Source organism: Perissodus microlepis, chromosome 8 (genome assembly GCF_051167445.1).
Source record: "Perissodus microlepis isolate ML-2025 ecotype Zambia chromosome 8, ASM5116744v1, whole genome shotgun sequence".
Taxonomy (NCBI): domain Eukaryota; kingdom Metazoa; phylum Chordata; class Actinopteri; order Cichliformes; family Cichlidae; genus Perissodus; species Perissodus microlepis.
Genome location: NC_140468.1, coordinates 9,668,248 through 9,782,581, shown reverse-complemented (window position 1 = coordinate 9,782,581; position 114,334 = coordinate 9,668,248). Strand labels below are relative to the sequence as shown.

The window sequence follows — 114,334 nt, the reverse complement described above, 5'->3', positions numbered from 1 at the left end:
AGATGGCTGTCTCTCTCTCTCAGCCTGATTCTACTAGAAGTTTCTTTCTGTTAAAGGGAGTTTTTCTTTTCTACTGTTGCCAAACTGTTGCTCATAGCAGATCATCTGACTGTTGGGCTTTTTCTGTTTTCTCTGTTTAACTGAAGGATCCTGGCAAATATAAAGCGCCTTGAGGCAACTCTTATTATGAGTCAGCGCTATGTAAATAAAATTGAATTGACCAGAAAAATTCCCGTGGCCTCGACTGCAAGATCAAAATTAATAAAACTTTTTAAATTCTTCAAACAGATTCTTGACACTGTAGCTGGATTTCAACAAAACCTTTTTAATTTCATCGGTACTGTTTATAAAATCAGTGAGTCTGCTTTGATGCCAACTTAAACTTGGTGTGTGAACCGTGTTTGTGTATTTGTGGAGGAATTCGTGGTTGTGTGTGTTTTTTAGTGTGTACTGTGATGTACACGTGTGTGTGTGGGAATGTGAAATTGCTTGATAAGGCAACATGCAGTCATCAGTTTCCATTGGCCTCAAAGTAAGAACACACAAACCAGGTCCAGACACAAACACACACACACATTTTGCTGGCTGAATCCGTTCTGTGTTAGCACACACACACGTCCACTCTCACATACAGTACATGTAGACACACAGTTTTGCAGGGCAAGCAAGCTGTGAAAGGTGTCATAACACTGAGTGACAGCAGAAAGAAACGATCTGATTGGTTGAGACACTTGAGGGGCGGGAGCTTCACAACAGTCAGATTTAGATTGTGTGAAATAAAAACCATCCTAAAAGCTACTACATATCCCAGAATTCAAGCTGTGCACAGAACTACACATAAAGCTGGTCTAATTTTTAAACCCAAACCTTCATTATGCTCTTTTAAAGATGAATTAATAAGAATAAGAATATTTTCAACTGCAATCCAAACAACTGACAAATGTCCCATCTGCTTGTTTCTCTTGATGGTTTGCCAAACAGTGTTACAGAGACTAAAAAGCAGCTACACAATAGCAGAAAGTGATCTTATTTTCTCCTTGAATAGTTATTTTGAACATTTTTCACACTATCCAGCGCAGATTTCTTTATGAGAATTACCCTTGAAGAAGTTATGTGTCAGGCTTTTGTGATGTCTTCCAACTCGGGACTACCTGGAGGAAATTTCTTTTAATTTGGCACAATCATTCACTTTAAGTCAAGCAAGAACTGCAGCTCATTTAAGAGTCAAAGGTAAAATTCACAATCACCATACAAAACTTGTTTCTGGCTTTAACTAAATAACTAATTTAATAACTACTAATTAAATAACTTCTATCAAAGTTTTACACAAATGTGAAGCAGAATTAAATAATGAAGGTGTGATACTTGACAAAAGCTCTTTTTTAGCTGTAGTGAAACACTGTAAGTGAGGGATAAATATAACCGCAAGGTGCCAATTGTAGTTATTTTTTTCTCTGTATGTAGCTTTATTTTGAAGTTGCTGAATTTTCTGCAGATCAATCAATTTTAAATACAGTTCTGTGTTTCTGAAACAATGCCAGTCAGCTTCTTTAGTGCTAAAAGTTGTTCACATATGAAGTCATTGTTACAATGGATGTTGCTGAGGTCTGAACTGCTTTGGAAAAAGGACATTCTCGAATTTTAAACTAAAATTATTATTATTACTTTTATTTTTGCGGGGAAACTTCCCTCTCAGTCAAATCTGATTAAACCTAAATCCTTAACTAAGTAGTTCAAAGTAATAAGAGCTTTCTTCTCATTAAGTCTGCTTTCTCACACCTCAAATATTTAAATGTTATAGGAGTTTCTTTTAAAATGTTGCCTTTGCTTTCTCATGCATCACATGAACACATTTCAAGCTGCTGCTCTGACAGATGAATATTGTCTATTGCTTCCACTGTATTAACCCTAAACACTGAGTAGAAACACACACTAAGCCATTCAAAGCAACACAGAACAGCTGCTACTCTAGATTTAACACGTCACGAGTCATTCTACACATCTGTTCATGCAGTCTACTCTAACTACTTCACAGGTAACTTCAACATCATCAAAGCACATTTTCCTGCACAAGCCTGGAGATTTGTTCTATACAGCAGCAGCTACACATGCACACACATACACGAGCTAACACTGGTACACAGACGCACTGACTGCAGCTCATCCACCCTCTCATGTCTTGCCTCAGTCGCACACTGTGTTATTGTTCACACCCAGAATCGTATTTACCCCAACTGTGACTCATTCGCCCAAAGTGCGAGTTAGTGCCGTAACGCCATGTACTGTATGTGAGTGTTTCATGTGTGTGCCGAATGTTGGTGTGTTTCTTTTTTGTGTGTTTGCGTGTGAGATTTTACTACTCATGTGGCAGAGCAACAACACCAGGATCATATCAGGACACCACTAACACACAGATGAGGCGGGGGTACGAAAGCTTCAGGCTGCTTTAAATTAGAGGGGAGGAAAGATGGCGGTGAGGACCACAGGGGGAGGCACCGGGGAGTGACGAGACTGAGCGGGGAGAGAGGGGCGGTGGTGCAGCATCCGGAAGAGTCTGTATTAGTTGATTTTGGTTCCGTAAAGTCACAAAAAAATATTGTTGAACATCTGGAGTCTGGTACAGCGAGGCAAAGGGGGAGGCGAGGGGCAGGTGGAGAGCACGGGAGGGCCTGAAGATGACTAGTATCCCTGGAAGGAAGGAAAGAAGAAAAACATAAAAACACAAATATCAACAGTGGAAGACATTTTTTATTTGTATAACAGTAGAAAACATCAAGTATATGTTAAAGATCATAAAGCAGTATTCCTCTTTTTGCTGCTTAAAATTTCCATACAATCATATTTTAGATGATTAGATTTAGAGTTTTGCATTCATAGTTAAACATGAAACCAGCGGCTTCAAGCATTTTTCTGCTTGTGACCTCTTACTTTAAAAAGGCAGCCAGAAATCCTCATCATATCTGTGCAATCGCTGATTTGTTCACAGCATCACCAAACAACTTCCTTTTAAGATGATCCACCTGGTTTCAGTGTTTTGCTGTCATTATAAACTTGCGTGCTTCTCTTTTTCTGCTAATCCGGTTTGTGTTTATTTAAGCCTTGGATTCTGGAGACTGGTACACAGATTCCGTAGGTTAGATTTTATTATTGTCTAAATTCTGGTTTTACTCAATTTACAAATGCATTTTGCTTGGATGTTTGATCTTTACTAAATTACTAAACTGACGTACAGTAGCAGCTTGATCCTTGATAGTATAGGATATGCAACGTGATACTGAAACTTACTCAAGTGTATTTAAAATGAGAATGGATTCCAACTGATCTGCCTATCCATGCATTTTAAGAACTGAAAATACATTTTAAAATAATTTTATGTGTCTTAAAGCCTGGAGATGTGTACAGTAAAAACCTGTATAAACTAATTAATCTGTAAGTTGTACGGTTTTGTTTTGAAATCTAGAAGCCTGAAATCTGCTTTGTCTAACTTCTATAGCTCATCTCTTCTCAACACTAGCAGCTCCACATTAGTTACCACTAGAAGAATCATAGACTGTATATAAAAGATCAATGTGACCAACATGAAATTATCCATTGGTTTGGCCATTACTCTTTTTGTGTTTTGAAAGTAAATGTGAGAAGAGAAGAGATGATCAGGCTGAGAAATGCAGGGACACTGTTATATATTAGCAACTTGTAAATCACAATGGAGGCCCACCTTCAAGCATACAGTGCTTTATTGTCTGTTTGACTCTAACTGGGATAAAACTATATGAAAAACTATATGAAAGATATGAAACTAGCCATTGAGTCTCATCGGGATCATGGAAACTGGAAACTGGAAAGAAAGTCCTCTGTATAACAAACGTGTATGTGACTGCTTTTAATGTATGTGTTTTTAATAAAATACATAAAATAAAAGAAATTGTTTCATCTTACCTCTCCTCCTTCCCCGCCCTGCTGCATTCCTCCATATTCTCCCTGTGGGAGGAGAAGACGTTAATGTGGATGGATTATAAACACGAGAGAGGTGGCGTGAATATTTCAGCAAGGATCAAAGAATGAACTGATGGCACCTCTAATTCAATAAAGCAGTTACATTATTTCCAAAAAGCATGCAGTGCCATTGAAAGAGCTCTTATCATCATGCGCAAGATTTTTCAGGAAAGGAAGAGTCAGTTAATTAATTATAGCTTTCTAAGATGTCAGAGGAACACTTTTGCCTACAGGCTTCTGATGCACAGGCCTTACAGGGAAGCAGTTCAGAGCATGCCATAAGAATATTCACTGCCTTGTCTGATGTTCTATAGATGTGGCTTAATGTTGCATAGACAAGCTACACGGTTAGAAATGAATTTTAGTATCACTGGAGCCTAAAGTACGCAACTTAGTGAGCATGAGAGGAAAATGTCTCAAATATTCAGAGGAAGAAGTCACAAAGTTATTTTTTATGTTGTATTACAACTTGGATTTTTCCTGGAAGCATGAAGGGTTTAATCCAAAGCCCCAAATGATGCAGGAATAAATTCAGGAAGCCTTACAGAAGCTTCTGTTTCTTCCCTTTCCTCCTGAAGCTCACTGAGTTTGTTGTACACTATTAACTAACGTTCACGCAATCCAATACAAAAGGGTTTCTACAGATTGTGTACACCTAACAGACTGTTAGCAACATGCACAGTATCCACCCCCCCTGCTTTCCTAATCCTCCCGATTTCTTTATGACCTATGACCCCAAAATGTTCTGTCCAACTGGCACCTCGTATACAGGCTCCTCCTATCAGGGAAACAAAAATGAGACACATACAACACAAACAACAAAATGTGAGAACAGTAACACAAAAACAAAGCACAAGAACAAAAAGCACTGGCACAAAATTATAACAAAAGAACAGCACACAAAACACACGACAATAAAGACATGCAGAAAAGACACAAATGTTAAATGCAAGAACATCTAACATCTGACAGAGAGTTCAACGTATAAGAGCAGAAGGAGGACGATCAGTTTCAAGAGCTCCAAATGACATTAGTGTTAATTCAAAATTTTCTTATACAAGTTGTAATACAAGTTTTTTGCAAATGTGTCACAGTTATATGTATTTTATTATTTCTTTGCTTAAAAAACAAGCAAACAACACAGTGATGACATAAATAATAATTGAATCCGTAAATATTACGTTTAAAAATGTATATTTTTTTCAGGCTGTGGAAAACTGGACAGACAGAAAAATCCTCTCACAAGCAGATGGAGCCACAATGAACTTAATTTACTTAGAGCAAATAAATGTAATTAAAGTTTCTCAACAGAGTGTTGCAGTAAAGAAATCGGATTTCTTTGGTGTCCTGCAGTTGTTTGATGTGAGTTCAGGGGAAATGGCTCCATCTAGTGTTCAACTTCAAACTATCATTAAAGATCAGTTTCAGGCACAATTTAACTTAAATGTGCACCTGACACTTTGTTCAGCTCAATCAATCCCTGATCCTGTTTTAAAAATGAAGTTTCCAGCATTGTTACTGCAGGAGAACTCTGGTTCCCTTCTAGAGCTGCAAAGATGCTAATGAGTCAAACCTATGAAGAGTGTTGGTGCGACCCACAGTAACCATGGTAACTAACCTGGTTGACCAGCCCGGTTGATGCAGCAACGTTCTCGACTCCCTCCACACCCGCCTGCGCCACCTCGTTGGCTCCTGCAACCGCTGTTTCTCCGACGATGTTGGCCTGATCCACGGTCCTGTTGGCCACTGAGACGTGGAGAGCGAAAGAGGGTTAGTGTGTAAACTGCACTGTGAGAAAACACAGTCCTGATTTTCACCTTGATGTGAAAATCTGTGCAAAGCTCCTTCCAGGACTTTGAAAAGATCAGATGGGGATGGGACAGGAAATCAGAACATTTGATCAGGAAAAGTGGTATGCAGTGTAGACAACATATTCAGATTAGTGTGTAACCATCTGCCCTCATACAGGTACAAGTAGGACTGTAAATAAATATTTACACCTTTTTTCTCAAGTAAAATTCATAACCCTGCTAAAGTAACCTAAGAGTACAAAGGTTTTAGCAATTAAAGTACCTAAAGTAAAAGTACTCATTCTACAGTGTTACTTGAAAATAGTTCATTATTCTCTAATGATTTATTAATGTGTGTTGTAAGCTATACAATAAAATACATTATATCACATAACATAGCTTTTTATTTCAAGTACTGCAGAGTAGAAGTAGATGGTATCATAACAAAGAAGTACTTAAAGGATAAGCATCTACGTCACTTGAGTGATGTGAATGTACTTTCCAGTACTATTTATGCTATAATCCTATTGATGCTTTCATCTAAGAGTGTTAGGCATGAACAGTAGTCTACCACAGTGACCCTAACTTTAGTGTGGAGTAGGCTTGGGCAGTGCCACCTCATGGCCCCCTCTATGGAGACACCCCTGAAACTAAGTTGATACATTGGCCTCATTCAAAATCACAGAAGAGCCTTTTCACATATATAATTTGCTAAACCAGCAAGATAGTGTTATTCGCTTTTATTTTCTTTATAAAAAGCAAAGTTTAGAAACATCTTGAAACCTGAAGTTTGTCTTTCACACACAAATGACGCTGTACTAAGAGGGTCCAGTGAAGAGTGAAGTCTCCAGATCCTTTAGCACAACTGTAATGTCATTATTTAAAGTAACAGCACTAAACATTAAAATCCTTTGGTAAACATCTTATTTATTTTTTCTATATGACAGTTAAAGCTTTATGCAGCTCTGTTATTATCTGTATGGATTAGAATAAAATCAGGATTTTTCTTATTTCTACTTGGCCATAGTATTATTTTAGTAATAAGCAATGAACCACATTTGGGTCACCTGGAAGAGGACACCTGGTATTTAAACACATTTCTGATGATTGTACCTCTAAACATGTATCCAATGAACAGTTTATTTGTACATACTGCTCTTATTTGATTTATACCAAAATTCAATATTTATGCTTTTCATATCTTAAATTTCTAGATACAAAAAAGAAGTAATTTGAGAAATCAGATCAGCATCTACAGAGCATTTAAGCCTTTATCTGTTCAAAATAAAAGGTTATCATCATCATCAACATCTGCACCTGCTAGTTGCAAAATCAAATTGAGTGACACATACAGTAGGTGGCATCTGTGCTTTAACAGAAATATTTTCAAACTTTATTTATGTATTTTTTATTTTTTTCGGTTTTACTAGAGAAAAAAACTTCAACAATGAAGATTAACTGACGGTTAACCATCCCACCTACCTATGTTACAAAACATACCCTTGTAGCCATCTGGGACTCTATACCATTCAAGTGTGACTAAGAGCTCCTTGTTCTAAGAACCAGAGTGTTTCAGCACAGTGCTTAAAGGTGTAGCCATGAATTCAGTGCTGAAGTATGAATATATTTAGATGTTGTTTTTGTAATAAGAGAAGGGATCATAACGAACTCTTTGGAACAGCAATCACTTCATATTCAGACAATAAACCTCTGCATTCTCCCCTCAGAGGTTTCTGTTTCTATATTTATATGATCTTAATAGTGGCTCAAACATGCAGCTTTTCTTACCTGTGTTTACTGATGACACCACTCCCTCCTTTGTCTTACTCCCTGCAGACCAAAAAGGAAAAACAGACTCACATTCATGTACATGACTCATGCATGTTTCCTGTAAAATAAAGAGACACATTTCACACGCCCTGTTTGTCCTGTCTATGGTTTCTTTCCGCAGTAAGTAAAACAGTCAAATGAAACATAAACTATATAATAGATTTGTATTAATGAATAATGTAGGAATAAGAGCAATGAGAGTTACATTATTAATAGCCTAATAGTAGCACATTTAATACACCAGTGCATTAAATGTTGTAAGAGAAATATCATAAAATGTTGACAGCAGATATTGCTTATGTATTTTTGGACATTTCTCAGCTGCTGTTGCCCCTTTAAACTCTGACATAACATTCCCGAGAGTCTCAGCTCAGCGTGATCCATTACTGTTTCTAAAAATACATTCACAGACCTACTTTTGCTCACAGTTTTGTCAGTCTGACTGGTATGTTGTGTGCTTTCCTGTGTTCTCAAAGGGTTTTGCCTTTTTAAATTTTTTTAATAAAGTCTGGACTGTTTAAAGATCCTGTTATCTTTACCACTAGCTCTAAAAAAAACTCCTTTAACTTGGAAACATTTTATTTAATTGGAAGTCATCCTGTGAATGGGCTGCAACAGCCGCACGTCTCTGTGTGTGCCTTCCTGCTTTCCAGCCCTGTGCTCATTACAGTATGATCCCAGCAGATTAAATTGTGGTTATGTAATCTGCCAACGTTAGGGATGACAGGAGGGAAGTATCCGAGCTAAAAGATAAGAACAGTAGAAAGAGTGAGAGGAAGGTAAAAAGGAACTAATGGAGGAAAGGAAGGCTACATCTGCAGATGAGTAAACTGACTGCACTCTTTTTTATAGTCACATAGATGCAGCTGCTGCCATTTACAGTGTCCCACATCCACTCAGCCTTGCTACCTTCTGCTTCCCTCCATCTTTCAGCACGTTCCCCGTGGTACATGAGCCACGTGCGGGGTACTGAGCAGTACTGCAGTACAGCTCATCGCAGGCTGCAGTGACACAGCTTCTTTCTCAGTCAACAGGGGGAGCCCCCCTCCCGAGTGTCACTGCACGCCGTGACTATTTCAGCTGAAGAGCTGATCTACCTGTCACCAAACAAGCCATGCCTGTGAAAGAATACATGACTTCTGAGGAAACTTTGCTTTATGTTTTATCGAGTAACTCATAAACATCTTTTTGTAATAACGCCGATTCCAGCTGAAGGTGATGCACAGGACACAGCTGATCAAATGACAAGAATAAGAACAAAAATGCAATTGTTGAAATAATCCTTGTAATAAATTATAATCCTGATTGGAGGCATGCCTGAGTACACAAAGACGGCATGGATTAGAGTGTTTGAATGCATTTTTACCCATTATGAAATGATGCGTTAAACACGGAGAAATACAGCTTTTTTTTCCAGAGGAGGATTTGCGCTTCAGCAATCCTGATGTGGTGAAAAATCCTGTTAACTGTGAATCCTTATGTGCTCTCAGCTAAAGAAAGATGCAATTTTACACACCTATATATAAACAACAACACGCTGTATTACCATATACATAACAAATGAAAAAGGAAATTCATATTCCGTATTGCAAATACATCGTGTTAAATTTACAGGGCAGAAAAAATAAAATCATGCTAATTGATTTCTTTCTAAAATAATTGCTATATATGTTGGTATATTTTCATATTATTGCAAAAATAAACACCTAGAATTTTTAGATTGTGTATTTTTGATTTTTCATGAATCTCTTTAAACAAAAAAATGTAATGAAACCATCAGTGATTACCAAAACACCGAATTAAATCTTAAAAGCAAAAATAAAGGGATTGATAAAATCACATGAAGTTAAATCTCTTAATTAAAAGTTAAAACTTAAGTTTTGGAGCTGTTTTGCGGCAGTAGCTTTTAAAAATAAATTAATAAATCACTGAGCATGTTGCTGTGTTTGTTCAGGTCTGGCCCATGTGGTAGAAAGCAGGCGTGCAAACCTTGATACTGTGTACTGACAGCCACATGCTGACGTAGGCACTCTGCTGCAGGTGGATACAGTGAAACCATTGACACTCTTCACTGATCACATCCCCTCTCCCCCTTCTGATCCTCCCCCTGTGATCTGCGTTGTTCCCTCTCTGTCTCTTGCTTCACTTTTACCCCTTTCTCTTGTTTCCTTGAGCTTGTGACCACTGTCTACTTCCTGGAAGATCCAGGGTTTCTTTACCCAGCAAGTCTCAGCCCTCTGTCCCAATGTGTCACCTGTCTTTCTCCTCCACGAGCCACGAGACTACAAGCTCAAAGCTTTTGGTGACATAACACCCCTCCCTTCTTTTTTTTACCCCCTCTTTTCTCTCTCTGTCTCTTTTTCCTGCATCCCTCCGTTCTTCCATGTCTCCCTGGAGTGGGTGTTTTGTGAGCTGTGGGGGGTGGAAGGAAGGACTCACTGGGAGGCCAATCCTGCTGCTGTGACGCCACAAACTAACACAAGCACGCAAATGTTTTTGCGTCCAGCACAAACCGATGAGGGTAGAGCGTGCGGGAGAAGGAGGGTGGGGGTGGAGGGGTTGTGATAGAGAGAGAGAGCAAATTGCTGCAGTGCTCAAATGATCCTTGCCCTAACTCACCCCTCCCTCTCCAGCTTGTGCCGTTGACTTTCCCTTTTTTTTCATCATTATGATTAAAATTTTGTAGTTGCTGCATGACGGTCAGACAGAGCACTGACAGGATAGACAGCAGACAACGATGGAGCCCTCCACTCTGATCGTTCCTCACCCACCCTCCTTACTTTTGCACCCCCTCTGGCCTGTCCCAAGTGGTGTGAAAGCCTGCTGCTTGGGATAACCTTGAAACGTGACGCAGTGGCAGCTTGAGCTATAATTAAAGTGCAGGAAACAACAGCATCTGTGCAAAGCACCCGAGGTAAAATATAAATGAATCATTTTTCTTGGGCATTTAAAATTGTATTTCCTCTTACACTTACATCATCTTGCATCTTTCTGTGAAATGAAGTGTTTAAATGCTTTTTATAACACTTTTCTAAATATATTTTTTTCTTTTAATTATGAATGTAGGTCAGCTCTATTCTGTAAATTTAATTTAAAAAAAATCAGATAAATTGACACTCTGGAAACCAGTCCATCACTGGACATCCCCATCCAAACTGCTTCACAGACCAGTGATTTAAAGTCACGCTGGTCAGGTGATGAAAGCCCGAGGAAGGGGCGTCACAGAGCTCTGCAGTGACCTCCTTTCCCTCCTTTTGCTCTTCTCTTTTGCTTTTCTTTTGCTTTCCCCCCAAACATCCACTGATCACTGTCCTGCTGCAAAGCTGTAACCCTCACTGTCTTTTCCTCGCTGTTTCTCACTGTCCACCCTCTGGACCCTGCACCAGTCCTGCAGCAGTATCCCACCAGCACTCACTCCATCCCCTCCTTCCTGCCTTCTCTTCTCTTTTTCCTCCTCCTCCTCTCTCTGTTCCTCTCACAAGTCTCAGACATGGATACCAAATCATATGATGCAAAAAGTACATGAAGTAATTCCACATATAGACCAAAAAATGAGTGCACCTCCCCCCCACAACCCTCCAAACTCTTTTTGCTGCATGATATGTTACATACCTACATACATTACCCCCTCCTTGGTCTTAGCTGCTGCTTCCTCCATGCCAGCTTTGGTCTTCTCTGCGGCGGCCACCACCCCCTCCTTGGCCATGGAGAACCCCTTCATCAGTACATCCATGTTGGGCGATGAAACAGTTGGGCTCCCCTGCTCCAAATGGGCCTGGCTGGTTGGCTGGCTGGTGCTTACAGTGAGCGTGCAGAAGTGATGCTGTGAGATGTCAGAGTGTGTGTCTGGGTGAGTATGTGTAAGTGCCTGTTTCCTGGTGGCTCCTCCTCCCTTTGGTGCTCCAACAGAGGGCTGAGAGGAACACACAGCAGGGCTACAGCACTCAGACTGAGAGAAACAGGAGGGAGGATACAGCCAATATGTAAAAAGATGGGGAGAGGAGGAGGAGGAGGAGAGGCAGCCGGATGCTGCAGCATTTTCAAGTCATGCTGCAACCCCGCCCCTTTAGTCATCCCTCCACTCTCGTCCATCTTTTCTTCTGGTGACTCTCTCTCATGCTCAGCTCAGCCTCCGGCTATCTGTTTGCATATTTTGATTGGCACGCTGCTCTGGGCACACCTTTGTAGATGCTGAGGCTCCATGCGCTGGTTACATAACCGACAGAGCCTCTTGTCAGATCATATGCATCGTTAAATTTTGCAATGTAATCTGCAGTTGCATCACAGAGCTTGTCCCAAACATTTGCTTCCTTTGTTTTTAATTTCTTAGCAAAATGTTCTTAGTTGATACTTATTATTTATATGCTTGTCTATTCTTTTTACTTATAGTATTGCTGTTTATATAAATGCTTTGCCATCAGCTCAGATTTTTTTATTTTTACCACTTGAGCTGAATCAGAATGCATTAAGAAAGACAAAGAGAGCATCTACAGCTATTTCTGTGGTTGTGATTGGAGAGAAATTGCTTTGTCATCTTCACCTGAATGAGTCACTACAGCCCCGCTCTTCCTCTTCCTCCTCCTCCTCCGCCTCTTTCTGTTTCACTCGGACATGCCGATTCAGCAGTGCAGTGATTCTGAGTGACATTGATATCACAACCAGGGTTTGAAATGATCCAGAACCTTCAGCACCTTCAGTCATTAAATCTGAGGCAGGTTAAGGTAATTTTCCGTGTGCTGCTGCCTGGTGTTGCTTCCAGTGAAAACATGGAGATATACTTGCTCAGTAATAAAAAACAAAAACGTCCCACGACCCGCTACACCCTCAACACATTCTTTTTTCTTCTCGTCCCTGTGATGCGTTCGCGGTGCACATGTAAAGTTGGAGTGACATGCAGTGAAACGCACAGGAGAAGAAATGTGAGATTATTTCCAAAAGCCAGTTTAGTTTAGCTTTTAAATTACACATTGGATCCGTACCTGGTATTTTGCTGTTTTTGTGAAATATCCTACAAAATAAACTGTACTTGAATAATAATTTTGTGTTAGTCAAAGGTTTAATGAAGATACTAGGCTACATTGGTTAGTTTGCGGTAGTGTAATAAAGAATACACTGATTCACTGTATTGGACTGGTGCAGAAGAGGCTGTGGTATTCATGTAAGGCTGTAGGAAGGGTAGCAGACATCGATTTCTAATAAAGGTGATGATGCACACTAGATTCAATCACTGAATTCTACTTTATATTGTGCAATTGTTAGATATCAGCTTGTAAAACATCTGCAAATCAACGAAAAGTAATCAATATCAGAGTCATGTGACTTATCTACAGGTTATTCCTCACCAGCTAAATCCCACTTTACACAAGCTCCTTTTTTTTTTTCAAAAAAAAAACAGTTGTTTGATATTAAAATGTTGGCAAGTAGGAAAATAATTATATTCACTGTATAATACTAGATAAAGGAAGGGATGAAGCTAAAACACCGTGATCCATGAAGCGCTGTTTTGCTGTTGCAGAGGCAGAGGGCCCCTCCTTCAGGTCTTTGACTGCCCTCTGGTGTTCACAGCACTCATCGCATCGTGACGCAGCATTATGGCAGTGATGGGGGTTATTTAGACTTCAGCTGTTAAGTCATAAGATGTATGATCATCAGTCACTGATGCTGTTTGCAAATCTTTTGTAGCCAAGTCCAAGTCAACGTGCACGACTATGAACGATAAACTGTTTACCTGAAAAGAGCCTTGCTGGTAGCCCCCCTTCATGCAGTTCCCCTCTGCTCTGCAGACGTTTTCTTTCTAGAAACTGAATTTTTGGTTCTATATTTTAATATTTTTTGTTGTGGCCTCACTGGTCAAGTCCATGTTTGGTGTGTCAGTTTTCACCAGAAAGTGCAGAAACATTAGCTAGCTGGTTGGGGAGCGATTAGCAGAAAAACACAGCCAAATATCTTTGTCATGTGTTGGTGAAGAAACAGAACTAAACAAAGAGTTAATATTGTTAACCCCTGGATGCTAACTCACTGCCACAGTATACACTGCTAAAAAATTTGAAAGGGGGCTTTTTAGAGTACAGCATCCAGCCATTCAATCTGGTCAGTTAAGTAGCAGAGGGAGTTGTTTTTGCTGCTTTGGTATCAATGAAATTAAAAACATTTCAACAATGACACAACCCCGAAGACAGAAATGATTTTACAGATGGAGGTCACTGATATTTTTTCCCACCTCATGTTTCCTGTTTTTTCATTAGCTTTGCATTTGGCTGTTCTCGGTGTCACTACTGGAAGTATAAGGCAATAGCTGAACCCTACAGAGGTTGCACAACTACTCCAACTCCTCCAGGAGATGCAATTGCCAAAAGGTTTGTTGTGGGTATCAAGATGAAATCTCTGGACCCAATGTCAGACACTACGCTGGTGCAGTGGGTCCTGGGTTCCTCCTGGTGCACGACAATGCCCAGCCTCATGTGATGAGAGTATGCATGCATTTTACTAACCTAAATCCAAAAGAACAATAGAACGCCCTATATTTTGGTCCGTCTGACTCCCCCCCCAGGTTACACTAAACGCTGTCCAGGAGTTCAGTGAGGCTCTGGAAGGAGATACCCCAGGAAACCTGTCATCCCATTAGGAGCTTTCACTGTTATGCATGCATATAAGCACATGGGGGCCATACAAACTATTGAGCACCATTTTGAATTGATTATTAATTAATTAATTAATTAATTTTCTTTTCCACCAGAAATATGGTATCCTTTCTTTCCTAACATATTAACCAGTCGATGTCCGTATAGATATCCAGCAAGGTTTTTTTCCCATTGAGATCTGATATGTTTTCAGTGTTTTATTAATTTTTTTTGAGACGTGAAGTTTAATGGCGTTGCCTTAAAATAAAAACTGAAGATTGTGGCTCCACATGCTGCGTTCATATCTAAGGCTTTGTCAGCCCTGTTATCACAGCTGTGCCAGTGCCAGCGGTGCCACAAGCAAATAAACAATCATCTTATTATCCTGTCAAAAGCTGTTAGATGCTCTTTTGTTTTTTGTTTTGTTTTTATCCTGGTTTGCAACGTCAAAGACTGCTTCTGCTTTCCCATCAGGAACAGAAATGACAGGAAACTCGATTGATGAACGTCTCAATCATAGCACCACACCATGTTTCCAGCGGTTTACAGCAGTTCATTTAGCCGTATTGTTTTAAGAAAACATTTATTCACATTCATATCAGTGCATTTGTTTTTTTACATACTGTATTGGTGCATTTAGATACATCTCTATGTGTGCTGCCTCACAAACATGCACATAGTGTTAAAATTCATATGTTTGTTTACGTACTGGTGCATAAAAGAAACATAATTTCTGCATTTTCACTTGAATACTTCATTTTTGTACAATTTCCCTTTCACATAAGAGAGACAGAACCCAAACAAAAAGGAAACAAAGAAAGAAAAACCCAAATGCTAGATCAGGTTTTAGCAGCTGACAGATATATTTGACATTTAACATTTAGCATTCTTACACTAACATTTAGTATCTTTCATCAAACTAATCTGGGCTACAATACTATGTCACATTCCCGAGCAGTTTGCTCCTCCTCTTGCTCCTTATCTCTCTCCATAATTTATCTCTTTTTCCTCCTTTTGTCCATGTCGTCCTTTACATGTTCTCCTCCTCCCCCCTCTCTCTCTTTCTCTTTCCCTTTGTTTTCACCTTCTCCTCTTTATTCCTGGACATTAAGGATCTGTGCAGACAGTCCATGATGCCAGTTCTTCAGCTTGGCAAAGCGGGGCCCTTTGACCTCCGACTCAAACTTCTCTCTGATGGTAGGGAAAACAATACGTGTGTGTGGGGGGAAAGAAATTAAATAAATAAATAACACTTTTTAGTTTACGGTTAGGTGCATGCATATTTGGAGAGTGACACACTTCTTTATAATTTTTCATCTGTACATCATCAAAGTGTATTATAGAAGAAAAAGCCAGTTTTAAACATAGTGCACCACTTTTCCAAGTGGATTCCAGAGAACCGAGGAAAAAAGTATTTTTCTGTTTTTGGGATTTCCTGCCTCTTTGGAGGTAAAAGAGACCACCCAAACATGAGATATCACTGGAAATGCCAGAATGTCCTCTATTGAGCACATTGAGACTTAGTAGGGTCGCTCAAATAAGTCAAAGGATACAGATTAAAAACAAACGTCCATTACAGAGGACAAAAATGAATAGGCTGGGTCTCAGCAGGATATTGTTTCGATCACTGCCAGGTTTCCATGCTATCAAACTCAATGGCAACATCCTTGCTCTAGTCCAATCATCTTCTTGCCCACTTTCTCTGAGCCAATCAGCCTGCACTCTGCCCCACTCTTGTCACTCAGAGCTTCATTTAAACACCGGTGATGATGAAGATGAAGATGGAGGCTTAGACTCCAGGGGGTCCTATCCTAATTCCTATCACTGGGAGTCATCAGAGTCTAATCGTCAAATAGATTCATTGTATTCTGTATCTCGGTATCTCTCCTTTCTGAAATAAACTGATGATAGTAAAGTGTTTCTTTGGAGGTTGTCAAAAAACAACTCTCAAGACGTACAAGATTAACTTGCACAAGAATGATGGAAGGAGAAGAGTATGAAGAAGGAAAAGAGCAAGTCATGATCTAAAGCATACCAGCATACTGAAGCATGGGCGTATATAGCTGCCAGCCAGTGGAGCTGGTTTACTAGTATTTATTGCTGATACGTTCCTAATAGAAGCAGCTGAGCTCTCTGCTCAGATTCAACCAAGTGCTGCAAAACTAATCTAACAGTGCAAATGAATAATTAGCTGAGGCAAAATTCAAAATATGATGTTCTGGTGTCAAAATAGGTTATTAGATATAAAAGTTAAGTCAAAGAGACCCATAAAGCAGAAGGAAAGCTGGCTGCAGTAAAGGCCTGGCAGAGCAGGGATTCAAGCAGGGATCCAAGCATTAGAAACAATCCTTCCATTAAAAGTTATGTTGGTTTGTCCAGTTACTTTTGAGCATATGAAAGTGGGTTGCTATGTATAAAAAAGGCTGCAATAAACAGTTAATGCAATACTTTTCTTAAACCCTTTTAATTAAAGCTGAAGTATCCACTTCAGTTCAGCTTAGCTTTCTATGTATTTTTCTTTAAGACAAGGTAGCTGATGCCAGTTGATGTAATTTTTCAGTTTTGCTAAAGTATCTGAACCTCTCTAATGTCTCCAACTGTCAGTAGACTGGTCACGCACCATTAAAAGACCACTCTTACCTTGACTTCTGCAGGGCTTCCTCATCTGGGTCTTGCACTGCATTGACAGACATAAACAAGAGCATTTAGTAAGATCTCTCAATGAGATGATAACTAATTGAGGATTAGGAAGGAGAAGTATCGGGCACATTCAGGGAGAGGGTATGAAATCATAAAGGATGAAAGGACAAGAAGATAAGGTGGAGTCAGTGTACTGACGGAATTCGGTGCCAGTGATGTGGGCCAGGATCCTGAAGCTTTTAGACTGCAGGTTTGCAGCGCGGCGAGCCCAGTCAGTCATGTCCAGGGGCTCTCCTGGCCTGATCACTGCCTGGTACACTGGAGATGCACAATCTACCACAGGCTCCTTGATGGGCAGAACACCACTGCAGGACAAAGAGTTCAGTTAGACGTCATTGGAACAATGATGGATGTTAAGGCCCAACCTTTACAAGCTGAAACCAGATCATGTATTAAGTGCCCATGATACACTACCACCTAATGATATTAGAGTAGTCGAATATTTGTACACCAAAAACAAATATTGGAACAAAAAGTAAAATTGCCTAAAGCATCACTCTTTTAATTCAGTGTTGTGAAGAATTATTTGCATCCTTCCTAATTTCTTAGTTTTTACATTTAGTTTTGACATATTTCAAATTATCAAACAAATTTCAATACTAGACAAAACCCAGATAAATACAAAATACAGTTATATATCCAAACCTACCAGGCCCTGTGTGAAAAACGAATTGCCCCTTGTTAAATCATCAATTAGTGGTAAAGTTGTGAAACTTTTGCCTGCCAAACTTACTACAAGAGTGAATGATGACTCATCCAAGGGGTCATAGAAGAACCCAGAACAACATCTAAAGAACTGCAGGCCTCACGTGTCACAGTTCAGGTCAGTATTCATGGTTCAACAACAAAAAAAACAGAGACTGGAAAAAAATGGCATCCATGGGAGACTTCCAAGGAGAAAATAACAGGTGACAAAAAAGAACACAAAAGCTTTCTGCATATTTGTTAAAAAACATCTTAATGATGCCCAAGACATTTGGGAAAACAATATATGGTCTGATGAGACGAAACGTAAAGATTTTGCAAGATTTAAGTTCCGTTACAGCATTTCATAAAAAGAAAATCATGTCAACAGTCAAGCACAGTGGTGGTAGTGTGATGGTCTGGGGCTGATTTGCTGCTTCAGGACTTGGACGACTTGCTGCAACTGATGGAACCATGAACTCTGTTCTCTATGAAAAATCCTAAAGGAGAATATCTGGCCGTCAATTTGGACCCTGAAGCTCAAATTCACTTGGGCTCCAGCAGAACAATGATCCGAAAAACACCAGCAAGTCCACCTCTGAATGGCACAAAAACCCCAAATGGGTTGCGGTGGCCTGAAATACTTTGGCATGATGTTAAACAGGCTATTCCTGCTAAAAAAAAAAAAAAAAAAAAGTCAAAACAATTCTTCAAAGAAGAAGAAGCTAAAATTTATGAGAGCCACAGTGATGTGAAAGTTATCAAAAAAAAACTTGATTGCAGTTCTTTCTGCCAGGGGTTTTGCATCATTTCATGTTATCTTTGTCTAGCATTAAAATTTCTTTGATTATCTATTGATTATGTTAGTCTGACAAATATGAAAAAAACTAAGATATCTGGAAGGGGGCAAAGACTTTTTCACGGCACTGTATGTATATTTGTATGTGTCTATAATTCTTTGCATTTTAGGAGTTCTTTAAAGTCTCTAATCTCAGTGTGTAACAGACCTGAAACTGGAAAGACCTGCTGAAATCTGCAGTATTTAAAACATGCACTTCACTGCACTACAAACCCACTGAAATCCTACTCAGATGCTGTTTAGGTTAAAATATTGAATTGTATACAATCATGGGCATTTATTACATTAAGGTTAATTATTACATTTTTATAGTTTATGTGTTAATCCATCATATTCAATTCTGTTCTGTTTATCTATAGTTTTACCTTAAGTGCCTGTATTTACTGTCATGTAGTCTTCATGACAGTAAATACTCAAGAACATGTACACAGCAGTTAGTAAGTGATTCAGTGCGGGTCCGGGCAGTAGATGTTTTAAAAACCTGTGATACTCAGAACATTCCCATGCCATAAAACTGCATTAGATGAAATCCCATCAGGTTCCCGAAGCTGTGATGATACTGGCTCCTTTTTTCAGAGTATGACTCTAAACTCGAGTTGCACTCTCACACTAAGGCCAAAGTACCCATGGGTACTTCCTCACACATAACCATGACAACCTCATGGTTAGTGTGCATCAAACACTTTGATGTGATGTTTCAGACAAACACGTAAAAACATAAATTCTGTATACAGGAGGCTGGAGGATTTTCAGACATTTTTCAGTCGGGCATTAGTTTATGAGACACATGGCACAATGCGCAAGCTATTATGAAGTTGTGAGACGAGAGGAGACGCACGGATGAGGAGAGGCGAGACGGAAAAGCAGCTCTGCTGTACTTACGCCAAGGGGGAGCCTGCCTCTTCACTTCATGTCACAACCAGGAAGGAAGGATGGGGAGGGATGGGTGGAGGACAGCGCGGGTGTGGTTGGTTGGTTGGATGGAATGAGCAGAGGAAAGTGGGTGAAGGCACGGAGGAGTACTCGGCACGGACACAGACAACAAGGAAAAGCCCGGGCATACACTACACTACTATAGACACCCTATTTGTAGCAGCGTAGGCTTAACGTATGCTCAGAAGCTCCACCTTATTTGGAGCTTTTCAGGCAAAAGTTAAAAGGTCAGTTTCATCAACCACTGCTGTTTTATCAGACACACTGGCATCTCATAGTGGCAGTGATGCTGTGACCTACTGCGTTATGGCAACAGTAAGATGGGATTCTCATTCATAACTCACAAGTTGACTTGCAAACTACCCTTTGGTGTGTCATTTACACACAGAGGCATATTTTAAACCAATCTGACAATCAAAGTAGATTTTAGTGCCTTAATATAACCAGCAAGTGAAGATTAAGTGAATAATATGGGGTTTTTTGTCATTTGAGTAACTGACCCTTTAATTTCTAAACACGTGGCTTTGTTCAGTCAGTGTGATGTCATCAAATGGTGAGTGCAAAAGAGGTATAAAACACCTGGGGGTGGGATTGGTTTAGTTGTGTGTCCTCACCTGTCGTGTCCCTTTGCCTGTGACTGCCCTGCGATAGCGTCCATGATGGCGTCCTGTGAGTACATGCTGATTGGTGTGTTGTACTGAGCGTGAACGATAGTGGCCTTTCCTCCTGGACCCTTCACTTCAATGGGCTTGTGGGTGGACAGGGCTGAGTCTTTCAAAGCAATGGGGTTGAAGCTGGGGGTGTACTCCACACTGTCAGAGCAGGTGGAAGGAGTGAAAGGTCAGTGGGTAAAAGAAGAAGGTTTCAGGTGTGGGGTGAAGGGTTTAAACATGAGGCGTTAGCAGACGGGGATCGGAGAGAGGAACATGAGGGGAACGAAAAGGCAAGGTCAAGGTGTAGTCATGCAATCGGCAGAAAGGGGGGGCTGTTGTACCGCTGTAGTGGTTAGCAAATATACACCACTCTGTACTGTAGCTGTGTCCCAGCTCCAAAACATGGAAAAATGTGTGATTCCAGACTGGATTCGAGCCCCAGACCTTCTTGCTGTGGGGAAGCAGTGCTAACCACTGCACCACCATGCCACATATGTTGACTTACACCATCAAAGTTTGAGATTGTCTACAAACATCACTTGAAAAGTTCACAATTTATTAACAGTATTTAAGTGCCCATAGACATAGAGACAACATGACAGCTCTTTCACTTTTAATGCTGAAGCCACAATGAAGTATATTTTAAAATAATCTAGTTGACACGGGGAGCATTGCATCCTGCTGTCACTGTTTGGAAGGGAGATTAGCTGCTGCATATGTCATATGCTAACTTCTTACAGTGCAATCCAGCTGAAGTCAGAATTTCTGAGTTCAGAAAAGGAACTTTCACCTGGAGCTCTGCCTTAAAATCGGATTTCCAACTTGGAAAGTTGGAGCAACCCCACCATCTCGACTGAAACTATTCTAGATGGCAGCAGCGAATGTAAACAGTAAAACTTTTCATCTGTATTGTTGCATATTTGTGACTTGCTAAATAAGCCACAGACAGATCACTGACCGGGCTCTATCGATTATGGGCTGCGGTGGCTTTTAAGTGCTTGTCACACATGACAGGCTTTACCTAAGGAGCAAAAAAAAAAAAAAAAGTTTTTCTTGATTTTCCAAGTTGAAAACGTTGTTCCAAGCTACAACACCCAACTTTAGAGGGAAACTAAACACAGCATTATTCGTGTACTATGTGTGGCAAATGTTCAGATCCTACTGGATAAATATTTAATACCAGTGAATTAATATTTCTAATATTTGTGGAATTGGGACACAGCATGTCAACAGAAACTAAAAGGTCTTTGACATTATCACTTGAACATTTCTAAACTCTCAGCTTTTACTTGACAAACAAACAAGTCCAAAGAAAACCAAACATGCTAATGTTTCAGACACCCAGCAGGCCAAACTGACAGGTCATTACTGGCATGTTTAAAATGATGCACTCAGTTATACTGATATAGACATAGTACTGCAAATACATAACATATCTGTTATGAATTTCACACACAGTAAAACTGATTAAAAGGACCAGCAGAAGTGGAAATGCAGGTAAATGTCTCAGTACATTATGAGTTCAGTGCTGATGTTTGAATGCCGGCTGCCTTAACCAATTTCCTTTGGGATCAATAAACTTAATGAAATGAAATGAAAATGAAATAATTATTTATGGGAGAAATAAAAATGTGTCAGCGCTAAAATTTACTGGCTGTTTTGGTTTCTTTGTCTCAAAATGTAAGTAACGTTGGAACTGGTCTCTTGGCTACAATGTAATCTTGGCAGGTATGTTACATTTTTATGATAAAGTAAATGGCAACAGAGCTGTCAGATAAACAAAGTGAAGAATGATGCACAGTCATCTCTTGTGACATGGAGAAAAGTAGAGATTCTGGCCAAAGTCACCAAAGTAATGTGGTAGTCTGCCATTTTCCACTTCTGGGGACCAGATGATTTTAACATGACTTGAATTTTTAGCTTGTGAACGCCACGCTCAGTGCAGCCCAACAGCTACAAGGAAGCTTTAGTTCAACCACAAACACACAAATCCCACAACTTCACACCAAAGTTACGAGTGGATGATCGAAAATTGCTAATACTGCTGCGCTTCACTTCATGCACATGAAATGCTGTAAAAATAAATTAAGGTACTGACTTTGCAGCTGTGTTTGCAATAACCTGAAACACACCAGAGGAACCGACACACAAAGAGAGACAAATAGACAAAAAGAGGGAATGTGGTGAATCACTACAGGTATCTTTTGTGGATAACAATAGCCCTATGTGCGTTGCAGGAAACCATCCGGCTACAGTGCTCATGTGTAATCCCATGTACTGGTCAGAATAGCAGCCTTTTTTCCATCACTGGGATATTTCCCTTCTACCCCTGAAACCTCAGGAGTGACTGACAGGAGCAGAAGTGTTTCAGTCACATGACACAGGACGGCAGGGATGTAGACACATTTAGCGCAGAACAGACAAAAATATACACAACTACACAAAACAGAACGCAAACCACCCGCTCAACTTATGTCAGAACAGCAGACATTACAGATAGATGAACACAGGCTGGCACAGACAAGTTACTGCAGATGCTTCTTATTTCTAACCCTGCATATGGAAATATTTATGTTGGTTTCACTTTAGCTTTTGGCAAGAATCTGTCTCATGTATAAAAGGTTACACTCTGGGCTCTTAAAACCTGCTAAAACAGGAGTTTGTAAAGTTTCACATAAATTCACCTTCATAAATCTGCATCAGATCTTCACATTTCAGTCTTATTCTCAGGGTTACTTGGAACAAATGGTGGTTTTCAGTGTTATTTAATTTTAATATGGGCACAAGACAAGGCTAATGATATGGCAATAGTTCAGTCTGTCCATCTATCCATGCATCTAGCTTATTAACCGCTAATAAACTCAGAGTAGCAGAGGAGACTGGGGCCTATCCCAGACACAGTTATATAGTTTTATTAAATTTTCACCTACTGCAGAGGTCACAGTTTGAATGTGCTTTGAGTTTGTGAGTATTTGTGAGTTCTGTTGCTGTTTTCAAAATAAACTGAGAGGAAAAACAGAGTGCCTGATAGTTTTAATGAGCTACACATAGTGCAGCATAACCAATATCGTGTGAGATTTTAAGCCCGAATGATTTCAATCTTCAGAGAGACTGACTTCCTCTTATGCGAGGAATCACTGCCAACTTCATATTGTCAGTGTAAATGTGTTCAATTCCACGCTGCCACAGTGGTGAGACACATAAATGTTTGTCTCTACAGTACATGGATGTGTTCAGGGTACAGTAAAGTGAAACATATCACATATGGGGCATCTCCCTATAGACGGGGGTGTCCTTTCTCAGGTTTGGCCTTCAGGGGATTCAGGATGATGGTGTGTAACCAGAGCGGAACATTCCATAACTGCGTACAACAGCTGCTCGTCCTCTCCGAGTGTGTGTGTGTGTCTGTGTCCGCATGTGCTCAGTGAGGTGGGGCTGCTGGCATGACGCTGCCGTCATCGTCCTGTGCTCTGCATGGAGCACGTTTTTCTGACACCTGACTTCCCATCGGCTGTTACTGTAAGGGCTCAGCAGAGGGGAAACAGATTAGGGGGAGACTGATACCTGGCTGCGATATGTCAGAGGCCAAACACGTTACACCCTTAATTAAACTCTACAAGTATTCCATGACTGAGACTTCACGCAAACACATGCCATCCTTCTGAGAAGAGACCGCTCAACAGCGGCCATAATTCAACTCCCACCAGACTCCAGGTATGGGAACTTCCAGATCAAATATGCAACATGAATATGACTTTACGGACACCAAAAAAGAAGAAGAAGAAAGAAATGGAGCCAACCTGAGCTTTGTTAGGTGGAAATATAAGTTGAAGAAAGTGCTGTTTTTCTGGTATCTGTTTAGGAAGTATATATAAGAATGTGCAGAATGTGCTATATTATGTTTTGTCCAAAAAATATATTATGTAGCCCAATAATGCATTGTGAACATAGAAGAAAAATTATTACTATAGTGGCATTTTCCCTCGATGTTGGAGCTAATTTTGAGTCAATCCCTTGGTTTTCTGTGGAGCTGAAAATCACCCTGTATAAGGACGTCTTTCATTACATGAATATCAACTCTAAAATTTACTATAGTGGGGCCCTACAGTTATATTCTCAAAACTGATAAATTTAGAAAGAGAAAAGCACAATGCTGCAATAAATGGCCACTATTACACTAAATAATTCAGTGATAACAGCACAATACAGCAGAAAGGATTAGTCAGTTACAGGTTATTAAATATGTGATCCACTGAAAAACATTGTTGCTATTTTAGGGGTGAAAAAACAAAACAGTTTTACAAATTCTGACTTTAATTTTTAATGAATGTTTCTTCATTTTTCCCTTAGAATTATTTTCTATTAAGCAAAATAAATGTTATTGGTTAGTTTTCTGAATCTAAACACACAGATAGCCAGAAGGCAAAAACAAAGATAAAAAAGCAACAAAAACCAACACAATTAATACCTAATTATTTAGATCTATTGAATAAAAAAAAAACCAGAATCTGACACCTTTTGTTTTTTGGTTTTTTGAATGAGCTCAGAGAACCGTAAGTCAGCACCTGTACAGCAGGTTTGTTTTTGCTATAATTGCAGAGCTTTTACCTTCACATCAGCGACACTCACAAAAACAGCATGTCTCTGCTTCAAACAAGAATAAAACCTTTGTTGTGGGCTTTGCATTCCCATGTGTGCAGTAAGAGGGATGCATTTCCCGGATGATAAAAGCTTCAAAACAACAACTTGGGGAGCCAAAACAGCAAAAAGACTTCTTTGGTGATGATGTTGCTGATCATTGTTGCATCATTTCACTGGCTTTATGTTTTCATCTTGAAAAGTCAGTTTTTGTTCTGAGATATTTAAATGTAGTACTGAGATTATGTGACCTTTAGTAAAGAGGCTCCAAATATCCTTAAATGATCCTGCGCTCCTCCCGTTCTGTTACCTGGATGCAGGCCAGGTGCATTTGTATGCACGCTCCTAAAATAGTGCCACGTGTGAGAGGTTATGCGTACTGGAATAGCAGTGGAAAGTTCTGAGTACATTTTCTGTTAATCTTTGGTTAAATGAGGGAGGTGTGGCTTCATTCCTTGGGTGAGCTCTGTTTGGCTCTCCCCCCAGATTAGTTATCTTCTTCTCTCCGTATTATTTAACCGGTGGTTAAAGTGTGCTAACCTACCCCAGCGATGAAACTCTTCTGGCCGATGCTGATCCCTCGCCTATTTTGCCCTGCATATCAATCATTTCTCTGAGAGTTTCGGGGGAGTAAAGGCCTATTGGGGAATTGTACTGCCCCCGTTGGCTTGGTGGAGATCTTGAAGCTGGGAAGAGATTTCTTTTGCAGGGTTTTTTGTCCAGGAGGATTCCACAAGACTCTTGATCCTTCTTTTGAACTTCTCCTGCAAAATGTTCCTCTTGTAATGCCTTAAAAATGGGAGAATGTCAAGATAGATGGATATATAGAGATGGAAAATGAATCTTTTAAATTAAACCAAAGCTAGCAGCTTGTTTAGCAGTTATTCTGTTGGTGTTTTGTTTTTCTTTTGCTGACCTCTGACCTCCCTGTAGTGATTCCCCTTCAGTTGCACTGTGAATATTTTACACTAGAGGGCAGCAGGTCACTGCCTGATGGCACCATTATAAAATAGTTAATCATATTCTTACAAACACGTATAAGACGAGGATACGGAACACATATGAAAAAAACATTTACCAACACACAGGATTTAACAGACAACATATATGATATTCAGTAGGTCTGCGTGTGTCATTTGGGTATGTTTTTTTATGATAGAGCGGCTGTGTTTATACCTTCTGGTGAGGGATGACTGGCATAGGTGAATCCATCCTTGGAGTTGCCGTGGGAACTGGGGCCGGGCGTCTTGATCTGTAGATTATACAGCAAAAAAATAAAAAATTCTGTTCAGGGAGAAAATGTCAGATGTGTTTTCCTCATGTCACTTTTTTGGTGTTAGAGCTGCAGAATCAGCCAGTTTTTCATTTGCATAACTAGAAGTTGGAAAAATCTCATGTGCTCACCTTTAGTCTAAATGGAAACTGTGTAGGCGGATTGAAGAGACTCTCATAAAATTTAAGAGACTCATAAAACACACTCAGTTCAATGATTTGAACTGAGTGTGTACATAGAGGGATTTCGCAGAATCACAGCTAGTTACAGAGCCAATCCCGGATCTGTTAGTTTACTCAAGTGTGAAGTGGAACCCTAATTTTCTGAAGTATCACTTTCATCACTTTGTCCTCCTCCTTAAACGCCCAAATTGACAAGGCAAATCCAACTCAAGTACCTTAAAAGTTTCTTCTTCATCATCTACTTTAGTTTGTGGGGGTGGGTGTTAAGATATAAGTGTGCTGCTTGTTTACTTCTGCATTGAGAGGGTGAGTTTGGTGGTGGCAGACTTGATCTTGTTCTGGGCCTCCAGGTGCGTCATCCCCTCGGTGCTGACCCCATCAATAGCTGAGATGATGTCACCCTGGGTCAAGCTGCCTCCCGCTGCCTTGCTGCCCGGAGTTATCTAAGGAAAGGGTCAGCAGAGCAGGTCACGCTAGAGCCACTGATACACCTTCCTCAGAAAACTGACAAACATATGCAGTTACACTTAGTACAAATTGACCTGCATTTAAGAAAGTTACAAACACAAGATACGATTCAAACAGTTTGTTCATCTGCCTGCTAATGTTGGCCTTAAACCGCCCAGCTGACGTGTTACTTCCGCTTCCACTGTAGCTGCTCTTTTCACTCAGTTATTAATGCTGTGTGTGTGTAGCGGCACAGTAAATAAGCCTTAAAGTTAGTGGAGAGAAAAGCCGATGAAGCAAACTAAAGTAATCCTTCAGCTCTGGAGATGAGTTATGTTAACTGACAGAGCGTAACCAACTGTTATCTACGAGTCTAATGAGTGTCAACAGCAGAGAAAAAACACTGAAATAAAAGCAGCCACATTTCAGAGCCACAAAGTGTGCAGAATACTTTTATTCCTGACACTGAACTTATTTCATTGACATGTCTCATGTCGGTTAGAGAACACAGAACAAGAGAGAAAGAGAAGAGGGTCCTTAACAGAGGGATGGGAAGATTTTCTTGAATTTGAATGACAAGAAAAAAGATTTTATTCTTCAGATTATGTAAAGCATTACATCACTTTTCTTTGTCACTTTCAGTTATCCTTCATGTATGACCTTCAACTCAGTATTCCTACTTCTAGCTGTGCAACAAAGCCTCGTTTTAGCTGTTAAACTACACAGAGAGGAGGTTTAAGTGAGCTCAGCGGTCTGGGTTATACAGTATTGGGTCTAGGCTTACAGGCAACTCGTTAAAGAGTTAAAAATAAGCAATGCTCCTGATGCCAGTGATTGACCCCTGTGAGCCCCCTCTCTATCTCTCAAACACACACACTGACACACACACACACACACACAGACACACACCTGCTACTGACATTCATGCAAAACTTCCTTGATTGTTCCTTTTTTCTGTATATTTTAATCATAACCTCTACAAACTCACTACAAAGCAATTTTTCCCCCAAGATTTGATCACATTATCATTGGTCTGCTGTGTCTTTTCAGACTGTCGTCATGTCTTTATTTCCTCTTTACGTCTGCTTTTTCTGCTTTAGTGTTTCCATTTCAGTCTTTGTGTGTGCGTGTGTGCAAGAGGCCAGAAAAGCAAGGTGAAGGAGAAGTAATATTTCTGCTGCCTCAGTTCAGCGAAGCGCACGACACCACCGAAACAATTCATCACGCATGTTTTCCTTAGATATAACACGTTCATCCTTCAAAATAAGAGTCTTTAAAATGAACGATGAATAATTCATGTGGAAAAAAATGTTACTTGCATGTTTTATACAGCATGCCAGACTGCACCGAATCAATTAGTTGGACAAATATTAGGCATAATGTTGCTATTGTTAGGTTATTTTTTCCACATGCGCTAACGAGAGATGCTTTCACGGTGAGAGATGTTTTCATTCCTTTAGAAATATTTCAGTCTCAAGAGAGCATGCACATAGACCAGAGTGGTGTGGGTGAAACTCTGAGAGAGTCAAGTTTTTAAAACAATTTCAGCTATGACAAGCACAATGAGAACATTTTAACATCAGTATATTTAATTAATAACAATAGATATATAAATAAATATCACTTTTAGTGGCAAGTGCTTTGGCTTGGATAACAAGAAGTAAGGAATCCAATGTCTTCATTCCTCTTTCCTTTTATTAGTTCTTGGCAAAAGTCCGAAATCCAAACCTCTGCAGTGTTACGTCAAACTGTAATGTCACCCTGAGCTGACATGTCAAGCTGCAGTGTTTTATGTTAACTTGTCAGGACCAATCACAGGTAACCTGAACAAATCCAAGGATACAATCTTACCCTGGACACAGATCAAATCTCCCCTCGCCTGCCTAAGACGGGGATCAGAAGACAATGAAGTAACAGATGTCTGGATCAATATAACAGAGCCTGATTGCCAGCTGAGCATCAATCAGGCCTGAGGAATGAAGGGCTCGAGGTGGGAGGCGAGCAGAGATTACTCTCAGGCAAGCATCCACCTCATTCCTACTTTTCTCTGTTATTTCCTAAATCGACCCCCTGCCCATCTGTTTCTCCACAGGAGCAGCTCCAAACGAGGAAACTGAAACTGACCACGAGAAAGCTTACTAAAGGTAACACAAGCTGCCGTTAGCTTCCTCGCAATGCTCGCTGCTTTCCTGTCCCATTCCCAACCATCCATCCACCTCTAATGCTATTTAAAGGGAATGCTGTAAATACACCCCCAGTGGTGCCTGCCAGAGAATGAGAAAGGGAGAAAGTCTCTCTGCTGAACACTAAGTGGTTATTAGTCTTTCCTTCCTTTTAACTTGGATTTTAGATTTTGCTTTGTTTTTTTAAGAAAATTATGCTTGTTATAAGTTCTTATAAAACTTTTTTAACTTTTATTTTAAATAATTTAGTAACAGTTTTGACAGTTAAAATAATCAAATCAGTATCAATAACTTCAATAGTCACTTGCTTAACTAATGACTTGGATGAGGAAAAAAGTGATTAATCAAGATGAAATGTAGGCATTCTTGAAAATTAGCCGAAGTGTGCCAGCAGCACTCAGTGTTAAGTCAGGCAGCAGTGAAACTATTCCCATCTTTCCACTGCTGCTGTTCTCGAAGTCTCCATGGAGGTTACATCGGAGGCTCCCTGCCATCACCGCTTACAGCAACATTACATAATCAAAGCACACACACAAACCACACCTGCTCACACAGATATACAGTATGCGCATACACAAACACAAGCTCGATGTCAAATATAGTCAGAGCAGGAAAAAATAATCTAATCTGTGCTGCGTAACAAAAGGTTTTTAGGGTTTTTAGGTTACATTTAAGGGTTTAAGGGCACTTTATTAAACAGTTGAAGAATGTGCTGTGTGATTGGTTTTCTGCTGACACAACAACAAATAAATAAAATGATGCAAAAGGTTACAGAGGTTTTGTTTGAGGGTGTTAATCAATTGCTTACAGTATTGCGAACTGTGTATTTTGTGTTTTATCACCACTGAATTATTCAATTTGCTCTAAGCCAGCCAATCAGTGCACACAGTCTGAGATGTCTGAAGAAGTTTTGGTTTCCCTTTCGAAGCTAATTAGAGGCTGTCTCGTTAGTGTCACATTTCTCATTACTTTCTTTTTATGTTGCACAACAAATCTGTGAGGGTCGCTCTGTCCTTACCCTGGAGATGGTGAGGGGCATGTTGAAGTCTTTTCCTCCCTGTAGTCTGAAGCCCCACGGAGCAGGGCCATTCAGAGTCACTGTGTATGTACTCATCTTCGGCTAAATGTCAACGCTCCTCCTGCAAACAACTCCTGCTGGCTGCGCGGTTTCCCCTCCTGTGTGCTGTGCCCTTGTTCTCCGTCCTACCCCTGCTATCCTTTTGTCCCGCTCGGTGCCTCGGTGGTTGCTCTTACCTCCGTTGGCCCTGGCTTCACAACCCTTCTGCTCCCAGCTCTCAGGACAAACACCCTGGGGTGGGTGGGTCAGGTGCTGTGGAACCACTGAGATACACAAATGGAGACACACACACACGCATACGTTTGTGCACACAGACACACACGTGCAGATAGGTACACACACAGAAGAGAGTGCAGAGTCGGGCTGAGCTACTGCAGAAAACAGTAAAGTCTGACTTCTTACCCCGAAATCAAAAACTATCAACAACACTCAAATGCAAAGTGGCAAAAATGAACATTTAAATTAGTATTAATGTGGAGAAGAGTTTCTTGCCTGTAGGGTTGCTGAGGGTGAGGGACAGACAGCCTAAGAATAGCTGAGAGAGCCAGAGACACAGGGGCCCTGGCCCGTATAAGGCCTGTAACACGAAGCCCCAGAATGCTTCACTGCCAATTCATATCGCCAATATAGACCCCTCTTACTGCAACACATTCTCTCTCTCTTTCTGCCTCTCTTTGGCTCTCTCTCTCTCAGTGCTATGAGTACATGCCGCTTACACTCTATTGTCTGTAATCAGTGTCTGTGGGCTGATGTCATTTGCCTTTCAGGCTCTCAGTCTTTCATTTTGTTTGAGAGAGGAAACAACAAATTACCAAAGGCCAATTTTCTAGCAACACACCCACCCAGCTGATTAAGTTGCCGACACTCTCTCTCTGTGTTTTTGTGTGTGTGATACGGAGCAATTTAATTCGCAACCAAACACAAACAACAGACGTAGGCATTGTTAAATAGGTCGTGACAGACTGCATGTTTTTCTAATTTCACATACCACATCCCATTATTTTTGTGAATCAGTTCTGAGTCACACACTTTCAAACTGGCAGGGTTTTTGCAGTGGTGTGAGACTAAACACCTGGTTTCATGTGCATGTGGTGTGAAAAACAGCAATAAGTGAAGTTTAGCCAGCGTGGCCAATCTACTCCTCGAGGCAGTGCTCAGCGGTGATTATGGATTCACCTTGATGATACTCGAGGGCACAAATCTGTCAAACATTTTTGACACCACTTGATTAAATCATATTTCTTAGTCATGTATGTGGCGTGGTCACATACTGGGCCTCTCTGATAGAATTAGAGCACAATCATGCCAGGTTTTAATCTATCCCAGACACCTGTCCAAAAAAGAGAAACAAGATATTTGAAAACAACTGAAAGTTTTGGGCTCACATTCAGTTCCAGGGAAGAGTTTTCAGTCAGCGATCTTTTATTCCTATACTGTCACTATATTTAAAGCACATAAAGAACAGCTAGTCAAATGCATTTTCACATGAAGGTCAAAAATGATGCTTTTGAGTCAGTCAGTGCTGTTGTTGTATGCACTGTAAAAAATAAATAATAATTCAGAAATGCACAGGTGGAAATCAATAAAAATCTGCAAACATTAAATAGGTTTTACACATAAAACACATATGCTGTTAATGCTGTCTAAGTCTACGTACGGTATTTGCTTCTTGAGATTTCGATTTCCTGCTTAAACTGCATCACTCTCACATCAGGCTCCAGAGATGAAAAGCTTAACATAAATACTCGGACTGGGAAGGATTTAAAGTCCACATTTTACCAGTATCTTTTAACGCCTTCACTAACTCATCAGTTAATGGTTTATGCTTGCATGTATCCTCAGTCCTCAGCTTCATGGCCTTAGCCCAACAGAGATGTCTTCTAATGTGGATAATTTCCTTAAACTTCAAACTGTTAAGTCAAGATTGCTTTGAAAATGTTGCAGTGATGCCTGAAGGAAGGAGATTAAACTTGGCTGATGAATGTCTTTTATTTCTTTAAATGTCCTAAAGCTGGGCTTACTTGAGCACTAATCACCTTACAGTGTTAATAACAGTAGCACTGTAAAGGAGATGGGAATTAATAAAACTCATATCTTGAAAGAGAAAGCCAGATCTTTTTAGCAATATCATCAACATTTAAATATTAAGTCTGGTTACATCGTAAATGGTCCAAATTTATTACCAAAGACATGCAGTTAGTGGAGTTAGGTTAATTTGTGTTTCCTAATTGCTCATACGTGTGAATGTGAGTGTGAATGGTTGTCGGTCTCTCTGTGTCAGCCCCCCTGACAGACTAGCGACCTGCCCAAGCTTTACCCTGCCTCTCGCCCTATGGTACCTGGTATAGGCACCAGACCGCCCACAACCCTGATAAGGACAAGCAGAAGAGTATGCATGCATGGATGGATGTCCTCAATGGGCATGGAAGAGACACTAGAGTTTAAGTATACTTATCTCAGAATAAAGCTCAATATACTGGCTTTTGCAGCATTTATATAAAAAAATTAAAGTGACCTGAACACACACTTTTTTTCTGGAGGGGTTCTCACTGCCCGCTGTTGTTATAAATGTATTTTTATTCATTTTGTTTTTAGAGTACTTAACACCAAAAGTGTTTTTGTACTGTTGTGAAGTGTTGTTGGCTGTGCAGTGTGTCTTAAATGCCGCTGGAGAACGTTCTTGTATTTGGAATGGGTGAATGGGATTGGCTAGTTTGTCATGCAAATGTGTGCGCGTTTATGTATTCTATTATTTTCTTGATGTGCATGAGCTGTAAATACACTTGTTACTGTATAATTAGGGCTTATCTACAGTGTGATGAATCCTATGCATGTGTCAGCAATAAAAAAAAAAAACTGACTAAGAATGTCTCAGAGGAGTGTGAAACACACACTCACATGAGTGTGAACACTTTTCGGAAATTACTTTCCTGCAATCGTGTCATGCATGAATAACAAGCATGATCACATAGCAAAGATGTCATTGAAGCTCATTTGTTCTGTTTATTTCTCCTACCACTTATGCACAACAGCTTATAGACACACATTGAAGGGCACCATTAAGAGACACCTGAGAGATCCGACACACAAGAAATTCTGGGCAAACTGGACAAAATTAAGTCTTTAAGTGGAGTTAAAATGAACAACACAGAGGCTGTATACCAGACGGGATGAGCAGGCTCTGTTTACTAAGCAGAGATCCTTCAATATGTCCAGAAAATGATGGAGATTTTCTGTCAGTCTGTTGTGGTGAGTGCAGTTTACTTTGCTGCAATCTGCTGGGAGAACAGCATTGGAGCTGATGATGCCAACAGACTTAATAAACTGATCAGGATTAGCAGTGATTGGCTGGACAGTGGACACTTTTGAAGCTGCGGTGCAGAAGAGGTCACGGAACAAACTGTTGTCCATCATGCATAATCTTGACCACCCACTGCACCACCTAGTGGACAGGCAACAGAGCACCTTTATTACACCACTTCCTGTTCTGGTAACTGTCCACAGGGAGACCTCCGGAACTCTTTTAACCCACATTTAATCATTAATTTCACTTAACATAAGAATTTCACAAATATATGATATATAAAGTATCCATCATCATCATTGTCATCTTATGTTGACTTAAGTAATGTGTTTAAAGACAACTGAAATTAAACTGAAAAAAGACTAACATGATTTTGGACATGAAGATAACTTACCACCTCTGCTTACAAAAAGAAATGCTGTGTCCCTGCCACAGTTCTGCAGGGACAGGCTGCATGTAGTCTTTCTCTGACATGTTGGACTAACGTGATGTATGCTGATCCAATCTGGTTATCTGACAACACAATTTTCTGGCTGCTTCACCAGCTGGATTCCTTCCATTATTGAGGTTTGCCTAATAGCAGACTAAAATACTGGTCAGCCAGACACTGATTGACAGATGCAGTAATACAGACCAGACTGTGCATAATGATTATAGTGAAGATCTGCATAACTAAATCATTATAGTGCTGCACATGGGCATATTAATGCATGTGAAATACCTTTAATATCTTACAAACGTTTTGCCTGTTGAGACCAAGAAAGAGCATTTACGACTGAAGCTGATAATAGTTTTTAAAACTGAATAAAACCATCTGACGCTTGGAGATTTAACAAACTGAACAAAATCACTTCAGCAATTGGTAATGGCAATTTTTAAGAGCACATGGTTTACTATAAGAGTTAAGACATACTAAGTTTAAAGATCACAAAACCAACCTTCCAGAATTTAGCGATATCTTTTATTTAGAAAAATAAATAAAAACAACACAAAACATTTTATACAAAGAAAACAAATTTACCTTCACTTCATCAAAGCAGATTTTAAAGTCAACATATTTATAATATTTACATTTTTCATGTCATAATATTTCAAATATGCATTTTTTTATACATTCATTAACATATACTACAAGACAAATGAGCAATAATGAAAACAGATTTTAAAAAGTGTTGCATTTTTAGCTAAGATTTGAATCCGCAATACATTATTTGACAGAAATGACATCAAGAGTTAGATTTTATGCTGAGGCATGAAGAAAAAGGTTTTTACAATCATAACCAATGATGCAGCAACCTGAGGACTCTCAAAAGGAACTGGACACGTACGGAGGTGGACAAACAGTGTTGTATTTGTTCAAGCTGATTATGAGATAACAGAGCTAAACTAAAGTGAACTAAACATGTTTAGGGGAAAAAATCCTTTCACAAACTGTCACCTATACATCTATATGTTAAATTATGGCATCTGGAGGGATGCAAAACACACTAGGACATCCAGTACACATGCAAACACGCTCATACTGTGTTGTTGGGTGACCTGCTGTTCTGTTGTAACCCATTTGTGACCTGCTGAGTATGATCTGTATTGCTTGATGTCACCATGAATGGAAAAATCAATGACAAAGTTACTCTTCTCTTCTGTCCTGTTACATGTGTGTATATGTGTGTCTGATTGCAAAGTCTAGAAACATGTCAAATTAAAGTTTTGTTACTTGTTTTTTAATGTTAAGTCAGATAAAGATGGAATCAGTGGTACAAATCCAGCAGGTGCATTTTAATTTGTTTTTTAATTAATCGGTTTCTAATTTAATCCTTCTAGGGCCATGTCCTTGTGTGCAATCAGATGGGTTCCAGCACTCCTGCTACATTCTGTCCCCAGAAATTTTGACAGCCTCGAGACAGCAGACTTCAAATTCTGTGCAAAACTAAACTAGCTATCATGTGGAGAAGGTTGCCATTTATATAGTGCTTTTTAAGTTTCACTAACCACTCAAAGCACTTTACACTACAAGCCACAGTCAACTTTTCAGACTTGGTTGTACACCAGAGGCGGAGCCAGACATTTGAAACACCCGGGGCTTAGCCCTAAAGGGTAGTATGCATGTGGGATTTTTTTTTTTTTTTTTTTTGGGGGGGGGGGGGGTTAGAAATGACTGAAAGATTAATAGGCTCTGTTTTGAGTTTTGTTCAAAAAAGAATGACTTCATATAGAGAAATATATACATACATACATACATATATATATATATATATATATATATATATATATATATATATATATATATATATATATATATACATACATACATACACATACATACACATACACATACATATATACATACACATACACATACATATATACATACACATACACATACATATATACATACACATACACATACATATACATATATATATATATATATATATATATATATATATATATGTATATGCAGGACACCTTAAACTAGTTTTTTAATTAAGCAGCAAGGCAGAACAAAGTCGGGGCTGCATCAAGACACGAGGACTAAACCCCAATTCAACCAGACCCAGAACTGATCCGGAATTAAAACAGGACTACAACAGTTAAAAATCAGGACTACTGAGGACTTAACCAAGACAGAACCAGAATCAGAACTAGATGATAGTAGCACAAAAAATCATCATATACCTGCACTACACTTGTTTTTTTAATTCTACCAAAGTCCACTATTTAGATTGAGAACAGTTTATATAATTATTTAGCCTTGTTGTGCAAACAAGCCTGCAGAACTTAATAAATGTAGAATTTGAAAAATAGCAAACCTAAAAAGAAACACTAGGTACGAGTTACATGAGTGCCTATGATACGGTGATACTTTTGGTAAACAACCATTTGACTAACATGTGTGTCTCACCTGTTCTTGTTCATCTCTATTCTGTCCTCATTCTCCATCTCCCTCTTTGTTCCTCTCTCTCCCTCTTTGTGCTGACAATCATCAAATATACAGTTGAAACCAGACATTTACAAACTCTTCAGATAAAAACACAAACACTTTTTTAATTGTAACATCAAATCAGACTAAATGTTTATTTTTTTAGATTGACAAATATAAAAAACATATTTGTTAACTTTAAGAGTAAAGAGAGAAACTATCTGTATTTCTTAATTGTAAATGGCACCAAATTGTATTCAAAATTGAGCCACACTTATGGAGCTCCACAGTTCTTTTTCTGGTGTTTTGGTTGACATCTCTTGATTTTCCCATTTCAAAGAAACAGGCTCTGTGTTTTGCCTTATATGCATCCACAGGTGTGCCACCAATTTACTCACATGGACTCTACTAACCAATCAGAAGCTTCTTCAGCTCAGAATAGAATCGTCTGGAGTTTTCTTATTAATTAACAATAAACTTAGTGTGTATGTGCTCCTAAATTTGATCAAAGTGATAAAAAATAGACAGCTCTGTCTCTCTTTATTCTGACATTTAGCTAATTCAAAAGATATTTCAATATTTATCTAAAACAAAAGTTTACTCTAAATTGATGTTGTACAGTAAAAATGTTTTATGTTTTCTCCCTAAAGTGTATGTAAATATCTGGTTACAAATGTGAATATCCTGCTGTGTACTGAAATCCCTCTTGTTTTGCATAGAAATATACTGAACAACATACAAAGCATAATATATAAAATAACATTTACCTGAGTTTTTTCTTTGAAAGAACCCTCTAATGTCCATTCTTATATTTCAGTACATAACTGAAACCGATTTAGTCGGGGAGGGTAAGAACTGAAAATATGAAATAAACACACATAAGCTAAGACTCCCTAAAAAAATAGCATTTGTTCGGCTTTTCATTTCGCCATTTGTTGATTCACTTGAAGAGTAAGTAACGTAATATTGGTCAAGTGATCAGTTTGATATCAATCTTTCGTGATGCACCGTCATATTTACATTATTTGTACGGTACGAATGATTTGCTTTGGTACCTGGTCAAACTTAAGCTCTCCTTAGTATGGCTGGCTCCGTTTCTCCAACAGCGCACTCACAGGCCTGAGCTCGGATCATACCAATATCAGGGGGGATTCACGCACAGTCGTAAATTCCCACAGTGTGCACTATGTGCTTCGAATATTGTGTGTACTTTTTGTTTTATACAGTTGTCAGCCAGGCATCTAACTATGAAAAAATTACACTCCAAAAGACCCCGGGCTTCTGACAAAACAACCCGGGCTTAAGCCCAGTAAGCCACCCCCACACTCCGACCCTGTTGTACACCCCCAATGACTTTGTGGTTGCTAGCAATTGTTAGGTGAAATAAATTGTTAAGAGGGTTTTGCTTGAAAAAAAACCCCTCCTTGTTGCTTCTTTGCGCTGATTTTCCTGCAAACACTTGCTAACTAACAACCATGTGGCAGTGAACCTTATAATGCAAACGAGAAACAAAGAATGTTCATCTTCAAGTTAAAGCTGTGCCTTACTGTTGAAATCAACACGTTTCAAAAGTTACATCTTTGACTTAAAACTGCTAGCAGTTCCTAGGAGGTTTTCTTGCAGTACCATATATCTCTTTTCAACCAGTTTCACTTAACTGGTTGAAAAGTAGGTAGGTATTCTCTAACCTGGCAAATACTTGCCAGGTTAGAGAATACTTATTTTGCTCTTCCATTGGTTGCCAAACAGTTGTTAGCCAGTTTCTCGGCGTGAGGCCTAAATCAGCAGATTTGGCTTTTTGTGAACTTGTGTTGTTCAAAGTGAAATTTAATTTGAATAATAGAAGTGGTTAACTAGTTAGTGTGGGCATACAAAAATTGCATAGAGCAATCTAAAAATAGCAGAAGTGCTCAAAGCCATCCATTGGTGGTCAAGGGGGATGACCTTGAAGTGGAATATTGGTGGGTGTGGGCGAGGTTTTCGATTTTGATTAGTCACAAAAAATGCTTTAATCTTCATAGGTGGATTCCTAACTGTGGAGGACCTTTGTATATCTTTTTTACACCTTTCATTAAAGTTTTGTACTTTGTTTCTGTCATTCTGAAATTTCAGCAGGTTTCAACACGTAGAGCTTTTCAGCAAACACTGTGTGGGTACAGATGGAGCAGGAGCTGAACACTACAATTTTAACGTGACTTAAATAGGTAACGTGTGAGATCAGTAGTGCGCCCAGTTTTTCCACATAATCAGCAGTCATTTTATTCAGTTTTAATATACAAAATGTCTGGTCCATTATTTATACTAGATACATCATTTAGAGTACATTCTTTAATCGGCAAACACTGTAAAAGAAAAACAAGAGCTCTGATTCTATTTTATTGTAGAAGCAGATTGGTTTGAAAACATGCTTTTCATTTGCATTAATAGATTCTTAATTCAAAAGTAGGATTCTGACACTTTTCGGTAGCTACGCATTAACATAAACACTATGCACAAAATAAAATCTCAACATTTTTTAAAACTTTCAGTTGTAACACCCCAGAATAAACTGATGACATCAGCAGCCATTCAACTTCTGTATGTAAAGATAAAGAATATTCACATTTCACTTTGAAATTGAAATAATTCAGAAAGAACATCTCCGTTTATGGCAAATCTCACAAAGTATGACCGGAAAGCATGTCTAGAAAGGTCAGGTGTGATCCAAGTGCGACTCCACCTTTCACATTTTGTGTTTAAGGCTAGTTTGCTTACAGTTGAGGTAAACAATCTCCAGCCGCCATGATATGTCAGAAATGACAAAATCCAAATGAGTGCAAACACATGCATAAATTTACTGGGCACACACGCACACATACTTGTACAGAGCATGCATAAAAACAATGCTATGGTCCACAGTTATCATAACCCGCAAACAGCATGCTAGTAAGAAAAGTTCCCAATTGGGGATAAATACTGAAGCATACATACGCACACTTTCACACGCTTTCACTCCTCTCTGGCTGTTCATGGTAAAGCTGTTGTCTCCAGCATGGCTATGTCAAGGGTCTCCTTGGCAACTGGGCTGTGACTTTTGGTCAATTTGAAGTTGCCATGGTAACCTGGGGGACTGTGCAATACTGACGGGCTGGATATGGAGGTGACGATGACAGACGATGTGGTCTTGCACACAGTCCTTGGCCCTGACTCCCTCATGACATTGTCCAGCTGTGCAGACAGAGAGCGAGAGACAAGAAGAGGTGTTCAGGTGTTCACGTATTATCATTCCCATTGTCAGTCAGTGGTTGGAAATTTGAATAAAGGAATGAAACAGAGAGTTGCTAGTTAAGAAAGCACTGAATAAAATGTTATCAGATGTTTGTCCAGTTTACATTAACACAGCTCTTTTCCACTTAATCTGCTAGAGCAACACGGCTGATCAAAGGTATTGATTGGATAGATTGATGAATGGCTTTCTGACAGAGCCCTTAATGAAGTTTGATAGTTTAACTTGGTCAACCTCACGAAATCAATAGTTCTTCTCTAGAGGTACAAAGTAGTGTAGCTGAGTATATTTAAGTATAATTGTGCTTTTGTATAGGAAGTGCACACTATTACTAAAAAGAAATCAATGGGAGAATTTTGTAATACTAAAGATAGCAGTTGTCTTGTTCCTGTTCCAAGCAATAGCCCGACCAGGAGCACAATAGAGGTTCAGAGCAGTTATAGCTCTTGATTTGATTAGATCTTTTAATTTGTTGTAGTTGCACACCATAAGTGGGGGAGACAATGTTTCAATCCTGTGTGTGTACTGTAGATACTGCAGAATTGACAATTGAGTAGACCTGTATGGACTTGTTTTTTTATTCAGTATTATCTGAAGAGCGCGACGGGGCTCATAAACTCATCAGGAAAGTGTTTTCAGAAAATAGGGCAGTTTACCCACACGGGCATATTCACACACTAAAGGTAATTATGGAGTCCCACAGGGTTCTGTGTGAGGATCAGTTCTGTTTGCATTCTAAATGCTTATCTTAGGCAGTGTCATTCAAAGGCATTACAATGCAGATGTAACCCAGCTTTATCTATCTATGAACTCAGAAAACACACACTAATTAGTTAAACTGTTTCAGAGACCTCTAATGGCCTCAAATTTCCTGCTTCTAAATTCAGATAAAACTAAGGTTATTGCACTTGGCCCTAAAAAACTTAGAGATATCATGTCTAACCAGATACTTGTTCTGGATGGCATTACCTTGGGCTCCAGTAACATTGCAAGGAAAAACTAGTTCATGCATTTGTTTCTGCTAGGCTGGACTACTGTAATCCGTTATTATCCGGCTGTGCTGAAAAACTCCCTGAAAAGCCTTCAGTTGATCAAAACTGCTGCAGCAAGAGTACTGACAGGGACAGGAAAGAGAGAGGTAATTTCACCCACATTGTCTTGTCTTCACTGACTCCCTATTACATCCAGAATGTATTTTAAAGTCCTTCTCCTCGTATAAAAGGTCTTGAATAATCAGGCTCCATCTTATCTTAAAGACCTCATTGTATCACATCACCCCAATAGAGCACTTTGCTCCCAGACTACTGGCTTTTTTGTGATTCCTAGGGCATTTAAAAGTAGAATAGGAGGCATAGCCTTCAGCTTTCAGTTCACTCTTTGGATTCAGGAGACAAAAAGCCTCTCTACTTTAGTTTTAAAACTTTGATTTTTGATATAGCTTATAGTTAGAACTGGATCAGGTAACCCTTAATCTTCACTCAGTTATGCTGCATTAGGCTGTGGCTGCTGGGAGCTTTCCATGATGCACAGAGTGTTTCTTCTTCATCCAATTTTTTTGTTTTCTATGTGTTTATACCCCTCTGTGCATTTTCACAGCATATCTTTTGTTCTGTCTTCCTCTCCTCACCCCTAAAAGGGTCGTGGCAGATTGTTGCCCATCCTTGAGTCTGCTGGAGGTTTATTCCTTTTAAAAGTGAGTTTTTCTTTCCCACTGTCACCAAGTGCTTTAGCATAGGGGTTTGTTTGATTCTTAGGAGTTTCTCAGTATTATTGTAGGGTCTTTGCCTGACAATATAAAGAGCCTTGAAGTAAATGAATTGAATCGAGCATTTATATTCCTCATAGTAGTAGTATTTTTTTCTTTTTTCACTTTCTCTACTGTATCCATAAAATTTGGTAATGGTTAAACGGATACAAAATTAGCAGGATTTTGGAGGAACAAGTCGCTCTATTTTTACTTTCACTTTGATAGGATAGATATGATTCAGGGGAAAAAAAGTTGTTACATTGTCCAAATGCAGTATAAATGCCAAAGGGTACCTTACTTTTGACCAAATAGCTGTATTGGACACCTACAACATGAGAAAGGGCTAAATACACTCAAATTACACTACATGTAACAAGTAAATCATTTTAGACATTTTATATACTTTACATTGTAAAGTTGGCATTGAAAAATTTCGCTGTGAATGTAATTCACTAACTTGTTCAAACTCAGGTTGTTCTTGGCAATATTTTTTCATCTTCATCTTTATGAACTACAAGTGCTAATAATATGAAAATATGACTTATTTTTATATTATATTCTAATTATAGGTTTGGGTGTGGATAGTAAGAGAAAGGTTGACAAGAAGCAGCCTTCATGCCTTTGATATTCTACAAGGTTTGATTAATAAAGCAGTGTCATAGCAGCAGGAATGAATTAACCATGAATGGACAGAAAGCACAGCTAATTAGATCTCCTAGACTCGGCAAAAGAAAACATTTCTAAAGATATTTGCCAATCATTTTAAATTACTGTCCTCTTATTTTAAGTTATTGGCCTATTCAGCTACACAGTCAGCCTTTTAAACTAAACCTAAAAAAAATTAGTGCAGACAATTGGGAAAGACTGATAGAAAATATTATTTAAATGTTAAAGTGGTGACAAAAAATCAAACTATTGCCAACAAACCTTCTTCTCTGCACATATTTTGACTCATCATAGCAGGAAAAACACAAGTGGTGCTATGTTAATGATAACACTGTTCTATTAAGTTGGACTCTCATCAGTGAACCACTATGTACCATTACCATCCCCTTATTTAGCTCATCTAAATGGAATACAGCCATCATTAACGGCATTGATTATCCTTACGGTTTTCCTCCTTTTCCATATAATTTACAAACGTGCTGTGAAAAAATACCCTAGTCTATATCATACCTGTGTAAACCAGCAATTTTCCAATGCATAGACCATAAATGTTAAAATATGTAAATATCTTTAAAAAATCCATAAACACAGCAAATACAATGATTTGCATTTATTGGAGAGAAAAGTAGCTCTGTTTTATGTACACCAAATATCATTCCTTTTAAGTAACCCAAAACTAATTATTACATGGATGCACAGTTATGCAGAAGTTAGCAATGTTTCCTTTTCATCCCAGTGGGGTTTTAACCTCCAGCTGGGTTAAAGATTTCCTGTGTTCTCTGCCAAGCAGGAGGTTGCGCATCCACCTGTGCCTGAGTGGGTTTTCCCCCACAAATCAAAGACGTGGATGTTAGGTAACTTGTTGATGTCTCTCTGATAGAGTGACGTACTGTTTTCCTCCTCTTTACCAGCCTCAGCTTCAGCCTCAGCTCCAGCCTCAGTTTGACACAAGCTGGATAAGGGATCGATGGATGGACCATTAGAGCTATTTTGGTGATCACATGACCATGAGCTTAACATAACACAGTCATCCACAATCTTTGTACCAATATATGCCATTTGCTTTCAGCTAGTCTACCCTGTAACTACAGTGAAATTAGGACACAACTGCCCCTCTGCATTGTTAACTGAAACACTGGCCAAGATTTATTTTTTCAAAGCCTGATTCAAAGATTTCCGATTCCTGGATTTCTGTGAATAGAGCATTCATTCTCATTACAAAATGAGCAGAGGTTAATGGAAATAGACTGATATTTAGTCTTACTGACCTGTCAGAGGTCTTTGGAGTGCAATGCACATTTACCCACACAGGACTTTGGTCTACCCACTTGATCTACCTTACATCCATAGCAATTTAGAATCACCAATTAACCCAACTGACCAAAGCACGAAAAAGCCCCAGCCAGCCAGGAAATTACTAGAACCTTCTTGATGCAAACACACAGCCCAAGAGGGAAGCTGAAATTAGAGGTGGAGCGATACCTCCTAATTAGCCAGTGAGCTTTTCACTTTAAGGAACCTTAATAACCTTTGTTGTAAACAGTAAATGAACTGGTTCTTATATAGCACTTTGCTACTCTGCTTGAAAAGCAGAGCACTTTAGACAAAATACCTCATAATTGTTTCTATCGGCCACTTTCACACACAGTTGCTGATCAACAGCTCAGAGTTCAGATCTTGCCCAAGCATACTTAAGCATGCACACTGAACCACTGGAGCAGGGATCGAACCGCCAACCTTCTGATTAGTAGATCATCTCCTGAGCTAGACCCACCCCACTTGTGACAATTTTACAATCACTGTGAAGCATATGGCTACAGCAGGGAACACTACTGTAATAAACCATGTAGTATATAGATGGCTGTTTAAGTATTATAGCTAGCCGAATGTTGTGCATAATGCGTCTCTTGTCCTCCCCCTCATTACTGCAAAGTTGGCCTAAATGGTGAAGGTTACTTGTTGAGAGGTCAGGCTAAAACACAAAGCGTTCTTGATTTTCCTAAAACCTTGAAAAAAATTAAATCAAAGTTATTGAGCAAGAAGTGGCTTCTCATTCAACAGCAACGAATACTGAAAACTCCTTGAACAAGGTTAAGTTGTGCATAAACACTGGCACTGGCAGGAATGGTGTTCGCTCGCTCTGCGGTAGAGTATCACTTCCTGTTCCTGCTCAAACACAGTGGTGTTTCTGAGTAGCTTATTTGCTTAGCAATTTAATTAACAACTTTTAAATACATTCTTCTTTCATAGTATAATCTTCACGTGCTTCATCCGAAGCACACTTTCTGTGTACTCACTACCTAATTTATAGCCAAAGTATTCACTCACTGTCTCTGTACTGTTTCGCTAGCTTAGCTTAGCTCGTAGCCGACTCGTTAGCACCATGGCTACTTCACCTGTCCCTCCTGCACTTTCTTGCTCATTGTGTCAGATGTTTAGTTACTCCTCGGCCTCCTTTAGCAGTAATGGTATCTGTAACAAATGTAGCATATTTGCAGCTCTGGAGGCCAGGATTACTGAATTGGAGACTCGGCTTCGCACCCTTCATTCACCCGTAGCTAGCCAGACCCCTGTAGCTGGTGCAGCCGAAGATAGCGTAGGCCCCGCTAGCTGTTCCCCGGCAGACCCCAAGCAGCTGGGGAAAGAGGGCGGCTGGGTCACGGTGAGGAGGAAGCATAGTCCTAAACAGAAGCCCCAGGTACACCACCAACCCGTTCATGTGTCTAACCGTTTTTCCCCACTCGGTGACACACCCGCCGGGGGTCAAACTCTGGTAATTGGTGATTCTGTTCTCAGACATGTGAAGCTAGAGACACCGGCAACCATAGTCAATTGTCTTCCAGGGGCCAGAGCAGGCGACATTGAAGGAAATTTAAAACTGCTGGCTAAGGGTAAACGTAAATTCAGTAAAATCATAATTCACGTCGGCAGTAATGACACCCGGTTACGCCAATCGGAGGTCACTAAAATCAATATTGAATCAATGTGCAACTTTGCTAAAACAATGTCGGACTCTGTAGTTTTCTCTGGTCCCCTCCCCAATCAGACCAGGAGTGACATGTTTAGCCGCATGTTCTCCTTAAATTGCTGGCTGTCTGAGTGGTGTCCCAGAAACGATGTGGGCTTCATAGATAATTGGCAAACCTTCTGGAAGAAACCTGGTCTTGTTAGGAGAGACGGCATCCATCCCACTTTGGATGGAGCAGCTCTCATTTCTAGAAATATGGACAAATTTATTAAACCCCCCAAAATATGACTATCCAGAGTTGGGACCAGGAAGCAGAGTTGCAGTCTTACACGCCTCTCTGCAGCTTCTCTCCTCCTGCTACCCCCCCAAAAACCCATCTCCATAGAGACTGTGTCAGCTTCCAAAAAGACAAAAAACAAACTAAAAACCAGCAACAAACAACTTAAACATAAACAATCACAAAGAAAGAACAATACAGTATCCACATCTGAACCAAAGAGTAAAACAGTGAAATGTGGATTATTAAATATTAGGTCTCTCTCCTCCAAGTCTCTGTTAGTACATGACTTAATAATTGATCAACAAATTGATTTACTCTGCCTTACAGAAACCTGGTTGCAGCAGGATGATTATGTTAGTTTAAATGAATCAACACCCCCGAGTCATTCTAACTACCAGAAACCTCGAAGCACAGGCCGAGGGGGCGGTGTGGCAGCAATTTTTCACACCAGCCTATTAATTAATGAAAGACCAAGACAGACTTTTAATTCATTTGAAAGCCTGATGCTTAACATTGTCCACCCCAGCTGTGAAACTCAGAAACCAGTCTTACTTGTTACCATCTATCGTCCACCTGGGCCTTACACAGAGTTTCTGTCTGATTTCTCAGACTTTATATCTAATTTAGTTCTGAGCTCAAATAAAATAATTATTGTGGGTGATTTTAACATCCATGTAGATGCTAAAAATGACAGCCTCAACATGGCATTTAGTCTGTTATTAGACTCAATTGGCTTCTCTCAAAATGTAAAAGAACCCACCCACCACTTTAATCACACTCTAGATCTTGTTTTAACATATGGCATAGAAACTGAACATTTAACAGTGTTTCCTGAAAACCCTCTCCTGTCTGATCATTTCCTGATAACATTTACATTTACAATAATTGATTACACAGCGGTGGAGAGTAGATTTTATCAAAGTAGATGTCTTTCTGAAAGCGCTGTAATTAAGTTTAAGAATATAATCCACCCACTGTTATCATCTTCAATGCCCTGTACCAACACAGAGCAGAGCAGCTATCTGAACGCTACCCCAACAGAGGCTGATTATCTTGTTAATAATTTCACCTCCTCACTACGTACGACTCTGGATACTGTAGCTCCAGTGAAAACTAAGGTCTCTAATCAGAAGTACCTGACTCCGTGGTATAATTCTCAAACACGTACCCTAAAGCAGATGACTCGTAATCTGGAGAGGAAATGGCGTGTCACAAATTTAGAGGATCATCATTTAGCCTGGAGAAATAGTTTGCTGCTTTATAAGAAAGCCCTCCGCAAAGCCAGAACATCTTACTATTCATCACTGATTGAAGAAAATAAGAACAACCCCAGGTTTCTCTTCAGCACTGTAGCCAGGCTGACAAAGAGTCAGAGCTCTGTTGAGCCAACCATCCCTTTAACGTTAACTAGTAATGACTTCATGAACTTCTTCACAAATAAAATTTTTATCATTAGAGAAAAAATTACCAGTAATCATCCCACAGATGTAATATTATCTACAGCTACTCTTAGTACCATTGATGTTAAGTTAGACTCTTTTTCTCCAATTGATCTTTCTGAGTTAACTTCAATAATTACTTCCTCCAAACCATCAACGTGTCTTTTAGACCCCATTCCTACAAAACTGCTCAAAGAAGTCCTACCATTGATTAATTCTTCGATCTTAAATATGATCAACCTATCTCTAATGGTCGGCTATGTACCACAGGCCTTCAAGCTGGCTGTGGTTAAACCTTTACTCAAAAAGCCATCTCTAGACCCAGCAGTCTTAGCTAATTATAGGCCAATCTCCAACCTTCCTTTCATATCAAAAATCCTTGAAAGAGTAGTTGTCAAACAGCTAACAGATCATCTGCAGAGGAATGGTTTATTTGAAGAGTTTCAGTCAGGTTTCAGAGCTCATCACAGTACAGAAACAGCTTTAGTGAAGGTTACAAATGATCTTCTTATGGCCTCTGACAGTGGACTCATCTCTGTGCTTGTCCTGCTAGACCTCAGTGCAGTGTTCGATACTGTCGACCATAATATCCTATTAGAGCGATTAGAACATGCTGTAGGTATTACAGGTACTGCACTGCAGTGGTTTGTATCATATCTATCTAATAGACTCCAATTTGTGCATGTAAATGGAGAGTCCTCTTCACACACTGAGGTTAATTATGGAGTTCCACAGGGTTCAGTGCTAGGACCAATTCTGTTTACATTATACATGCTTCCCTTAGGCAGCATCATTAGAAGACATAGCATACATTTTCACTGCTATGCAGATGACACCCAGCTCTATCTGTCCATGAAGCCAGATAACACACACCAATTAGTTAAACTGCAGGAATGTCTTAAAGACATAAAGACCTGGATGGCCACTAACTTTCTGCTTCTTAATTCAGATAAAACTGAGGTTATTGTACTCGGCCCTGAAAATCTTAGAAATATGGTATCTAACCAGATTCTTACTCTGGATGGCATTACCTTGGCCTCCAGTAACGCTGTGAGGAACCTTGGAGTCATTTTTGACCAGGACATGTCCTTCAACGCACATATTAAACAAATATGTAAGACTGCTTTCTTCCATTTGCGCAACATCTCTAAAATTAGAAATATCCTGTCTCAGAGTGACGCTGAAAAACTAGTTCATGCATTTATTACTTCCAGGCTGGACTACTGTAATTCATTATTATCAGGATGCCCAAAAAACTCACTGAAAAGCCTTCAGCTAATCCAAAATGCTGCAGCAAGAGTACTGACAGGGACTAGAAGGAGAGAGCATATTTCTCCTGTTTTGGCTTCCCTTCATTGGCTTCCTGTTAAATCCAGAATTGAATTCAAAATCCTGCTCCTCACATACAAGGTCTTAAATAATCAGGCCCCATCTTATCTTAATGACCTTGTAGTACCATATCACCCTATTAGAGCACTTCGCTCTCGCTCTGCAGGCCTACTTGTTGTTCCTAGAGTATTTAAAAGTAGAATGGGAGGCAGAGCCTTCAGTTTTCAGGCCCCTCTTCTGTGGAACCAGTTTCCAGTTTGGATTCGGGAGACAGACACTATCTGTACTTTTAAGATTAGGCTTAAAACTTTCCTTTTTGCTAAAGCATATAGTTAGGGCTGGACCAGGTGACCCTGAATCCTCCCTTAGTTATGCTGCAATAGACGTAGGCTGCCGGGGGATTCCCAAGATGCATTGAGTTTTTCCTTTCCAGTCACCTTTCTCACTCACTATGTATTAATAGACCTCTCTGCATTGAATCATATCTGTTATTAACCTCTGTCTCTCTTCCACAGCATGTCTTTTATCCTGTCTTCCTTCTCTCACCCCAACCGGTCGCAGCAGATGGCCGCCCCTCCCTGAGCCTGGTTCTGCCGGAGGTTTCTTCCTGTTAAAAGGGAGTTTTTCCTTCCCACTGTCGCCAAAGTGCTTGCTCATAGGGGGTCATATGATTGTTGGGTTTTTCTCTGTATCTATGAAGCGCCTTGAGGCGACTTTTGTTGTGATTTGGCGCTATATAAATAAAATTGAATTGAATTGAATTGAATTGAATGTCATTTTATGGTTTAATCTGTGTATATTCATACATTCAAACAATGTTAAGTGAAATACAGTTATGCTGAAGTAACTTAATATGAACAGAAAAATACATCTGCTGCAACAAATCTATTCAGCCCCATGATGAAAAAGAAAATTTAACACCATTACTTCTTCTGTAGGAATTAGGAAAGTAAGTGTCAGTCAGGCGCTGTTAATCAGTTGTACACAACTAATTGATCATCAGTGTGAACACCTCTATAGCAGCTGAAGTTTTAGCAGTTTGCATGTCTGGAACATTCAGAACAGTGGATACGCAATTCAATGCTCAGAGAAAGATCATCTCAGACTCAGACTCAGACTGAAGTTCATAACAGTACAATTAGAAAGACTGAAAAAGTATGTCTTGTTTGGAAGAACTGCCAAAAGTAATATCTTTTCTCTAGAAAGAAGGCAGCACAGCTTAGGTCAGCTGAGATTTTTTTGAACAATGTCCTTTGCACAGATGAGACCAAAGTGGGCGCGTTTAACCAAAATACACAGCGCCACGTTTCGCAAAACCCCAAAACAGCATATCAGCAATAACACCTCATACCAACTGTTATGCATGGCACTCAAGGAGTGGTCTTGTTTTACAGCCACAGGACTTGAGCACCTTGCAGTCGTTGAGTCCACCACGGACTCCTCTGCATACCAAAGCATATTAAATGTAAGTCCATCTCTCTGACAGCTAAAGCTTGGCCCAATCAAAGTCCAGAACTTAAAACGATTGAAATGTTGTGGCAGGACATTAAGAGAGCTGTGGATGAATGTCCACAAACCTCAATGAACTAAAGCAATGCTGGAAAGAAGAGGGGGCCAAAATTCCTCCACAACAATGTGAAAAACCGAATTACTAATACAAAATAATGATTACTTCAAGTTATTGCTGCTAATGGTGATTGCACTGGCTACTGAATCATGTAGTGAAAAGTTTACAAGCAGACAAAAGAAAACTGTACATTTACTAATCACTGTACTGAACTGCTGAATGCCAGTCTGACAGATCACCAGACCATCACAGGAACAACATAGAGACTGTTAATTCACATTCAAATCCATACCCACAGCCTAGAACCTCAATTAACCTAACATGGGAAAAAACGATCCAGGCACAGGGAAACATGCAGCACTGTTATGCATTTTCTGCTCATAAGTACTTGTGCTTGTAACAACATACAGACTTAATCTCATGAAAGCAACTGATGTGTTGACTGGATCCTTTTCCCATTGATAGCCACTGATCTAATCTGACATCAAATACAAACACAATAATGATTTTCAGGAGCACAAAAGAGTATGAAAGCAGCCCAAAGCCATGATACACAAAAACATCCTGACTGTGTCTTATCCTTGTTGCAGCAACATGAAAAGCTAATGTGATGTAAGAGGAAAGGAATCTTGGTAAAGTGGAATAATTTAGCAGAGTATGTATCAAGATTTTTCAATATAATGTGGAAAATGTCTAATAAAAAACATGAAGATTTGCTTTTTTTGTTATGTTGGCAGGAATCCACTGCCCTGAGAATGTGCTTCATACTGTAGTACTTGAGTTTGAAATTTGTGATAAACCAAATTAATAGCTGGACCAAACCATAATGGATGGAAGTACACATGCTAGAAAAAACAACATTAAAAAATAAAGGTGAATTAATGATTGGTACTATATGATGTTCTTACAGTTATTCTGAGAGGATGGATAAAGAACATTTCTAGAAGTTTTTGGATCATGGAGGTCGTATATGTATGTTTAATGTACACAGATACTATTTATTAGTAGAAAAAAACTATTTACTACATGTGTGGCAAAAAGAAAAAGGGTGATTGGTGGATTCTTACAGAAGCTGGCAGATTGCTGGTTGGCTGCAGACTGATGTCCGACATGGAGATGCCTTCAGGTTCTGTCAGAGCCTGAAGAGTGTGCACATAAACACAGCCATTTATTATCAGTTATACTCACAACAGCTTTTGTGCTATTTGGGCCTTCAGGTAACTTTTACTGAATGCAGACCCGTCCCAAAAAAGGAGGAAAACATGAGGATCGTTCCCTCTCAAATCAGCAAATTATTAGAACGTCTTCTAATTAAGCAGCTCCAATTGCATAAAAAAGTTTTAAAGTCGGTCTACATATTGGTATATAAAACCAGAATTGCAAATATTCAAACCACTGGTAAAAATATATTTTAAAAATGGTCAGACAACCCACTTTCAGACCATTTTTTTGCACACTGAAAATGAATAACACAAAAACGATCACAGATAAATTCCTAAAATTTTCACTGGTTTTTCTTGCCATGAATATTGAATCAGGATCTGTAATTTGAGACAGATACATAAAATAATCTACAAGTATTAGCTCATTAAAATATGAACAAAAAGGCCATCACTCCTACAATTTAACATATTTGTGCACACACACTAAACTATTATTCTTATTTAGAATTTCTGAATATTTGTCTTTATAACATGTGAAAACGTTATATTTCACAACAATGCAAAAAAGAAACTCATAAAATTATTTTCTTGTTTTTTATTTTCAAGATTTCACATCATTCAAATTTTGTGTTTCACCGTCTCTGATTTGCAAAAAAAAATGGTCTAAAGTGTGGACATATATAATGATTGCTATGAAATTTTAGCTTCATATATCATAGATGATAGATGAAGCTAATACATACATATAGATACACATATATATACACACACACACATATATATATATATATATATATATATATATATATATATATATATATATATATATATATATATATATATATACACATACATACATATGTATATATATATATATATATATATTGCCCTTTGAAATCTGAATCAGTGTGTCATCAGAATGTCTCAAAAACTATTAAAAACCCTGTAATTTTCAATGCTCTTTCTCACCATCAAAATTAATCCACATCTTTAATTTGAGCTGGATGCTCATGATGTCTCAGTAAAACAGCAGGTTGGCTAGTTCAATAGGAGAATGGAAGAAACAGTTCAGTCTTTATACTTATCTGTTCAAAGTTGTCTCTTACTTAAATTTTATTATGTTGACTGATGCTAGGCTAAATAACAGGACTTTGTTTAATTCAGTGCAGTTTAACAGCACCACAAACTATATCAACAAAAATGATCGTACAGTTAAAATGCCAGCCCTCTTAAACACTCTCATAAATTGAAATTGACAGTCATGATGACTGTGTATAGGTAACAGTCTGAGTGTATATGTCATGTAAACATGTATAAAAACTACTGACTAAAGATGGAGGTAGCAGTCAGGGGCTTTCTTCCACTGCCAACAAGTGCAGTACTTTTAAACACGGGGCCACATCGTGCAAACTATGGATTAAGTCTGAAAGTCCCAGATTACCGGATTAGTGTTTGCACCCTCTCTATCAGAGTCCTCAGTGAACCTGACCTGCGTGGCGGTTTGCCTGCATGTGTGTGTTTGCATCACGCATACATGTGGATTGCTTGTATTATTTTTATTCCTGTGAACTAAGATGATTAGATGGAGATGGAAATGCTCCATATACTGCATGTCCCACATAAAAAGACCTGTCGCTATCACTGGCCTGTCAACAGCATGGGGCTTTTTTTCTGGTTTTTATGAAACAAATAAAATGTCTGGGCGACACTTGACACAAGAATGTGAGACAATACTGAGGAATTATTCAGAAAGAGCTGTTAAATAATAAATTGTTGTTAATTAGCTTCTGAACATGTCAGAATTGAGAGGTTTATAATTTTTTTCCTATACCAGCCAATGAGCCATTAATTTCTAAACACTAAAAATTAATTAATTTTAATTAAAAATGGTTTAAAATGATTTATGAGTTAAAATATAGATTTTCATGATGATTCAATTACATGGTGGTTTCAGTTGCAACACTGGGTAACACAGGACAATGGAAGCTCTCAGTTTAAGGAGGTCTTGTGCATGTGAGTGCATTAAGAGTGATCAATCATAAAAAGATCAGTTGGCTTCTGCCACTTAATTGCCAAAAGCTAGAGCAATCACTGACAGCTGGTGTGGATGGCCTCCAGTACCAGAAACTATTACACACCTGGTAACTTCTGTGTATGCTGGGTTTCTTAGTTTGTGAACACTACCATGCAAAATTATCTGCTCGTGTTCCAATTTTATTGCACAAATTTTATGACATTACTCTAACATCCTAAACAACATAAATGCAAATTAAACACATGTGTGACGCTTGAAGGGGCTGATAAAGTGACTAAGTTGATAAAGCTTAAATTATAGATGTGATATGAATGAAAACTAATGCTGGGCTTATTTTTAAGATACTCGACAGCCAATTTCACTTGCTGCCGGCAACTTCTGTCATTTTTAGTTAGGTCACAGCCAGCTAAAAATGACAAACTGCCATTGCATGCTGATCTTGACTAATAAAAGACAGAGAGAGCGGGGGGGAGAAAGGCTTACAGAACTGTGATTGTCTGGTGGGGAGGCTCAGGCATTTAGTATTTGAGGTCACATGTGGGTTAGCGCAAATTACTCATAAACTGTGGATTTTGAGCTGTCTGTCAAAGGATGTGTGAATGGCATTGTGAGGGCCGCTTTATGCTGTCTGTCCACATCAGAAATCCAAAGTGTTTATAGACGTTCCAGGCTGACATGTTCAAAGGCAGAGAGAAAGGCAGGGTTTTATAGAGAGGAGGAGATGCAATAGTTTTTGAAAATGGTAACAAAACCACTTATTTGCAGATCATAGCTTCAGGGATCCATTCCCAGTTCTGCAATTGTTCACGTGACAAAGGCATCAACATTTGACTCCTTTCATACCTTCCCACAGCTATGTTGTTCCCTAGATTGAATCAGAGTATAAAACCAATATGATGACAATACAAGTATTCCCCCATGTACAAGAGAGATGGACAAATGCTAACAAATGAAGGGTGTGTTGAGAAGATAGTAGGGGTGCTTCGAGGATGGAGGAAAGATGCAGAGGATTAATAATGTACTAGTGACAATCTTCCAAAATAAAGGTGATATGACCAGAAGGGAAAGGATTAGAAATGGGTATGTCAGAGGAAGTTAGAGTTAGAGATGGTTTGGACATGTGCAGAGGAGGGATCGCGGATATATTGGGCAAAAGATGTTGAAGATGGAGCTCTCCAGCAGCAGAGAAAGAGGAAGACCACAGAGAAGATTCATGGATGCAGTGAAGGTAGGGTTAACAGGGATATGACAGGATGGAAGCAGACGGTCTGCTGTGGTGACCCCTAAAGGAAGCAGCCGATAAATAAAAAGGAGGAGAAGAAGAAGAGGATGCTAGGCATGTTCCACTTCTTTAAACCACGGTGGTATAACTGAGTCGTGACCTGGGTACTCGCATGTGTGCTTTTTTTGGTGGTTGTTTATGCTCCTTGACAGTTTATTACTCACAAACAGATCGACTTACAGTATGTAACTATGACAACCACATGGATTGACCCACAGGTGACTTCCAGCCTTTGAATCAGTTAAACTTTTGGATAAAACCTTCCTTTGACTTCTTTATGTGCTGTAAACTGTGAGAGTTTATAGTCCATTTAACAGCCTATTCCTTAGAAATTTGCCTGCACTGTGAGCTCTTACAGCTGTTCATTTACTGAGTTTTGCAATTAAAAGTTGCACTTTGTGGGGTGCTAATTTAGCTCACCGGCTTGAACAAGCGACCCATATGCTGTAAGGCCCAGGTTTGAATCCGCTCCAATGACACCCACTGTTTATCTTCCCCTGTTCTCAACATGACACTCTTTTCTTCATTTTACTGTATTTCTGAGAAAGAGTTTATACGCAGGTTGATTTTAAGCTGTGATCACAATAAAGTTCCAGACATAAAGATTTCAGACTGAGACAATTCGCAAATGTCAGCTTCAGAGAGTCATTTAAAAGCAATAGCAGTCCGTGAGTTACTTGTTCTTTATGAAATTCTTTCTGTGGTTTGAATTTGTTTTAAAAAGCCAAATAACCTGTTCCCATTGGTAACCAGACAATATGAATGATACTGAAATGCAAAGTCAAACCAGCAAGATCAGCGTTATTTTCTGGCACCACAGAAACACAATTGCACAGTCCCTGGTCACAACATTGAGTTAGCCTGGATTTTAAGTGGACTCCCATCAATATGTCCTCTTTAAGTTACATGCAATTAAACAATGATGACATCGACGATGTCTCGAGATCCCAAACAACAATTTAAGAGGATTTAGATCAGCTTTGATGGACAAACAAGAAGCAAAACCTTCCATCAAAAATATCATGAAAATATTATAAGAAATGATAGCCTGAGTCCTATTTCACCCCTTTTTAACTCTATACTTCAGAAATATACTTAGAAATACCATATGGTGTAAAAATAAAACTTTGGGTTTACTATATAGTAAATATATTCTATGTGTGCTGTCAAAAAATCCAGCGACTCTGCCAATAGAAAGAAAAACACTTTATCTGTTTTAAATTTGAAAAAGTTATCACCTCCGATTCAAGACTACCAGCACAAGCTTAGCCGCAGTTTCACAGCAGACCTCAAATTTGCACAGAAAGTAAACTCTGTCCTTGAGAAACAACTTTTACATCAGAGTTCTGGTGATTAGAGCTGTGTCCAAACAGTTGTGTCAGTGAAAGAGTTTGTTACGTCTGAACGAGTAACAGGGACATCTGGTCACAAGCAAGCACAGAAGCAGTTAAACTGTCATTCGAGGGGTTGTGTGCTATGAATTCATCTGCAAGGGAAAGACTGTCAGTGCAGTTTTACTTAGAGGGAATGTTCAATACAAAGTACCTCAACAGTGGTGTTGTGTCAGCCTGCCATTGTACACCCATTCAAAATGCATCAAAACTTCTTTCTACTTCTTTCAGGAGCCAAACATAATTTGCGATGACTCCCTACCTAACTCTACAGATTTTACCCTGTGCAACTCTCTTCCCCAAAATAAACACAGGCTGAAGGCTTTTAATACACTGAAGGACACTGTGCAGGTGATCAGAAAGAGACTTCCACTTATTGAGCACTGAAAGGTTTTTTCAAAGTGAACAAGGAGATGAGAATGAAGGGGAAACAAAGCTAATTAAAATGTAGTAGACTGGAATCATGGAACTTTTTGTCGTGTTAGCAGCAATACCTTTACACAAGTGAGGCTTTTATACTCACAGTGATTGGTGACAGGTGACATATTGCTGGATCAGTGGCGTTGTGAGCAGAGGTTCTCTCGTACTCTGTGTTATACCCTCTCACCTTTGACCTCTGGCTAGCGTGACGCACCTGTTTGGCATCACCGGACAAGTGACGACTAACAGGAGTTCGAGAAGAGTAGTCTTCCTCCGTGTCTGAGAACTGGGCCTGAGATGGAAAAGGACTGAAATCAGCAACTCATATTTTAAACCTTTGTACAAGGACATAAAATACAAAACATATTAAATATGAGCCACACTCACTGATTCACTCTCAGACTCGGAAGAGTTGTGAGTCCTGCTGGGGCCTTTGAACTCTGACTGGCTGGTGAGGGTTGATCGGCGGATGGACTGGAAGCTGCTGCTGCTGAAACGGTCTCTGCCCTTCATACACAGCAATACCCTGAGGTAAGGAACGTACCTGCTGATTGCTGACCTGAACGAGACAGAGAAATTTTCCAATCCATAATTGCATTTTTTTTTTTAATTAAATGATAGTGAAGTGTGGGGCTGCATGAAATCCTTACAAGCTGAGCTGAATTAGACAAATGTCAGCTTTTAATTAGGATGTTAAAAAGTTATCAAGAAGAGAATACCACAAAAATTAAAGTAGTCACAAGGCTTGGCTCCTTAAAGTTTGGTAAAAGGTAAATGAACTAGATATATATGCAGTATAGCGCTTTTCTACTCTATACAAGTTTGATTAATGCTGTGTATTTAAGGGGTTGTGGTACAACTACCAAGACTGCCCATGTTGTCACTGTAGTCAGCATGTTATTTTTTCCTTTATTTCAGTGTACTGCTCTTTTACTACTGTTTAATTATTGCCTTACTAATGCATTTACTACTATTCAGTTTCTACTTGCTTCAGTGATTCATGTAACAACACAAAACAAAACCAAATAAGCTATTTTCAGCCTTATTCACTTGGGGGTGAGGGGTGGGGTAGGGTTGTTACAGCAGGTAGCTTGGCATGTTTGATGTGGCAGTTTCACCTGGGATTCTCTTCCTCATAAAACCTGAAAGGGATTTTTGTCTCCTGCTGGAACCTTTTGATTGCATGTAAGGATTAGCTTTAAACTAATAATTTGCTAAGGAGCAAAGTTATGATAAAATGGACATGATGAGTACTTTAAGGGGAGACAGGATCATAGTGTCTGCTCAGATCAAGTTTGCTTGTACTTACACTCACTAGTGCGTAGGCGTGTTCATGGTAAGCATGGCAACAATTTTAGGGGCAGCTGTAAATCAGGAGGTAGGGCAGGTCATCTGCTAATTGGAAAGTTAGTAATTCCAAAAGTTCCAAAATACAAGGATATTTGCTGCCAAATGTCCTCCTACTACTGCCAAAAACAAAAGTAAGAGCATTGTGTACATGAAAGTATAGCCTGCTAATGAATATTATCAGACTTTTTCCCCAGTTGATTATTTAAATAAATTTTTACAAAAATTTGAAGTCATTTGCATTCTTTTTCATTGATCATTTCTTGTACAGATTTTGAATTTCTGCTTTTACCACCCCACAAATCAGAAAATATGGTCAAAAGTCTGAAAAATAGGATTGGAACTGAAATGTTCTACAGATCATGCCCTGAGTAACATATGTCCAAATCCCTCCAAATTGTTATTGCATCGGACTTTCTTGTGGGATCGGTGTGTATGTGTGTGTGTGTCATGTGTTGCAGGAGGTTGCAGGAGGTGCCGAACACATGGCCAGTGTTCTGCAGGGATATTTAAAGCCTGCTTCTGTAGCTTTGGGCTCCTGCTGTTCCTCTTCTTCACTCCTGTGACAGTGACTGTGCTGTCTTTGCATGTATTGTATTGTTTTTGCATATACATCCTATACAATACACTTAGCAGCCCATCCAAGCACCATTTCACACCACTGATACAGACATAAACAGGTTTGCCACCTATTTTAAAACATTTTTGCTATCCATATTCAGGTGGTAGTGTGACTCCCTTCCTTGACCGTCTAACCGGTCGTAACACAGAGTATTGTGTAATCATCTTTATTCAGTAGTATTATGGTACTTTTTCTCAATCTTGCATTCATAAAAGAGGTTTGGTTTCAAGCTTTGGATGCTACAGAGATGTGTAAATTAAAGAAGATTTGTAGCTTGTTCGCAATTTTTTATATTAGAATGTGATTAAAGGAGTGCAAAGGAGTCACTGGGAGTGTCATATGCCTCTGTGCGATGGCACATTTACCCTCTGGTTATTGTATTTGATCATCTTTATTAACCTGCTTTCTAGCACTCTCTGTTTCATGCAGAGTAATGATTAGCTATGAAGACTCATATGCTTGCATATGAAGTCAGGATGGTTGGAGTGCCTCTCTCTCTGGTCTGACATTGGCCTCCTTTAACTTCAGCTGCTTCAATATTCTATTGAGTTGAATGTTGTGGGTTGTCTTGTTTTCAGTTTTAATTTCATTAGTTTGGTTTATTAACACAAGTTTAGATAAGACGATTTAATCGAATCACACCTGGGTGGGTGGCCTTCAACCTTCTTTTGTTTGTTTGTTTCTGGAGCTCCAATCTCCTTTATTTGTCTTTTTTAATGTTTGTTTTTTGTATTCTTCAAAATCTTTTGAACTGTAGAAACTTTGTGACATCGTATATGCTGGGCTCCTGAGAGATTTGAAGATTTTTGGGGGCTGACCTCTCACACCCCAAGCTAAAATTATACCCTTTTAAAATAAGAACAATGAAACCTTATTCTGATATAATGTAAACCACACATGTTAATCATTCTGTGGTTCTGCCATCGGTTAAAGTATCAACTACTGAGCAACCTCTTCGTTAAAACTCCAAAAATAATCTCCCTTTCTAGTCAGAGCTGATCAGATGTAACTGACTATAGACCGAGGAAACACATCCCAGCCATTTATATGGGTGACGATGACAAACCTGGCAACACGGTATCAATTATGCACACATGCAGAGAGAGCAATACCAAATTTGACACACTCTCAAACCAAATAAAGTTAAATATTTACTTGGGGAGATAACTAACATGAGCATGGAAGCAGCTAAATTTGTTCTTTAAAAAAGTCCGAGCCTGGGGGGGAAACGCAGAGACAACATAAACCTTTACTAAAATACTTCAAAATGATTCTTTTGTATCTTTTCTTTACTTTCTCTGTATAACCATTATACTTCACTGTCACACTGCTTTATTATTCCTTTTTGTAGTTTGATGTTTTCTTTCTTTTCTTACATTCTGTGCCATTGTGTACATACTGAAGCTGCAAAAAGCTTTTTACTTTTATGTCCTTAATTACTATTCTGACACCTTGTGTAACGTCTGCTTCTTCACCGCTGTTGTGTGCGAGGAGATTGAGAAAGAACACCATTATTTTTTAACTGTTACTGCAGCTTAACACTTGAGTGTACATCCTACCTGTATTTAGGATGTGTTATGGCGTATATGATGGGGTTGTGGATAGCTGATGCTTTGGCAATCACAGCAGGAACAGAGTTCATATAAGGAGTTAACAAGTCTGCATACCTGAGAGAGAGAGGGGGAGAGAGAGATGAGACAGATGGTGGCAGGAAGAAAAATGAGACAAGGAAATGAGACACATTTGTGTGACAAGGGCATGGGTGGGCATGTGTTGTCTTGTGCAGAATTAGTGCAGAGACACAGGACTGGGACACACAGTTGGGCTTGCATTTAGTGCTCAATTCAACCCTCACTTCACCCCAACATTTTTTTAGTTATCTCCCCAAGCCCCCCAGGGTCACGGTGGGCTGGAGGCTATACTTCAGGTGACACTGGGACAATGATGGGGTACTTCTTGGACAGGCAGCACAGTCCATCGCAAAAGAACAGGCAGCAGGTAGTTGTGTTACTGTCCACCTGATCAATCCAGTATGCAGCCTTTCCTAGTTTCTTATTGGTCTACCAAGTATTGAGAGAAATATGGTGGTTTGGAACAAATCTACTTAAAAAACAAAGGTTTGGTTCTGTCATGCATGTGTATTGATGAATACGCTGTTCTAGGTAATCCATCACGGGAGTTCACTTCCTACAGGAATATTGACAGTCTTGTTACGACTAAAACCACGCAGCCATAGATAAATAGCTTTTGGCTGAAACACCTTTAATGGCATCTTCAATCATAAACTCAGTACTTTATTGTGAGTCAAACACCCAAAAAGTACTAAACTTTGGGCTTTTTTCGTCCTAATGGAGAATTTTAGACGTCACTGGACTGTGAAAAAAGATGTCTCTTTAGCAGACACTGACACACACACTTGTGCACTTACCCAGCAAATGCAGTGAGGGCTGTGCAGGAATAAGGGGCCCAGGAGATGACAAACAGCAGGATGACGATAAGTGCAATTTTAGCCATCCTCCATTCGCTCCTCATTTTATGGAACCTCTTTGCAGAGTCTCTGGTCCCCTCGCAGTTGATCTTTGTTATCGCCCTGTGATGCACAGACACGCCCACCACCAGTAAAAATAGTTATCGAAAGCCGTCGTCTATAATATAATATAACTTGTAATTTTACTGTAATAACAGACCCTTGTTTGTAATTCATTTTTATGGCTAACTTGTTGATATTCACACAGCTGTGGGAGTGTGTCACAGGAGGAGACCTTCGAGAATAATAGCCGTAAATGGTGTTGATGTTCGTGTGTGCATGAACAGTACCAACCGCGTTGTGTGTCGAATGGCTCTGAAGATACAGCAATAGCAGAAAATGATGACAAAGAGAGGGATGAAGAAGACAAAAGTGAAAAGCAGCATGGTGTAGGAGCGGACGGAAGGGGTGAACGTCATGTAGTCCCAGGAACAAGACGTCATCAGACCCTCCGGGACGTAGGCACCTTTGGGAGCACATAAAGTCTTTTGGTCATTTTCCACATCATTAAATCTGACATTTCTCTCCTGCCTCTTTGCTCCTGAAAAGTCTTTGACTTCATACTTCTGCATTTTGAACATGTTTGTGCCTACTACTTCAATAAAGGGCTGCCGGTAGAGTATGTGAGTCTTGTATGAATGGAGTTTACTATATGGCCAACCTTTTACCACACTGATTTATTTTGTCTATTCAGTGGACAGAAAAATGGAAGAAAACACTGTTTATATAAGATGTATGGAAGGAAATCCATCGTATAACTGCTAAACACCTAAACAACCTTGAAGACAATGAATGAAAGAGCCAATAGCCTTTGAAAATACTGGTAACAAAGCATAGATAGGAATACAGAATTAAGCTGCATTACTGGTTTGTACTGTTTATGTAATTTATCATCTCTCACTGTATTTTATTGGAGTCACTGAGATATTTCTTTGAAATCCTGAACAGGTTTTTTTGCCATTGTTTGTGGGGCTTTCCATTGATTGTCACTCCCTGAGACTAGACTTGAATTCGTAAAATGACCACAGCTTCTTAAGAATGCACAACATACCAATGGAAAATCAATTAAGAGCCTTGCCATGGTATACACACTCCCTGGTGGTGGTGGCACTGGATAAAGAATGAGTCAATGCACATTCAAGTCAAACACATCTCCCCTGTGGTTCCATTGTTTCTGGCACATGGTTCAAAAGCACCTTTATTTTTAATCAATCAGTATTAGTGACATGTTCGAGTTTACTTTTATTTCCAGCCATGATTATGGTTATGGTTAGGCTTAATTAAGAAGCCATGTTGTAGATTTTAATTTAAAACCTTCAACCTTTTCAGAAAAAGCTTGGATTTATAGAGATTAAGAAAAGGGAGAAGGCTTTCAATGGTGCTGCCATGTAACCCATTATGTACTACCACCATGGAGTCCTTTGTGGAGGCGACATCATGCTGTGACAGGCTATGTAAGTGTCTAAATCTTACTATTGTATGCATTTGTTTGTTTTGTTTTTTTTCTTACCCTACACCTCTATCTATCATAATTGCTAGCTGTATTTTGTTGTCTTAATCAGTCCTCCCACACTTTCTGGACAGGCCTAAGCTTAAGTGTCTATGATTTTAATAATGTAGACTTGTTCTTCATGGGTTGCAGCAGTTGCTTTCACAGCTCGAGTTGTACTTTGTAATACTTGAACAAGATGTGGACAGAAATACCCCTCCCCTAAATCAAACACAGTACAGGAAAAGCCCAAAGCTAATATGAGAGCGATGGCTCAAACACAGCTCTGTGGTGGTACGCACAGCTTTGCAGACCATTGTCTACATGTTGTAGCTGTTTACTCTCACCAGGTGGCAATGTCACAAGCAACCATACTTCCGCTTGGGATGTTGTTGGGCCTAGCCAGAGAAGTTACATGCAAAGAGCTAAAATAGTGAAACAGCTAAAAACAGTGGAAAGTGTCCACCATCTGTGCCTCTCATGTTGAACTTTCTGTCTTAGATTTTTATTTTCATTCTTCTCTTGTTTGTATTGAACTCTGCTGTTGCTCCTTTTTCTTGTTATGGTCCACTTTTCAACCAGTCAGTGTTTAACCTTTGCATAGCTTAATCAATGTTAAGGTGTCAGGTCCTTGGAGGACTGCACACAAGCATATTTGCATTGGTAGCATCCCCCTTTGTGTGTACTCTGCAAATGCTAGTACCTACACAAGCAGATGCAAATGTAGTACCATAAAACGTGTGAGGCTGCAGAGCCTCAGTAAAACTGTTCCACTATCATATCCATCAAGTGTTTTAATGATTCACGTGAAATGTTCATTTTTTTCCATGCTGAAAAGGCAAACCAAGATCTCTTTGAAATAATGCCACACTTTTCATCAGGAAATAGAAATGCTGCCATTAGTTAGATCAGTTGGAAATAAGTAGCTAAACAGAGATTCAAAAACTATATCGCTATATCACACTGATAAACGTCCAGGTCACTGAATAAAATTGTACTCACTCCAGCCAAAGAAGGGCGGCAGACTCCAGCCCACTGAATAGAGCCAGGCAACAGCCACAGTGGTGAATGCTTTCTTACGAGACATCACCCCGAGGGAAGCCAGAGGCCTGGTGATCACCACGTACCGGTCCACTGCAATCACCATCAGTGTCATCATACTGCAGATACCGAAGAGAGCTCCACAGAAGGCGTACAGCTCACAACCTGGGTAGGAAATGTCAACATGTGCTCATGTTAATACTGACCACATCTGATTGTATAATCACAAATAATTGTAGTAAAAACTACAGTGATAGCAGACAAAGTGGTTAACTCTCTAACTGCAATGTTTAGTTAGGTTTAGCTTTCTATTCCTAAGGGGAACTTTTTTGCTGGTTGACCATTTGAGATCTATGCTTCATAGTCTATACAATTGAACTGTAAGAATGTATTAGATTCAAGTGACAAAAACTGCATTCTTCAATTACCACTTGAGGCTTGCTCCCTGTTGAAATTCCCAGCTATTAATAATCCAAAAAGCATGGTACAAGTAGGAAAAGAGCTAAAAGCTCTGCAGCTTCATAGCATGTAAAGTGTTCAGTTCCCTTTTTATAAATGTACAGCACCAATTTGCAACACAAGTTCCTTCACAGTGCTTTATCTTATATAGGCCCTATAAGGAAGAACTTCCACATCACAACCTAGCCATGAGGGCTGCAAACAAATGTACTCCTCGTGACGGTCTCAAGGCAGAATAAATGGAGAGAGTTGCATCAGGAAGAACATTTGGTATAAAATAATTGCCAAATCAAAAATAGCCATTATCATGCAGGCATTATTGTGTTAGCAATGAGTGCTGTTGACCGGCAAGGTGCTTGTTGTAACTAGGATACTGCTGAGTAAAGAGAAAGAGGAGACAGCATGTTTGAAGGCAGGCTGGAGGACAAAAGGAAGAGCACAGGGAAGGTTTTTGGATGTTGTGAAGGAGGACGTACAGAGCGTATGAAGGAATAGGGTGAGATGGAGGCAGGTGATTGATTGGTGATGGAGCAGGTGAAAGATAAGGAATGTCTTAAGGGTCGCTATGACTAACAAGTGGATACCAACACAAGCAGCAGTAGGTAGTAAGGGAACCTCACAAACCAGTGGTTGACATCATGGTGGCTATTTCCATCTATTATGTACAGTTTGTTGTCACATGCAGCGTTAGCATGAACTTCATTGACATAGTTTTTCGATCCTTTTTTTTTTTCAATTATCATGCTAAAAAAGACCCAAAACAGTTTATTTAAATAATTTGATTGGCACTTAATTTCATGCTACATTTCAAAGTATAATGAGATAAATGAGATATGAAATGCTGGAAAAGAGCTCTAGGTTAGTGATTACAGTTAACATCATTTGCATCATAGAAAGCAGGGAGTGTGAAACCTAATGTTTATATAATGAAAAATGTGTCAGAATATTTTAACATGCTGTCTTTTTTTAGAGAGACACATTGTTGGCATATTTACACTTAATGTATCCATGAGGAAATCTAATAGATACACTTGTGAAAATATATTCATGCAGATGACACGCATGACAAACGACAAGCATTTACTCATCATTTCATCAGCTGTTTTTCCTCCAGGCTGTAGTTTTGTAATTACCATTGACCTGTCACACGTCATATAATCACAACTTCAAGTCACTCCATCCAAGCACATGACAAACTCTGTGTTGGCTTTGTGATGAAACTCAAACAAATGCAGGCGATTAAGGCACTTTAATATAGTGTACATCAACACATCTGTGTGTGTGCGTGTGTTCAAAAGCCAAAGTTACTGAAGCTAATAAATTCCAGACTGGTTCACAATAAACAGCAGATGTTTTCTGAAGAAGAACAATATTTTTCAGTCCTGAGGCATTTGCTGTAACAACAATGCTGAGAGTATAGTGTAGTCCAAATGCTTTATAAGTGGGGAAAAAAATTTATGAGATTGTTTTTATGCAAAATGTGAAAATATGCAATAGGAACAGACATTTAAATCTAAAAACAAAATAATAAAAATTGTCATTTGCATATGGTAGATAAGTTAAAGTTAAACTACAACGTCCAGTGAATATCCAGAAGAAGAAAAAGTATGGCATGTGAAAGCATCAGATTCGTTAGAACCAAGGTGGACAAATAAATACATTCAACAGTTTTAAATGCTGAATAATCTATGATTTCTAAAATGTTTTGCAGTGTTTGGAATTTGGCTGGAGCTCATTTAATTATGGAATCTTGTGACACTTTATCTTTATCCATTTTCTTTGTCGCTTCACCAAATAATGTTGCAGGTGTGCGGTAGCCAATCCCTGCTGATACTGGGCGATAGCCATGGAACACCCATCAGTCAATCATAAGGCTTCCACACAGAGAGACAGACAACAATTCACTCTAACAACTAGCCAACAGTCCATCAAATGTAAAACCTGCCTTCTTTGAGTTTCACTTCATTTGCTCTTCTTGTTTTCATTTGATTTTTTTTCCTAGCAGCTTATCACAGGATACTCAAATCAAAATATACCATCAGTCACATTTTTCATATTTCTCATATTTAAGCCCCTGGATTCATTCATTCATTCATGTATAAAAACATGTCACAAACACCAGTAAAAGCTATTAAATCGATAACAAGAAACAGAAAAGCCTTGATAGCTGTATAGGATCAGTCTTTGTGAAGCAGTTTTAAACTTCAGGTGATAGCTACATAGCCCTAAACTATAGCTACTCTACACCCACACTTGTGGGTAAATGTGTTAAAAATACCACCCAGTTTGAATGTTATCGATCTATTGACTGACACAAGTAGGTGGTCTCCTACAATCTTGTGAAAAACCAAGAACACCCCATGAATTAGCTGAAACACCTTTAACAGCAATAACTTGAAGTGATTGTTTTCTGTATAACTTTATTAATCTCTCACATCGCTGGTAAGGAATTTTAGCCCGTTTGTTTTCATGGGGTTTGCATTTGTCTATTCACTGCTCTCTTAAGGTTCTGCCACAACACTTCAGTCTGGTTACTGGTGCTGACTGTTAACTGTTATGACCAAACATCATTACTTTGGTATCATCTGTCCAAACAACATTGAAGACTTGTGGTTTGCTTAGTGGCAAACACTCAGCATGTTATCATGTGCAAGAAATTAAATGTGCTATTGTTTCTAACATTTTGAATGTTGCATTTGAAAGCTTGTCAATGAATGTGTGTCAAATATAAACATACTGGAATAACATGGGTAACTTCAACCTGCTGTGGTCTTCTAGTAAATCAAATCAAATCAAATCTATGTGACATCATTTCATCAGTGGGGCAGTGTTTGCCTCACAGCAAGCAGGTCCTGGATTTAAATCCAGCAGCTGGCTGGGGTCACATTATCCATGGGCCTGTGTGGGTTCCTCCTGCTTGTTAGGCACGTTGGTTACTCAGTGTCTGTGTCTCTATCTTAGATCTATCTTAGTGATAGACTAGCGAGCTGTCCAGGGAGTACCCTGCCTCTCAGCCCAGGATGGGCAGGGTACCGCATTGCTACCCTGACAAGCGGTTAAGAAAATGAATTAATAGATGACATCATTTCATTGTATATAATTGTTGCCTGAACTGAAGAAACCAGATGGTCACTAAAGTTTATTCTTTGGGGAAAATCAATGTCCCTGCAATAGACGGACTGACAGATCATCCACCTTACCTCCTAAAGCTGCCACTCACAGAATCCCTAGAACAGAAGTTGGCAACCCATGGCTCTTTAACAGCTAAAGAGCCACATGCAGCTTGCAAACAACAGATTACAATTCGGGCTAACCCTAACGCTATTAATAAATGTACTCCATGTATTAATTTAACCTCTCCCAATTACATCTGTCATGCATCTGCCCTAAGGCACAGAAAAATCCCATTATTAATTAATGTATTGAGATTTTGTTTAAAGGTACAGTGTGTAACATCTTGCCACTAGATGTCAGTACATTACAGATTGCACCCAAAATAAAAACAGCTTTCTTACCTGTCCCAGGTCAAATGCATAATCTTAGCTACTGTGTCTGCTGTGGGACAAACACCACTAGGCACTGTTCATCTGCAGTGAGTGTAGGTTTTCGGGCCACTGTTTACTTCAGCTATCAATATGTGTTCCGGTATATTTACTTCAGAGGAGACTATAAAACCTTTTGAAAGCAATCTGATATGAGCTGATGTATCAGTGAAGCTCACTTCTGAGCAGTGACACCAATCCTGAGATGAGTTGTTGAGTATATTTGACACTGTTAGCCAGCTTTCTTTGAAGTGGATCTAACATTGATGGACTCTGGCATGCAGCAAATAAACTCTCAATGATGTGAGAATGTAATAAAATTATTTATGTGTTTATCAGATGGAAAATGTAATCTTTAGGACACGCAAGCCTAACATTAGCTTTTATATTTTCTTTAGCTTATAACCAGCTGTTGTTGTTTAGCTGGCTTGTTGTTAGCTTTCTGCTGACAATACGTAATTGCAAAAATATTGAGAACAAATAAGCATATTCATGCACATTGTCATGTCTTAAAACCCTGATTTAAATTCAAGAGATGAGGCTTAAGCTGACGAGAAAGTGGATGAGGAAGAAGAGAGTGCAATGGTGGAGGAGGAAATAACCGTGATGAGAAAGCGATGATGAAACTATACATGTAAAAATGTCAAAAACTCATATACAGTTTAACAGAGCTATCTGTAATCTTTAAAATAAAATAAACGTATTAAGTGTTCAATGTATGTGGTCGATTCTCTAGCCACATACATAAAACATTATTACCAAAAAATGTCCACCTCACTATATTTAAGATGAAGGGGCAACGATTTGGCTTCAACAAACAGGTACTCACTCATATGTATTTTTAATGGATTAATTTTATTTTATTTTAGAACACATTAGGTTTAATTTCACATGGATATTCTATTCACGTGAAATTACCTTAAAAAATGACTTACTGCACCTTAAAAAAAAACACACATAAATTGCAAGACTCGCCTGGTTTACTTGCTTTATTTCACTTCATAATCTGAATCTTGTTCTGTCTTTTACAAAGGATAACTGGGTGGGAGGATGGCCATGGCTAGAATTAAAAAAAAAGGAAGCAAACGCCCCCCTGCAGTAACCACCGCTGAGACTTGAGATCCAGCTCTGACAGCCATTGGCTGTCTTCATCAAGGTCAGGACACCTCCTGAAGGCGCCTCGACTACCAGTGTTTGATCAGTGGAGTGTGTTGCCTCTTTAAAAACCTCTCAATACGGTATCTGCTAATGAATGATACCTCCCTCCGAATGCATACATGTAAAACACGCTATCATCCTGCACATCTGATTATGAGTAACCCTACTGCACAGTGTTTTTTATTTTAAACTGTGACAGAAAAGCATCATACGGGGTGACAGCTGTGTTTCTGTGTGAGAATATTCATTGAACTGTATGTCACAATGAAAAGGTTAAGGTTACAGGTGGAATTCAAAGTGTGCGTGCCTGCACATATAAGAGACTGTTTAAAGTCTGTAAAGTCTGTAAGTGCAACATGTTACGTAATTGAGTTAAAAATGTTAAGCTTTGTATGTGCACAGTGTTGTACCTTTCTTCCCAAAGATCCAGTGTTTGTGCATGCTGTTGATGAAGAAGATGGGCGTCTGCGTGAGACACATGAGGAAGTCTGTGACTGCCAGATTAATAATGAAAATGTTGGATGGTGTCCTCAGGCTTCGGCTCCTGCATACAAACATAAAGCTGTCATGCTTAATGAACTGGGAATAAATAAGTCACAACATATTCTATTATCAGAGAGATATGCAAAAGTAACTGTGGGACATTCATTTAAATCAGTCACATAAGCAGAAAAAAAATACCTGCAAAAAGCATATATGACCAGGAAGTTTCCCAGCAAGCCTGTGATGCCTACAGCAAGGATGACAACACCAATAGTGTAGTGAGCGTGGTCTGGGACATCTACGGTTGGAAATGGGTAGCCTCTGACCATGGAACCCTGCAACAGGACAACAGGAAGCAATTGTTTTTAATTCATGAAAGGACAGTGAAGAATTCAAAATCTAAAGAAAAACTGAAAAAGAAAAGGAAAATAATAATTATTGTAGTAATTGGGATGATTTAAATCTCATTAAATCTTAAATGGAGAGGAATAGAAGCTTGCAGTGGAAAGGAAAACAAAACAAATACTCATGTAAAAAATGGGCTTAAGCTGTTATTCAGCTGTAATTAATATAGACAACTATGTATACAGTAGGTCTTGAGCCACCCCTTATTTAAAAAAAAATATTGCTAGAAAAGGGGAAATGGGCACAAAATGTGCGAAATATCTTTAAAGCTTTCTTTTCATTTCTTTAAGAAGTCTTCATGAACAGTTGCCAAGGTTACTTGAAGGACAAAGCTCTTCTTTGGATGTTGGCTGCCTTTTGTGCCATTCTCTGTCAAGACGATCCCACAATGCTTCAAAAATGTTTAGGTCCGGGCTCTGAGGTGGCCACGCTTGACTGATAGTGTTCTATTGTGTGTGTGTGTGTGTGTGTGTGTGTGTGTGTGTTTCTTTTTCTGTATCCAGGTATACTTTTACTGCATTGGTAGAAAGTCATTGTCATGTTAAAAAATGAAGCCATAACACTGCTTTCCAAATCGTATTGCATGGTTGATCAAAATGTTGCTGTACCCTTTTTTGTTCACAATTACATAGATTTTGACAAAGATCCCCAACACCACTGATTGAAATGCAGCCACACACCATGACAGAGCTTCCAGCGTGTTTTACATATGGCTGCAGACACTCAGTGTACATATTGGCAACAATTTGGACTAAACATCTGTTCAAATTGTTGATTTTTATTGATAAAAAGTCAGTGTTGCCACTATTTTTCAGTCCACTTCTTATGTAGTTTGCCATATCTCCATCTTTTCTCCCTTTATCTCTTTTAAAGACGGACTGCTTGACAGTGTCCCTTTTACTGAAACCTTTTCTGGTGAGGCTTCAGTGAACAGTAGATGGATCAGCTGAGGGGCCAGATATCCGCTGTTAAGTCCTTGCTGAATGTTTTTCCTATTTCTGAAGAACGTGACTTTTAGATGCTGTTCACCTGCTGTAGATAGTTTTTTCTTCTTCTTGTTGTTCTTTTGTACTCCACTTCTCTAGCTGCCTTCATTCTTTAAAGGACACACTGCACACCATGCTGACATATGCACCAAAAGGGAATTATTTTTCTTGTGCAAAAATACAATTTTATGCCCGTTGAACTGTTACCGTTTGCAGGTTAAGGAACTAAATGCAGACATAGGAGACAGGTGGAATAAACAAAAAGCACACCTTCATTGGTGGATAAAAGTTCAATAATGAAGTCCATAAACACATAAACGCCTATAAATCCAGCAAGAAAAGTGACCCAAAGTAGCACACTGGGAGACTAAACAGATGACTTAACAAAGGACTAAATAAAGGACTAAAGGATGATGTAGTTGTGTATTATCTATTTACAGTCACACACAAAGAGCCAATCAAGGGAATGAACCACAGCTGAGGGGAAGACACAGGTGCACACAATGAGCACAGTCTCAGGGGAAGATGTGAGACTGAATACAATGCACAAGAAAACTACACAGCAAAGTGAAACAGGAAGTGAGTAACAACAATTAAATCAAGAAACTTGGACACAAAGGTAAACTTGACATGGAGGGTCCTGCCCTAATTGATATGACTGTTGGGATTCTGTTTTGCTATGATGGGCCATCAGAGTTTAATCAACAAATACCTTAATTGAATTCTGTATATCAATAAATCATGTTCAGTTTCTTCTATTGATCGCTCCTTATTGAACTTTAATATAATCAAGAACTGAAACTAAGAACCTAAAATGGCTGAATCACAGGCCATGACACAAATTACTATATCTTTGCTATTTATGACAGATTCAACCTGATAGTGTGTGTGTGTGTGTGTGTGTGTGTGTGTGTGTGTGTGTGTGTACAAAACGTGAGTTAAGTGCCTTTCTTTCTTTCTAAAGAAAGATCCATAGGTCAGTGCTAAATGATTTTAAAAAAATAAAATGTATTCTTCTGAAAACGGTCAGCTACGTGGACTAGACTAAAAATGGGTGGAAAAGCAGCCAGTGTCTAAAGAAAAACTTTAGAGTAGCATCAGAAAGCCTTGACACTATTTCTCAAGACCACTTTAAAAATAAAATGACCCAAAATTTGGGCTCTTTGGAAGCTAAATATAAAGAAATGAAAGAGACTCAAAACTTTTGCACAGTGCTGTGCATGCAGAATTATGGGGTTTTGGTCAAATCCATGATTCAGTTCATGCCACGGTTGGCTATGATTTGGTCAGTACTAGGTACCTTAACTGACAACATTGCATTTGGACTTATTAGCAGGCAAATTTGTCAGTGCATCTTCAAAATTGGATGCACTTTAAAAGAGATGCAATCTTGTTACAGTTGCTAACATTCAGCAGGGCTGCAGAATTTGTGCAGTTTTGTACAAGAAGCCCTTTTACCTATATTAAAATACATTACATTGAGTCCTAAGGTTAAGTCAAATACAAAAAATCAATTTAAAGAAAGTGCCACAAATTTATCCCTAAAAGATGCACTTAGTTATATTCAACCACTGCACTTGCCATTTTAAATGAACTGAAATAAACCAAGGTTGGGTTTTGGGTTTTTTTTTGTTGTTGTTGTTTTTTTTTTTTTACCTCAGAAGAAGAAGTTGCGTGTTAATGAAAGGTTTTCATTTGACAGCACCTTATTTTTTCTGAGATGCTGTTTCACCTGAGAGCACACAGCTCCACTTCAGAATTCATATCAGAAATCCTTACACACTCGCCTGCATGAACACTTCCCTTTTGACTCTCCCTGTGTTTCTTTTAGACTGATGCACACCCACCCACACACATATGCACACGGTCCCCAGAACTAGCTCTGCTGAACTAAATCTTCCTCAGCTGCCCTACCGGTCAACTGGAACACGCATATCTTTTTCATTAATCCTGGATGCCACATTTAAGTGTGCATCTGTTTTTTTCTGCTTATTTGACATCTGTTTCAGCTGTTTCTTGTTTGGTTTTTTGCAGAGTCACAAGCTCTCGTTTTTAAATGGAGGAACAGTAGAGTGAGAAAATTGAGGCACAGTTATGGAGGCTAATGAGTGAAAATGTGGTGGGGATGTATGGTTTAAAAGCAGATGAAGTTTGCATGCATGCATGTGGAACGTAAACACAGTCCCAATCTGATGCTGTCATGAGGGATGCGTTGGATAACACAGTTCAGTTTTTCCCTGCTGGATCTGCTTCTCCTCCATGGCCACTGATGATTCCCAATTTGCATAATTTCTCGCCTTCCTGACTTTTCCTACAAATCTCTCAATCACTCCTTTCTTTCCCTCTGATGTCCTCTGATGTCATCATTCTCCCAGTTTGAGCAGCTTAGGACCAGATTAATGCCGATCACATGACGAGGTGGAAGGAAGGAAACAACGAGCTGCATAGCACGGAAGGCTCCTCGTCCTCTATGCATTTTCCTGTGAGACTTACAGACTAAAATGTTATCTTTATACTCTTGATAGTTAATATGTCTGTGAACACATACTAAAGCCAGATGCACCAGCATCGCTGAGTTTTTCCTCATCGCTGAAAAACAGCTAATACAAATGTAGTGGTCTAGTGACTGTTTAATGAACAGTGAGATAAGACAGGCAAAGAAAAATAAATGGAGTGAAGCATAAAATTAAGATAAGGGATATATGAGATTGTGAGAGACATCGAAGAAGAGGAACACAAACAAGAAAAATTGTAGAAGGAGTTGAATCTGAATGAAATTAAGACATTTCTTTTGTTTTTAATAATAATAAAAATAAGAAGAACATAGATGCTCATATTTATATCAGTATTTGTTTAGTTCTGATTGGGCGCTCCATACAAACAAAATATTTGAACAGCAGGTGGGTGGGGCTGCTGTGCTCACAGACAGAGGTGTGTGCTCCAGATGACCATATTAGGCATATCCCCTCTCTTTGACAATGAGCGAAGAGTAGAACAAACTGAGCTCTGAAGCATGAGCTTTTGGCTCACACCGATTGCTTACAAATGCTAACCTCAATTTTGAAGATTTGTTTAATTTGAAAATGTGAAGTTGTAACAGTCTATACTGACAAAAATAAGAAAAAGCACTGTAGGTCCCTTTTAAATTTCTATAAACATAAAGAGTTTTCAAGCTCAGTATCTTCCCCACACACATGCACAGGCACTGATGAATCTGTGTGCAAAAATTATTAAATCAACATCCCTCTGATGCAGCCATATATGATAAACATAACTGCAGAAGATTCTATGTTTTTTATTAAAAACAATTCTGTAGCCACTCAGATATCAGTGAGCTATAGACTTCTGCACATATTAGGAAATAGGAACCATCTCTTATATTTAAATAGGATCTTATAGTCAGTTCTATACTATAATTTCATCTTTAATCAAGCGCCTTTGATGCTTTTGTTTAGCAGTTCAGAAAAACAATATTGGCATAATCCCTTAAAAGATTTTTTTCTGTGAGTAAAATATCTGGGTGAAATCTGGTTGTCAGGAATTAATAAAAGATCATCTAAGAAAATTAGTTATTGGATTTTGTTTTGTGTTGATGTAAGTGCACTGATGTGTGTTGGACATTCACAACCACAACTGACCAACAGGCTGCTGCAAGGAACGTCCATCCAGTTTTTAAAAAAATATGTTAAGGTTGTATATTTGCACAATTAAAATCTCATATTCTGGATTTATTCTAGGGCTTAGTTGACTTAACTTTAATCATGTCCTGTCACTCCCATATCTACTGAATGCAAACATAAACAGATAATCAGTAACTGCAATCCAGCAGCCTATTCTATCTCTTTTAAGTGGTAATAGCCTTTTTTCCTTCAGTTGTTCTGAGGCTTAACGGGATTGATAAATGCTGCAGTAACTGCTCAGCTGATTATCTGCTCACTGAATCTGCCACACCTCAAGAGCAAGTTGTTAATCAGCCTATCAGTAAGTTGGCAGAGAAAAGGTTGTCTGCGTCTTCAGAGGCAAACTCTTGTGTTTACCAGGTATCAAAACACGATTATAAAAGGCCACCCACTCACTCATGCTCTATCATAGTCTCCTTTTTAAGACACAAAGCCACATGCACGTATCATATCAGCACTCACACGAGCTGTGCTCAAATGTATGTGCATCCATGCGCACTAACACGCATGGACATTTTAAACTGGCTTATGTCCTTGTAGAGATTGCGGATTAGATAGATAATTAACAAAATGCCACAAACAGTGGAAAGAAGAAAAGAGAATCCTACAGAGGAACATCAAAATGAAAACCGCATTTTTATCCGGAGTAGAAGATCCCATCTGTTTCTCCAGAAGCTACCCCCAGGCACGGCTCTGTTATCAGCTTTTCCCAGCACTCCCATGAACACCAGACCACATAAATACAGTGGTTAAAGCCTGCAAGTCTGAGCTTCAAATTCAGAATCCAAACTATACCATTCCCACTTGTTGAACTACATCCAGTGTATCGCTTCACCCATGTGTTTCTCAGTACATCTTTAAATCTCCTTTTATAAATCATTCTTAGTCAAGGTCGAAATGGGCTCATGTGGGGCAAAGTTAAAGAGTATCTTGTGTTCTATATTCAGTACACACAGATCGTCTAGAGTCTAGACGATCACGATGCTACACATCTGTTTAAAGGGATTTCTTGGATGCGGTGGGTAAACTAATCCTACTCTGAATCAGAGAGGGAGACAAAGAGAAATAGAATCTGATATATCCTTGAGGCTGGGTAAGACTTTCCAGCTTGAAAATAACTGTAAATAAGGTAACAGAGGATGACAGCGAGGTGTGGACGACTTTAAAACAAATTTCTAAAGCAATTACAAGAAAACAATTAAAGTCATTTATCGGTTTGTTTCCATGTACCTCTGTGCGGACAGAATTTACGAAAAAAAAAAAACAATAAAGTTACGTTAAGTCACCTGGAATATTAAAGAACTGTTATTAGTTATTAAGTGGATGATGTCCCTGCAAACTGGTATATGAGGACTATTATAAGAAAACTACACGAGGAGCAGGTTAAAATTGATTCACGCTCTCACCACAGAAGTTAAACATAACTACACCCACAGCATCTCTTTACAGCCTCAGCAGAGCAAGCCAGAGAACCACCGGTGATGACGGGATTTGCGCTGCGCTCCTGCTTTCATTCAGGTCCCGCGCTGAATGAACTGAGCGCAGATACGCATGCATGGGGAGGATGCCGCGATTCATTCATTCACAGAGAGGTGACACCTCGCGCACTCTCACTCTCAAACATCTCACGTTTTCTGAATGAAAAAAAAATAGCGAGTTCCTTTGCCCGTTTTTTCCCCATTTGGGTGGGTTGGTTCACATTTTACTTTACGCATCGATGCAACGCGCAGGGGCTCTCCAGTACAGTCGAGGGATAGTCATTTAAACAAGAAAGGAGAAATCAAGAGTTGTAGCGCGATACTTACAGTTGTAGCCATCGATGAAAGCTCCATGGACCGGCGAGGGCTGATGGAGGTGATATTCCAGGGTGCACGGGAAGTCGGGTCCGGTGTCGGGAACACCGGTCCAATTAGGAGCTTAGAATCCATTAAAGATCGGTGGTTAATGGAAAAAATAAAGATGTGTGTGTGTATGTGTGTGTGTGTGTGATAAAGTGGAACTGTCAACTGCTGATTCTATATATGAGGTGGTCTAAGAGTCTAAGTGGCCAGTCATTATTCCTACCCTGCTTTCATATCCCACTCTAACAGAAATATGCTGTTAGTACAGCAGCTGTTGATAGGGTGGGAAAGACCTGCTCTCTCTCTATCGGTGCGTGTGTCTCGCCCAATCCCTTCCCGGGATTGCCTCGGAGTGTGTCAGTGGGTCTGCATATGTACAGGAACACAAGTGGGCTTTTGTTTTTGTTTGTTTATTTAACTTCGAGGAATGAGTGAAGCAGTGTTTCTCCAGCTTTGCCTGTTTGCACAGCTTCTCTTCCTACTCCCTCCTGGGTTGGAATTATTATATGTTGTTCCTACTGGTAAGAGTTAAAGTAAGAAAAAACAAAAAGAAGAATTATTCACTAGATTGTTAGCTGCCTCCTCCACATATGGCGTTGAATGGTCATTTATTGCTTTTCTTGTTGGGGAGAACCAAGTTTGTTGGCTAGCTACAGCTCGCAAAATACATGCATTTAAGTAATATTAAGTAAAAATCTGTATTTATTGCATTGCTGAGAAATGATTCATTGTGAATGACCCACTTCCAAACACTAAAGAATGAAGGGATACATTAATCGATGAGGAAAAGAAAAATGTATTTGAGTTGATCTTGTTAGATTTTCATTCTAATGTTGTACTTGTAAAGGAAGTGAAGTAAAAAAAAACACACAAAAATGAAGTATTAAAGAAATATGATGACTTAGAGAGATTTTGGGACTGCCTCTTAATCTTCTCATTTTTGTGTCCAATCCTACTGCGAATCACACTTGGAATTGTTTGGATTTACTGGCTGGTTGATTTCCTGTAAGCACATTCCTGTGCACTTGGGAAATGATGAACTAAGGAGGTGTATTGCTGTCATTAGCCTACTTAGCTATGACTCACAGATCATTGTTTCAAGAAATATTTGTAAATTGCAATTTTATAAAGAAAGCGATTGGAGGCTTGTTCTGCGGTTGCTTCAAAGTCTCTTCATTGAAGCCTTTTAGCTTTATTTTGCTATAAAGCTTTATTTTTTATTTTATTTTACTAATTTCACTAAAAGAGTTGTTGTTCAAGTCTTGAGCTGAAAGATGAAGCCAGTGCCGAAGCCCCAAAAGCTGAAGTTTGTCCAATGGCCATTTGAGGGTAGCTCTAAAAGTAGGTGCATTCACACAAAGTATAACATTAAAATGCCCAACTACCATTTAAACCAGTCTTGATCTCTGTAAATAGTTTCTCCCTGAGTGTAATTGTTAAGCTTTGGATTGTGGCCATGTGCATGGCTGCCACTGTGGCAACACCTAGCTGTCTACTATTGGCTTCTGCTAATTCAAGTCAATGAACTGTGCCACTCAGCTACAGTTACTTGTGCTTTTGGGATCATTTTACTGGAATTATTATACATTATAGAGACAATATGTGATTTTTGGTGTGTGCACTGCACCCATATAGTTTAGCCAGTGGTATTTATTGACTTGGCATGCAAAGCAAGCAGTGCTTGTCCAGTGACATCTTGTAGTAGATCAAAAGAAGTTAAAAACAAAGTGAAAGCAATCTCTGTCCTTCCATGTCAAACATCATTCTTTCCCACATGCTTCTCTCATTGCCTGTTTGTGGCATCTATTAAATTATTAATTGTGACCAAAGATGAATATTCACTCTGCAAGTAAACAGGCGCTTTGTGATTTATCACCTTAACAAATACGTTTCTTATTACTAACACGTGTCATGCAGAGGAATTAGAGTATGAAAAAGGCTTTAATAAATCCTTTACCAGATTAAGAAAGAAAGCTTTGATGATGGAGTGGGGATGACTCCAGCCATGTCTGTGTGGTGCAACTCCCACCATGGTCAGTAATGCTAGTCACACCTCAGATGCACAGTATGAACCAACATGGTGGTGGACAAATGCCACTTTTGAGGCTTTAAAATGCGGCATCTAGAAATCAACAAGTGATGCTAACTGTTTTTATAATATCTGGTGTTCTCCCAATGTTGCAATGTTTGGTTTGTCTTCCATTTGTTGGTGGTATCAGTGTCTGCCTTATGAGTCATGACAAATAGTAGGAAAGATGTAGCTATCACCAAAATTTACCAATTTATTACCCAAAACAGCAAAAAAGCAGAAGCCACAATGACTTCATGCAGTGTGTTTATTGGGGTTGCAGTGTGCTAAATGAGTTAAATGAGTGTTTGAATGTTCAGCATGTGTTGTGAAGTATTACTAGCTGCACTAATTAACTCTTCGTATCAGGAACCTGCAAGACAGCATTTAAGGACAAACGGGGGAAGCATAGATCAGGCTCAGTGAAGGCAGAGCGCTATCACACTGGACAGAGTGAACAAAAACTGTATAAACTAACGTGTCCGTAAGATCACTTTTTAGATATTCATAATAGCTCATAAATATGGAAGCCAAAATTTAGATTGCTCAACAACAAAATGTAACAGTTGTGGTACTAATGGGAAGAAAGATGAAGCTCTGAGAAAGGTCAGGGGTGCACTGATTTGTCTGTCTTATGACTCCTGGGAAGGTAATGTTGGTTAGCAGTGATACTACAGCGGTAAAGACCGATACATTTACCATGCAGGAGCATGTTTGGTCTCGTCTGCACTAGCTCCGGGGTGAACAATAAAGTATTCATTGCATCTCTGCTGATCCAAGATGACATTTAGGGGAAAACAGTCTCCGGACAGGGAACGGGAAGAGGCACTCATTGATACAGCAAAAGAAAAATGTTGACAAATTCGTAGAAACTCTTGAGTGTTTCTTCGAATTTGTCAAGAGATTCTTCATGTGAAATCCTTCCTCCCTTTGTTCTCTTTACCTCAACTGCCCCTTTTGCCTTTGGACTTGTTTTTAATTTTTTTTTTTAGCACATTAAGGCAGACTAAATCCTGCCCCTGTAACCCATTTTAACATTTATATAACTGTCTTTGCTGCGGTCTTTACTTCTCAACAATAACATGTTGAAAATACTTACTAAAGCCCTTTAATGCTCTATAATACACCATAAGTGCCCCTTCAACTGTCTTAACCCTACTTACGTTAACTCCCCTCTGTTATACCACAATCTTGTATGTGAAGAGTATCTACCACCTCTCTCAGGTCGGACGTCTGTGGCTTGAGGACATCATGCTTTATACATTTCTGTATCTTTCTTTGCAACCAAGTGTCCACACACATTCATACAACATACAAGTTTAGGATTTCAAGATGTTTAAACATTTTACTTCTGTCTTCTAGACTTTGCAATGAACTTTCTAACAAATAAACTCATCCTTCCTGCATACTTGCTGTTTATTTTGATTTTATGTGTACCGTGTTTATCTATGAGAGTGTATTTGAGGCCCTCTGGCTGCTGTAACACCCACAGAATCATTGGTCCCATGATTCAGAGTACTGGCTGATATTAAGAGGATCAGAATGTAGGTCTGGACTCACACAACAGTAGCATTATACAAATAACACATTTAATACACAGGCCTAAACAGTACCGCTCTGTGTGGCATGATCCTTGCCCTTCCTCCCTCTCTTGCTCAGTCCTGCTCAGGTTATACAGGTTATTCTTTCTCCACGTCATCCATTAGGTTCCTCACATGCAAAAATAATTAGGTTACATTAAAATGACCTGGTTTTAGATCAGGCAACCCATTGTATCCAGGATACTGCATATATTACATATTTGCTTGTTGTTTTACATGTAAATAAACACTATATCAGTTTCGACAACCAAAAAATCCTGTTAGGCAGCATCCAGTGCAAGTAAACCTAACTCAGTACATTGCAAATAAGCAAACACAAATAATTTAACTGCTAGTGCAACAATAAGCTAAAGTATAAACATAAGCTCCCTCGATGAATTACAACCTTATCGTGATAGAGGGGTTTGTGCATTCCAGTAATCCAAGGAGCTCTGCCGTTATTTGGCCTTTATAGGGTCTTTCAAGGCAAACTGGTCCTGAGTGGGGGGCAAGACAAAGAGTGATGCTAAATCAAAGCAATTTGCTGGACAGCATTGGCGTACCCACACATATAGTGATGGTGCACTGGGAACCACTGGCAGATACCCCCATGGAGACTGGGGACACTAAGTCTGAGTGTGCCATGTTCCACACCTCCATTGCTGAGATGGCTGCAAGAGTTGTGGCTTCAAGGTTGGTGGTGCCTTTTGTGGCGGTAATCTTAGAACCAGATAGTGGACACTGGAGGTAAAGAATGAGACTTGTTGGGGTTGGTTAGCCTGTGAGACTCCAATGGCTGCTGACAGGTGCTCCAAGTGGAGCGCGAGTCTGGCAGTGGCTGATGCAAAAACACAGGTGTGGGAGGAGTTTGGTGAGACCATGGAATAAGACTTTTGGCTAGCCTCAAAAAGATTCTCATAAAACATTAGAAAAATCAAGAGGGTGAAGTGACACTCTACTCATACTCATACAGTGGTAGTGGGATTCTGCTGCCCTCAACTGAGGATATAGTCAGGCAGTGGAAGTAACACTTCCAGGATCTCCTCAGTCCCACTGTCATGCATTCTGTAATGGAAGCAGAGTCTAGGGACATGGGGCATGACTGATTAGTTAAAAAAGTGCTCAGTGGCAAAGAGGTTCATCCTTAGCTCGACCTTGATCAGGTGGTAGCTTCCAGCTTGCACAGGAGTGGCTCAAGCAATGAGAATCTGCACTTTCACCTTGACCAAGGCTCTCGTGTGGAAAAGGCTGAAATGTCCACTCTGAGTCTGGGACGAGTTACTACACCAAGTGAATGAGTTTAAATATCTTGTGGTCTTGTTCATGAGTGAGGAGAGAAAGGAGCATCAGATTGACAAATGGATTGGTGCAACATCAGGAGTGACACTTTACTGATTTGCTGTGGTAAAGAGAGAGCTGAGCGTAAATACAAAGCTATCAATTCAATGGCTGAGGTATGTTCCTACCCTCACCTATAATCACAAGCTCTAGGTAGTGACTGAAAGAATGGGGTCACAGATACAAGTATAAATTAATTTCTTTTGAAAGGTGGCTGGGCTGTCCATTAGAAATAGGGGGAGGAGCTTGGTCATTCAAGAGGGACTTGGAGCAGAGCCACTGCTCCTCCAGATCATAGTGAGTCAGTTGAAGTGGTTTGAGCATCTGATTTGGATTCCTCTTGGACATCTGCTAGATAAGTTGTTTAAGGATGTCCTACAGGGGGAAGCCCCGGGGAAGACCCAGGACTCACTGGAGAGATCATGTCTCTCGCCTAGCTTGGGAACAACTAGATAAACTGATGCCCCCACAACCAAACCTGGATAAACGGCGGAAAATAGATGGATAAAAATGAGCTTGTAGCAATAACCTTATTTCATTTCATAGTAAGTCAAAAAGGGTGTTTATTACCCTGGTTCAAGGTTCACTTTCTCTTTCTTGTATGAAAAATGATTAAAAATAGTTAAAGATAAAAATACCTTTATATCGTAAGCACGAGAAAGAATATTCTAATCACCAAAGTTATTCTAATCCCACTTAAGGCTGGTTCCTTATGTGTTCCTCAAGTGGTTGGCGGCAGTTTGTGGAGGTTGGTTCTTGCAGGATGAAATTGGACACAAAAAAGATCTTCACCAAAATACCTCCAAGTTTGGTTGCCAGCAAATGCTAGCTAACTAGCTGAGCAGTAGTGCAGATTGAAAGAGTATAACATAAATGAAAGACAGATTGCCTTCAAAGTAAATTCAATGCCTTTTGACAATTCTAAATATTTCAAAGGGCGCAACTTTTACAAACGAAGCGGTGTCCATGTGTTTGTGTCTCATTTTTCACTGCAGCTCTGAGAGGAACTAGACAGTGTTTGTAGACAATCTGCCTCTTTCATTCAAACTACAACTTCAATAACATGCTAGTGACCAAGGAGGTTTTGCCAACCAGTGAATACACATTTTTCCTAGAGACAGGTGGCTGCCAGGGGCTTACCGTCTGGTTTGCAAGTTTGTACAACTGTGACTTTAGCGATCTTTTTCCCAGCGACTGCCATAAATCTCCACTTGCAATCAGTCATAGAGTACTCATTTGTTCCTTCATGATGACTGGTGGTTGCCAGATGGTCGCAGACCGGTTTCTATGCCTGTGTTACTGGGATCTTATTCGCTTTACCCCACTTGCAACAATCATGGTGATTGTTGCATTTTCAAAATGGCAGACAAGTTAGCATCACAATGCACAGTGGTCGCATGTCTACAGTCCATGCGTAAAACACCTCTCTTGAATTCCTTGAACACTTTTCTGGTGAGTTTATGGGGTCACTCACTCATTCTGGGTCATTCTGAATTAAAAAGTAAGTCAACTTCGGCCGTATGATGTTTTATGATGGAGGATTATCTGTAGTGTGAAACCGGTAAAGAGCTCTCATTCACAATCACAAATTGTTCCCCAATGATTGCGTCATTTAAAGTCAGCTCTTCCTCGTCACATCTGGAGTTTACATTTACTAGAGATTGATGCTACACACATTCTCAATATTTACATAAAATAAAACAACAGCAACCTATTTCCCAACCACAGTTCCAGAGATCAGCAGTTTCCTAAAGCTATATTTATAATAATTTGTCAGCAGCATTTTCAACTAATTGTATACGAGCAAGAGACGATTGACTAACAACAGTATACAGTGCATTACAATAGTAAAATCTAGCATGACCCTTTACAGATCTGAAGGTTAAAAAAAGATTTTAGACTACAGATCGTTTTGAGCTGGACAAAACTGCTTTTTACATAACTTTGCATTGTATTCTTACTGTATTCTTTTTCTACTGAAGCTATAGAAAGTTTATTTATTTCACAGCAAAATCTCCAGTGTTAATTTAACACTGGAATATTTCTAACATTTTGAGTTATTTTCCAGTGTTAGAAAATCAGCACTGCTCAGTGTTAGCCATTGTTAATCTTCAAAACTGACTAGGTTACTTTTAAACATATAACACTGTCAAAAGTGTTAATTTAACACTCAACAGTGTTGTATTTAACACTCAGAGGAGTGGACCCATATAGACACTCTCCAGTGTTAAATTAACACTGGAGATTTTGCTGTGTTGTTATCACTTTAGCCTTCCTCTGCACGCTGCTTTTGAGTCCTCTCTTAATGGTACATCTTAAAAGGAAGAATTTGAAGTGCTGGGGGGAAAAAGGCTTTTTAAACCTTATTCTGGGGAAAAATCACCAAAAAACATTTCTTTATCAGACTTGACCTTCAGTTTTGTAGCTGTAGCTTACAATTATGGTTCTGGAGACAGCAGCTTCAAAATAACTGCCCAGAGGCTTCATCAAGATGACTTCAGTGTGGCAAGACTTGTTAGCTAATAACTTTCAATCAGCTTTATTTATACAATTCACAGCAACAATTGGACTATACACACCATAGAATATATGTGGTCTCCGATGGGTTTATTTCCAGTCTTTGTTTCCTTCCTGCTTTTTATAATTGGTTGCTACACTCTAATTAGTTTTTGTCTGTGTCCTATTTGTTCTTAGACCATATTTATAGTCCTGCTTGCTTTGACAGTCTGTCTGTTCACCAGCTGCTATTCACATCTCCATCCATACCTCCTTTTGACTTTGTTTTTACTTCCTTTAGTAAAGTCCCTTTTCTGTGTTTCATCTTTTTGTTGGATAAACTGTAGTTAGTCTTCAGTTGGGTTTTCTGCCAATTTTCTGAACCATTTTTTGCTCCCACTTTGTTTTAAGTGCCATTAAAGTTCCCTTTGTCTGCCTCACCTGCTGACACCAGGTTTGGGTCCTCATTTTGATGGTGCACAGTAAGTCTGAAGTCTGTTAGTATACAGACGTCAGATGGATAAAAGGAAAAGCATTAAAGATCTATCTCCTTGAAAAACGGCAAGGATACTTCCTCCAAACTGAGTCTTTGTTATCTCTAAGGGGCAGTTAAACACTGGTTAAAGTAAAATAAAGATTTGCTGTAAAAGGATTGAGATGCATTGAAAATTTAAACAGCTATAGATTAGGGGGGATACATGATAAATAGAGATACACAAACTGTCAGTGTATTAAGATAGAACAGAAGCAATGAAAAGCGCGGAGGAGTATGTGTATACGGTCCTAAAGATCTCTTGCTTATAGTGTGTGACAAGAGACCCGATTGGATGACCAATGATCATGTGGGCCATTTAGTTCGACATATTGTACGATGGGGCTTTTGTGCAACACTGGCCTGACAGTTTGATTGCTAGATGCTCTCATCTGTTTCTGTCCAACAGAGGAGCCTCCAGATGGAGAAATGAAAAATGTTTATTGCAGTGCTGAGGAGGGAGAACCACAGAGCCACTTCTGTCAAACATAACCGAGCCAAATTCTGGCTGCTTCTTGACATGTTGTTCAAACCCAGTGCTTGATATTTGGAGGGCTATGGAAGAGAACCCTTCCTCCCTGTTCCCTGTTGGACCTGCTAAATTGATTCCATGGGAAATAATTTCTTTTCTCGATTCAAGAGGAAAGAAATTACAGCTCTGAGACGTCGGCGCTTGTTTTCAAACTCAGAAGACAGCAACCGACACAAAACTGCAGTCAGGTGTGTTGAAAGTGCCCAAGTCTAAGGTCACACCTGAGCTTGGTGTCATTTGAAACAAGAGATCTAAAATGACTGATATTTAGAAAATCTCTCTGGGTGTGTGCATTCTTCTCAGTGTGAATGTTGGAAACAAGACATGTGGTTTAAAATGCTTTGAGTACTTGAGTAGAAAAGTGCTATATAACTACCAGTCCGTTTACCTTTTATAGAGCAAAATCCTGAAAGAAAAAATAAAGCCTCACATGTCAGTTATTTAAAAAGCCCCTATCCAAATAATAGTTAGTTTAATTTCATTGGTCACGAGGACATAAAATCTCTTTGCATTTATCAAAGCTAAACTTTAATATCCTGGTACACATGCCAAGAGTTACACTACATATACATTACACTGTAATGAGCACCAGCAATGATAAGTGTCCCTCGAGCCTCACACTAAACAAATGCCGTGCTAATTCAAGGCATGGATACATTACGTGAAATAAACAAAATACAGTTGACTTCATTATTATATATGTCAACCATCCACAAGTCAAATTGCTATGACCTTTTACTGTGTATGTGCATCAGTGTAACAAAAAGTATGACTCATATGTTTCCCACTTTGGCTTCTGATTGGCTGTTTGAGGGCAGGGGTAGGACAGTCGCCATCTTTACCATTATGCACAGGGTCAGATCTAGATCATGTGTGGGTGTGGGTATGTGGGTGCGCAGTTTAATAATTAGGTGGGCAATTTAGGTGAGAGCAGCTGTCTAAGTAACCTACAGGTTGCTCGATTGATGTCCTACCATAATGCTATACAAGAATATTATAAAGAACAATTCAACATCATAACACTTATCTAACTGAAAAGTTAATAGATGCACAGAGCAGCAGCAGTAGGCACTCTTTCAGTGACCTTTAGCTAGTCAGAAATTATGTAATTGAGGGAAAATCTCCAGTGAATTTTGCAGAACCAGTGACCATTACATCATTACATGTTAACTCAAACAAATGAAAGTGAGACAGAAAAAGCGAGGGCATCATCTAATCAGCAGAAAAGCTGCCACAACAGTTCAACCAAAGCTACACAGAAATTCAGGATGTCAACAAAAATCTCTAAACAAAGTACAAGATATTTAAGATATATAAGATATTTAAGATAAAAGTAGTGGGACTGTGCAGGTATTTTACTTGTTGGCTTCTTTGTTCTCTAGCAACTTTAAATTATTAATTTGCATCTAATGTACAGCGGTGCTACGGAGCTACAATGATGCAAACATCTGCCTGAAGGCTTTCACATTTTTCACGCTTTGTCTTGCAATAGAAAGGAAAGTCCAGGTGTGGATAATAGCTCACTGCTGCTATTCCCCACGTTCACACTCACCGAGCAAATGGGCGAAGACACTTCAGCGTGCTTCCCCTTGCTCTGTGCCACCACCTCTGCTCTAGTTCAGTCATGTAAATGTAGTTGTAGGTGGGTTGAGAGGCTTCACAGGTGGCACGAACAATAAGAGCAATCAAACACACTCATCGGGGCCACATATGCAAATTAATTATCAGTTACACTGGCAGCCTTAGTTATGCTTCACCTGTTTAAACTGAAATATGGTGCTACTTGGCACTTCAAGAATTGCGTAATTCCTGTTTTGCGACTGCTTTTTTTTCTCATTTTTGCTGCTTTATCCAATAAACATCAGTCACTGAATATGTTTAATATTGTCTGAGAACACAACCAGTAATAATCATAGTAAAACTCTTGTTTATTGCTGAAAGTTTACCACAAACTTCAAATTTTCTGCATATCCCACAAATGCTAGATTGTGAGCTACCCTTCATCTTTCACTCAGTGTACAGGCAATATATTACACAAAGAAACCGTGTTTCTGTTTGTTCGATGACGATAAAAAATAATGGTGATAGAAAGCAGTTTGCTTAAGTTGTTTCAAAAAGATGTTGTGAGGATAAGGGGACATTTTTGAATCCCTAAGAGCACTCGCTCATGCCAGCTTTTTTGAGCTTTAGCTGTTTGTTTGCCTCAGTGAAACACCTTTGGTGCCAGTGCACTAACACAGCTCTCCAGCAGCACCAACGTTTCCATTAGTCTGAAGGATGCAGGACACGGAGCGTTTGTGCAGCAGCTGAAGTGAAAGGTTACCGTGGACAATGCCTTGTTGAGATGTTCAGTGAAACAGTGACATTCTTTCCTAAATGAATCATTTCTTACAGGCCTCTGTCACCTCACCTATAACAGGTTCAGCCACAGACAGAAAGAAAGCTATCGTTTATTGATTAGAGTTTCTGTGGAGCACATAATTGGACTTTACACTAACATTGGTACATCTGCGATCTTCCTCCTTTTCTCACTTTCTCTTTGTGTGGGTGTCTTGTGCATCTGTATTTAAGCATCATACCAAAACTCATAACTGAATAATTAGCAGAATAATAATAATGTATGGGCAAATTGCCCTTGTTGATTTAACAGTGGCTTTGACTTTATTTAATAGCACTCTTTTATTTAAGTGTCTCCAAAATTATCAAGTTACTTACGGTAGCTACATTATTGGTGTATTGGTTTTAATTACGTTGTTTTAAGTTGAATGGAAGGAGAGTGTTTGACTCCACAGGCCAACATCCAGGCTGTGAGGAACATGACAAGTGGCAACTATGTTTCCCTCTAATGAGCAACAAATGAGCAGCAAAGTGAAACTATACTGCCTAAGTATATCATATTTTTTAATTTATCCCCACTTTAACAGATCATAAATTTTGTGTCTAATTGATGTATTACTGGGCCTGTTTGCTGCCTAAAAAGAACCTTTGGTGTAATTTAGCACAAATGACTTGACAGTTTTAAAGCAGTTGTAAACTTACAGTTTACAGTACATTAATGTGCACATCCATTAACTTGGATGATGTGGTGCAAGGCTTGTACAGTTAGGGAAGTAATTATTTAATCCCCTGCTGAATTTGTATGTTTTCTTACTTACAAAGAAATGAACACTTGTTCATTTTTAGGGTAGTTTTCGATTTAATGGCGACAGCAACCCAGTTTCACGGCAAAACGTGCAATAGACACGCCAGTTCACTGTGTCTATTTCTCCCTTTGCTTCTCTAAATGGTGAAAATATACCCATGCAGAAGTTGCAGTAACAGGAGAGGGAGATATGTTATTTCAGTACAACGTGAAAATAATCACAGGAAAGTGTTTAAACAGACATTATTGACACATTTACACATAAATACGTATTAGCCGCATAGCTTAATCACCTCCAGCGATTAAGGACCCTGGAATGCACTTCATACATTTTTTGCTCACTACCAACTTTGTGGCTTTAAATATATTATCTCCCCCTGCCGGCAATGCAATTTCTGCATGCGTGTTCATTTCACATTAATGGACACAGTGGACAGGCATTTCTATTACATATTTTAGCAATATCGCGTTGGAGAGAGAGACAGAATATAATATTCTCTCTCCGTTAAAATTAAACTACTATAAAATAGACATTGTTCATTTCTTTGGATGTTACAAAAACAAATAATTTTATTTCCCCCACTGTGTGATTAATGCTTCAGTTGTATGTCTGTGATGAATTTATGTAGAGTGTACAAAGTGTTCGACACTGTTTAGTATCTGTTTTAACATCCTAACTGTGTTTTCTGTTTTTCAATATTGGACTGCTCACTAACCCTCTTGACATTCAGCTCCATACATACTAATAAACTCCACATTAATGATCATGTTTAGAAATGGATGCACTCAGCTGAAAAAAAAAAGATTGCACTAACCATTTTGTTACATTTTGGGCAAATTTTTCTCTAAAATGAACCCTAATCTCAGTAAATCCTCTTCAAAACTGCTACAACCTAATTATGTTTGCTGCATTGAATGTCACACTGACCCTTTTGACACTGAGCTGTGCGCATACTAATGAAATGTGTATGTTTAGAAATGGACACACTGAAAAAAGCCACAGGTAAAGACAACAATGTGCACTTGTCTGACTGCATTTAAGTAACTCAGGGGAAAAAAATTAGATTATGACCATTTTATTACATTTCTGTCCCTTGGGTTCATTCTTCATTACTTGTAACCTTATGAGTACTGGACCTGATTAGATTACTCAAAGCTTCCTGTATTTGTCAACAATTTAAGTATTGTACAAATTATGCTGCAGTGTAAATCTGCTCGCTTTCCTGCCCAGCATTAGTGAGGATTTACTAAGCAATCGTTGTGGATCCTAAATTCTGAAGTATGCAGGTCAGCATTTGCCTACAGAGAGCTGGATTTAATTTACCAATTTCTAGGGCTGATCGTAATATCTGTGCCCCCCTTTTTTCAGAATGTTGGTATTAGATAAACCAGCTAAAACCAACATCTAGTGCATTCTGCTCACACATTCTTGACTTAGACAATCAAGCCAGATGCTAACAGTAAAACTGACCTGTATTTGGTTGTTGTGTGTGCTTGCATGTGTGCACGCTTGTGCGTGTATTCCTATGTGGTTGCATAAGTGGATCTGGCAGAGGCAGCAGATAGATGCTGACACTATTAAGCTGCTCTGGGACCTGGAATCAGTCCAGAACAACCAGTTCAACAACACACCAGCGATGATGTCTGAGTTTCTAGGACATGACAGCTGACATTGACAGAATTATCTGATCTGTCACACAGACGGCCTCAAAATCCATCTAACTCAACGCATAAATTACTGTATTTTTAGAAATACGTCAATGTTGCATAAGAATTTGAGTGTAGATTAGATCTAGAGCCAAATTCTTGATGCTTAAAAACTTTGGTACTTAGAAAAAATACTCTTTTCTAAGTACCCAAGGTTGTCATATAAACTGTTTTGCCTTCTTTTTGACCAACAGTATTTCCGAGGCTCATAGTCTCTTAAGCCACAGCGGTGTGTGGGTTGGTTTTTTTTTTTCTTTCATTTCAGTTCTACAGATGGGGCAAAATAAATTCAAGGAAAACAACATTTAAATCTTTCTCAGTAAGACAGCGTTTCTGTGAAATAGAGCATCATTCTTCAAAAACCAACTGTGCAAATCGTTTTTTTGTTTCTTCAAACTGTTTTCACCTCATGTGTTCAGCAGGATCTGGGCCGCATGCATAGAACTTTACTTAGATAAACACACTCACCTGTCCCTTTATTAGGGATAACTATTTAACTGCTGTTAACACAAATCAGTGATGCAAATTGCAGGAGTAGTTAAGATGACCTGCTGAACTGAGCATTAGAAGTGGTGAGAGGATTTAAGTGGCCTTGAATGTGGCATACCTTAGTGCCAGATTGGCTGTTCTGAATATTTCACAAACTGCAGATCTGCTGGACTTTTCCCACAAAATCATCCCTGAATACTTTTATCTAAAATTTACATCATCATGTGCTACCACATGCTACACTTAAACAAATGTTTGACAGTTTCTTGCCTACCTGGAAAGATTGGTTAACTTTCAGCTGATTAGCTTCAGTGAAGTTTGCAAGCCACTGTTTACTGATAAGAGATAATTACATAAATTAAAAGGTATATCAAATGCCTCATGGATGCTGCTGCAGAATGCTGAGCACAGCTAAACAAAAGGCTAGTCTATTTAAGTCCAGCCCACAAGTCAGCGCAAGTGCCGGCCAATCACCTCATTGAGGTTGATATGGAAACAGAGAGCACCAACACAACAGGGGTAAAGTGTTGAAGAGAGGAAGTAGCAGAAAGACAGAAAAGCAGCATCTGCAGTCACAATAAAGAAGTCTGAACTTCTCTTTCATACAATTACAGTTTAGGAAACATGACAAACTAGGCAAACACTGTTGCTTACTGCCTCAGCTGTATCTTAGGAGAAAGAGCAGGTCATCTACTGATTAGAAGGTTGGTAGTTTCCTGGATCCCTGGCTGTTCCAGGCTGCATGATAAAGTATCTTCGGGCAGCATATTAACCCCAAGTTGCTGTCCGATGCATCCACTTGAATATGAATGTGTATCGGTGTTAGACAGGACGCAGTTACATAGAAAAAGTGCTTGTATAAATGGGTGTGAATGGGTGAAGGCAATTTGTATAAAGCGCTTTGAGTGATCAGGTCAAGTAGATTAGCATTATATAAGAACCAGTCTATCTTAAAATAAAATAGTTATGTATTGATTCTCCATCTGTGGGTGTTTTAAAAAAAAACATTAAACAGATTAAAGATACATTTTTAAAAACTGTCTCCAGACTGTTTGTTCTCACCTAAAATTATTGTGAGCACTCAAAGTGTATCCAAGTTGAGCACCTCATATATCCCTATATATATATATCCAATGGTTATGCGTTGGTGACAATACTAACAAGAGCATTTTTACGCAGGGACTCGCATCTCCTTCAGATGCTGACAGATTGAACCCTGTCAATCTGCCCTGGACACAAAGTGATGCTACATAATTAGGGATGGGTATCGAAACCCGGTTCTTGTTGAGAACCGGTTCCCACTGTTTCAATTCCTTGGAATTGTTTGCCATTTTTGCAAACGATTCCCTTATCGATTCCAGTCGTCCCGAATGACGTCACCACGTTGCGGAGCGTCATTTACCTGGCAGGAAACACGGTACCTAAGCGGCTCAACCGCTCAAAAGTTTGGTTATACTTTACGAGAACGGATGACAACGGGGCTACTTGCAAAGTAGATATTTCATTTAAGGGAGGAAACACTACGAATATGCAAAAGACACGCGATAACCTTAAATGAATGTCGTGTTTTTAATTCCGCTCCGGACTCGTGAATCTCAACCCAGCAGCAGCGGTAACGTTTGCACGTCCTCTCCCGTCAATGCGGCAGGTAAATAATCAACAACAGTGCATATTATGTTAGCGCGATCTGCCTTATCACAAAACCTGTCATTACTGTGCATTTAGGTGACCATGATGAGAGAAACAGACAGAGTCTGGCTCAGATGCTGGCAGTTCTCGCTGCAGTCTACCGGTAGCGTCTCCTTTCAGGCCAGAATAGACGAATGTCACCGAACAGTGACTAAGTTTGTGGTCAAAGGCTTGCACCTATTTGCCACAGCAGATGCCCCCGATTTTCGGTAAGTGAATGTGTTTAATTGTAGGCAGGGACATTACTGGATATTCTTGTGTAATTGCTACAGAATAATTTATGTTATACTTTGTTATTGCTACAGAAGAATATTTATTTTATTATTTTACATTTACAATTTTTTTTCCTGGGGACCCTGTGACACCCCATTGAAGAGCCGTAGGCTGTGGATCTCTTAAGATCTCACTGTCGGGTTTGTAAGGCCATGTTACTCCTAAATTTCTATCTTGTTCGAAGAGAAGATATAAAACAAAGTTCTAAGCTGTTCGACCTTAGTGTTCTCCTTTTTTAAAAAAGAATCGATAAGAGAATCGATAAAGAATCGAATCGTTAAACAGAATCGAAAATGGAATCAGAATCGTGAAAATCTTATCAATACCCATCCCTATACATAATGCTCTCCTCAGTGCATTACAATATACACAACATGTGGGAGTGAGAGCAGGCTGAAGTGGCAAATTTCCTAAAAGCAATGAGATTATAAAACAACATCTCATCTAATAGCATAACAGGAACTGTGGAAAACATTGTTTCATTAGAAGAAACAAGAGCACCACCAATCAGTAAATATCTGGAGACATTTTTAAAACTGCATGAATGAACTTTAGTGTCCAACTGCAGTGTCAAGCATCATCATTCCAATATATTGCATAAAAACCTATTATGGTTGTTTATCGCTGTCATCATTCTGGTTTGCTTTAGATGAACGTTATCATATAGGCTGCAGGCAAAGCTGTCTGTCATCACGTCCACTGGGTCCTGTGGGTTGTAGGCTGATGCCTCCGGATCAGCTTTGTTTTGGTGCTACTGTGGATGTTGGTCGGAGTGGGATGTGGGAGGCTGCAGCCATGTCAACACCTCAGACTCTTTTTGTTTTGTTTTTGTGTTTTGGCAGGGCATGTTATTCTGCTGGGGTGCTTCTGCTTTCTTGTTAAGCCACAGAAGCATAGTGCATGTCAAAGTAAGCCAGGGCCCAACTATGAACTAAACAAGTGGCGTGCACATTAGTGACATTTCATAGATGGGCAAATTACAGTGATGTGGCACTCCTCAGTGATAACACAAATTAAGATTTTCATACTTGTAATTAAAGACATTATTGAGTGTCTGTTAAACGGGGTGTAGAAAAAGAGTAAATAAGCACAAGAGCACGCTCTTGACTCGAAATTAATTGCTTCATGAATGAGTGACAGCATTAATTGTACCTGCATTTCCTTTTGTTGTGCTGTTGCAGAGCTTTGTTAGTGTGGCTTTTGCTGACTGACACAACTGGATGAAAGGAGCTACCATTACTGTAACAGGGCTGCAGGCACAAATACTCGAGACTTTGCTGCGAAAAATGCACGGATATTTAGAATGAGTGAAACAAAGCAGAATCACAGCGGTGGTCTAATGTCAGACATGAGAGGGATATAGCCATAGGCAAGCTGGCATTTGCAACATCTGAGGCAGATAAGCTGTAAGACTATGCACAAAAGACAAGTGGGAAAGGCAGACAGTTCAAGTCTGATGAACAAAAATCTGAGCTGTCGAACATAATTTTTCATATTATTCTATTATTCTGTCCTGTTATTATTATAATAAAGTATTATAAAGCCTGTGTACAGTATTCTGTACACCACATACTATTGATCAAAATTTGATCGTAAACTTTTTTTTTTTTTTTTTTTTTTTTTTACAAAAAGGGAAAACAAGACACCATAAAAACACATAATCATTTACTGACACAGGCACAGTTTAATTACAGACTTTTGGTAATAACTGCTACAGTTCATTTCATGATAGTATTCCCTGATAAAAACATTTTTTAAAAAAGCTTTGTGTCTTTATTTCTTTTAATTTCATTTCATTTCTAATGTCTTATTAGTCAAACATATGCAAAACCTAAAAGTTTGCAGTGTGTTTAAGAGGATGTGGCAAAATATTATCATGAGAGAGAGTGGAGAAGACAACAGGTGGGATGGAAATATTAATTTGTGATACGTTATCATTATTCTTTTTTACTGGGTTTATAACAGCCACAAATATGCCACAGTTCAGTAAAAAGTCATTAGATATATTCACCCCTTGCAGTACTGTCATCATTAGGCACATTCTTTAAGAAGTGTATTGCTAGGTCTATACTTGTAGACCTCGCCGACTCAGAGACTTATTCCCGTGAACAAAGCAAGATGAACAGAGATCAATCAGTTTTAACTTGCGCAAGGGGAGCCCAGTCAGAATCTCAGAGCTGTGTGCTCTGCACTGAACCTCAGAGGACTCCAACTCTGGCTCCCTCTCGCAGTTCTTTTATTAACTCACTGTTTATACAAATATCTCATTAATCGTGCGACAGATAAAACACTCACATGTAAACATGTGTCATGTGTGTCTGCAACGGTGAACATGTGATGTGTGTGTCTATCAGCATGTGATGTGTGTGTGTATGTGTAGAAAACAGAGGTGGGCATTCGTGCTAAAGATCTAATCATCTTGCACAAGGACAATCGTATTGATCCAAAATTCTCTAACATGTATTTTATTCCACATGGTTACAGGGCAGCACGGTGGCATGGTGGTTAGCACTGTTGCCGCACAGCAAGAAGGTCCTGAGTTCAATTTCACCATCAGGCCAGGGTCTTTCTGTGTGGAGTTTGCATGTTCTCCCCATGTTTGCGTGGGTTCTCCCTGGGTACTCCGGCTTCCTTCCACTGTCCAAAGACATGCAGTTTGTGGGGATAGGTTAATTGATTAATCCAAATTGCCCATACGTGTGAATGTGAGCGCGAATGGTTGTCTATCTCTGTGTGACCTATCCAGGGTGTACCCCGCCTCTCACCCTATGACAGCTGGGATACACTTCAGCGCCCCTCGTGACCCTGAAAACGATAAGCAGAAGCGAATGGATTCACTTATTCACTTCACTTCAACGTTAACTACACACACAACTATGGGCACTTTATTACATGGAATCCACATGGTGCTGGCTCCAGAGAGAAGAGGTTAAGAGACATTTAACCAGCTTAAAAAACTACAGGCAGATGTTGTCTTACTACAAGATACTCATAGACCTGCCACAGCTACAGCTGAACTTTAAACACCCGCGTTTCCTAACTACTATTAATACATAAAAGTGTTAATTTCACAGTACTTAACACAGTTATACACCCAGAGGGTAGCTTTCTAAAGAAATATCTTTAGTCATGTCATGTATATAACCCAAATGTTGATGACAACTCATTCTACCACGATGTTATTTTATTACAGAACAGGATCAATACAACAGGAACTCACTGCAATTGTCAGTCCACAAATATAGTTAAGCAGTACATCTGGATTATTTCCTAGTCAGCAGTTCACTGCTGAGTGACATTTCAGACACTGAGATGCACCCTATAGCTGTTAAAGATTATGGTCTTGTGTCTTTAGCTCTAGGAAATAAGAAGGTCATTACGCCAAGTAAAAACTGGAGACTTTAGTAAATATTTGTTAAAAGAATGGACTTTATATTTAGACTATAATATATATTTAGCCTGGAACATCAGCATCTGCTCTCTGAGAGCCAGGGAAAGCTGTGAAATAAGAAGGTAATTCCACAAATAATTTCAGTCTCATCACGTAAGAAAAAAAGAAAAACAAAACGTATTCAGGAATTAGAGGAAACCATTAAATCCTTAGCCTATGGCTCCTTGCTGGAATGCTGAGCAAAATACATAAAGCAAAACTAGATTAACTGAATTATTGATTTAAAAAAAATGTATTCTTAGTACAAAGACTTCGCTTGCAAAATCTTGAACACAGTAACAAATCAGGTTGATTTCTAACTAACCAGTTAAAAATAAATAAAGAAGAAACAACTACATGTCCTGTTAAAGACTTAAGTGGGAATACAGTATATGATCCTCAAAGAATGCAGAACACTTTCTGGGACTTTTACAAACCTTTATATTCATTTTAAATAAGCCTATTTAAAGATAAAAGTTTTTTTGATAGCATAACCCTTTCAAAATGATCAAAAAAATGTCATCTATTCTTATCCTTCTTTTATATGGTCTATATGTTTGACATGTTTATTATTTCTATTTCTAATAGTGTTCTTATTGCTTTGTGTTGAAAGGCACCAAAATGCATTTATTAGACTAAATTAATCAAAAAACACTCCCAAAGAAAAACTTCAAACGACCTTCAGAAAGCCTGGAGAACTGTTGCTCAAGACGACAGTCAAAATTCCAAGAAAGTCAAGCTCTTTGGAAGCAAAATATAAAGAAATGAGTCATTGCTCAAGACCTTTGCAGAGTGCTGTATGTCAGTGATGCCAAATGTGTTCCTGGGAATTATCACAAAGGTGGTTTTGAGTCCTCTGACAGATACTTATATGTCTGCCTGTGGAAAGATTTAATGTCAGAAGCATCCAAGATACCCACACGGCTTTGACAGGTGTGCAGTTAAGATCAAAATAACGGTCAAAGAGGGATGTGGTCTGAGTCATAACTACTGAGAACCTATAAAGTAATGTAGTAATGACTTGAGTTATAGTGCATTTGATTGTCATGGGTATTGTAAGGGGAAATATAAGATACTATACTCTCTCATGTTACATTAGATTGTTAAAAAAAAAAACAGAGAAGTGAATAATGTAAAAGAGACGAGAAACAGGCAAGTCTCCAACCTGTCTGTTACATGACCCATATTTGTGTTTCTTTTTTTTAGCTGTTACATTATTGAAGTTCAATTTTATATCTTTAATATAGATGCTTGTTTTTGCCATGGTTTGTAATTTTGCATGGATTTGAGTTGTAGGTATGTGTGGAAATGTATGAAAATATATATATAATGGGACGAGCACTCAAAGAAGACTGATAAAGAGTTGGGAATGCACTTGTTACTAAGTGTTACTAACGTCTCTGAGCTCACCAGCAGGGTTGTCACAGGGGATTAGGAAGACCAGGGATTACCAGCAGAATGGCAAGATGGGATCTGTGCATTTTATCAGAATTGCCATTAATCCTGAGCTAAAACCGTCCACATCTCTGTGTGACACAGACGCAGACATCAATATTCCCTATAAAAACACCTACACACTCACACGTTTGATGTATTGACAGAGACCACACAGTCTGATATTTCCTATGGTGAATGTTGTGCATTTGTGATTTAGAAAGCAATCCTTTTTCTCACTTATAGCAACAAGCAAACAACAGGTGTGCTTTCAGGTTGAGAGAAGAAGAAAAGAGGTGTGGGGATATTTAAAAAGGCAAAGATGAAAACGAGAGGTGATAATAACATTTATGTGTAAAACATCTGTTTCTTCTGCACCTGTAAAATGATGTCACTGGATTTATTCTTTTTTTAGTTTTATCAACTAAAGAATCTATTAGTGTTCATGGACTATTATTATAATTATTAGTAGCAGTATTGTATTAGTGTTGAAAAGGATCTATTAAGTCTTGGAGTCAGCTGTGGGTCAGTTCTGCCTGATGGGTGTCATAATGCTCATAAGCATTCATCATGTGAAACTGATATAATTAAATGTGGTGTACACAACATAAATCTATGCAACAGCTATAGTCATGTGTAAAGAAAACAAAAAAAACCCCAAATGAAACCTATTAAAATGGGAGCGAAGGATTAGTGTCTCCTACCAGTTTACAATTCCCAGAGATGCTCTTATAAAGGCTGGAATTCTTACCTACTGTAAACTAGGAGAACAATCGCATTTAATCAAGGGTCAGTGTCCACAAGTGCTCATGCCGTAGCCTTAGTTTCATTGCACGCTTAGTAAAACCTCTGTTTTGCTGATGCTATGCTTTGGGTAAATTTAATATTGTATTAATAGATTTTCTTGGATGCTTTTGAAGCAGCGATATCTTTAGATATCTAAACTCCTGGGGGAAATTTTTGCTAAACACTTGGCTAGTTGGCATTTCATCTGTCTTTGCAACAAAATGAATAGTCCCACATGCCATAAATCATAATGTGGGAGAAATGAGAGTTAGCCACAACAAAGGTTGCAAAGACAAGCCCAGCAGCTTCCATTTTCATCCAAAATCTGAACTCACAGGACAGAAAACAGAGTGAAATAAATACAAAGTTCCCAAAAAAGGACATGAATGATATTCTCCTGACAAATAAACCCTTGATTTATGCCACCATAACTGCTGCTACCTCCTTTTATAGATATGCTGCTCTTTACATCCTTTACTGCCATTCTCCATTTGACCCCCACCCCCTTTATCTTCCCCTGCTCCCTCTCTCATTCCCTCTTTTCCTTGCTATATGCATGTGGGAGATGCTGCGTTTTATTTACCTCGACAGTTGGATGTTGGAACTCAGAAACGCTCCCCAACTGGGCACGTTCCAAGTCGGAAAAGCAAGGAAAACTTTGTTCCTTAGCAAGATAGAGCCATTCATGCATCACCTGGTACCTGTTTTTTCTGCACTTCAGAACACTGTTGCATGTTCATGGGTAGACTCTGGTCAGTATGCTGTGTGTGGCGCATTTAGCCAGTGACAGCGCAAATTACAAATTTTAAAGTTTCACTGCTGTTTATGTGTACTGCCCTTATCTTGAATTGTGACGTTGGGGTTGGTGGGGCTGCTCCGACTTGCCAAGTCTGATTCGCCACACTTAAGATAGTGTTCCAAAGTCAAAGTCAGATTTATGTATATAACACCCTTAAATTGCTTCCTTTAAAAGCAGTTCGATGTGCTTTACAAAGACAGAAAGAGAAAAGCATTAGAACAAACAAAACAAAAATACAATAATTACAATAAAATTCATATTTCATGGAAAAGCTACAGAAAATAAAAAAGTTTTTAATCCTGATTTAAAATAATTACTAAGCAACAATTTCAAAATTGGTGAAAAATAATATTTTCCTGGAGTTGGCCAGGACCCTAACAGCAGCATTTTGAATAAGCTGCAACTGATTAATATTTTTTTTTATTAAGATCAGTAAAAACTCTAAACTATTACAATAATCTAACCTACTGAAAAACACATGTGTAAGATTTTCACTATCTTTCTTTACCACATGACCCTTAGTTCTTGCAATACTTTTAAGATGGTAATAGGCTGATTTAGTAATGGTCTTTATATGGCTAACCATATTTTTAACTTGATCTGTAGTTTTGAGATTCATTAACTAAATTTGGGAAATAACTTCAAGCCTTGCATTTTTGTGGCCAAAACTATTACTAAAACTTTTACTGCTGTTTTCTCAGCATTGAGCTGATGAAAATTCTGGTTCATCCATACTCTAATTTGTTAAATACATCAACCTAGTTAGTCTAAAAGACTAGAGTTATAAGGTGACACTGAAATATACTGCTGAGTATCATCAGCATAACTACGGTACAAGATATTATAATGCTCCATAATCTGAGCTAAAGGAAGTATATAAATATTAAACAGAGGTGTTCAAGAGCAGAACTCTAGAGGACACCACACGAAACCTTTCTTTGGTCAGAATTATACTGTCGTTGCAGAGTGATACAAAATAATCTCGATTTGTCAAATCAGAATCAGAATCAGAATACTTTATTAATCCCGAAGGAAATTAGGGTTACAGCAGGCAGCACGCTAATGGCGCATGCGCACTTACAAAGGAACCTTCTGACCAACTTTACACAAACATCACATTGGGGAGACATGTCAGAAAGGTAGGCTGATAGGAAAAAAAACAACGCAAATACATAACATGAGGTAAGAGGAGGAGAAAAAAAACTCCACTCAGACTGAGCTCCTAGTGGGAGAACAGTTTGATAACAGAAAAAACACCTCAGCACAAAAAGCACATGACTATCAATACACCATAGAAAGACAAGACAAGCAACAGGGGCGGGTAAAGGGTAAGAGAGAGCCGGTGTAGACAGCACATCCGGTCCTGCAGCATGTCTGCGCTGGTCCAGTCGACTGCCATCTTCCCCAGTAGGGCACAAGCATCGAAGGCGTTTGGAAAGGGAGGGGGGATCAGTGTGTGCATATCAGTGTATGTGTGTGTGTGTGTGTGTGTGTGTCCAGAGTTCAGCTGAGACAGTGTCCTTCGCCCCGCCAGGCTAAGTAAACAGTCTTCCAGCCAACCCAGGTGGCCTTGCATGGAATGGGGGGAACAGTCTAAACACAGTCGTTATCAGGGTGTTTTGTTCAGCTCCAGCCTTGAGGCCGCAGCTGGCGCCAAAGGGGTCTCCGCATGAAGTGATGATGGTTTTTACTTTAGTGCGAACAACTCATAAGATTTAAATAAGATTTAAACCAAATAAGCACAGTTCCTGAGAGGCCCACCCATTGCTCTAACCTGTTAAGCAGTATGTTAAGATCAACCATATCAAGTGACAATTCCGACTGGGAATTCAGAAAGTCTGACTTTTGATTCAAATACAATGCACCAAGAGTGGCAAGTTTCCCCGCTTTAGTGTGGTCTTCCTGGGGGTGTGGCTTTCAATTAGCTGCTAACAGTGTTTCACCTGTTCTCTGTTCCCTCATCAGCTGCAGTGTATTGAAGGACTTGTTCTCCCCTCTATTCTGTGCGAGATTGTACAGCTTCAGTAAATTAGGCTCATCTTGCTTTTTGGTTCTTGTTTACCTTATGTCCTCAATTTGGAGTCTCCATTGCTTCTCTTGGTTTCCTTTCAATGTGTTGGACAGTTTTCCTTGGCCTGCTCAGACAAACTGAGTTTCTAGATCCAAACTATCACTCCGAGGAGGACTTGAAATGCTCACTTATCTGCCCTCCACTCTGCTGTCTTTTAGTAAGAAATTCTTCAACTTGTGTCAGTTGTTCTGTGTCTGCATTTGAGTCTACCTGTTTTAATTAAATATGACAAAAGGAGACTTTGTAAATATCTTTGCAACTGCAGCAGCAGCTGACAGAACGACAGGATGTGAATAGAGGAGGAAAATGCCTGTGCGTCTACCTTAACCTCCTCTCAGTCTTTTAACAACAGAATAACAGCAGATTAAAGATCTTTCTATGGTATCCCACCCCATTTTCACATCCACATAACTACCTGTGAGGTCCCAGACATCTGAACCTCACTAAAATATTTTTCAAAACAAGACAGTAAAAAATGAGTGTTGCTAGATGGCTTTTATGGAATTCCACAAAATTGTTGCCACCCTACAGTGATTCAGATTAGTTTGTGTTTCAGGGATTAGGTTGATGCAGAACTCATGAGCAATGGTTTAGGCACAAGAACTGAATATTAATTGATAATCATAATTTAGGGAAAAATTATGATTTTGCTTCAGGTCCAGATTTAGGAAAAAAAAAATCTGGACCGCCCACTAAACCTTGGTTATGGCTTACTCTCACCCAATAATTATTACAGTAAATTGGACAAGCAAATAAGAAAATGGACGGTTTCATAAAATAATAATATAAACCATCTTAGCACAACATAAATATATGCTGGTAGTGCATTGCAAAAATTAAGACCACTGCTGAAATATGTGAGAAGAGCTCATAATTTGCTGAACTACTTAAACTTACAAGTGTCTTTCACATGAGGGCTGGTAACAAAAAACAAAAACAAACAAAAAAAAAGCCCCAAAACGTACTTTTAATAGTTCCTAAGTGGTCAGTACATTTCAGACGCTTATCAGCCATTTGATAACAGTAAAATGAAGCAGAGGCAGTGACGGAAATGTCATTTTATAGCATTTCCCATCTTTGGATCATGCTGCTCCTAAGTTGTTTGCGGAATAAAACACGTGTTTTTGCCACAAAAGTACAAGAAGCAATAATTATTCTTATGACTGGACACACAATACAGCTGAACAATGCCATGTTTTTGCACAACAGTGAAATTATTGGTGCTGAGAAAATTATAGTTTGCTCGGCGTCTGTGGTTTGGAATTATCTCAGAAAGATGGTTACATTATCTTGCAATCAAATGACTGAAGCAGAACAAGTGGACAAAAGCTTTTTATCTTAAATAAAAAACACATCAGGATAGGCAGAGCAGGAGTGATGCCTGAGAATAAGTTAGGAAACTGAGGGTTTAGTTGGTTAAAGAGTGTAGATTGTGCGTGATAATGATTTTAAGAAAATTGCAGTATTGATGGTTGACTGTTTATAAAGTAATTTTCTCCTTTGTCAGAGATGTGTAGGTGGGTAGACTATTACACAGCTTTCAGCTGTTTGTGTACTTATATTACCACCTTTTGTTGAAACACTAATGAGGTACTGACTTGAAGGATGGCAGTGAATGAAACAGCTGACACTGCTTAATCACTACATGATGGCTGTGTGTCTTCATCTAATGGTGTTACCAGAAAAAAAGCATCTGCCCACCCTCTGTACTCCTCACAAACAGGGCAAATAAAAGGAAGATTACTTTAAAATGGTGTATTACAGATTAAAATGGAACAGTGGGTGAAGAGATTTCATGCAGCTGGCTGTTGAGATGAAGGGAAACTAACAAGTGGTACCTTGGACTCTTTCTCTGCATGTATGTGTGTATGAAAAGAAGAGATTAGGTGAGAGGGACTGAATGAGCTAAAGGAAAAAAAATAATCTCCAGGTTTTAGAAAAGAGTGGGCGACTAAATTTACGAACACAGATGAACAGGAAAGTAAAAACTGATTTTCAGTGAGGTTAAAGGCAAAAACTGATAATATGTTAAAGGGCACGCAGATTTTGCCAAAAGAGGCTTACCCGATAAGCCTTCCTGTCCTAGGTGACCCCTAAAGTAAAGCATTCTGGAGCAGAAAACATTGTGGCTAGTCGACATAATAGAATATGTTTATAATAAATTCACACTTTGTCATAGTCCCGTCCTGCTGTGCTGGCTCACAACATTGTATATCTCTTTCCTGTCAGGGTGTGTGTGTCTGTGCGTGTCTGTTCATTAACCTTGCATTTCAGGGGGCAGGTTCAGTACCTTGGTTCCCACCTTCTGGTTCTATGCAACAAGAGGGAATCATCTCACCTGTTTGTAATCACCCGTCACTATGTGCTGCTTAAGATGGAGAAATTGTTTCAGTTCCAGTTGTTGAACTAACCCTGTGGTGTTGGTGAAAGGCTGACTCCTCATGTTCAGCAGTTTAGCCCTTGTGTTTGCTTCCTGTGCTCTTTGCTCACCCATCTCTCTGGTGTGGAAAAAAAAGAGATAATCTGCAGAGAATCCTGTGGAGAAAAGGAAACAGTGAACTTACCTGCTTCGCCCGGCCTTGAACCTCACTGCATGAAAGCTTCTCCATTGGATGTTTGAACTGTTTTGTTGCACGTAAACCTGTGAACGTTTACTCTACAGTCCCCTATTTGAGTCAACCTTTGACTATCAGTTGTGACAACTTCAGGGACTCTTTACTAAAACATTTGACAATAAATAAAAGAGAATATACAGTTGTGGTCAGACATACATCTTTAACGAATTTAAAAACCAAGAATTAGATTTTGAATTTATTTAGGATTTCTCTAAACCACACAGGGATCAAAATTATGCATACAGGCTCAAATATACACATACACCCCCACTAATATTTGGTTAAATGTCCCTTAGCAATATGCATTTTCTCCAGACTCTTGTGGTAGCCATTAATAACCTTCTGGCATAATTCTGGCTGCTATTTGATTGCATGCCTGTCATGGACCTGGCTTTAAAGCGCAGTCCACAAATATTCAATAGAGCTGAGATCCGTGCTTTGGGGATGCCACTCCAGAAGTTTGATGTTAGCCTCCTTTATCCATCCCAAAACCAGTTTTGATGTGTTTATGATCATTGTCCTGCTGGAACACCCAGTTCTGTGTGAAGTTTTAACTATCTAATTGTTGATTTAAGATAAAATTGAAGAATTTGGAGGTAGTTCTTCTTCTTCACCATTATTCCATCCACACAGCTACAACGCCATGCTTGACAGTTGGTACAATGTTCTTAGATATGCAAGCCTCATCCTTACTCCTCCAACCATATGTCTTGTCATTGTGGTCAAATAGCTCAGTCTTTGTCTCGTCTGACCATGAAACTTTTGTCCAGAAGCCATTTGTCTTGTAAGCAGCCACAAATTTCAGTTTGAGTTTGAAGATATCACTTTTGAAGGACCTTCTTTTTTGGTTGATACTCTCTCAGTCCAAAACGATGTAAAACTTCCTTCACTGTGGACAATGACAGTGATGTCCCAGCAGTTTTCAGTTTATGACAGGCTTGAATTTTAGTGGTTCCTGATCATCCTAACCAGTTTCCTCTCATTGGTGACAGTTTAGGTCAATCAATCACACCATGGCGACATGGTGACACATCTGTATAATGTGCATTTTTGACCTCAACATCTGCAGTTGTTTAGAAATGACACCAAAAAAACCATCCTAACTTGTGCAAATCTACAGTTCTCCTTATTAGATCTTTAATGAATTTTTTGGACTTTCTCGATGTTCTGAATGTTGGTCAGTCCAATGACTACTGTCAAATAAATCCTTTTTATGCTGGCAAACAAAAACTACTGGTTGTATTCAATCATGAGCACATCAACAAGAGGTTAATTGACCTGTAAGATACTGTGAGACACTGTAAAACCTTCATCACAACACCAAAATTACTATTACATTAATTTACATGACACGTGTCTGTAAACATTCGACCACCAAAGTAAATGAGCTCTATAGCTAGGATAATTTGGGCTATTTTTTGGCCAAATAACTTTCAGGGGATTTTAAAGGACATATAACAAACAATATGAGAATTTTAATTAATTCCAAATTTAAAGCTGAACTAAAAGGCCACTGGATCTAGCTTCTTAGGTACTGGACAGATAAAAGAAGGACTGATCTTCTCATCTAACTCTCAGCAAGAAAATTGGTGTGTTTTCCAACTTGGTCCATTATTTCTTTAATCACTCATTTAAAAGCTCGCTTTCCAATACTGACAGGCACGTGGTATGCAATGCCTTTTGTGTTCTTATAGGATCAGACAGCATTTCCTTGTGGGGTAAACGGACTGCTGACTTTATTTACATAAACAGATGAGTCAACTAAAAATGCCAAGGGTAAAATGTGGTTTTTGGCGTGATATCAACATTATCTAGGGCTCTAATGTAAACATATCACACTGAGGGTATTAAATGGGGTTTACAAGCATCCACGCTGGAATCCTTATGTCGTCAAAAATCTTTTAGGCATCTTAATCCAAATAAAAATTGACCGTTATATGTGACATGCACACACACACACGCAAGCGCACATAGTCTCGATGGTGTCCTGCTGCTCATCCAATTATGATTGTGCCATGGGGGATAGGGATAAGGGCAAATAAGCTGGTCAGCATAGATGAGTGGAAGATGGAAGTAGTAAGAAGGGGAGATAAATGTCACTTGAGGAATAAGAACTGGCCAGCATGTTCTGGACTGAAAGATCCAACATAGTCAGTCATTAAGAAATAGCTAGAACTTTTTTAGTGCACCAAACTGCCTCCAGTGCCTTAAAGTGATGCTGTCACCCTTTGGAGGTGCCAGTACAGTTTTAAAACAGTCCAAAAGTAGAATTAGCACTTGGCATTTGTGTGAATCCATCAAGCAATTAAGATGCAGTTTACATTGTGAATGTCAAATATCAGCACTGTAGCTTCAATATCTAAACAAATATGACATATGATAATAATTTAACCTTCTGTTCTTGTCACATGGTTATGGCTAAAACGAAGGGGGTCACAGTGATCAGCTAATGTTTGAGTTCAAATGAACATTTGTACTGGATGGATGGATGAGCTCTATCGCCTCTGTCGTGTGGAGTGCTATGGGTTGTTCTTGATGTGTAGCAGTTTGCTCAGTGACCTCCTGTCCCTCACTGACTCAAATGCCTCCAGATTCTGGCCAGTGATGGTTACAGCCTTGTGGATTAATTTGTAGATTCTACAGGGACTAGAAAGACAGAGCATATTTCTCCTTTTTTGGCTTCCCTTCATTGGCTTCCTGTTAAATCCAGAATTGAATTCAAAATCCTGCTCCTCACATACAAGGTCTTAAATAATCAGGCCCCATCTTATCTTAATGACCTTGTAGTATCATATCACCCTATTAGAGCACTTCGCTCTCGCTCTGCAGGCCTACTTGTTGTTCCTAGAGTATTTAAAAGTAGAATGGGAGGGAGAGCCTTCAGTTTTCAGGCCCCTCTTCTGTGGAACCAGTTTCCAGTTTGGATTCGGGAGACAGACACTATCTCTACTTTTAAGATTAGGCTTAAAACTTTCCTTTTTGCTAAAGCATATAGTTAGGGCTGGACCAGGTGACCCTGAATCCTCCCTTAGTTATGCTGCAATAGATGTAGGCTGCCGGGGATTCCCATGATGCATTGAGTTTTTCCTTTCCAGTCACCTTTCTCACTCACTATGTGTTAATAGACCTCTCTGCATTGAATCATATCTGTTATTAATCTCTGTCTCTCTTCCACAGCATGTCTTTATCCTGTTTTCCTTCTCTCACCCCAACTGGTCGCAGCAGATGGCCCCGCCCCTCCCTGAGCCTGGTTCTGCCGGAGGTTTCTTCCTGTTAAAAGGGAGTTTTTCCTTCCCACTGTCGCCAAAGTGCTTGCTCATAGGGGGTCATATGATTGTTGGGTTTTTCTCTGTATCTATGAAGCGCCTTGAGGCGACTTTTGTTGTGATTTGGCGCTATATAAATAAAATTGAATTGAATTGAATTGAATTCTGCTGGCATCTCTTTCACTGATGCTCGATACAACAGACTTGTACCTTCCAACATCTTGCTGCACACACCAAAGGATCTGAGCTTCCTCAGAAAGTAGAGTCTGCTAATCACTTTTTTGTACACAGCATCTCTGTTGGTCCTTTAGTCCAATCTGTTATGCAGTTGAACCTCCAGTTACCTGTAGCTGTCTAATGTTTGTAACATCTAACTTATGATGTTTAGTCACATTTTTTTCTTCCAGAAGTCAACCATCATCTCTTTTGCAATGTTATCAGAGAGGTGGGTGGGTTATTCACTGTTATAGTGCAAATCAGGACTGCCCCCTGTGGTGCTGCAGGATTACTAACCACTCCTTCAGACAGCAGGCCCCTCCAGCCGTACAAATTGAAGCCTCTCTGACAGACAGGCAGCAATCCACATGATAGTAGAAGTTAAGAGTACACAAATGGGACCAAAGATAATAAAAACTACTGAAGCCTGGTGCCTTTAGAAATGTCACTCATGTCCGCCGTTCTGCCAGACATAATTTTACATCTGCAGACTCACAGAGCGAACACAATATCTATTGTGTTCATAATCACAGAATAAATTTACAATTGTAAGATAGGGAGCAGAGCTACAAGAGACAGCCACTTCCTATTTATTTCCTTTGAGAAGAAGAGATGTTAAAGAGTATGACAAAAATGAAAAGCAGGCTGCATGAAGAGCAGAGTTCAATTCATTGAACTGTGGACCAGAAGAGAAGGAGAAAATTGGAGTAATAAATTATCACACTTGATATTCATCATCTATTTCTGTACAATGCATGTGTAAATGTGAAGTGCAGTATTTTCAATGTAAAATGTTAATTTTCTTGACCATTTTTAATTCAATGAGAATTAACTTGATTCTATAATGAGCGTCAAGTGTCCATGCCAGGAACTGCAGTTTTTGGCGCTTGCTCACAGGCATCATTTTCATAACGGAAGCTGCAACTTAGTGACCCATTGCCTATTTTTTTTCTGACCCCCATCCTCTTTGTTTGAAGACATTAGAAAAATTCTTTGCAGATATATTTTGTTTGACAGGAGAAACTAATTTAAATTCTAGCAATCAAAAGTATTCGGTTATGGAGAAATCATACATTGTTTATCCATTTTTATGGCTCCCCAGCTGCTCATCTGTGTTTTTTCTAGAAATAATTACTGTAGTTAAAAATATTGGCAGCGTAAAGTAGACTCAATTTGATCTCCCCTGACTTGTTTCCTAAGTTAGCCAATTTTAACGATAAAATAAGATTTCTTTGCATGCCAAATTTTAGTTGATGGCTTCATAATATTAATAGTAACATCTCTGGCTGTTGGGGCAATGTGAATGACAGGAAACAGCAAACCCACTTGTTCTGCGGGGATGAAGTGCAGACATGTAAGATGTTGGAGAATGCCTGGTAATGGACAGGATGTGAGTTTGAAGATGGTGAGAAATGGGGAGGATTTTTGTTACATGAAAAAAGTGTTAAGAATCAGAGAGATTTAGAAAAGATTTAGAATGACTTAGAGGGCAAGGAGTGTGTGAAGAGCAAGTGAAACAGATTGCCGGAGTCACGAATGACAATAAGCCATACAGAGGTAAGATATTGATTAGCTGTCCTCTTTGATGTCAGTGTTTTCCATTAAAATAAATGTCGATAAAATGTCTGGATTGTGGTGATGTGGTGGAAAACAGATAAAAGCAGGATTGATGGAACAACAGAGATCAGTCAAAAATAGAAAACAGTACAGGAGTGAATGGTTCTGATACGTTAAGGGTTTAACATCCAACTAGCGGCTCTCAATAGAAGAGTGCAATAGATCATGCACACATGCAGAGAGAGGACTGACTGTGTTGCTGTGACCGAGGGCTGAAGTCAAAAGCAGCAGTTGTGATGATAATAATCGCAGTGATTGCTACTTGTTCGCATAATCTCCCAGGCTTTATTCAAATGTCTTTCCCCCCAAGCCAACTGCATGGCCTCCATTAAATCTCATCAATATCTCTCGCTCTCTCAATAGGGATAGCTGAAAAGAAAAAAAGAAAAAAACAATGCACTGGAATCACAGATGGACTGCAGAAAATGTCATCAAAACCCCTGAAAGGCAGATTTGACTTTTATTTTGTAAAATAAATAAATAAATGTCCAGTGTATGTGTGTATGTGTCAGTGTGTTTGCTATCATTGTGAGGACTGGTTTGGGGTTTAGAGCTTAGGGTTGCGGACATTGATGCAAATCCTTGCTTTCTAACATCAAAGGATGTTTGAGGGTTAGGTTTTTGTTTAATGATTGAGGTACTTCATAATTAGATTAGGGTTTTATTGAGGAACTCTTTGTAAATTAAGAGCGATATAGAAATGTATGTGCAACATTATTTGCTTATGTTGTGAGAACTAGCAGCAATTTGTTGTTGTGAACACATGCTGGCAGATTATCTAAGAAGATGAAGCTGATATACACTCACCAGCTATTTTATTAGGTACAACTCTTCTACTGCTTGTTACTACAAGCATCTAATCAAGCATTCACATGGCATCAACTCAGTGCATTTAGGTATGAATGAGGATGAAAGGTGATGTTGAACATGGCGTGCTTGTTGGAGTTAATTGAGTTACTGTTACCTTCCTATTTGCTTAATGCAGCCTGGCCATTTTCCTCCAACCTCTGGCATCAACAAAGCATTTCTGCCAAGAAAAGCTGATGTTTTCTGGATATTTTGCCATTTTTGGTTTATTTTCTCTACAATATATGAAACACAAGATGTAAGAGCATCTGTGAACATGCAACATGTCAAACATTGAAGCTGATTGAGTAAGAACAGGAAAACTGAAAAAAAAAAAAAAACTTAAAATACGAGGGATTTTATTTTAAAAGTGCATTCAAGGTTTAGCAGGTACGGGAACCGAGATCAGTGCAGTGGCTCGGCACACGGAAAAGAATCAGAGCTCACAACAATTTCTCATGTGAGCTTCAGTAGGTTTTCTTTGTGTACATGCTGTGATCAGCTGACCTTTTGCTCTTTGTGGATTTACACAATTCAACAAGATGTCAGCAGAGTGAGAAATTATCGTGGCTCATGTCCATCCTCTACACTGACACTCCAGTGTTTTTAAACTGTCTTTATACTAGACAGTATACAGTTGGTATAAAGTTGTAATTCAATTAATTAATCTAAGTATCATTAGCTTAAATGCAAATTCATCTCAGCTGCACCTGATGTAACCCAAATCTGACCATGAGGACCACAGCCACTGTGCTCCAGTCCACCACAGTGCTTTATTGTGAATTCACCCCAGTGCTGCAAACTAACCTTTTTATCCTGCACTAAACTATCCTGTATTTACATGCAACATTTGAATAACACAAGTTTGTATAGCTTAGTTTGTTTAACGTTATCTTTCACAATACAAAATTGCAGAATTTATGAAAACACATCATATACATAACCAATATGTAATTAAAAGTGTGACATTACATGCAAGGTTTAAATTTGCAGTTTATCAAGCGTCACTGAAGGGTCCTTACCTTTTAAATCTAACCACTCTTGTTCCTGTCCTGTCTTTCTTATCTTTCTCCATCTATGAGTGAAGTTAGCGCCCTTTCTTTTCTCTACCTGGAAATAACTGTACCTTTAGCTTGTCACACACTGTCCAACATACTGCACATAAACAGTTTGTGTGTTTGCTGATGTTTGTTGAGCTGACAGGTTACATTTCAAATTGCCTGCCACTTGTCAAAATCTCACTCCCTTCATGTTTTCTAAGGAGATTGGAAAGAAAAGCGTCTGGACTTCTTTAAGTTGCTTGAAGACGTTTCACCTCTCATCCGAGAAGCTTCTTCAGTTCTAAGGGTCAAATGGTGGAGAGTCTCAGATTTAAACCCAGTGGGAGTTTCCCCCTAAAGAGGGACAAAGGACCCCCTGATGATCCTCTACCTAATCACACGAGCCAAGGTGTGAAAACGGGTGTGGGTCACAATCAGCCAGGGTTTCGGGTGAGCTCATTGTGAAACCTGGACCCACCCTATCATGTGATTTTCTTAGGTCAGATGGCCCAGGGTGTGAGTGGGCATTAAGGCGTCTGGGAAGGGATCTCAAAACTGGATTATAGATGGCAGACAGTTGGTGTCGTAAACCACCGCCTCTGTTCAAAGATGGTCGCTCACAGTGGACATAAATGGCTTCTTTCACTCCTCTTTCAAACCATCTGTCCTCTCTGTCCAAAATGTGAACATTGGCATCCTCCCTTCATGTTTCCTCCTTTTCTGTAGAGCTTTAGCTAAATGCTGAAGTACTGCAAACAAAACTTATGGACACATGCACTCCTTCCCACCAACTTTAAAGAGCCTATTTTGAAAATGTGAGGAGTAGAAAGTACAGATATTTGTTTAAAAATGTAGGGAGTAAAAGTAAAAAGTAAATACTGAAGTAAAGATACCGTAAATTTGGACCTAACAACAGTAACAAAGTATTAATTAAGTGAAGTTTTAAGTGTGTAGTTTACAGTGTATTCAGCATAGAAAATTTACCGGTTTCACTTGTACCTTGTGCAATGGGACTGCAGCAAGTCCACAGCAAGAATCCTGCAGTAAACACTACCTTGTATGAAATATTCAGTTTCTGCAGAGACCACAAAGGCTCAACTTGCCGTTTGAGAATGAAAATCTAACCCCTGGGGGAAAAAAAGGTTAAAAATAATCTGAGTCAAATTCCCTGTTGCTAATTCTCTAAGCTTCAAACTGAACCTTACGGACCTTTATTCAGCAAATGGAGCTGGCTCAACTGTCATCAGGTTGGCTTGATTTAACACTTCTTTGCAGGCAAATGAAAAATGCTGGTTTCATGTAAAAAAACACTTTCCAGTTCTTTTCCATGGAGACCTCTTCCCAAAGAGAAAAATACTACTGTACTGATCAGAGCCAACACTTGGTAAGGTGAAGGACATACCAGAACAGCAAATGGAGCTAATCAAATATTTTTTATTTATTAATCTTAAAATAAAATCAGCATACAGGTTAATCACAGCTACTGTGTGACTGGCTATAACACCAATTAAAATCTGTGATCACAGTTAGGTCATCTTCTTAATTTTGCATTCAACTGTGGGCAGGATACTGATGCACTCTGATGAGTTCAACTCTATTAACCTTCAGCCCTTGCCCTGTTCTCTGTGATCACCTATAATGTGTTGTAATACAGCCAACCTAACCATTTAGCTGTTCTCATTTACATATTTTTTCCTATCTCTGTTATCAAGCAATCAAACAAGTATAAAACTCTGCTCTGATAAAATGCTCCAGAATGGCACCTTTAGTATAAACGCTGTCTGCTGAAGTCTGGACCAAATTTAAAAGATATAGAGATATGCTGAAATATAACTCAGCTCTCAGTGAATATGCCTTGAATGGTCTGATGACAAATGTTCCCAAGTTATTTCCCACATCATGATTTATCATATCAAAATGTGCCTCTAATAGGATTCTGCAGGGACGACTCCTAATCCGCTCTCCCTCATCTCGAAGTCAGCAGGATTTTTTGCATGGGTTTTTTGATTAGATGGCTAAAATGAGTCTGTGATTAACAAAAGCTTTTCACATTTTGTTCTACAACACAAAATACACTTTTGTCAAGGCTTCATTTTTTTCCAGAGAAGATGTTTGCTAACACTTAGCTAAATAAGACTACAGAAGTTGCTGGGGACATGATGTCAAACAGAAAAGCCTGGTGTCACAGTTTGAAGTTATACAACTGAGGTGTAGTTCCCAGTAGATTCTCATGTGGTTTAGTTGTTGTATGGATGGTGATAAGACTGTATGTGCCCAGCTAAACCATGCCCTGCAAACTTTTCACCAGCAGAACGAACCAAATTTTGGTGGTGAAATCTTCTCAACCATTGTTTGGATTACCCATACTCTAAATCTAACTAAGCCTGCCAACCAAAGCAGGCAGCTTGCTAATATTATAACTCAGACAAGTGGAACGCAATTAATTTTTACATTCTGTGACGCCATTATGAGTATAAGCCTCTACTCACATGTGGAAATGTAATTTATTTTGTTGATTTCATTAGAAAAAAAATTTCATTAGAAAAAAATGGGTCCTACATGAAACTGTTTCATAGGTATGTGTGTAAGATGGTCATGAGTTTTCTTTTGGTGCTTTGAGGACCATTCTATTTATTTCCACTATATTTCAGAAAGGGAAAGACATCTTTACATATAACATCTGCAAGAGTAACCCTGACTCACACCTAAATAACTAAAAACATGTATATTTGATTTTGGAGTGGGATGTCCCTTTAAGTCATCCCATTTCTTTTGACACTATAGCACCACAAAATTGGACAGCAAGTATAAACCTACAGTATTTTTCAACAGTTACAACATCGCTGCGTGTTTAATATAGTTCCACTTTTGTTTCAAACAAGTTCCTGCAACTGTCGATAAAACAAATACACTTCTAACTTTTGCAAATTTACAGCCAATACACCCGAACAACAGCATACTACAGTCCCCCAAACAGATCAGCAGGCACGAGGATGAATGAACAGCCTCCTGACACTTCTTCACAAAGCTACCGTTTGAATTATTTATTAGATTGTCATCTATTCTTGCCCAGTGTCCTCAAACCTACACAAAACCTTTAAGAGAGAAGTAAACGAAAATTGAAAAACAAACAAAAATAAATAAACAGTTCAATACATCAGTGCATTAAATATTAAATTTATTGATGAATGGATAATTGAGGAGTGAGGAATTGGAAATGAATGGCTGAGTCTGTGCACGTGTAGTGAGTTAATGGGTTTAAGTCGCGGTTGCTATGGTAACAGTGCTGTCAGCTACATGCATACTGTAACTGCGTATTTTACCCCCTTGCTAACGTTCATTCATTCAGAACTACACGCACACACATTACGGAAAAGTACAGTGTTTTGTCCGAAACCCTGAAACTGCAGCCTAGCCGTGAGATTATAAGAATGAGTCGCCGCTTCATTCACGAAAAGAAAAATACAAGTTCAACTATAAAAAGAATGTAATTGAGAAAAGACAAAAACAAATAGACCAGCAACATAAATAAATAAATACTTATGGCACAGGGGTTTACAGAGGAGAAGGAGAAGAAGTCACGCCTGGGTGCAGCACAGGGACGCGTGAGGTAAAAATACCCCCAAAGTTTCTATTTCTTTCTCGTGTAGGCTCCTCTCCCTCCTCCGCTCTGCGCTATTTTTAGCTCACGATGACACGAGCGTCTGTCTGCCACCGCACCGATAACCGCACGTGAGCCCTCCGCACGTGCACCGCTCCCTATGACAGGCAGCTTTGGCGTCAGACACGACTCACACCGCTGCCAGCACCACGGAAGACGAGAAGGGAGAGAAAAGAAAGACAGTGAGGAGGAGGAGGAGGAAGAGGAGGAAAGATTACTTCTCATCAAAGAAAGCAAACAACTAAAAATATAGCCGGCATTTTCAGCAGTGTTTTAGCACCTATTTGTGAATGTAGCTACATTGCTGGAGCCTGACTACCTGTTGTATGAGGCTAATATAGAGTATAAAAACAGCCTCCTTGTGTAGACATGAATAAGTTATTCATGGTTTACAAAAGAAAGAAAGATAGAAAACAGATAACCCAATTGTCTCAGTTAAGGTCACTTTTTATGAATTAACAATAAGGAAGAGACTGGGCAAAAATAAAATCCAAGGAGAAAACCACTGCTGACAAAAAGGAGCACACACGTCTCATATTTGCCAATAAACATCTTATTGATCCCCAAACTTGGGAAAATATTCTGTTGACTGATTTGAGGTCTGAGTGATTTCATAAAAAAAGCATCATACCAGCAGTCAAACATGGTGGCGGTAGTGTGATGGTCTGGGGTTGCTTTGCTGTAACTGATCTCTACAAGAAATTCCTGAAGCAGAATATCCGGCCACCAGTTCATTCACGGATGCTCAAGCGCACTTGGGTTATGCCTCCACAGTGCCAGTTATTGACAACACCTGCTTAATAGGATTTTGTAATGAAACACCTTTATATTTTGATTGGAACACACTGGGTAATGCTAAGTCAAACGCATGATCAATTATCAGTGGAAAATGCGGATGAATAAATAATAAATATGCAAATTATCTTTCAGGGGCCATTAATGCCACAGCTGTTGGTGCTTCGGGCAACAAATGCCAAAAAAAAAAAAAAAAACATTGCCGCATCTGGAAAAACAACAAAAACAATCAAAAATCAAGCACTCTGATCAGAAAGAAGGATTTTAAGTAAAAAGAAGCTCTTTTATGAAGTTAACAGTTTGGGGGGCATCAAGTTGCTGGCTTACTCTCAAACCATGGATTGAAGTTTGTTTACAATAAAGTGCAGCTCTGTTTGCTCACTTAAGGGTTTGAGGTTCTCCCTGAGCCGGGGACCACACATGTCTCTCTGCATGATGTGGGTTGGATTTTGTTCTTTCTTATCACTGTGTTTTGATTTGGGTTCTTGGATTTATCCTGGAATTCCTGTAGCCCACTCATTTTCAAAGCTGATTTTCTATTTTGTGCACTTGCCCATCTGGAGTTTGCACTATGTGTGACCTGGTATCACGGTAGTTCCTTTAACTTCCACAGGACTCCTGCTTCTCTCTGAGCATATTATCTCTCCAGTAAAGAGCTTCTCCAGACATTTTTAAGCTTGGCTTTGACAGGTT

General features: G+C 39.2%; 3 protein-coding genes and 1 long non-coding RNA gene across 7 annotated transcripts; 1 reads left to right on the top strand and 3 right to left on the bottom strand.

The window, feature by feature from the left end:
• Positions 1–305: 305 nt before the first annotated feature.
• On the bottom strand, positions 306–11,455 carry sncgb (synuclein, gamma b (breast cancer-specific protein 1)). 2 transcript variants are annotated; one of them, XM_084937398.1, is made up of 6 exons: positions 11,226–11,455; positions 7,572–7,613; positions 5,612–5,739; positions 4,754–4,771; positions 3,937–3,978; positions 306–2,688 (listed from the first exon to the last, which is right to left on the bottom strand). In XM_084937398.1, the coding sequence occupies exons 1-6, from the start codon at positions 11,344–11,346 to the stop codon at positions 2,680–2,682; spliced, it is 360 nt and encodes a 119-aa protein (XP_084793524.1). In that variant the 5' UTR covers positions 11,347–11,455; the 3' UTR covers positions 306–2,679. The 2 variants fall into 2 exon arrangements, with proteins under 2 accessions (XP_084793524.1, XP_084793525.1); XM_084937399.1 differs by lacking the exon at positions 4,754–4,771.
• Positions 11,456–14,799: 3,344 nt separating this feature from the next.
• ldb3b (LIM domain binding 3b) lies at positions 14,800–30,463 on the bottom strand. Of its 3 annotated transcripts, XM_084937396.1 has the most exons (10): positions 30,266–30,463; positions 29,804–30,126; positions 26,447–26,598; positions 25,877–25,952; positions 22,161–22,183; positions 20,024–20,221; positions 19,359–19,382; positions 17,072–17,238; positions 16,874–16,910; positions 14,800–15,424 (listed from the first exon to the last, which is right to left on the bottom strand). In XM_084937396.1, the coding sequence occupies exons 2-10, from the start codon at positions 29,897–29,899 to the stop codon at positions 15,328–15,330; spliced, it is 870 nt and encodes a 289-aa protein (XP_084793522.1). In that variant the 5' UTR covers positions 29,900–30,126; positions 30,266–30,463; the 3' UTR covers positions 14,800–15,327. The 3 variants fall into 3 exon arrangements, with proteins under 3 accessions (XP_084793522.1, XP_084793521.1, XP_084793523.1); XM_084937395.1 differs by lacking the exon at positions 30,266–30,463 and having other exon boundaries at positions 29,804–30,233; XM_084937397.1 differs by lacking the exons at positions 19,359–19,382; positions 30,266–30,463 and having other exon boundaries at positions 29,804–30,235.
• A 5,134-nt stretch (positions 30,464–35,597) lies between these two features.
• Positions 35,598–75,575, bottom strand: LOC146381381 (melanopsin-A-like). The gene is made up of 11 exons (XM_084937394.1): positions 75,184–75,575; positions 68,506–68,642; positions 68,235–68,368; positions 62,627–62,830; positions 60,430–60,601; positions 60,037–60,198; positions 59,168–59,275; positions 56,027–56,198; positions 55,743–55,931; positions 50,416–50,487; positions 35,598–39,294 (listed from the first exon to the last, which is right to left on the bottom strand). The coding sequence occupies exons 1-11, from the start codon at positions 75,304–75,306 to the stop codon at positions 39,094–39,096; spliced, it is 1,674 nt and encodes a 557-aa protein (XP_084793520.1). The 5' UTR covers positions 75,307–75,575; the 3' UTR covers positions 35,598–39,093.
• Positions 75,576–90,366: 14,791 nt separating this feature from the next.
• Positions 90,367–107,618, top strand: LOC146381380 (uncharacterized). The gene is made up of 3 exons (XR_014801065.1): positions 90,367–90,751; positions 90,829–91,001; positions 105,378–107,618. It is a non-coding gene; the product is annotated as an uncharacterized LOC146381380 (long non-coding RNA).
• The last annotated feature ends 6,716 nt before the right edge of the window (positions 107,619–114,334 follow it).

Excerpts from the sequence above, each read along its gene's own strand:
- LOC146381381 (XM_084937394.1), bottom strand. The coding sequence starts at position 75,306 with ATGGATTCTAAGCTCCTAATTGGACCGGTGTTCCCGACACCGGACCCG. Across the intron at positions 60,199-60,429 it reads GCCATTCGACACACAACGCG|GGCGATAACAAAGATCAACT; the intron begins GTTGGTACTGTT and ends TGTGCATCACAG. Across the intron at positions 39,295-50,415 it reads CCAGCAATCTGCCAGCTTCT|CTGGACAATGTCATGAGGGA; the intron begins GTAAGAATCCAC and ends CTGTCTGCACAG.
- sncgb (XM_084937398.1), bottom strand. The coding sequence starts at position 11,346 with ATGGATGTACTGATGAAGGGGTTCTCCATGGCCAAGGAGGGGGTGGTG. Across the intron at positions 7,614-11,225 it reads GGAGGGGGTAATGTATGTAG|GGAGTAAGACAAAGGAGGGA; the intron begins GTATGTAACATA and ends TTTGGTCTGCAG. Across the intron at positions 5,740-7,571 it reads GGTGTCATCAGTAAACACAG|TGGCCAACAGGACCGTGGAT; the intron begins GTAAGAAAAGCT and ends TCCACGTCTCAG.
- ldb3b (XM_084937396.1), bottom strand. The coding sequence starts at position 29,899 with ATGAGTACATACACAGTGACTCTGAATGGCCCTGCTCCGTGGGGCTTC. Across the intron at positions 20,222-22,160 it reads ATTGCAAACACAGCTGCAAA|TGTGGAGTACACCCCCAGCT; the intron begins GTCAGTACCTTA and ends CTGCTCTGACAG. Across the intron at positions 19,383-20,023 it reads CAGGCAAAGGGACACGACAG|TGAAGAGGCAGGCTCCCCCT; the intron begins GTGAGGACACAC and ends TGTGACATGAAG.